General features: G+C 49.1%; 2 protein-coding genes and 2 long non-coding RNA genes across 10 annotated transcripts; 3 read left to right on the forward strand and 1 right to left on the reverse strand.

Annotated features, from left to right (window-relative positions):
* Positions 1-9147: 9147 nt before the first annotated feature.
* Positions 9148-67260, forward strand: LOC143784769 (TGF-beta receptor type-2-like). 5 transcript variants are annotated; one of them, XM_077273366.1, is made up of 7 exons: positions 9150-9331; positions 45689-45839; positions 47534-47736; positions 56246-57066; positions 58590-58728; positions 66449-66576; positions 66661-67260. In XM_077273366.1, the coding sequence occupies exons 1-7, from the start codon at positions 9292-9294 to the stop codon at positions 66817-66819; spliced, it is 1641 nt and encodes a 546-aa protein (XP_077129481.1). In that variant the 5' UTR covers positions 9150-9291; the 3' UTR covers positions 66820-67260. The 5 variants fall into 5 exon arrangements, with proteins under 5 accessions (XP_077129482.1, XP_077129481.1, XP_077129485.1 ...); XM_077273369.1 differs by lacking the exon at positions 9150-9331 and adding an exon at positions 16355-16455; XM_077273368.1 differs by lacking the exon at positions 9150-9331 and adding an exon at positions 18634-18704.
* A 360-nt stretch (positions 67261-67620) lies between these two features.
* Positions 67621-106990, reverse strand: OSBPL11 (oxysterol binding protein like 11). Of its 3 annotated transcripts, XM_077273362.1 has the most exons (15): positions 106576-106990; positions 105926-106356; positions 105063-105753; positions 102675-102743; positions 102398-102573; positions 102234-102313; positions 101481-101666; positions 98372-98573; positions 96359-96507; positions 87270-87410; positions 86707-87190; positions 69826-70012; positions 69562-69744; positions 69037-69190; positions 67621-68265 (listed from the first exon to the last, which is right to left on the reverse strand). In XM_077273362.1, exons 3-15 carry the CDS (start codon positions 105182-105184, stop codon positions 68209-68211), a joined length of 2190 nt encoding a protein of 729 aa, XP_077129477.1. In that variant the 5' UTR covers positions 105185-105753; positions 105926-106356; positions 106576-106990; the 3' UTR covers positions 67621-68208. The 3 variants fall into 3 exon arrangements, with proteins under 3 accessions (XP_077129477.1, XP_077129476.1, XP_077129475.1); XM_077273361.1 differs by having other exon boundaries at positions 105063-106064; XM_077273360.1 differs by having other exon boundaries at positions 105063-106227.
* A 23104-nt stretch (positions 106991-130094) lies between these two features.
* Positions 130095-131363, forward strand: LOC143784771 (uncharacterized). Its single transcript, XR_013217888.1, has 3 exons — positions 130095-130457; positions 130551-130698; positions 130778-131363. It is a non-coding gene; the product is annotated as an uncharacterized LOC143784771 (long non-coding RNA).
* A 1659-nt stretch (positions 131364-133022) lies between these two features.
* Positions 133023-133512, forward strand: LOC143784770 (uncharacterized). The gene is made up of 2 exons (XR_013217887.1): positions 133023-133337; positions 133385-133512. It is a non-coding gene; the product is annotated as an uncharacterized LOC143784770 (long non-coding RNA).
* Positions 133513-144179: the final 10667 nt, after the last annotated feature.

The following is a 144179-nucleotide window of genomic DNA, read 5'->3' on the forward strand; positions in this document are numbered from 1 at the left end:
TCCCTGTATACAGAGATACATGATAAGATCCTGTCTGCAGCCACCACTAGGGGGAGCTCCCTGTATACAGAGATACATGATAAGATCCTGTCTGCAGTCACCACTAGGGGGAGCTCCCTGTATACAGAGATACATGATAAGATCCTGTCTGCAGTCACCACTAGGGGGAGCTCCCTGTATACAGAGATAAGTGATAAGATCCTGTCTGCAGTCACCACTAGGGGGAGCTCCCTGTATACAGAGATACATGATAAGATCCTGTCTGCAGCCACCACTAGGGGGAGCTCCCTGTATACAGAGATACATGATAAGATCCTGTCTGCAGTCACCACTAGGGGGAGCTCCCTGTATACAGAGATACATGATAAGATCCTGTCTGCAGTCACCACTAGGGGGAGCTCCCTGTATACAGAGATACATGATAAGATCCTGACTGCAGTCACCACTAGGGGGAGATCCCTGTATACAGAGATACATGATAAGATCCTGTCTGCAGCCACCACTAGGGTGAGCTCCCTGTATACAGAGATACATGATAAGATCCTGTCTGCAGTCACCACTAGGGGGAGCTCCCTGTATACAGAGATACATGATAAGATCCTGTCTGCAGCCACCACTAGGGGGAGCTCCGTGTATACAGAGATACATGATAAGATCCTGTCTGCAGCCACCTCTAGGGGGAGCTCCCTGTATACAGAGATACATGATAAGATCCTGTCTGCAGCCACCACTAGGGGGAGCTCCCTGTATACAGAGATACATGATAAGATCCTGTCTGCAGCCACCACTAGGGGGAGCTCCCTGTATACAGAGATACATGATAAGATCCTGTCTGCAGTCACCACTAGGGGGAGCTCCCTGTATACAGAGATACGTGATAAGATCCTGTCTGCAGTCACCACTAGGGGGAGCTCCCTGTATACAGAGATAAGTGATAAGATCCTGTCTGCAGTCACCACTAGGGGGAGCTCCCTGTATACAGAGATACATGATAAGATCCTGTCTGCAGTCACCACTAGGGGGAGCTCCCTGTATACAGAGATACATGATAAGATCCTGTCTGCAGTCACCACTAGGGGGAGCTCCCTGTATGCAGAGATACATGATAAGATCCTGTCTGCAGCCACCACTAGGGGGAGCTCCCTGTATGCAGAGATACACGATAAGATCCTGTCTGCAGCCACCACAAGGGGAGCTCCCTGTATACAGAGATACATGATAAGATCCTGTCTGCAGTCACCACTAGGGGGAGCTCCCTGTATACAGAGATACATGATAAGATCCTGTCTGCAGTCACCACTAGGGGGAGCTCCCTGTATACAGAGATACATGATAAGATCCTGTCTGCAGCCACCACTAGGGGGAGCTCCCTGTATGCAGAGATACACGATAAGATCCTGTCTGCAGCCACCACTAGGGGGAGCTCCCTGTATACAGAGATACACGATAAGATCCTGTCTGCAGTCACCACTAGGGGGAGCTCCCTGTATACAGAGATACATGATAAGATCCTGTCTGCAGTCACCACTAGGGGGAGCTCCCTGTATGCAGAGATACACGATAAGATCCTGTCTGCAGCCACCACTAGGGGGAGCTCCCTGTATGCAGAGATACACGATAAGATCCTGTCTGCAGCCACCACTAGGGGGAGCTCCCTGTATACAGAGATACATGATAAGATCCTGTCTGCAGTCACCACTAGGGGGAGCTCCCTGTATACAGAGATACATGATAAGATCCTGTCTGCAGTAACCACTAGGGGGAGCTCCCTGTATACAGAGATACATGATAAGATCCTGTCTGCAGCCACCACTAGGGGGAGCTCCCTGTATACAGAGATACATGATAAGATCCTGTATGCAGTCACCACTAGGGGGAGCTCCGTGTATACAGAGATACATGATAAGATCCTGTCTGCAGCCACCACTAGGGGGAGCTCCCTGTATACAGAGATACATGATAAGATCCTGTCTGCAGCCACCACTAGGGGGAGCTCCCTGTATACAGAAATACATGATAAGATCCTGTCTGCAGTCACCACTAGGGGGAGCTCCGTGTATACAGAGATACATGATAAGATCCTGTCTGCAGCCACCACTAGCGGGAGCTCCTTGTATACAGAGATACATGATAAGATCCTGTCTGCAGCCACCACTAGGGGGAGCTCCTTGTATACAGAGATACATGATAAGATCCTGTCTGCAGTCACCACTAGGGGGAGCTCCCTGTATACAGAGATACATGATAATATCCTGTCTGCAGTCACCACTAGGGGGAGCTCCCTGTATACAGAGATACATGATAAGATCCTGTCTGCAGCCACCACTAGGGGGAGCTCCCTATATACAGAGATACATGATAAGATCCTGTCTGCAGTCACCACTAGGGGGAGCTCCCTGTATACAGAGATACATGATAAGATCCTGTCTGCAGTCACCACTAGGGGGAGCTACCTGTATACAGAGATACATGATAAGATCCTGTCTGCGGTCACCACTAGGGGGAGCTCCCAGTATACAGAGATACATGATAAGATCCTGTCTGCAGCCACCACTAGGGGGAGCTCCCTGTATACAGAGATACATGATAAGATCCTGTCTGCAGCCACCACTAGGGGGAGCTCCCTGTATACAGAGATACATGATAAGATCCTGTCTGCAGTCACCACTAGGGGGAGCTCCCTGTATACAGAGATACATGATAAGATTCTGTCTGCAGCCACCACTAGGGGGAGCTCCCTGTATACAGAGATACATGATAAGATCCTGTCTGCAGCCACCACTAGGGGGAGCTCCCTGTATACAGAGATACATGATAAGATCCTGTCTGCAGCCACCACTAGGGGGAGCTCCCTGTATACAGAGATACATGATAAGATCCTGTCTGCGGTCACCACTAGGGGGAGCTCCCTGTATACAGAGATACATGATAAGATCCTGTCTGCGGTCACCACTAGGGGGAGCTCCCTGTATACAGAGATACATGATAAGATCCTGTCTGCGGTCACCACTAGGGGGAGCTCCCTGTATACAGAGATACATGATAAGATCCTGTCTGCAGTCACCACTAGGGGGAGCTCCCTGTATACAGAGATACATGATAAGATCCTGTCTGCAGCCACCACTAGGGGGAGCTCCCTGTATACAGAAATACATGATAAGATCCTGTCTGCAGTCACCACTAGGGGGAGCTCCGTGTATACAGAGATACATGATAAGATCCTGTCTGCAGTCACCACTAGCGGGAGCTCCTTGTATACAGAGATACATGATAATATCCTGTCTGCAGTCACCACTAGGGGGAGCTCCCTGTATACAGAGATACATGATAAGATCCTGTCTGCAGCCACCACTAGGGGGAGCTCCCTATATACAGAGATACATGATAAGATCCTGTCTGCAGTCACCACTAGGGGGAGCTCCCTGTATACAGAGATACATGATAAGATCCTGTCTGCGGTCACCACTAGGGGGAGCTCCCAGTATACAGAGATACATGATAAGATCCTGTCTGCAGTCACCACTAGGGGGAGCTCCCTGTATACAGAGATACATGATAAGATCCTGTCTGCAGCCACCACTAGGGGGAGCTCCCTGTATACAGAGATACATGATAATATCCTGTATGCAGTCACCACTAGGGGGAGCTCCCTGTATACAGAGATACATGATAAGATCCTGTCTGCAGTCACCACTAGGGGGAGCTCCCTGTATACAGAGATGCATGATAAGATCCTATCTGCAGCCACCACTAGGGGGAGCTCCCTGTATACAGAGATACATGATAAGATCCTGTCTGCAGTCACCACTAGGGGGAGCTCCCTGTATACAGAGATGCATGATAAGATCCTATCTGCAGCCACCACTAGGGGGAGCTCCCTGTATACAGAGATACATGATAAGATCCTGTCTGCAGCCACCACTAGGGGGAGCTCCCTGTATACAGAGATACATGATAAGATCCTGTCTGCAGTCACCACTAAGGGGAGCTCCCTATATACAGAGATACATGATAAGATCCTGTCTGCAGTCACCACTAGGGGGAGCTCCGTGTATACAGAGATACATGATAAGATCCTGTCTGCAGCCACCACTAGGGGGAGCTCCCTGTATACAGAGATACATGATAAGATCCTGTCTGCAGTCACCACTAGGGGGAGCTCCGTGTATACAGAGATACATGATAAGATCCTGTCTGCAGTCACCACTAGGGGGAGCTCCGTGTATACAGAGATACATGATAAGATCCTGTCTGCAGCCACCACTAGGGGGAGCTCCCTGTATACAGAGATACATGATAAGATCCTGTCTGCAGCCACCACTAGGGGGAGCTCCCTGTATACAGAAATACATGATAAGATCCTGTCTGCAGTCACCACTAGGGGGAGCTCCGTGTATACAGAGATACATGATAAGATCCTGTCTGCAGTCACCACTAGCGGGAGCTCCTTGTATACAGAGATACATGATAAGATCCTGTCTGCAGCCACCACTAGGGGGAGCTCCTTGTATACAGAGATACATGATAAGATCCTGTCTGCAGTCACCACTAGGGGGAGCTCCCTGTATACAGAGATACATGATAAGATCCTGTCTGCAGCCACCACTAGGGGGAGCTCCCTGTATACAGAGATACATGATAAGATCATGTCTGCAGCCACCACTAGGGGGAGCTCCCTGTATACAGATACATGATAAGAGTCTGTCTGCAGCCACCACTAGGGGGAGCTCCCTGTATACAGAGATACATGATAAGATCCTGTCTTCAGCCACCACTAGGGGGAGCTCCCTATATACAGAGATACATGATAAGATCCTGTCTGCAGCCACCACTAGGGGGAGCTCCCTGTATACAGAGATATATGATAAGATCCTGTCTGCAGTCACCACTAGGGGGAGCTCCCTGTATACAGAGATACATGATAAGATCCTGTCTGCAGTCACCACTAGGGGGAGCTCCCTGTATACAGAGATATATGATAAGATCCTGTCTGCTGTCACAACTATGAGGAGCTCCCTGTATACAGAGATACATGATAAGGTCCTGTCTGCAGCCACCACTAGGGGGAGCTCCCTGTATACAGAGATACATGATAAGATCCTGTCTGCAGCCACCACTAGGGGGAGCTCACTGTATACAGAGATACATGATAAGATCCTGTCTGCAGCCACCACTAGGGGGAGCTCCCTGTATACAGAGATACATGATAAGATCCTGTCTGCAGTCACCTCTAGGGGGAGCTCCCTGTATACAGAGATACATGATAAGATCCTGTCTGCAGTCACCACTAGGGGTCCTCCCTGTATACAGAGATACATGATAAGATCCTGTCTGCAGTCACCACTAGGGGGAGCTCCCTGTATATAGAGATACATGATAAGATCCTGTCTGCAGCCACCACTAGGGGGAGCTCCCTGTATACAGAGATACATGATAAGATCCTGTCTGCAGCCACCACTAGGGGGAGCTCCCTGTATATAGAGATACATGATAAGATCCTGTCTGCAGCTACCACTAGGGGGAGCTCCCTGTATACAGAGATACATGATAAGATCCTGTCTGCAGTCACCACTAGGGGGAGCTCCCTGTATATAGAGATACATGATAAGATCCTGTCTGCAGCCACCACTAGGGGGAGCTCCCTGTATACAGAGATACATGATAAGATCCTGTCTGCAGCCACCACTAGGGGGAGCTCCCTGTATACAGAGATACATGATAAGATCCTATCTGCAGCCACCACTAGGGGGAGCTCCCTGTATACAGAGATACGTGATAAGATCCTGTCTGCAGCCACCACTAGGGGGAGCTCCCTGTATACAGAGATACGTGATAAGATTCTGTCTGCAACCACCACTAGGGGGAGCTCCCTGTATACAGAGATACGTGATAAGATCCTGTCTGCAGTCACCACTAGGGGGAGCTCCCTGTATACAGAGATACATGATAAGATCCTGTATGCAGCCACCACTGGGAGGAGCTCCCTGTATACAGAGATACATGGTAAGATCCTGTCTGCAGCCACCACTAGGGGGAGCTCCCTGTATACAGAGATACATGATAAGATCCTGTCTGCAGCCACCACTAGGGGGAGCTCCCTGTATACAGAGATACATGATAAGATCCTGTCTGCAGCCACCACTAGGGTGAGCTCCCTGTATACAGAGATACATGATAAGATCCTGTCTGCAGTCACCACTAGGGGGAGCTACCTGTATACAGAGATACATGATAAGATCCTGTCTGCAGTCACCACTAGGGGGAGCTCCCTGTATACAGAGATACATGATAAGATCCTGTCTGCAGCCACCACTAGGAGGAGCTCTGTGTATACAGAGATACATGATAAGACCCTGTCTGCAGCCACCACTAGGGGGAGCTCTTTGTATATAGAGATACACGATAAGATTCTGTCTGCAACCACCACTAGGGGGAGCTCCCTGTATACAGAGATACGTGATAAGATCCTGTCTGCAGTCACCACTAGGGGGAGCTCCCTGTATACAGAGATACATGATAAGATCCTGTCTGCAGTCACCACTAGGGGGAGCTCCCTGTATACAGAGATACATGATAAGATCCTGTCTGCAGTCACCACTAGGGGGAGCTCCCTGTATACAGAGATACATGATAAGATCCTGTCTGCAGCCACCACTAGGGGGAGCTCTCTGTATACAGAGATACATGATAAGATCCTGTCTGCAGTCACCACTAGGGGGAGCTCCCTGTATACAGAGATACATGATAAGATCCTGTCTGCAGCCACCACTAGGAGGAGCTCCCTGTATACAGAGATACATGGTAAGATCCTGTCTGCAGCCACCACTAGGGGGAGCTCCCTGTATACAGAGATACATGATAAGATCCTGTCTGCAGTCACCACTAGGGGGAGCTCCCTGTATACAGAGATACATGATAAGATCCTGTCTGCAGCCACCACTAGGGGGAGCTCCCTGTATACAGAGATACATGATAAGATCCTGTCTGCAGTCACCACTAGGGGGAGCTCCCTGTATACAGAGATACATGATAAGATCCTGTCTGCAGCCACCACTAGGGGGAGCTCCCTGTATACAGAGATACATGATAAGATCCTGTCTGCAGCCACCACTAGGGGGAGCTCCCTGTATACAGAGATACATGGTAAGATCCTGTCTGCAGCCACCACTAGGGGGAGCTCCCTGTTTACAGAGATACATAAGATCCTGTCTGCAGCCACCACTAGGGGGAGCTCCCTGTATACAGAGATACATGATAAGATCCTGTCTGCAGCCACCAATAGGGGGAGCTCCCTGTATACAGAGATACATTATAAGATCCTGTCTGCAGCCACCACTAGGGGGAGCTCCCTGTATACAGAGATACATGATAAGATCCTGTCTGCAGCCACCACTAGGGGGAGCTCCATGTATACAGAGATACGTGATAACATCCTGTCTGCAGCCACCACTAGGAGGAGCTCTGTGTATACAGAGATACATGATAAGACCCTGTCTGCAGCCACCACTAGGGGGAGCTCCCTGTATACATAGATACATGATAGGATTCTGTCTGCAGCCACCACTAGGGGGAGCTCCCTGTATACAGAGATACATGATAAGATCCTGTCTGCAGTCACCACTAGGGGGAGCTCCCTGTATACAGAGATACATGATAAGATCCTGTCTGCAGTCACCACTAGGGGGAGCTCCCTGTATACAGAGATACATGGTAAGATCCTGTCTGCAGCCACCACTAGGAGGAGCTCCCTGTATACAGAGATACATGGTAAGATCCTGTCTGCAGCCACCACTAGGGGGAGCTCCCTGTATACAGAGATACATGATAAGATCCTGTCTGCAGTCACCACTAGGGGGAGCTCCCTGTATACAGAGATACATGATAAGATCCTGTCTGCAGCCACCACTAGGGGGAGCTCCCTGTATACTGAGATACATGATAAGATCCTGTCTGCAGCCACCACTAGGGGGAGCTCCCTGTATACAGAGATACATGATAAGATCCTGTCTGCAGCCACCACTAGGGGGAGCTCCCTGTATACAGAGATACATGGTAAGATCCTGTCTGCAGCCACCACTAGGGGGAGCTCCCTGTATACAGAGATACATAAGATCCTGTCTGCAGCCACCACTAGGGGGAGCTCCCTGTATACAGAGATACATGATAAGATCCTGTCTGCAGCCACCAATAGGGGGAGCTCCCTGTTTACAGAGATACATGATAAGATCCTGTCTGCAGCCACCACTAGGGGGAGCTCCCTGTATACAGAGATACATGATAAGATTCTGTCTGCAGCCACCACTAGGGGGAGCTCCCTGTATACATAGATACATGATAAGATTCTGTCTGCAGCCACCACTAGGGGGAGCTCCCTGTATACATAGATCCATGATAAGATCCTGTCTGCAGCCACCACTAGGGGGAGCTCCCTGTATACATAGATACATGATAGGATTCTGTCTGCAGCCACCACTAGGGGGAGCTCCCTGTATACAGAGATACATGGTAAGATCCTGTCTGCAGTCACCACTAGGGGGAGCTCCCTGTATACAGAGATACATGATAAGACCCTGTCTGCAGCCCCCACTAGGGGGAGCTCCGTGTATACAGAGATACATGATAAGATCCTGTCTGCAGTCACCTCTAGGGGGAGCTCCCTGTATACAGAGATAAGTGATAAGATCCTGTCTGCAGTCACCCCTAGGGGGAGCTCCCTGTATACAGAGATACATGAGAAGATCCTGTCTGCAGCCACCACTAGGGGGAGCTCCCTGTATACAGAGATACATGATAAGATCCTGTCTGCAGTCACCACTAGGGGGAGCTCCCTGTATACAGAGATACATGATAAGATCCTGTCTGCAGTCACCACTAGGGGGAGCTCCCTGTATACAGAGATACATGATAAGATCCTGTCTGCAGCCACCACTAGGGGGAGCTCCCTGTATACAGAGATACATGATAAGATCCTGTCTGCAGCCACCACTAGGGGGAGTGTATGAGAAAATCTGTGGAATCATAAGATTTGAACCCAATAGCTGCGAGGTTGCCATGGAGATTACTGAATCTTCTGTTGCCCTAATGTTTCTTTGAGAAGTATTTCAAGAAACTGAAACTTTCCAGTCTTGTAGGCGACAATGTGCAGAGTTGTCTGGCTCTGAGCTCCACCCTTATTGGCCGGGGATTTTCTGCACAACTGGTCCCTCCTTCTGTCTTCTCAAAGACTGCAGATGAAGGAGGGGGAAGATTCTGCTCGGAAACCTCCAGGATCAATGATCTGAAACTTCCATCATGGGGGTCTGTGGTGGGACCACTACCCTCATCATGTACTGTAAGTAGTAACTGACCATCCAGGATTACAGAATACTGCGAGTAACACATCCATACTGTATGTACACAGTGACTGCACCAGCAGAATAGTGAGTGCAGCTCTGGGGTATAATACAGGATGTAACTCAGGATCAGTAATGTAATGTATGTACACAGTGACTGCACCAGCAGAATAGTGAGTGCAGCTCTGGATTGTAATACAGGAGGTAACTCAGGATCAGTAATGTATGAACACAGTGACTGCACCAGCAGAATAGTGAGCGCAGCTCTGGGGTATAATACAGGGTGTAACTCAGGATCAGTAATGTAATGTATGTACACAGTGACTGCACCAGCAGAATAGTGAGTGCAGCTCTGGGGTATAATACAGGAGGTAACTCAGGATCAGTAATGTAATGTATGTACACAGTGACTGCACCAGCAGAATAGTGAGTGCAGCTCTGGGGTATAATACAGGAGGTAACTCAGGATCAGTAATGTAATGTATGTACACGGTGGCTGCACCAGCAGAATAGTGAGTGCAGCTCTGGAGTATAATACAGGATGTAACTCAGGATCAGTAATGTAATGTATGTACACAGTGACTGCACCAGCAGAATAGTGAGAGCAGCTCTGGAGTATAATACAGGACGTAACTCAGGATCAGTAATGTAATGTATGTACACAGTGACTGCACCAGCAGAATAGTGAGTGCAGCTCTGGGGTATAATACAGGAGGTAACTCAGGATCAGTAATGTAATGTATGTACACAGTGACTGCACCAGCAGAATAGTGAGTGCAGCTCTGGGGTATAATACAGGAGGTAACTCAGGATCAGTAATGTAATGTATGTACACGGTGGCTGCACCAGCAGAATAGTGAGTGCAGCTCTGGAGTATAATACAGGATGTAACTCAGGATCAGTAATGTAATGTATGTACACAGTGACTGCACCAGCAGAATAGTGAGTGCAGCTCTGGAGTATAATACAGGATGTAACTCAGGATCAGTAATGTAATGTATGTACACGGTGACTGCACCAGCAGAACAGTGATAGTGAGTGCAGCTCTGGGGTGTAATACAGGAGGTAACTCAGGATCAGTAATGTAATGTATGTACACAGTGACTGCACCAGCAGAATAGTGAGTGCAGCTCTGGATTGTAATACAGGAGGTAACTCAGGATCAGTAATGTATGAACACAGTGACTGCACCAGCAGAATAGTGAGCGCAGCTCTGGGGTATAATACAGGGTGTAACTCAGGATCAGTAATGTAATGTATGTACACAGTGACTGCACCAGCAGAATAGTGAGTGCAGCTCTGGAGTATAATACAGGATGTAACTCAGGATCAGTAATGTAATGTATGTACACAGTGACTGCACCAGCAGAATAGTGAGTGCAGCTCTGGAGTATAATACAGGACGTAACTCAGGATCAGTAATGTAATGTATGTACACAGTGACTGCACCAGCAGAATAGTGAGTGCAGCTCTGGGGTATAATACAGGAGGTAACTCAGGATCAGTAATGTAATGTATGTACACAGTGACTGCACCAGCAGAATAGTGAGTGCAGCTCTGGGGTATAATACAGGAGGTAACTCAGGATCAGTAATGTAATGTATGTACACGGTGGCTGCACCAGCAGAATAGTGAGTGCAGCTCTGGAGTATAATACAGGATGTAACTCAGGATCAGTAATGTAATGTATGTACACAGTGACTGCACCAGCAGAATAGTGAGTGCAGCTCTGGAGTATAATACAGGATGTAACTCAGGATCAGTAATGTAATGTATGTACACGGTGACTGCACCAGCAGAACAGTGATAGTGAGTGCAGCTCTGGGGTATAATACAGGAGGTAACTCAGGATCAGTAATGTAATGTATGTACACAGTGACTGCACCAGCAGAATAGTGAGTGCAGCTCTGGAGTATAATAGAGGAGGTAACTAAGGATCAGTAATGTAATGTATGTACACAGTGACTGCACCAGCAGAATAGTGAGTGCAGCTCTCGGGTATAATACAGAATGTAACTCAGGATCAGTAATGTAATGTATGTACACAGTGACTGCACCAACAGAATAGTGAGAGCAGCTCTGGGGTATAATACAGGAGGTAACTCAGGATCAGTAATGTAATGTATGTACACAGTGACTGCACCAGCAGAATAGTGAGTGCAGATCTGGGGTATAATACAGGAGGTAACTCAGGATCAGTAATGTAATGTATGTACACAGTGACTGCACCAGCAGAATAGTGAGTGCAGCTCTGGGGTATAATACAGGAGGTAACTCAGGATCAGTAATGTAATGTATGTACACAGTGACTGCACCAGCAGAATAGTGAGTGCAGCTCTGGGGGAATAATACAGGATGTAACTCAGGATCAGTAATGTAATGTATGTACACAGTGACTGCACCAGCAGAATAGTGAGTGCAGCTCTGGGGTATAATACAGGATGTAACTCAGGATCAGTAATGTAATGTACGTACACAGTGACTGCACCAGTAGAATAGTGAGTGCAGCTCTGGGGTATAATACAGGAGGTAACTCAGGGTCAGTAATTTAATGTATGTACACAGTGACTGCACCAGCAGAATAGTGAGTGCAGCTCTGGAGTATAATACAGGAGATAACTCAGGATCAGTAATGTAATGTATGTACACAGTGACTGCACCAGCAGAATAGTGAGTGCAGCTCTGGGGTATAATACAGGAGGTAACTCAGGATCAGTAATGTAATGTATGTACACAGTGACTGCACCAGCAGAATAGTGAGTGCAGCTCTGGAGTATAATACAGGAGGTAACTCAGGATCAGTAATGTAATGTATGTACACAGTGACTGCACCAGCAGAATAGTGAGTGCAGCTCTGGAGTATAATACAGGATGTAACTCAGGATCAGTAATGTAATGTATATACACAGTGACTGCACCAGCAGAATAGTGAGTGCAGCTCTGGGGTATAATACAGGAGGTAACTCAGGATCAGTAATGTAATGTATGTACACAGTGACTGCACCAGCAGAATAGTGAGTGCAGCTCTGGGGTATAATACAGGATGTAACTCAGGATCAGTAATGTAATGTATGTACACAGTGACTACACCAGCAGAATAGTGAGTGCAGCTCTGGGGTATAATACAGGAGGTAACTCAGGATCAGTAATGTAATGTATGTACACAGTGACTGCACCAGCAGAATAGTGAGTGCAGCTCTGGAGTATAATACAGGATGTAACTCAGGATCAGTAATGTAATGTATGTACACAGTGACTGCACCAGCAGAATAATGAGTGCAGCTCTGGGGTATAATACAGGAGGTAACTCAGGATCAGTAATGTAATGTATGTACACAGTGACTGCACCAGCAGAATAGTGAGTGCAGCTCTGGAGTATAATACAGGATGTAACTCAGGATCAGTAATGTAATGTCTGTACACAGTGACTGCACCAGCAGAATAGTGAGTGCAGCTCTCGGGTATAATACAGGAGGTAACTCAGGATCAGTAATGTAATGTATGTACACAGTGACTGCACCAGCAGAATAGTGAGTGCAGCTCTGGGGTATAATACAGGAGGTAACTCAGGATCAGTAATGTAATGTATGTACACAGTGACTGCACCAGCAGAATAGTGAGTGCAGCTCTGGAGTATAATACAGGATGTAACTCAGGATCAGTAATGTAATGTCTGTACACAGTGACTGCACCAGCAGAATAGTGAGTGCAGCTCTCGGGTATAATACAGGAGGTAACTCAGGATCAGTAATGTAATGTATGTACACAGTGACTGCACCAGCAGAATAGTGAGTGCAGCTCTGGGGTATAATACAGGAGGTAACTCAGGATCAGTAATGTAATGTATGTTCACAGTGACTGCACCAGCAGAATAGTGAGTGCAGCTCTGGAGTATAATACAGGATGTAACTCAGGATCAGTAATGTATGTACACAGTGAGTGCACCAGCAGAATAGTGAGTGCAGCTCTCGGGTATAATACAGGAGGTAACTCAGGATCAGTAATGTATGTACACAGTGACTGCACCAGCAGAATAGTGAGTGCAGCTCTGGAGTATAATACAGGATGTAACTCAGGATCAGTAATGTATGTACACGGTGGCTGCACCAGCAGAATAGTGAGTGCAGCTCTCGGGTATAATACAGGAGGTAAGTCAGGATCAGTAATGTAATGTATGTACACAGTGACTGCACCAGCAGAATAGAGAGTGCAGCTCTGGGGTATAATACAGGAGGTAAGTCAGGATCAGTATAGGCTGGTGTTGTGTCTTATGGTTGCTTTGGGGTTTGTGCAGAGAGGGAGGAGAATACTTGAGATTTGCGTTTCCTGCAGGAACATTTCTTGGAGCACTGGTATCTGTAACCTGCCGAATCTGAGTGATGTGACGTCTCAGGAAACATCTGGAGGGGTGAAGACTTTTGATTTGCGCTTTATATTTCTGTTTCCTCTTCACATGATACAAATGGTGGATTTGGTGATATTCTGGGTTGTTTTCTGCTCAGTGGGTCCGAGATGGTTAATATTTGTTATAAGGAGCCACATCCTCATCAATGCCCTAATTAATGGCAGCTGAAAGCGGAGCCAGATGTTACAAAATACTAACAGCAATCAGCGGAGTCAGAGGGAACGAGTGCTGGATCTCACCCAGAGCTGCACTAGGGCAAGACATCTTGTAACAGCAGAATAATGAGTGCAGCTCTGGAGGTGACTGGAGGATAAGGTATGATGTAATAGCAGAATAGTGACAGCAGCTCTGGAGGTGACTGGAGGACAGGTGCCCACAATCAGTCACACCCTGCTAGGAGCAGCACCTGTCTTGTGAGCTCCAGCACTTCCAGCAGGAGGCCCAGAGTCGGCCTCTCTTCTCCCCAGGGAGAGGCAGGCTTCCTGGGAGGCTGGCATGGCTTCCCAGGCTTCTGTTCTCCGGTCTGTGCCGGTGGGGGACAGAGAGCAGCAGCAGCAACCGGCCCAAGAGGGACTGAGGAGGTCGGGACGGGTGAGGAGAACCTTACCCACCTACTCCAACCCTGAGACGGCTCATCGTCCGCCCAGAGAGGGGGACAGGGGCACCCCAGGCCCCAGGAAGGAGAGCCCAGGAACATCCTGGGGGAAGAGGAGCTCCGGCGAGTCCACGAGTACCTTCTCCTCCCGAGTGGTCGCCATGCTACGTGAGTACGAGGACGCCGGCAAAGCACTGACCGGGCTGAAGGAGGAGCTGCGGGTGGCTCGGATCCTGAACACCCGAGCCTCTAACAAGGAGAGACCTGTGACCTCCCAGAGGTTCAGAGCCCTCAGAGATGAGGTGGTCCAGTTAGTGCTCCTCCGGGAGGGGATTGAGAAAAGCGCAGGTCCCTTCCTGGAGAGGTTTAAGAACCAGCGGCGGTTCTCAGAAATGAAGGGGTTAAATACCTCAGGAGAACCGCCAGCCGGCGTCCTAAGCGACGAGGAGGAGGAGGACGCCGATGTGGTTGTGACTGGAGTCCTACAAGCTGGAACCAGCCGGGAGAGTGAGTCGCAGAGCCGACAACAGGGAAGCGGCCTCCCGGCACGGCAGAGGACTCCGACAGCACAGGCTGGAGTGACAGCGGAGGAAGAGGAGGAGGGCGGTCTGCTACAGGAGATCCGACAGCTGGAGTCTCCAGTGAACCTGGAACGCTTCTCCTTTGGTGAGGACGAGCCAGCAGAGGAAACCCAGAAAAGGAAGAAGAAGACGAAGGAGACCGCACGGGTGGTGGTGAGTTACAGATATGTACTGATGGATGATGCTACATCTACCACCTCCTGTGTAAACCCCACCAAACCTAAACGCACGGGCTCTGCAGTGGGTCCGGGGCATAGGCAAGGTGGGGAGAGGAGGAGGATATCCGGCGGTGCTGCCGTCTGTGCGGGGAACAGTGCAGGGGGCGAGGCTGTGGAGGTACTCACGGCGCCGGACATAGGGGACCCCGAGGAGTTTCCCTCCCTGCCCTCTGCGGCTAAGCCGGTTATCACCGGGGCTGAGGGGAGCGAGGGGGATGTCCACGCCGTTGCGAAAGGGGGACGGTGTGGGCAGACTCCATCCCTGCTCACTACGGCTGAGCCGGCCGACGCCGGGGCTGTGGGGGGCAGGTCCGAGAAACTTGGTGCGGCGAAAGGGGGGCGCACTGTTGTGACAGGGGCGCAGTGCGCCTCAACAGAGAAGAGGCACACGGCTGCAATAGGGGAGCAGCGAGTCCAAAAAGGAAAAAAAAAGCAGGAAACATCATCTGCAGGGAACACTGGGCGCCCTGCTGCGACGGGAGGACAGAGTGCTCCAGCACCCAAACGTGACACCAGGACCCCGAAGTCTGTGGGTGCGGGGCAGGCGGCGCCCCCCAACAAGCAGCAGGCCCAGAATAATAAAATACAAACTGCTGCAGTAGGGGGGCAAGGCGCTCCAGAGACACAACAGAGAGCCAGCACCAATCAAGGGAAAACAGGTGTGGTGCTGCACCCCTCCCCCGGTCCAGCAGGTGTGAGTGCAAAGAAGCCAGACACAAGTGAGGAGAAAATGGATGTTACTGTGGAAGGTGCAGAGAACAGTTTTACAAATAGTGGTGAGAATACTGGAAAAAAAGTGACGGGAAGTGGTGGCAATGGTAAGAAGAATGAAAGCAGCTGTGCAGGAAATGATGGGAGTAGTAGTGGAGTAAATGATGGGAGTAGTGATGTTGCAAATGATGGGAGTAGTAGTGGAGTGAATGATGGGAGTAGTGATGTTGCAAATGATGGGAATAGTGGTGGTGGTGGAGTGAATGAGGAGAACATTACTGGTGTTGGTGGAGGGGAAGCAGGTAGTGGTCCCGCTGCCTCCCCAGCGGTGGCGGGGTCTTCAGCCCCAAGCTATTCAGGAGCTGTCACTGCTGGGGGTACTAGTGCGCCCTTGTCTGGTGACCCTGAGGATGGTGACTTGCAACAGCGCTTCCTGGACGCCCTGAGGAGAGGGGAGAGTTCCATCAATGTAGAGGGGAGGGAGGTTGATCTGTCTTTCTGGATAGAGAGACACGGTCTTTCCGCCTTCCGAGATAGAGGGGCAGAGACTGTCTGGTCTCTGCCGACACCGGGACAGAGGAGTAACCGTAGGAACGTGGCCCGTCTCCAGTGGGTAAGCAAGGATGCCTGTCCTGATCGGTCAAAGGTTGCTGAGCTCCTGCTGGGGATGGGCTTCGTGGCATATGACATCTTTGCCTTGATCCATCCCTATGGGACCTCCTACTTCGATGTCAGCTTCGTGAGACCGGAGGGCCTTGAGCTTTTCTGGTCTCGCCATGAGCTGGCTCGGGGTTGCCCCGAATGGCAGGGTTTCCTCGCTGTAGCAATATCCCGCCAGAACTCGGTCAGGAAGGTGACCGTTTTGACCAGTAACGAGTCACTTTCCTGTGTCGACATCTCCACCTGGGTTGGACGATATGGCGACATCGTCGGTATTCCCGAGAAGACCCTCGATGAGCATGGTATCTGGTCAGGAGCCTGGACCTTCATGGTGAAATTGAAGGTTTCAGGAAACACCGTTGCCCATATCCCTTCCTCAACATTTTTGGGGAGGGACAGGATCTTGATTTTCTACCGGGGGCAGCCTAAGGTCTGTCACAGGTGCGGCAGCCCCACACACTTCAGTGCGCAGTGTACCACCCAGAAATGCGCACTGTGTGGGGACCTCGGCCATCTCGCTGCTACCTGTGGCAGGATTAGGTGTAACCTGTGTGGTGACCTCGGTCACCCGTTCAGTCGCTGTCCGCGTTCCTTTGCCAATGCGGTCCTGAAAGCGGCGAGTGCGGGACAGGCGAAAGCCGGGACTAATCTCGCCGGTGAAGGGACCAGCAGAGGCGGAGGAGGCAGGGAACCGGTGAGGAGCAGGCTGCCGCCATCCAATATCAGGCGGCAGCAGCAGCGCCATGGGAACAGGGAGCAGGGAGTAATGACCCTAAACTCTGACCCGGGTGCTTCACTTGCAGCTGAGGATCCTAAAGATGGCGAATTGAGCGAGGAAGTCAAGAGACTTGAAAGGGAGGAGCAAAAGGACGCCATGTCTGCCCAGGAACCTTCATCCGGTGACAGTCTGGATGAGGGAGATGGGGAGTGGTCACAGCAAAAGAAAAAGGGTAACAGGAAAACAACTAAGGATAAGAGGGGGTCCGGGCCTCGAGCCTCCTCCTTGGAGTGCGACCCCTCTGACTCCGTAGCCCTGATCCAGGTGCCATTGGAAGGTCCAGCCGCCCCCCCTCTGGTGGATCTCTCTAACCGGTTCCGGGCCCTCCAGGACTCCCCTCCAAAGGGGGGCGATGGGGACCTGGGGCCGGAGGTTGCGGACAACGTTGTTGGGGCTCAGGAGGGCGCTGGGTCTTCTTCTCAGGGGGCAAATACAAAGCCTTCTGGGGGGGGGACTACCTCAGGACCACCAGACAAGGGCCAGAGTGTATGTAAGGAGAGAATGGATGAGTCTGTTTGTCTTAAGCGCACTAAAAACTCATCATTGTCAGAGGAAGAGGGTGAAACTGTTGGGGGTGGGAAGAAAAAGGCTATCTAATTCAATCAATCATGATGGCGGCACCCACCCCATTGACGCTGGCAACCATTAATGTTGCCAGCATAAAGTCAGATGTGGCAAGGTACACGGCCTTTCATTTTCTCGGCCAACTTGACGCCGACATTTTGTTTTTGCAGGAGACCAGGTTGACCGACCTATCAACCATGCATAAAGCAAGGCGGGAGTGGAGGCACGGGCCCTCCTACTGGTCTCTTGCGGCCGAGCCGTATAGTGGGGTGGCGGTCCTTTTTAAGACTGCAGCGGTTGAATGCAGACGATTGATCGAGTTAGAAATGGGGAGATGCTTGATCCTAGATGTCTCCATTGGGGGACAGGAGCTTCGGCTCATTAACATCTACGGTCCCCAGTCCAAGTGGGACCGCAAGTGTCTCTTCATGAAGATCAAACCTTACTTATTTTCGAGTCGGCAGGTGGTCTTTGGAGGGGATTTCAACAACGTCACGAGACCCTGTGATAGAGGAGGTTCCGGAGACCGGCTGGCTTACGATTGCGTCACGCTAAATAGGATAGTAAGTGAGGCACGCCTGGTGGATGTCCACATCCGGCACAACACAGGCCACGCGGGGTTCACCTTTTTTAGAGGTAGTCAGTGCAGGTCTAGGTTAGACAGGTTTTATTTGAAGGAGGAGGCCGTTTCCTCGCCGTTGTCGGTTGTGGAGGTGGAATTCTCCGATCACTGTTTGACTATGTTTTTTCTGAGCGTTACAGAGACTCCTCGGATGGGAAGAGGTTATTGGAAGCTGAATTTGTCACTCCTTGAGGAAGAAGCTGTAAGACGGTCCTTTGAGGAATTTCTTCAGAGCCAGGTACGGCTGCTGGGCCTAAGTAACACTAAGTCTGAGTGGTGGGAGATGTTCAAACATCGGGTGGCGAGATTCTTCCGGCAACTCTCGAACCTCAGAAGCCTGAACCGGGATCGCCTGTATCAGAGCCTGAGGAGGAAACTCGAGCATCTTGTCTCGACTGGGGGTAGCCGCGAGGCGATCTCCAGTGTGAAATCCTTGCTAAAGAGGTGTCAGTATGATAGGCACGCATCTTTGGTTTTTGAGAGGGACTACGGGAAGTACTACTCGCCCGACCCTTACAGAAGCTGCAAGATGTCAGTGAATAGTAAGATAGTGACAGGGCTGATGGACAGTACGGGATCCCTGAGAAGGTCCAGATCAGGGATCTTGGATGTCGTCAGTTCATACTACTCGCACCTCTTGGGAAGGAAGGAACTGGATCGTGACAGGATGTCGGCTTTCCTGGCTGAAGCTGTTCCTGAGCCAGGGGCTGACCTCTCGCTGGGCGGTTTGGCAGAAGCGATCAAAGAAGAGGAAGTGAGACTGGCGATCGATGGGCTCCGGCCCAAAAAATCGCCAGGTCCGGATGGCTTAACATCCGAGTTCTTTAAGACCTTTAGGGACTCCTTGGTCCCCCTCTTGACTCAGGTGTTTAATGAGTGTCTCTCCTCGGGCACTCTGCCGAGATCATTAAGGAGGTCGGCTTTGATCATTTTGTCAAAGGGTAAGGATCCGTCACGCATTGAGAATTGGCGTCCCATATTACTTCTCAATGTGGACAGGAAGGTTTTGGCTAAGATACTCTTCAATAGGCTGGTGAAGTTTGCACCGCGGCTCCTTTCGGAGGCCCAGCACTGTTGCGTTCCTGGCCGTAGCACTTTCAGTGCTGTTCTGGGTGTCCGAGAGGCCGTGGAGCAAGGCAGGGCGGGCCTTTGGAAGGGGTTCTTGCTGACCCTGGATCAGGCAAAAGCCTTTGATCGGGTCGACCACGAGTACCTCTGGTCCACTCTTTTGAGGTATGGTCTGCCTGGAGGGTTTGTGGACTGGCTTAAGACCTTGTATGCAGGGGCTGAGACTTTCCCTCTGGTAAACGGGTGGATTGGACAACCTTTCGGGGTGGGATCTGGTGTCCGCCAGGGCTGCCCTCTTAGTCCTTTGCTTTACGCGTTTGCGATCGATCCCTTCCTCAGAAGGGTTGATTGTGGACCGTTGGCGGGGGTGAGGATGGGCGGGTTGGCGCCAGAGGCTATCCTGAGGGTAGTGGCCTACGCGGACGACGTTACTGTCTTTGTTTCTTCGCAAGAGGAGGCGATGGTGGTGATGTCAGAAGTGGAGAGCTACTCGGAGGCATCCGGGTCCAAGGTCAACCAGGACAAGTGTGAGAGTCTCTGGCTGGGAGGCGGGGATCCCACGTTTGATCTTCCGGACACCCTCCCCGAACCCCAAGAACATGCCAAAGTCCTAGGCATCGAATTTGGCCAGGGTGATTACCCCACGAAAAACTGGGAAGGCAGAATCAAGGGTGTCGCCCAAAAAGTGGACCAATGGAAGGGTTGGTCTTTGACCCTGAGGGAAAGGGTTGACCTGTGCAAAGCTTTCCTGCTCCCCTTGTTAATCTACCTGGGGAGCGTCTGTGTCTTGCCGGAGCCTCTCTGGACACGGGTCTACAGTCTGTTCTTCCAGATGTTATTGGGGAATAGACTAAACCTAGTCAAACGGGAGGTCACTTATCGCACAAGGAGACTAGGGGGGTTGAATATGGTAAACCCCGTGGTGTTCCTAGTGAACACCTTTTTGAAAGTTAACGTGGCAAACCTCTGGAAAGAGAGGGCTCCTCCGTGGGTATTCTCCTGCAAGGGATGGTTTCAGCCTTTCTTCCAGGAATGGGAGACAGGGGGAAGATTGAAGGATCTTCGCACACCGCACGGGCATCTCCTGGCTTATGTTACCCCGGTTCTGAAGATGATGCGCCGGTGGGGTCTGGGAATGTGGGAAGTGAGGTCCCTCCCGAGGAAACTCCTCGACATGCGGGTCTTGCTTTCGCATTTTCAGAGACCATTGGTCCTCAAGGACTGCCCGAGTCGGGATCTAGAGGTTGGGTTAAGTTTGTTAAATTCTAGCAGGATCCCCAAGAAGTATTGGGACTTGACTTGGCGCTGCTTCCAAGGTAAGTTGTATGTGAGGGACAATTTTGAAGCACAGGAGCTCCGTGGACAGGAATTGTCCCTGTGAGGCTTGTGCTACCATGCTGGAAAGCATGGAGCACTTCCTGCTTCATTGTCCCTTTAATACAGAGGTGTACAACAGGGTGGGCGCTTCCATTGGTTGGCCGTGGCTGGCCACTCTGTCCTATGCCGAGTGGGCCTATGGAGCGTTCAGAGACCTCGGGAGAAGGGACCGAGTCACTTTATTCTTAGTCAGCGCAGTGGTCAGGTACTTCACGTGGAACGCACGAGTTTTAGTTACGACGCAGAGTAAAATCCTCCGTGTAGATGAAGTTTGTAGCAGCATCCTAGGTGCCCTGGTGAAGGTGCGTTCTCTGGAGTGCGAAAGACTGGGTGCCCGGAGGGCGGCCCATCTCTGGAGGGGTTTCTCCTTCGGGGTGCCTTAGTCCGTTAGCGCTCCTATATCCTGGTGGTGGGCTGATGTCTTTACACCCTAGATTTTTGTTTTGTATCTCTGTTCCTTGAATAGAAGGTTTGCAGGCATCGAACTTGAGCCTTGGGTGGTGAGTATGTAGGTTGTGTTCTGTGATGTTGGTTTATGTATATGTTGTATATAGTGTATTGTATATATTGTATATAGTGTGTATAATAGAGGGTCTTAGTTAGGTTGGGTGGGGGGATTGGGGGGTTCAACGGCGGTGATAAGAGACTGATCTGGCCTGGCCCAGGCCCCGCCTGGGGGAAAAACTTTGGGGCCTGATCCTAGCTCGGATAATTCCTGAACTTTGTGGCCAGAGCTGGATCAGGGGTGGCGGGATAGTTAGAATAGGTGTGTGTGTGTGTGTATATATATATATATATATATATATATATATATATATATATATATATATATATATATATATATATATATATATATATATATATATATATATATATATATATATATATATATATATAAATAAATAAAAAATAAATGAAAATATAATTTAAAAAAAAATATTAAAAAAAAAAAAAAATTTTGTACACTGTATTGTATTTAGGTTTGTTGTAGGGTGAATGTGGTGGTGTAAGGGGGGGCTGTAAGGTAAGGCAGTGGGACCGGTAGGGTTTTGTTGTGTTTGCGGTGTTGTATAGTGTTCGGTTTAGTATAATGTGTTTATAGTGTATATATTGTATATAATATTGTATATAGGACGGTGTGAATGTAGTTGGGGTTGTATATAGTAGTATGAATGAAGCTGGGCCGGGGGTCTTATATGATTTTATACTATTTATTATGTAAAATTTTTACTGGGGTATTCATGTAGTTATGAGTATTTTGTTTGTTGTCTTTTAGTTTTGCTTTATTTTTATTGGAATTTTTCTTTCTCGTTCCTGATTTGTAGGTCATGAACTTTCTCCATTTTGGTTCCATTTCTGGTTTATTTCTTTGTGATTTTTGTCGTTTGTTGTCGTCTGATTGGAGCTTTGTTCTTATGTTTTGTTCTGTTGTGTTTTATTTGTAATGTACCTTGGTTATTGTCATGTAAAGTATTTTTATTTTATTTAATAAAAGACCTGGAGGATAAGACATGATGTAACAGCAGAATAGTGACTGCTGCTCTGGAGGTGACTGGAGGATGAAACATGATGTAACAGCAGAATAGTGAGAGCAGCTCTGGGGGTAAATGCGGACAGGTAGGTAAGTGCTTGGCGGTATACGGTGGGTCGGTGGTTGACAGGAAATAGGAAGAAGTTCTGATTACTTCAATTACACATACAGCGCTCTCACCTGCAGTTTCCTCTGCCTGCCAGCACAGGCTGGAATTCTAAGCCACTCTTCCTCCCTCCCCCCTGCTATATAGCTGTAATGTGAGACCAGCATGCCAGCAGCACTCACTGAAATCGCTGAGGAATTTTTATGGCATTATGCTGGGAAAGCCAGTTTCCTGTCTAAACCCCTCATCTCCCTCTCGCCTGATACCAGCTCTAACTGGTACAGCAATGTTCAAACTGTATGGAACTTTTTTGTTCTTAAAAAGTTATGTATAATGGCACCGATCAGGGATAGAGATGTAAGGGTTACATATTCTGGATGTCCACCGAGAGATCTATAACTCACTGAAATCGCTAGGATCTAAACCCACGAAATACAACAAACGGATTTCTACATAAGCGGGTCATATATCTACGCCGTCTTTATACTTTAAAGAACCCCCCTGACGTGGTGAGCATCATGAGCATGTGTCGTTCTTCTACGATGTTCATACAGCGAGTTATATATAAAACTGGCTTGTCATAACTCTAAAAAAGGGGAGTATTCAGCCTCTGAGTGAGGTCACCACAGGGAGAGTGCCTTGGTTTTGGGCATGGAAATAAGTGAGTGAGGCATCAGTCTTCACTAGTCTTTTGTTCCGGGTCTAGCTGTGAGACAGATCTGTAATGTATCTAAATGTGTGCCCCTCCCCCACAGCACATGGTCTGCCATGAGATGAAATGACATAAGGAACTGTAAGTGTTTTTCAACTTTAATCCCATTTTATTTGTAATTGTACTGTACATACAATACTTGTGTACTTTTATAATATCTTTTTATACTTCTGTAAACACTGCCTACCTTTTTGGAGTAAAATATGTAAAATTACTACCTTCATTTCTCCTTGCTCTATAACGTGCTGTCACGTCCTCTGAAGTGAATTAAACTACTAATCTGGGTTGGCTCCAGACGCGTTATTAATTAAGAAATCGGAGCTGGTGGCAGCGGATTTGTCCTGTGCATTTGGGAGACTTTGTAGCGACGGACGGCATTGATAATTATTGTTCCCGCCTGAGTGGGAGTAGTTATATCGCCCTTGTTGCAGTGTGCCCATTAGCCAGTACGTAGCAGACAGCCTTTCTGGTGACTAATTACCCTAGGTGCAGTACCCTGACTGACCTGAGGGTAAGGGGGGCGCCAGAGAGCTGCAAGTTCCAAACCGGAACTGGGAAGTGGGATATAGATAAATCCCCTTCAGAAAGAACCAGGGGCAACCAAACCACCCCGGTTCATGACAAATTGGTGTGAGCAGTGGGGATGATAAGGATATCCTCCCTGGGATCCATGACATATTGGTGGCAGAGCAGTGGGATAATAGAGCATTAGTGATCGGGTTTGAGCAATCATTCCTTTCACTAAAAACTTGCACAGTTCTTGAGAAGACTTGGCGCAAAAAAGTTTTGGAGAACGAGCTCAGTGTTTACTAGTCCTGAGACGATATCGTGTGTAGTTTCGTTTACCCCCTCCCTTTCTCTTTGTTTTTCTATCCTATGTTTTATTTGGCAATGATGGCCGCAAAAGGAGAAGCCTGGTACACCCAGCAGAAGGACACTCTTGTTGGAATATGCACGTACCATGGCCTGGACCCCCATGGCAAAACCAAGGCCCAAATGGTCATGGAACTGGTGCAATTTGAAGCGGACCAAGCCCAGTCTCAGAGCCCAGCGGACGCAGAAGCCAGCACCAGCTCAGGTGGTGCTGCTGAGGGCCAACCGCTGAATGCCGGCTCTACTTGCAACCAGGGGAGCGTGGACCCCCGCCTGCTGCTGTCTCTGCAACAATGCTCCGCAGATGACACAGAGAGACATCTGCAGCTGGTCCAGCAATTCCAATAGGCAGAGAGAGCCCAGTGGGAGGCGGAGAGAGCCGAGCGGCAAGCGGAGCCGCGGTCGTCCCAGTCCAGCGGCGAGCCCAACAGCGCTCAGACCCCTAAACCCCGGCCAGAGCACTTTCCTGTGATCGAAAAGGACGGGGACTTGGACACTTTTCTGCAGGAATTTGAGAAAGCCTACAGACAGTACCGGCTGCCTGGGAACCAATGGGCCCGATACCTGAGCCCAGGGCTAAAAGGCAAAGCTCTGGAGGCATTTGCTGCTCTCCTGCCAGACCAAGATGAAGACTATGAGGCCATCAAGCAGGCTCTGATAACCAAGTACAAGCTTACACCTGAGGTTTACCGTAAAAAGTTCCAAAACCTCTAACGTAGCCCACACAACAGTTATAGCGATGTTGTGCATGGACTCAGGACCCACTTTGACCAGTGGACCCAAGGACCTGATGATCAAACACCAGATCTTACATCTTTGCCCAGCTGAGGTACGATAGTTCGTGATGGACAGAGAGCCCAAAGACGAGACTAAAGCAGCACAGATTGCTGAGGCCAACTGTAAATTGGAAGTCTGCAAGCCAGTCACCGCCAGCTGGAGAGGGGGTAAGCCTGCAACCAATCCCAGTGCCACTGCCAGTCGACTCACCGGAGGCCCTATTCCCGTAGCCAACAGCATCAGACCAACCATCGACCTTCGACAGTGTGTTTCCTGCAAGCGGACTGGTCATATCAGCACCCACTGTCCCGAGAAGCAGAAGAACCCCCCAACCAAGGCCCCAGGGCCTAATGCAGCAGTTCTTTTGGTGGGTGAGGCGGTTGGGAGGGTCTGTGACAATGTGCAGCATGTCACCGTGGGGGGGCCATGTCGCTACAGACCTCAAGGACACCGGGGCTGAACAAACCCTCATCCGACCCGAACTGGCGGCCCCTGAAGAGATCATTCCGGGGAAAACCCTAACGGTCACCGGGATTGGGGGCATCAGCTGTCCCCTGCCAATGGCCTGACTGTATATAGATTGGGGTGCCGGGAGCGGGGTGAAGGAAGTGGGGCTGTCCGATAACTTGCCCACTGATGTTTTATTGGGGACTGATTTGGGGCGGATGGTTGCACATTATGTCCCTGAGTCCCCTCCCCGATCAAATACTGATGATAGCTATGGGAAATCGCATGTGTTACCCGACAACGCTTTACCGATTAATTATGTACCTGATAATCATTTTTCTGAAAATGCTGAGGGTAATACTGAGGGTATGTGCACACGGTGCGGATTCCATGCTGTTTTCCGTGCGTTGTACAGTACCATGTAAACCTATGGAAAACCAAATCCGCAGTGCCCATGGTGTGGAAAATACTGCGCGGAAACGCTGCGTTGGATTTTCCGCAGCATGTCAATTCTTTGTGCAAATTCTGCAGCATTTTACACCAGCTCCTCAATAGGAATCCGCAGGTATAAAACCGCAGGTGAAATCCGCACAAAAACCGCAGGAATTCCGCAGTGCGTTTTACCTGTGGATTTTGCAAAACCGTTGTGTGAAAATCCACACACGAATCCGCAACGTGGGCACATAGCCTGATCATGCTGATGATGAAAATGTGCATGTTTTTACCTGCTTATTTCCTAAGGATGATGTGTTCACAGGTGCAGGAGTGCCCAGCCACGTCACTCTGCGGGGTGGGATGGCTGAGGAACCCCTACCAGGAGCAAGCGATGGTGCTAAGGGAAATGGGGAGATACATGGGAACCGTGAGGATGGTGATGTCGTGCAACTGACCAGTGCCACAGAGGAAGGTAGCTGCCCCATAAGTAGCACCGCTCCTGGAATGTTGGGGGTGCATGGGGAGGTAGTACCCATAGCAGCGCCGGCTGATGGGTCTGTAGAAATCCCTGGGGAGACAGCCTACGTAGCTGCTGTCACCCGCAGTCAGAGTGCCCGGAACGCAGATAATGTTCTGCCTTCTGGATCTTCCTCAATCACAGGCGTGACTGAACCAGAGATGGACCCAGAGCAGGTCCCAGAGGGTTCCCATGGGGAAGGGACCCTGACGTCGCTTCTGGCTGCCACTAGCCAGGAGTTCCCGGCCGCTCTGTACTCAGATGCGAGCCTGGAGGATTTGAGACACCTCGTCGAGACTCCCGCCTCCGTGACTGATAAGGAAAAGATGTTCTGGAACGAGGTTGTACCGGGAGACAGTACCCGGAAAATCCCAAAAGGAGTGATGGAGAGTGTTACAGATCACACTGTGCTGCCAACAATATGTCACGGATCCCGGGGAAGATACCTTTATCATCCCCACCACTCACCAATTTGTCATGAACCGGGGTTGTTTGGTTACCCCTGTTTCCTTCTGAAGGGGATTCATCTATATCCCAGTTCCGGTTTGGAACTGGCAGCTCTCTGGCGCCCCCCTTACACTCAGGTCAGTCGGGGTACTGCACCTGGGGTAATTAGTCACCAGAAAGGCTGCCTGCAATGTCCTGGCTATTGGGCGCGCTACAGCGAGGGCGATGTAACTACTGCCACGCAGGCGGGAACAATAATTATCAATGCCGCCATCGCTACAATGCTTCCCAAATGCACAGGACAAAGTTGCTGCCACCAGCTCTGATTTTCAAAAGTGTTAATGGGTCTGGAGCCAACCCAAATCAGTAGCGTAATTCACCTCAGAGGACGCACAGTTTGTTATAGAGCAGGGAGAAACAAGCTAGTAATTTATCTTTTACTCCAAAAAAAAGGTAGGCAGTGTTTACAAAGTATAAAAGATATTATAAAGAAGACAAAATCATGTGTACAATACAAATTACAAATAAAATAGGATTAAAATTGAAAAGAACACTTACAGGTTGTTATGTCATGGTATCATCTTGGCTGGCCGTGTGCTGGGGGGGAAGGGTGAGCATATATCCAGATGCATAGCACGCCTCCGTACAGCAGCAGGACCCCGAACAAAAGACGCTGCAAAAATGCTGTCTCACTAAGTCATTACTTTCACAAAACCCAGGCACTCCCCCTGTGGTGACATCACTTAGAGGTTGACACCTCCCCTTTATTTAGAATATGAAAACTATTTTTTACTAATATCTCGCTGTATAGAAGGAAGACACGATGATCAGAATGTGCCCCACATCATGGAGAGTCTTTTAAGTGTACACAAGGAGTAATTACCTGAACTGCTTACTGAGAAATCCGCACTTTGCACTCTTTGCATTTAGCTGCTAGCGCTTTCAGTGACTGATAGATCTAGATGGACATCCGGAATAAATAATTCTTATCTCTCTAGACCAGATCGGTGCCACTATATATAACTTTAATCTAACAAAGAAACCCAGGGCTTTACACCAGTTCCAACTAGTATTAGATGGGAGGGGGGAATGAGGAGTGCAGGGAGATCTGCTTGCAGCTTAGAGCAATAAAACTTCAGTGATTCTAGAGAGGGTTTTGAATTACACACATAGCAGCAGGCAGAGTGAGAAGAGGGGGGTCGTAATGGCCCACAGCGTCTGTTCTCTGCTTTTGGATTTAGCAGAGCTCAGTGTGCGCGATAATACACAATCAAATACCTCATGTTCCTGACAGAGGGAAAGACAGCTGGTCGTCCCGTACCAATTCAGGGGTGAGTTGTTGCGGACTGCTCATGAGATCCCGCTCGCTGGACACTTGGGGATCAGCAAAACTAAGGCCGGCTGTCTCAACACTTCTATTGTCGCAAGATGGGGACAGATGTGACAAACCACCTCCGCTCCTGTATCACCTGCCAAAGAGTGGGGAAGGCAGGGCCTGCTCTTAAGGCTCCCCTGATCCCTTTGTCAGTGATAGAGGAGCCTTTCCAGAGGATCGCGGTGGACATTGTGGACCCGCTGGCCGTCCCCAGCAGCTCTGGAAAGCAATATGTCCTCACTGTGATACACTACGCTACCCGGTACCCAGAGGCAGTGGCTCTGTCCTCAACCAGGGCAGATAAGGTGGCGGATGCCCTGTTGGCTATCTTTTCACAGATAGAATTTCCCAGGGAGATGCTGACCGATCAAGGGACCCAATTCATGTCTCGCCTAATGGAGGCTCTCTGTAAGAGAATGCAGGTGAAACGTCTAGTATCGAGTTCATATCACCCACAGACCAATGGCTTGTGTGAGCGCTTCAACTGGACCCTCAAAAAGATGCTACGCATGCTGGTTGAGACCCAATGATGCGACTGGGAGCGGTACCTCCCACACCTGCTATTTGCTTACCGAGAGGTTCCGCAGGCCTCGACGGGGTTCTCCCCCCTTGAGTTCCTGTACGGCAGGCGAGTTCAGAGACCCCTTGGGTTGATAAGGAAATCTTGGGAGGAGGAGCCGAACCCTTCTGAAGTGTCCATAGTGGAGTATGTCATGCGCTTCTGTGACAAAATGCAGACCTTGACGCAGTTGGTGCATGACAATATGACGCAGGCTCAGGCTGATCAGAAGCACTAGTATGAACAGAACGCCCGGGGGCGGACATACCAGGTGGGTCAAAATGTGTGAGTACTGGTCCCCGTACCAAAGGATAAGCTTCAGGCAGCCTGGGAAGGCCCGTACGTCATCCACCTGCAGCTCAACCCGGTCACCTATTGTTGTGAACTCCGTTTTCAGGCTCCCTCTTGTGGTCACAGATGGTATTGTGTGACTTTGTTTTTTTGGCTCCCCCTGGTGGTTTGGTTTATTATCCTGCGGGTCTGGCTGGATCAGCTGCCTCGTTATTCACCAGGGAGGCTCCTATTTAGCTCTGCTTCACTGCCACTTGTTGCCGGCTGTCAATGTATTCAGTGCTATTCTGATTACTCCTGATTATCCCGTTTTCTGCCTCTTCAGGATAAGCTAAGTTCTGTTTGAATATTTTTTGCTCATCTGCCTGCAATATGATTTCTGTGTATGATGAGTCTAGTCCAGCTTGCTAACATGTGATTTCTTTTTGCTGGTAAGCTCTGGGGTACGGAGTTGCTTCCCCCGCACCGTTAGTTGGTGCGGGGGCTCGAGCAATCTCTGCGTGGATATTTTGCTTAGGGTTTTTTTATTGACCGCACAGTTCCCTTCCTATTTTCTGCTATCTAGTGTTAGCGGGCCTCATTTGCTAAATCTGATTTCATCTCTGCGTTTGTGCTTTCCCCTTAACTCACCGTTAATATTTGTGGGGGGCTATTCTATATCTTTGGGGTCATTCCACTGAGGCAAGAGAGGACTTTCTTTCCCTCCAGGAATAGTCAGTTTCTCAGGCCGTGACGAGACGTCTGGGATTTTTAGGTAACGTTCCACGGCTGCCTATAGTTGTTTGCGGATAGGATCAGGTTGCAATCAATCTAGTTACCACTTCCCCAGAGCTAGTAGTCTGTTCAGTTACTTAAGGTACCTTCACACGAAACGACATTATAACGATATCGCTAGCAATCCGTGACGTTGCAGCGTCCTCGCTAGCGATATCGTTTCGTTTGACACGCAGCAGCGATCGGGATCCTGCTGTGATGTCGCTGGTCGCTGAATAAAGTCCAGAACTTTATTTGGTCGTCCGATCGCCGTGTATCGTTGTGTTTGAAAGCAAAAGCAACGATACCAGCGATATTTTACACTGGTAACCAGGGTAAACATCGGGTTACTAAGCGCAGGGCCGCGCTTAGTTACCCGATGTTTACCCTGGTTACTAGCGTAAAATGTAAAAAAAACAAACAGCACATACTCACATTGCGTCCCCTGCAGTCTGCTTCCTCCTCTGACTCAGCGCCGCAAAGTGAAAGTGAAAGCAGCACAGCGGTGACGTCACCGCTCTGCTCTCACTGTACGGCGCTCAGTCAGTCAGGAAGTGGACGCAGGGGGACGTGAATGTAAGTATGTGCTGTTTGTTTTTTTTAGATTTTACGCTGGTAACCAGGGTAAACATCGGGTTACTAAGCGCGGCCCTGCGCTTAGTTACCCGATGTTTACCCTGGTTACCAGGGGACCTCGGCATAGTTGATCGCTGGAGAGCGGTCTGTGTGACAGCTCTCCAGCGACCAAACAGCGACGCTGCAGCGATCGACATAGTTGTCGCTATCGCTGCAGCGTCGCTTCGTGTGAAGGTACCTTTAGCTAGTCCGACCTGCGATCCTTGCCACTAGGATTATAACAGTACAGCCGGACTATAAAGTGTTAATTGCATGGCAGAAGCAGGAGAAAAGAAGCTTGGAGATATATATTTTTTTTTTTGCTGCCGTGTGTCTAGCTGCTGTGTGTCTGGCTTCTCTCCTCCTCTTAACCCCTTCCTGACATCGGACGTACTATCCCGTCGAGGTGGGGTGGGCCCCCATGACCACGGACGGGATAGTACGTCCAGCGCGATCGGCGGCGCTCACGGGGGGAGCGCGGCCGATCGCGGCCGGGTGTCAGCTGCCTATCGCAGCTGACATCCGGCACTATGTGCCAGGAGCGGTCACGGACCGCTCCCGGCACATTAACCCCCGGCACACCGCGATCAAACATGATCGCGATGTGCCGGCGGTGCAGGGAAGCATCGCGCAGGGAGGGGGCTCCCTGCGGGCTTCCCTGAGCCCCCCGCAGCAACGCGATGTGATCGCGTTGCTGCGAGGGTCTTACCTCCCTCCCTGCCTGCTCCAGACCCGGATCCAAGATGGCCGCGGATCCGGGTCCTGCAGGGAGGGAGGTGGCTTCACAGAAGCCTGCTCAGAGCAGGCACTGTGAAGCAGCCTGCACTTCTCTCAGATCGGTGATCTGTCAGAGTGCTATGCAAACTGGCAGATCACCGATCTGTATTGTCCCCCCCTGGGGCAAAGTAAAAAAGTAAAAAAAAAAATTTCCAAATGTGTAAAAAAAAAAATAATAAAAAAAAAAAAATTTCCAAAATAATGAAAAAAAAAAAAATATTATTCCCATAAATACATTTCTTTATCTAAATAAAATAAAAAAACAATAAAAGTACACGTATTTAGTATCGCCACGTCCGTAACGACCCGACCTATAAAACTGGCCCACTAGTTAACCCCTTCAGTAAACACCGTAAGAAAAAAAAAAAAAAACGAGGCAAAAAAACAACGCTTTATTATCATACCGCCGAACAAAAAGTGGAATAACACGCGATCAAAAAGACAGATATAAATAACCATGGTACCGCTGAAAGCGTCATCTTGTCCCGCAAATAACGAGTCGCCATACAGCACGATCAGCATAAAAATAATAGTTATAGTTCTGAGAATAAGCGATGCAAAAATAATTATTTTTTCCATAAAATAGTTTTTATCATATAAAAGCGCCAAAACATAAAAAAATAATATAAATGAGGTATCGCTGTAATCGTACTGACCCGAAGAATAAAACTGCTTATCAATTTTACCAAACGCGGAACGGTATAAACGCCTCCCCCAAAAGAAATTCATGAATAGCTGGTTTTTGGTCATTCTGCCTCACAAAAATCGGAATAAAAAGCGATCAAAAACTGTCACATGTCCGAAAATGTTACCAATAAAAACGTCAACTCGTCCCGCAAAAAACAAGACCTCACATGACTCTGTGGACCAAAATATGGAAAATTTATAGCTCTCAAAATGTGGTGACGCAAAAAATATTTTTTGCAATAAAAAGCGTCTTTCAGTGTGTGACAGCTGCCAATCATAAAAATCCGCTAAAAAACTCGCTATAAAAGTAAATCAAACCCCCCTTCATCACCCCCTTAGTTAGGGAAAAATAAAAAAAATGTATTTATTTCCATTTTCCCATTAGGGCTAGGGTTGGAGCTAGGGTTAAGGCTACAGTTAGGGTTGGGGCTAAAGTTAGGGTTAGGGTTGGGGCTAAAGTTACGGTTAGGGTTTAGATTACATTTACGGTTGGGAATAGGGTTGGGATTAGGGTTAGGGGTGTGTCAGGGTTAGAGGTGTGGTTAGGGTTACTGTTGGGATTAGGGTTAGGGGTGTGTTTGGATTAGGGTTTCAGTTATAATTGGGGGGTTTCCACTGTTTCGGCACATCAGGGGCTCTCCAAACGCGACATGGCGTCCGATCTCAATTCCAGCCAATTCTGCGTTGAAAAAGTAAAACGATGCTCCTTCCCTTCCGAGCTCTCCTGTGCGCCCAAAAAGGGGTTTACCCCAACATATGGGGTAGCAGCGTACTCGGGACAAATAGGACAACAACCTTTGGGGTCCAATTTCTCCTGTTACCCCTGGGAAAATACAAAACTGGGGGCTAAAAAATAATTTTTGTGGGAAAAAAAAAATATTTTTTATTTTCACGGCTCTGCGTTATAAACTGTAGTGAAACACTTGGGGGTTCAAAGTTCTTACAACACATCTAGATAAGTTCCTTGGGGGGTCTAGTTTCCAAAATGGGGTCACTTGTGCAGGGCTTCTACTGTTTAGGTACATTAGGGGCTCTGCAAACGCAATGTGACGCCTGCAGACCATTCCATCTAAGTCTGCATTCCAAATGGCGCTCCTTCCCTTCCGAGCCCTCCCATGCATCCAAACGGTGGTTCCCCCCACATATGGGGTATCAGCGCACTCAGGACAAATTGGACAACAACTTTTGGGGTCCAATTTCTCCTGTTACCCTCGGGAAAATACAAAACTGGGGGCTGAAAAATAAATTTTGTGGGAAAAAATTTTAGTTTTATTTTTACGGCTCTGCATTATAAACTTCTGTGAAGCCCTTGGTGGGTAAAAGCGCTCACCACACATCTAGATAAGTTCCTTAGGGGGTCTACTTTCCAACATGGTGTCACTTGTGGGGGGTTTCTACTGTTTAAGTACATTAGGGGCTCTGCAAACGCAATGTGACGCCTGCAGACCATTCCATCTAAGCCTGCATTCCAAATGGCACTCCTTCCTTTCTGAGCCCTCCCATGCGCCCAAACAGTGGTTCTCCCCACATATGGTGTATCATCGCACTCAGGACAACTTGGACAACAAATTTTGGGGTCCAATTTCTCCTGCTACCCTCGGGAAAATACAAAACTGGGGGCTAAAAAAATAATTTTTGTGGGAAAAAAATTTTGTTTTATTTTTACGGCTCTGCATTATTAACTTCTGTGAAGCCCTTGGTGGGTCAAAGCGCTCAAAACACATCTAGATAAGTTCCTTAGGGGGTCTACTTTACAAAATGGTGTCACTTGTGGGGGGTTTCAATGTTTAGGCACATCAGTGGCTCTCCAAACGCAACATGACGTCCCATCTCAATTCCTGTCAATTTTGCATTGAAAAGTCAAACGGCGCTCCTTCCCTTCCGAGGTCTCCCATGCGCCCAAACAGTGGTTTACCCCCACATATGGGGTATCAGCGTACTCAGGACGAATTGTACAAAAACTTTTGGGGTCCAATTTCTTCTCTTACCCTTGGGAAAATAAAAAATTGGGGGCGAAAAATAATTTTTGTGAAAAAATGTGATTTTTTATTTTTACGGTTCTGCATTATAAACTTCTGTGAAGCACTTGGTGGGTCAAAGTGCTCACCACACCTCTAGATAAGTTCCTTAGGGGGTCTACTTTCCAAAATGGTGTCACTTGTGGGGGGTTTCAATGTTTAGGCACATCAGGGGCTCCCCAAACGCAACATGGCGTCCCATCTCAATTCCAGTAAATTTTGCATTGAAAAGTCAAATGGCGCTCCTTTCCTTCCGAGCTCTGCCATGCGCCCAAACAGTGGTTTACTCCCACATATGGGGTATTGGCGTACTCAGGACAAATTGTACAACAACTTTTGGGGTCCATTTTCTCCTGTTACCCTTGGTAAAATAAAACAAATTGGAGCTGAAGTAAATTTTTTGTGAAAAAAAGTTAAATGTTCATTTTTATTTAAACATTCCAAAAATTCCTGTGAAGCACCAGAAGGGTTAATAAACTTCTTGAATATGGTTTTGAGCACCTTGAGGGGTGCAGTTTTTAGAATGGTGTCACACTTGGGTATTTTCTATCATATAGACCCCTCAAAATGACTTCAAATGAGATGTGGTCCCTAAAAAAAAATGGTGTTGTAAAAATGAGAAATTGCTGGTCAACTTTTAACCCTTATAACTCCGTCACAAAAAAAAATTTTGGTTCCAAAATTGTGCTGATGTAATGTAGACATGTGGGCAATGTTACTTATTAAGTATTTTGTGTGACATATCTCTGTGATTTAAGGGCATAAAAATTCAAAGTTGGAAAATTGCAAAATTTTCAAAATTTTCGCCGAATTTCCATTTTTTTTGCAAATAAACGTAGGTAATATCAAAGAAATTTTACCACTATCATGAAGTACAATATATCACGAGAAAACAATGTCAGAATCGCCAAGATCCGTTGAAGCGTTCCAGAGTTATAACCTCATAAAGGGACAGTGGTCAGAATTGTAAAAATTGGCCCGGTCATTAACGTGCAAACCACCCTTGGGGGTGAAGGGGTTAATCTTGGTGTGGCTCGGAGTTCAGCTGCTGATATGGATATCCAGAGTTTAGCCTCCAGTGTAGATCATCTTGCTGCAAGGGTACAAAGTATTCAGGATTTTGTTGTGCACAGTCCTATGTCAGAGCCTAGAATACCTATTCCGGAGTTGTTTTCTGGAGATAGATCTAGGTTCCTGAATTTTAAGAAGAATTGCAAGTTGTTTCTTTCTTTCAAACCTCGTTCCTCTGGGGATTCTGTTCAGCAAGTTAAGATTATTATTTCTTTCTTGCGTGGCGATCCTCAAGATTGGGCTTTCGCATTGGCTCCAGGGGATCCTGCATTGCTCAGTGTGGATGCGTTTTTTCTGGCCCTTGGATTGCTCTATGAGGAACCTAATCTTGAGAACCAGGCTGAAAAAGCGTTGTTGGCCCTCTCTCAGGGGCAAGATGATGCAGAGGTGTATTGCCAGAAATTTTGGAAATGGTCGGTGCTTACTCAATGGAATGAGTGTGCCCTGGCTGCAAATTTCAGAAAAGGTCTTTCTGAAGCCATTAAGAATGTCATGGTGGGGTTCCCTACGCCTGCAGGTCTGAATGAGTCAATGACTCTGGCCATTCAGATTGATCGGCGTTTGCGGGAGCGCAAACCTGCGCACCATTTGGCGGTGTCTTCTGAACAGACACCTGAGTCTATGCAATGTGATAGAATTCTGACCAGAAGTGAACAGCAAAATTATAGACGGCAAAATGGGTTGTGCTTCTACTGTGGTGACTCAGCTCATGTTATCTCAGCATGCTCTAAGCGCACAAAAAAGATTGATAAATCTGTCACCATCGGTACTTTACAGCCTAAGTTTATTTTGTCTGTTACCCTGATTTATTCCCTGTCATCTTACCCGGTTATGGCTTTTGTAGATTCAGGTGCTGCCCTGAGTCTGATGGACTTGTCATTTGCCAGGCGCTGTGGTTTTGTTTTGGAGCCTTTAAAATTCCCTATTCCACTAAGGGGAATTGATGCTACACCATTGGCTAGGAATAAACCTCAGTACTGGACACAAGTGACCATGTGCATGACTCCTGTTCATCAGGAGGTGATTCGCTTTCTTGTATTGCATAATTTACATGATGTTGTCGTGTTGGGCCTGCCATGGTTGCAGACTCATAATCCAGTCCTGGATTGGAAAGCAATGTCTGTGTCAAGTTGGGGTTGCCAGGGAATTCATGGCGAGGCTCCTGTGGTGTCAATTGCTTCATCCACTCCTTCTGAGGTCCCTGCGTTTTTGTCAGACTACCAGGATGTATTTGATGAGCCCAAACTCAATTCTCTACCTCCTCATAGGGACTGTGATTGTGCTATAAATTTGATTCCTGGTAGTAAGTTTCCTAAGGGACGACTTTTCAATTTGTCAGTGCTGGAGCATGCTGCTATGCGGAGTTATATAAAGGAGTCTTTGGAGAAAGGACTTAGTCGCCCCTCCTCCTCCCCTCTTGGTGCGGGGTTCTTTTTTGTGGCTAAGAAGGATGGTTCCTTGAGACCTTGTATTGATTATCGCCTTCTAAATAAAATCACGGTCAAATTTCAGTATCCTTTGCCATTGTTATCTGATCTGTTTGCTCGCATTAGGGGGTCTAGTTGGTTCACCAAGATGAAGATCTTGGATTCTCGTATTTCTAGACGGAGGCTTCAGTATTTGGTTAAGTGGAAAGGCTATGGCCAGGAGGATAATTCCTGGGTTGTCGCCTCTGATGTTCATGCGGCCGATTTGGTTCGTGCCTTCCATGTGGCTCACCTGATCGCCCTGGGGGTTTTGATGAGGGTTTGGTGACCCCTCCTCAAGGGGGGGGTACTGTTGTGAACTCCGTTTTCAGGCTCCCTCTTGTGGTCACAGATGGTATTGTGTGACTTTGTTTTTTTGGCTCCCCCTCGTGGTTTGGTTTATTATCCTGCGGGTCTGCTGGATCAGCTGCCTCGTTATTCACCAGGGAGGCTCCTATTTAGCTCTGCTTCACTTCCACTTGTTGCCGGCTGTCAATGTATTCAGTGCTATTCTGATTACTCCTGATTATCCCGTTTTCTGCCTCTTCAGGATAAGCTAAGTTCTGTTTGAATATTTTTTGCTCATCTGCCTGCAATATGATTTCTGTGTATGATGAGTCTAGTCCAGCTTGCTAATATGTGATTTCTTTTTGCTGGTAAGCTCTGGGGTACGGAGTTGCTTCCCCCGCACCGTTAGTTGGTGCGGGGGCTCGAGCAATCTCTGCGTGGATATTTTGAATAGGGTTTTTTATTGACCGCACAGTTCCCTTCCTATTTTCTGCTATCTAGTATTAGCGGGCCTCATTTGCTAAATCTGATTTCATCTCTGCGTTTGTGCTTTCCCCTTAACTCACCGTTAATATTTGTGGGGGGCTATTCTATATCTTTGGGGTCATTCCACTGAGGCAAGAGAGGACTTTCTTTCCCTCCAAAAATAGTCAGTTTCTCAGGCCGTGAAGAGACGTCTAGGATTTTTAGGTAACGTTCCACAGCTGTCTATAGTTGTTGGCGGATAGGATCAGGTTGCGGTCAATCTAGTTACCACTTCCCCAGAGCTAGTAGTCTGTTCAGTTACTTAGCTAGTCTGACCTGCGATCCTTGCCACTAGGATCATAACACCTATGTGGTCACGCATGACGACACTCGGGGTAGGTGAAAGGCCTTTCACGTCAATATGATGAAGGCTCATCACAAATGTGATGCCTGCGTCCTACCGGTCTGCAGCCTGCCCGAAGACGGGGAGGAAGACCCCCTCCTGGACATGCTGGCCCAAGCCAAGGCCGTTGGGTTTATCAAGAACGTGGAGGTAAGCGCCTTGTTAACCGAATCCCAGCGGTCGCAGTTGCGGACCACGCTGGAACCCTTCTGGGCAGTCTTCTCCATCCAACCTTGAAGGACTCAGTTAGCGGTCCACGAGGTGGACACCGAGAATCATGCCCCACTACGGCAAACACCCTATCGGATCTCCGACAAGGTGCAGCAGGTTATGCGCCAGGAGATCGATGAGATGTTACAGCTGGTGGTGATTCAATGGTCAAAGAGCATGTGGGCCTCACCTGTAGTTCTCTTGCCAAAGTGTTAGGTTGAACAATTAATAAATGTTCACTCTCTAGTTGCCTACTCCTGGCCTAATGGATATTGATCAGGTGCGCACCAAAGAAATAAACATATGACAACACACAGTCAGATGTAAACTCTCCTTGATCAATCTATGGCTCAGCTCCAAGGGGCTTTATTTAGTCAGAACACAGGTTTATATAATCCCTGTAAGGGGGGGCTCGGTTAGCTCTAAAAGGGGAGTGATCGGATGTATTCCATTGGTTAGTGGATTGGGCATAGAGCAAGTCTGTGGGTGGATCCATGAGGTCATCAGGGTGGGTTTGTCCATGAGGTCATCAAGGTGGGCGTCACTGTGGGTGGATCCATGAGGTCATCAGGGTGGGCGTCATCTTGGATATCAGCACATGGTATGCTGATACAGGAATTGGCAGCCATCTTTAGTGTCTCACTTTGATCTGAGAAAGCTTAAGTAAGGTTAAACAATACACGTTATGGGTCACTTCTCTCAACCTCTTATGTCTTGAGGTTAATTATTTGATCTTATGGCTCTCCTCAACAAAAGAAGGATCGGACCACCCGGTTCTGCATGGACTACAGGGGGCTCAACACCATCACAGCCTCTGACGTGCACCCCATGCCGCGCATCGAGGAGCTACTTGAGCGGTTAGCTGGCGCCAAATATCTGTCCATAATGGATCTGGGTCGGGGATACTGGCAGATTCCCCTGAGCCCCGAGACGCAGGAGAAGTCCACCTTTATCATACCCTTTGGACTGTACGAGTCCACGGTCATGCCCTTCGGCATGAAGAATGCCCCTGCCACTTTCCAGCGGATGGTCAACCACCAGCTTCAGGGACTGGAGAAGTACGCGGTGGCGTACTTGGATGACCTTGCCATCTTCAGTTCCTCCTGGGATGAACACCTGCAGCATCTTCAAGAGAAGCTCAGGCGAATTCACCAAGCAGGTCTGACCATCAAGCTGGGAAAGTTCCAGATGGGCATGATAGAGGTCCAATACCTGGGGCACTGGGTAGGCGGGGGCTCCATGAAGCCAGAGCATGGCAGTGCAAACAGGTTGTCCCGCCGGGGCAAACCTGCCGAGATGCGCATGGAGGAGTACCGAGAGGTTTTGCCTCCATAGCACAGTCTAAAAGGGGGAGGTGTGACGATAATGTGAATATGCCATGTTTGAGTATCTACCTAGAAGTTCCATGGCTTTCCAGATACATGCTGTGGTCCTTTCCGACCCCCCTCTTCCCCTTCTTTTCTCTGTCTGTGAGTGTAATCCTATACCCCTAATTTCCCCCTCCCTTTTCCCTCCTCCCTTAAGTATTTATATGGCTCCCTGCTGCGCAGACAAACCTCTCTACCCTACTAATTCCCCCCCTCCCACCTGGTAATGGTTAAAACTGGAATACAAAGCATGATCTTCTGTCGTTCTTTGAAGGTTATATATATTGGCACCGATCAGGGCTAGAGATATAAAAATTATATATTCCGGATGTCCATCGAAGGATCTATAACCCCCTGAAATCGCTAGAAGCTAAACCCAACAAGTGCAAAGAGCGGGTTTCTCCTTAAGTGGGTCATGTAATTATACTATGTTTACACTTAAAAGAATCCCCCTGATGTGGTGCACATCTTGATCAATGTATCTTTCGTATACGAGATTCATACAACGAGCTAGGCATAAAAATAGTTACCATAACTCTAAGTAAAGGGGAGGTTTTAGCCTCTAAGTTACGTCACCACAGGGGGAGTGCCTAGCTTTTAAGCTAGGAAATAAGTGAGGGAAGCAGCAGTCTTCACGTGTCTTTGTCTGGGGTCCTGCTGAGAGACAGGGGTGATGCTTGGGCTGATAAATGGCAAATGAGCTTTAATGGGGATAAATGTAAGGTCATGCACTTGGGTAGAAGGAATAAGATGTATAACTATGTGCTTAATTCTAAAACTCTGGGCAAAACCGTCAATGAAAAAGACCTGGGTGTATGGGTGGATGACAAACTCATATTCAGTGGCCAGTGTCAGGCAGCTGCTACAAAGGCAAATAAAATAATGGGATGTATTAAAAGAGGCATAGATGCTCATGAGGAGAACATAATTTTACCTCTATACAAGTCACTAGTTCGACCACACTTAGAATACTGTGCACAGTTCTGGTCTCCGGTGTATAAGAAAGACATAGCTGAACTGGAGCGGGTGCAGAGAAGAGCGACCAAGGTTATTAGAGGACTGGGGGGTCTGCAATACCAAGATAGGTTATTACACTTGGGGCTATTTAGTTTGGAAAAACGAAGACTAAGGGGTGATCTTATGTTAATGTATAAATATATGAGGGGACAGTACAAAGACCTTTCTGATGATCTTTTTAATCATAGACCTGAGACAGGGACAAGGGGGCATCCTCTACGTCTGGAGGAAAGAAGGTTTAAGGATAATAACAGACGCGGATTCTTTACTGTAAGGCCATGTGCACACGTTGCGGATTTCTTGCAGAAATTTCCTGAAGAAAACCGGAAATTTTCTGCAAGAAATCCGCATTTTTTTTTTTGCGTTTTTTTTCCGTTTTTTTCGCTTTTTTTAGCATTCTGCAAGCGTAATTAGCTTGCAGAATGCTAAAGTTTTCCAAGCGATCTGCAGCATCGCTTGGAAAACTGACTGACAAGTTGGTCACACTTGTCAAACATACTGTTTGACAAGTGTGACCAACTTTTTACTATAGATGCAGCTTATGCAGCATCTATAGTAAAAGATAGAATGTTAAAAATAATAAAAAAAATAAAAAAATGCTTATACTCACCCAGACATCTCATCAGCGGCGTCCGGCTCCTCTTCCTATAGCTGGTCTGTGCGCACAGGGCCTTCCGTGACGTCACGGTCACGTGAGCGGTCACATGACCGCTCACGACCAATCACAGAACAGTGACGTCATCGGCAAGGCCCTTCGCCGCACACCAGCTACAGGAACCGAACGGCAGCGTGCAGCGGTGAGGCGGGAACACTGCGCGGGACATCGAGGGTTAGTATAGGACTATTTTTTATTTTATTTCTTATTTTTTGACCAATTATATGGTGCCCAGTGCGTGGAGGAGAGTCTCCTCTCCTCCACCCTGGGTACCAACCGCACATAATCTGCTTACTTCCCGCATGGTGTGCACAGCCCCGTGCGGGAAGTAAGCAGATCAATGGACTCCTAGGTGTGCGGAATCCCTGCAATTCCGCATTTTTAATGAACATGTTGCTTTTTTTTCCGCTATGCGATTTTTTCGCGGAAAAAATCGCAACATTTGCACAAAAAATGCGGAATACCTTGTAAATAATAGGAGGCATATGTTAGCGTTTTTTTTCGCGTTTTTATCATGTTTTTATAGCGAAAAAACGCGAAAAAAACGCTAAAAATCCTGAACGTGTGCACATGGCCTAAGAGCAGTGAGACTATGGAACTCTCTGCCGTAGGATGTTGTAATGAGTGATTCATTACTTAAATTTAAGAGGGGACTGGATACCTTTCTGGAAAAGTATAATGTTACAGGGTATATACACTAGATTCCTTGATAAGGCGTTGATCCAGGGAACTAGTCTGATTGCCGTATGTGGGGTCGGGAAGGAATTTTTTTCCCCATGGTGGAGTTACTCTTTGCCACATGGGTTTTTTTTTGCCTTCCTCTGGATCAACATGTTAGGGCATGTTAGGTTAGGCTATGGGGTGAACTAGATGGACTTAAAGTCTTCCTTCAACCTTAATAATAACTATGTAACTATGCATCTGGATATATGCTCGTCTTTCCCCCACAGCACTCGGTCAGCCATCAGATGATAGGACATAATGAATTGTAAGTGTTTTTCAACTTTAACCCCTTTACCCCCGAGGGTGGTTTGCACGTTAATGACCGGGCCAATTTTTACAATTCTGACCACTGTCCCTTTATGAGGTTATAACTCTGGAACGCTTCAACGGATCCCGGTGATTCTGACATTGTTTTCTCATGACATATGGTACGTCATGATAGTGGTAACATTTCTTTGATATTACCTGCGTTTATTTGTGAAAAGAAAACAGAAATTTGGCAAAAATTTTGAAAAATTCGCAATTTTCCAACTTTGAATTTTTATGCAATTAAATCACAGAGATATGTCACACAAAATACTTAATAAGTAACATTTCCCACATGTCTACTTTACATCAGCACAATTTTGGAACCAAAATTTTTTTTTTAGGGAGTTATAAGGGTTAAAAGTTGTCCAGCAATGTCTCATTTTTACACCACCATTTTTTTTTTAGGGACCACATCTCATTTGAAGTCATTTTGAGGGGTCTATATGACAGAAAATACCCAAGTGTGACACCATTCTAAAAACTGCACCCCTCAAGGTGCTCAAAACCACATTCAAGAAGTTTATTAACCCTTCAGGTGTTTCACAGGAATTTTTGGAATGTTTAAATAAAAATGAACATTTAACTTTTTTTTCACAAAAAAATTATTTCAGCTCCAATTTGTTTTATTTTACCAAGGGTAACAGGAGAAAATGGACCCCAAAAGTTCTTGTACAACTTGTCCTGAGTACGCCGATACCCCATATGTGGGGGTAAACCACTGTTTGGGCGCATGGCAGAGCTCGGAAGCGAAGGAGCGCCATTTGACTTTTCAATGCAAAATCTACTGGAATTGAGATGGGACGCCATGTTGCGTTTGGAGAGCCCCTGATGTGCCTAAACATTGAAACCCCCCACAAGTGACACTATTTTGGAAAGTAGACCCCCTAAGGAACTGATCTAGATGTGTGGTGAGCACTTTGACCCACCAAGTGCTTCACAGAAGTTTATAATGCAGAGCCGTAAAAATAAAAAATCATATTTTTTCACAAAAATTAACTTTTCTCCCCCAATTTTTTATTTTCCCAAGGGTAAGAGAAGAAATTGGACCCCAAAAGTTGTCCAATTTGGCCTGAGTACGCTGATACCCCATATGTGGGGGTAAACCATTGTTTGGGCACATAGGAGAGCTCGGAAGGGAAGGAGCGCCGTTTGACTTTTCAATGCAAAATTGACCGGAATTGAGATTGGACGCCATGTCGTGTTTGGAGAGCCCCTGATGTGTCTAAACAGTGGAAACCCCCCAATTATAACTGAAACCCTAATCCAAACACATCCCTAACCCTAATCCCAACCCTAAATGTAATCCAAACCCTAACCCTAACTTTAGCCCAACCCTAACTGTAGCATTAACCCTAGTCCCAACCCTAACCCTAGCCCTAACCCTAACCCTTGCCCTAACCCTTGCCCTAACCCTAGCCCTAACCCTTGCCCTAATCCTAGCCCTAACCCTAACCCTAATGGGAAAATCAAAATAAATCCTTTTTTTTTTCCGCTAACTAAGGGGGTGATGAAGGGGGGTTTGATTTACTTTTATAGCGGGTTTTTTAGTGGATTTTTATGATTGGCAGCCGTCACACACTGAAAGACGCTTTTTATTGCAAAAAATAATTTTTGCGTTACCACATTTTGAGAGCTATAATTTTACCATATTTTGGTTCACAGAGTCATGTGAGGTCTTGTTTTTTGCGGGACAAGTTGATGTTTTTATTGGTAACATTTTCGGGCACGTGACATTTTTTGATTGCTTTTTATTCCGATTTTTGTGAGGCTGAATGACCAAAAACCAGCTATTTATTAATTTCTTATACCGTTCCGCGTTTGGTAAAATGGATAAAGCAGTTTTATTCTTTGGGTTAGTACGATTACAGCGATACCTCATTTATATCTTTTTTTATGTTTTGGCTCTTTTATACGATAAAAACTATTTTATATAAAAAATAATTATGTTTGCATCGCTTTATTCTGAGGACTATAACTTTTGTATTTTTTCTTCGATGACGCTGTATGGTGGCTCACTTTTTGCGGGACAAAATCACGTTTTCAGCGGTGCCATGGTTATTTATATCCATCTTTTTGATCGCGTGTTATTCCACTTTTTGCTTGGCGGTATGATAATAAAGTGTTGTTTTTTGCCTCGTTTTTTTTTTTTTTTTTTTCTTTACGGTGTTCACTGAAGGGGTTAACTAGTGGGACAGTTTTATAGGTTGGGTCGTTACGGACGCGGCGATACTAAATATGTGTACTTTTATTGTTTTTTTATTTATTTAGATAAAGAAATGTATTTACAGGAACAATATATTTTATTTTTTTGGAATTTTTTTTTGGAATTTTTTTTTACACATGTGAATATTTTTTTTTTTACACTATAACATTGCCCCGGGGGGGCATCTTGTTATAGTGTAAGATCGCTGATCTGACACTTTGCTGTGCACTGTGTCAGATCGGCGATCTGACATGTACAGCTCCTGGCTTCCCAGCGCCTGCTCTGAGCAGGCGCTGTGAAGCCACCTCCCTGCAGGACCCGGATGCCGCGGCCATTTTGGATCCGGGCCTGCTGCAGCGAGGAGGAGGTAAGAGACCCTCGGAGCAACGCGATCACATCGCGTTGCTCCGGGAGTCTCAGGGAAGCCCGCAGGGAGCCCCCTCCCTGCGCGATGCTTCCCTATACCACCAAAACACTGCGATCATGTTTGATCGCAGTGTGACGGGGGTTAATGTGCCGGGGGCGGTCCGTGACCACTCCTGGCACATAGTGCCGGATGTCAGCTGCGATAGTCAGCTGACACCCGTCCGCGATCCGCCGCGCTCCCCCCGTGAGCGCGGCCGATCGCATATGATGTACTATCTTGTCGGTGGTCATACGGGCCCACCCCACCTCGACGGGATAGTACGTCTAATGTCAGAAAGGGGTTAATCCCATTTTATTTGTAATTGTGCTGTACAAACGATACTTGTCTTCTTTATAATATCTTTTTATACTTCTGTAAACACTGCCTACCTTTTTTGGAGTAAAATATGAAATTACTAGCATGTCTCTCCTTGCTCTATAACGTACGGTCACGTCCTCTGAAGTGAATTACGCTACTAATCTGGGTTGGCTCTGAACCAGTTAATAAATAAGAAATCGGAGCTGGTGGCAGCGGATTTGTCCTGTGCATTTGGGAGACTTTGTAGCGAAGGAAGCGGCCGTGGTCCAATCAAAAACAATCAACTTGAGGGGCTGCTCTAGAAATCTGACCTCCAGGGTGACTCTATAAATTTGGCTTGTGTACATTCAAAATTGTTCACATGTGAGGGCAGCCTGGGAAGCTGATGTGATCCAGTCTATATTCATCCTACCCTCAGGGAGCAGAAGCAGACTACAAGTTAGCTATTTCTGTAAGTTTTCTGATGTTTATTTTATACTGTTTTGCATAAGTTGTATGTCTTTTATTACCATATTTTTATACCTTTTTCTTTACTGTAAGCACTGAACTTTTTTGTATTAAAGCATAAAACTTTATCAGTTGAACCATGAATGTTCTAAAGAATCCATAGCCTGAGGTGTGTGAGCCTTATGAGTGGTAGACAGTATTAGTAATATTTCCAGGACTCATGTGGCCTGGGTCAGTGTATGATTTATGCTCCCATTACAGCATAGGACAGAGGTTGAATGCTGGACTGAGAGTGGGGAGATAGATTAACCCTTGCAGGCACAACCCCATGTCACGTGTTGAGAGCGGGTACGTGACGAATTAGCAGCGCAGAGAGGGATCCGTGACAGTGGTATATGGTGGTTCATTGGTATATGGTGGCTCGGCGGTATACGATGGGGATATGTGATGTAGCAGGCACGGGAGGATATGGTGTATTGTGATAATCCATTTTCCTGTCTTTCCTGCAGTGTCTTTGGCCGCCGCACATCGCAACACTCGGACCAATCTGTGTAAATGGTGCGATAATTCCCATCCGGTCTGTGAGGGCGGAATCTGCTACACGAACTGCAGCCTGAGCTCCTACTGCGAGACGGCCGAGGAGATCTGCGTCACCATCTGGTGAGGAGCCGCTTCTCTCATCCTCCTGTGCTTTTCCCCATCATCTGCCCCAGCTCTAGGGCAATCACCTACCAACCTGGCACATGTCAGCACATTCACACCAAATCTGCTGTTACATTGTGTCTTATTCTCCAGTTACCTCCAGAGCTGCAGTCACTATTCTGCTGCTGCATTGTGTCTTATCCTCCAGTCACCTCCAGAGCTGCACTCACTATTCTGCTGTTACATCATGTCTTATCCTCCAGTCACCTCAGAGCTGCAGTCACTATTCTGCTGTTACATCGTGTCTTGTCCTCCAGTCACCTCCAGAGCTGCAGTCACTATTCTGCTGTTACATCGTGTCTTATCCTCCAGCCATCACAAGAGCTGCACTCACTATTCTGCTGTTACATTGTGTCTTATCCTCCAAAGCTGCGTTCACTATTCTGTTGTTACATCATGGATGTGACTGTAGTATAAGACATGATTTGACTGCAGCTCTGGATGTGACTTGTGATCAGAGGTGGCCGCGATTCTGTCTTGTCGTGCTGTCGGGTCGGGGATGATGTGTGTCAGGAAAGTATAAATTATTTTCCATTGTTCTGGGGGGCACAACCAGAGCTGGCCTTCTACTCCTCCCACCATCAGTTTCTGTAGGACCAAATCCTACTCTCTCTCTGTGAATTTCCACTCCCTCCTTTCAGGCAATTTTCCGTGTGGAATGTGAGTTTTTATTGCCTGCCAACTAGCAGAGCTGAATGTGTTTTCTCCCAAAGAGCCCTTTGTCTTATAAGCCAAAAACTCAAAGTCAAATAAGACACATTAATCCCAGAAACATGAAAATTAGATTTCCAGAATCTGGGCACTTGGGGTTATGCATGGCAGCGTTTTGCGGCATTTAGGGCCATCAGAAATCTGGGAAATGAATTTCTGCCCACCAGCAAATCATAGACATACCGTGTTTGGACTCTAAAGAATGGTAAATTTGCAGTGGTAAAAAATAATGGCAATATTGTTAGCATGTGAGCTTCCAGGCCAAAGATATGAAGAAAATTGGATATCCATAACTTTCCAAGCTTTGTGCACCTCCCAGAAAACATCCCATATCTGAGGTCAGCAAAGTGGGAAGTCTTAGCTTTATGGCCAAAGCATAAAACAAGAACGTCCATCTTTGGCATGCATTCAGAGCCAGGAGAGACAACTGGGCACCATCCTGTGGTACTGGATCATTTCTATGGGATCTCTCCTCCCCTTTATCGACACGTCATACCTGTGACTGAGATTTAGTAAGTTTTGTATTTTCATCCCTTTTATTTCATAACTGTTTGTAGATACTTGTATTTTGTCTCTTTTGTAATATCATTTGTATCTTTTGTAAACACTGCTGATTCTTCTGGAGTAAACTTAAAAATTTTCTAGCTTTGTTCTTCTTGCTCTATGAGCGATCCGCCACGTACTCCGCGCAAATTCACGTTACCAACGGGTGTCCGATCCCCCTATAAGAGGTTGGTGGTGGCAGCATTGTTTTCGTATTTATGTGGTGTTGGTATATGTATAGGAACTGGTGGTATATACATCCCGTCACATCACGTGCCGCTCACTTTCTTATCCTCTGTCAATACCCTTATTGGCCAGCAGGGTAAGGTGGCGCCAGAGAGCTGCAAGTTCCTGAGTAAAAGTGAAGTTTTCTTTACAATGTGACTCTTGTCTCGCAGGAAGCAGCACAATGACAGCGTGCAAGTGAAGACCCTCTGCCATCATCCTCAGCTGCCCCTGGAGAACATCCTGCTGCCCATGTACAACACGGTGCGGTGCGTGATGCAGGCGATGGCGGCCGAGTCCCAACTCTTCTTTATCTGTGGCTGCGTGGAGGAGCAGGAGTGCAACGACAAACTCATCTTCTACAACCAGAGCGATGGTGAGGGGGAGACAGCGCAGCCCCTGGTGTACCCCGACCAGTGCACAGGATCATGGGAGGAGACAGCGCGGCCCCTGGTGTACCACGACCAGTGCACAGGATCATGGGAGAAGACAGCGCGGCCCCTGGTGCACAGGATCATGGAAGGAGATAGCGCGGCCCCTGGTGTACCCCGACCAGTGCACAGGATCATAGGAGGAGACAGCGTGGTCCCTGGTGTATCCCAACCAGTGCACAGGATCATGGAAGGAGATAGCGTTGCCCCTGGTGTACCCCGACCAGTGCACAGGATCATGGGAGTAGACATTGCGGCCCCTGGTGTACCCCGACCTGTGCACAGGATCATGGAAGGAGATAGCGTGGCCCCTGGTGTACCCCGACCAGTGCACAGGATCATGGGAGTAGACATTGCGGCCCCTGGTGTACCCCGACCTGTGCACAGGATCATGGGAGGAGATAGCGCGGCCCCTGGTGTACCCCGACCAGTGCACAGGATCATGGGAGGAGACAGCGCAGCCCCTGGTGTACCCCGACCAGTGCACAGGATCATGGGAAGAGACAGCGCAGCCCCTAGTGTACCCCGACCAGTGCACAGGATCATGGGAAGAGACAGCGCGGCCCCTAGTGTACCCCGACAAGTGCACAGGATCATGGGAGGAGACAGCGCAGCCCCTGGTGTACCCCGACCAGTGCACAGGATCATGGGAGGAGACAGCGCAGCCCCTGTTGTACCCCGACCAGTGCACAGGATCATGGGAAGAGACAGCGCGGCCCCTGGTGTACCCCAACCAGTGCACAGGATCATGGGAGGAGACAGCGCAGACCCTGGTGTACCCCGACCAGTGCACAGGATCATGGGATTAGACATTGCGGCCCCTGGTGTACCCCGACCAGTGCACAGGATCATGGGAAGAGACAGCGCGGCCCCTAGTGTACCCCGAGCAGTGCACAGGATCATGGGAGGAGACAGCGCGGCCCCTGGTGTACCCCGACCAGTGCACAGGATCATGGAAGGAGATAGCGTGGCCCCTGGTGTACCCCGACCAGTGCACAGGATCATGGGAGTAGACATTGCGGCCCCTGGTGTACCCCGACCTGTGCACATGATCATGGAAGGAGATAGCGTGGCCCCTGGTGTACCCCAACCAGTGCACAGGATCATGGGAGGAGACAGCGCAGCCCCTGGTGTACCCCGACCAGTGCACAGGATCATGGGAAGAGACAGCGCAGCCCCTAGTGTACCCCGACCAGTGCACAGGATCATGGGAAGAGACAGCGCGGCCCCTGGTGTACCCCAACCAGTGCACAGGATCATGGGAGTAGAACATTGCGGCCCCTGGTGTACCCCGACCAGTGCACAGGATCATGAGAAGAGACAGCGCGGCCCCTAGTGTACCCCGACCAGTGCACAGGATCATGGGAGGAGACAGCGCAATCCCTGGTGTTCAGGGTTCAGCTCCTGACCCAGTATGTACCCGATCCCAACAGCTCTTGATCCAGCACATGCCCGATCCCAACAGCTCCCGACCCAGCACGTGCCCGATCCCAACAGCTCCTGATCTAGCACGTACCCGATTCCAATAGCTCCCTGTGTATACTGTGTATCCAGAGAGCATGCAGATACTGTGTATCTGGAGAGCGTGATTGGATATTTCAAGAAAGCGTGCAGATAATCTGTATCCAGAGAGAGTGCAGATACTGTACATCCGGAGAGAGTGCAGATACTGTGCATCCGGAGAGAGTGCAGACACTGTGTATCCGGAGAGAGTGCAGATACTGTACATCCGGAGAGAGTGCAGATACTGTGCATCCGGAGAGCGTGCAGATACTGTACATCCGGAGAGAGTGCAGATACTGTGCATCCGGAGAGAGTGCAGACACTGTGCATCCGGAGAGAGTGCAGATACTGTACATCCGGAGAGAGTGCAGATACTGTGCATCCGGAGAGCGTGCAGATACTGTGTATCCGGAGAGCGTGCAGATACTGTGTATCCAGAGAGAGTGCAGATACTGTGCATCCGGAGAGCGTGCAGATACTGTGCATCCGGAGAGAGTGCAGATACTGTACATCCGGAGAGAGTGCAGATACTGTGCATCCGGAGAGCGTGCAGATACTGTGTATCCGGAGAGAGTGCAGATACTGTGTATCCAGAGAGAGTGCAGATACTGTGCATCCGGAGAGCGTGCAGACACTGTGTATCCGGAGAGAGTGCAGATAGTGTGCATCCAGAGAGAGTGCAGATACTGTACATCCGGAGAGAGTGCAGACACTGTGCATCCGGAGAGAGTGCAGATACTGTACATCCGGAGAGAGTGCAGATACTGTGCATCCGGAGAGCGTGCAGATACTGTGTATCCGGAGAGCGTGCAGATACTGTGTATCCAGAGAGAGTGCAGATACTGTGCATCCGGAGAGCGTGCAGATACTGTGCATCCGGAGAGAGTGCAGATACTGTACATCCGGAGAGAGTGCAGATACTGTGCATCCGGAGAGCGTGCAGATACTGTGTATCCGGAGAGAGTGCAGATACTGTGTATCCAGAGAGAGTGCAGATACTGTGCATCCGGAGAGCGTGCAGACACTGTGTATCCGGAGAGAGTGCAGATAGTGTGCATCCAGAGAGAGTGCAGATACTGTGTATCCGGAGAGCGTGCAGATACTGTGTATCCGGAGAGCGTGCAGATACTGTGTATCCGGAGAGCGTGCAGATACTGTGCATCCAGAGAGAGTGCAGATACTGTGTATCCGGAGAGAGTGCAGATACTGTGTATCCGGAGAGCGTGCAGACACTGTGTATCCGGAGAGAGTGCAGATACTGTGTATCCGGAGAGCGTGCAGATACTGTGTATCCGGAGAGAGTGCAGATAGTGTGCATCCAGAGAGAGTGCAGATACTGTGTATCCGGAGAGAGTGCAGATACTGTGTATCCGGAGAGCGTGCAGATACTGTGTATCCGGAGAGAGTGCAGATACTGTGTATCCGGAGAGAGTGCAGATACTGTGTATCCGGGGAGCGTGCAGATACTCTGTATCCGGAGAGCGTGCAGATACTGTGTATCCAGAGAGAGTGCAGATACTGTGTATCCGGGGAGCGTGATTGGATATTTCAAGAAAGCGTGCAGATAATCTGTATCCAGAGAGAGTGCAGATACTGTACATCCGGAGAGAGTGCAGATACTGTGTATCCGGAGAGCGTGCAGATACTGTGTATCCGGAGAGAGTGCAGATACTGTGTATCCGGAGAGAGTGCAGATACTGTGTATCCGGAGAGCGTGCAGATAGTGTGCATCCAGAGAGAGTGCAGATACTGTGTATCCGGAGAGCGTGCAGATAGTGTGCATCCAGAGAGAGTGCAGATACTGTGTATCCGGAGAGCGTGCAGATACTGTGTATCCGGAGAGAGTGCAGATACTGTGTATCCGGAGAGCGTGCAGATACTGTGTATCCGGAGAGAGTGCAGATACTGTGTATCCGGAGAGCGTGCAGATACTGTGTATCCGGAGAGCGTGCAGACACTGTGTATCCGGAGAGAGTGCAGATACTGTGTATCCGGAGAGCGTGCAGATACTGTGTATCCAGAGAGAGTGCAGATACTGTGTATCCGGGGAGCGTGCAGATACTCTGTATCCGGAGAGCGTGCAGATACTGTGTATCCGGAGAGAGTGCAGATACTGTGTATCCGGGGAGCGTGCAGATACTGTGTATCCGGAGAGAGTGCAGATACTGTGTATCCGGAGAGCGTGCAGATACTGTGTATCCGGAGAGCGTGCAGACACTGTGTATCCGGAGAGAGTGCAGATACTGTGTATCCGGAGAGCGTGCAGATACTGTGTATCCGGAGAGAGTGCAGATACTGTGTATCCGGAGAGAGTGCAGATAGTGTGCATCCAGAGAGAGTGCAGATACTGTGTATCCGGAGAGCGTGCAGATACTCTGTATCCGGAGAGCGTGCAGATACTGTGTATCCGGAGAGCGTGCAGATATTGTACATCCGGAGAGAGTGCAGATACTGTGCATCCGGAGAGCGTGCAGACACTGTGTATCCGGAGAGAGTGCAGATAGTGTGCATCCAGAGAGAGTGCAGATACTGTGTATCCGGAGAGCGTGCAGATACTCTGTATCCGGAGAGCGTGCAGATACTGTGTATCCGGAGAGCGTGCAGATACTGCATATCCAGAGAGAGTGCAGATACTGTGCATCCGGAGAGAGTGCAGATACTGTGTATCCGGAGAGCGTGCAGATACTGTGTATCCGGAGAGCGTGCAGATACTGTGTATCCGGAGAGAGTGCAGATACTGTGTATCCGGAGAGAGTGCAGATACTGTGTATCCGGAGAGCGTGCAGATACTCTGTATCCGGAGAGCGTGCAGATACTCTGTATCCGGAGATCGTACAGATACTGTGTATCCGGAGAGAGTGCAGATACTGTGTATCCGGAGAGCGTGCAGATACTGTGCATCCGGAGAGAGTGCAGATACTGTGTATCCGGAGAGCGTGCAGATACTGCATATCCAGAGAGAATGCAGATACTGTTCATCCGGAGAGAGTGCAGATACTGTGTATCCGGAGAGAGTGCAGATACTGTGTATCCGGAGAGCGTGCAGATACTGTGCATCCGGAGAGAGTGCAGATACTGTGTATCCGGAGAGCGTGCAGATACTGCATATCCAGAGAGAATGCAGATACTGTTCATCCGGAGAGAGTGCAGATACTGTGTATCCGGAGAGCGTGCAGATACTGTGTATCCGGAGAGCGTGCAGATACTGTTCATCCGGAGAGCGTGCAGATACTGTTCATCCGGAGAGCGTGCAGATACTGTGTATCCGGAGAGCGTGCAGATACTGTGTATCCGGAGAGCGTGCAGATACTGTGTATCCGGAGAGCGTGCAGATACTGTGTATCCGGAGAGCGTGCAGATACTGTGTATCCGGAGAGCGTGCAGATACTGTGTATCCGGAGAGCGTGCAGATACTGTGCATCCAGAGAGCGTGCAGATACTGTGCATCCAGAGAGCGTGCAGATACTGTGTATCCGGAGAGCGTGCAGATACTGTGTATCCGGAGAGCGTGCATGGAGATATCTCTTTCCGGAGAGCGTGCAGATACTGTGTATCCGGAGAGCGTGCAGATACTGTGTATCCGGAGAGAGTGCAGATACTGTGTATCCGGAGAGCGTGCATGGAGATATCTCTTTCCGGAGAGCGTGCAGATACTGTGTATCCGGAGAGCGTGCAGATACTGTGTATCCGGAGAGAGTGCAGATACTGTGTATCCGGAGAGCGTGCAGATACTGTGTATCCGGAGAGCGTGCATGGAGATATCTCTTTCCGGAGAGCGTGCAGATACTGTGTATCCGGAGAGCGTGCAGATACTGTGTATCCGGAGAGCGTGCAGATACTGTGTATCCAGAGAGAGTGCAGATACTGTGTATCCGGAGAGCGTGCAGACACTGTGTATCCGGAGAGAGTGCAGATACTGTGTATCCGGAGAGCGTGCAGATACTGCATATCCAGAGAGAGTGCAGATACTGTGTATCCGGGGAGCGTGCAGATACTGTGTATCCGGAGAGCGTGCAGACACTGTGTATCCGGAGAGAGTGCAGATACTGTGTATCCGGAGAGCGTGCAGATACTGTGTATCCAGAGAGAGTGCAGATACTGTGTATACGGGGAGCGTGCAGATACTCTGTATCCGGAGAGCGTGCAGATACTGTGTATCCAGAGAGAGTGCAGATACTGTGTATCCGGGGAGCGTGATTGGATATTTCAAGAAAGCGTGCAGATAATCTGTATCCAGAGAGAGTGCAGATACTGTACATCCGGAGAGAGTGCAGATACTGTGTATCCAGAGAGAGTGCAGACACTGTGTATCCGGAGAGAGTGCAGACACTGTGTATCCGGAGAGAGTGCAGATACTGTGCATCCGGAGAGCGTGCAGACACTGTGTATCCGGAGAGAGTGCAGATACTGTGTATCCGGAGAGCGTGCAGATACTCTGTATCCGGAGAGCGTGCAGATACTGCATATCCAGAGAGAGTGCAGATACTGTGTATCTGGAGAGCGTGATTGGATATTTCAAGAAAGCGTGCAGATAATCTGTATCCAGAGAGAGTGCAGATACTGTACATCCGGAGAGAGTGCAGATACTGTGTATCCGGAGAGCGTGCAGATACTGTGTATCCGGAGAGCGTGCAGACACTGTGTATCCGGAGAGAGTGCAGATACTGTGTATCCGGAGAGCGTGCAGATACTGTGTATCCGGAGAGAGTGCAGATACTGTGTATCCGGAGAGAGTGCAGATAGTGTGCATCCAGAGAGAGTGCAGATACTGTGTATCCGGAGAGCGTGCAGATACTCTGTATCCGGAGAGCGTGCAGATACTGTGTATCCGGAGAGCGTGCAGATACTGTACATCCGGAGAGAGTGCAGATACTGTGCATCCGGAGAGCGTGCAGACACTGTGTATCCGGAGAGAGTGCAGATAGTGTGCATCCAGAGAGAGTGCAGATACTGTGTATCCGGAGAGCGTGCAGATACTCTGTATCCGGAGAGCGTGCAGATACTGTGTATCCGGAGAGCGTGCAGATACTGCATATCCAGAGAGAGTGCAGATACTGTGCATCCGGAGAGAGTGCAGATACTGTGTATCCGGAGAGCGTGCAGATACTGTGTATCCGGAGAGCGTGCAGATACTGTGTATCCGGAGAGAGTGCAGATACTGTTCATCCGGAGAGAGTGCAGATACTGTGTATCCGGAGAGCGTGCAGATACTCTGTATCCGGAGAGCGTGCAGATACTCTGTATCCGGAGATTGTACAGATACTGTGTATCCGGAGAGAGTGCAGATACTGTGTATCCGGAGAGCGTGCAGATACTGTGCATCCGGAGAGAGTGCAGATACTGTGTATCCGGAGAGCGTGCAGATACTGCATATCCAGAGAGAATGCAGATACTGTTCATCCGGAGAGAGTGCAGATACTGTGTATCCGGAGAGCGTGCAGATACTGTGTATCCGGAGAGCGTGCAGATACTGTTCATCCGGAGAGCGTGCAGATACTGTTCATCCGGAGAGCGTGCAGATACTGTGTATCCGGAGAGCGTGCAGATACTGTGTATCCGGAGAGCGTGCAGATACTGTGTATCCGGAGAGCGTGCAGATACTGTGTATCCGGAGAGCGTGCAGATACTGTGTATCCGGAGAGCGTGCAGATACTGTGTATCCGGAGAGCGTGCAGATACTGTGCATCCAGAGAGCGTGCAGATACTGTGCATCCAGAGAGCGTGCAGATACTGTGTATCCGGAGAGCGTGCAGATACTGTGTATCCGGAGAGCGTGCATGGAGATATCTCTTTCCGGAGAGCGTGCAGATACTGTGTATCCGGAGAGCGTGCAGATACTGTGTATCCGGAGAGAGTGCAGATACTGTGTATCCGGAGAGCGTGCAGATACTGTGTATCCGGAGAGCGTGCATGGAGATATCTCTTTCCGGAGAGCGTGCAGATACTGTGTATCCGGAGAGCGTGCAGATACTGTGTATCCGGAGAGAGTGCAGATACTGTGTATCCGGAGAGCGTGCAGATACTGTGTATCCGGAGAGCGTGCATGGAGATATCTCTTTCCGGAGAGCGTGCAGATACTGTGTATCCGGAGAGCGTGCAGATACTGTGTATCCGGAGAGCGTGCAGATACTGTGTATCCAGAGAGAGTGCAGATACTGTGTATCCGGAGAGCGTGCAGATACTGTGTATCCGGAGAGCGTGCAGATACTGTGTATCCGGAGAGCGTGCAGATACTGTGTATCCGGAGAGAGTGCAGATACTGTGTATCCGGAGAGAGTGCAGATACTGTGTATCCGGAGAAAGTGCAGATACTGTACATCCGGAGAGCGTGCAGATACTGTGTATCCAGAGAGAGTGCAGATACTGTGTATCCGGGGAGCGTGCAGATACTGTGTATCCGGGGAGCGTGCAGATACTGTGTATCCGGAGAGCGTGCAGATACTGTGTATCCGGAGAGCGTGCAGATAATGTGTATCCGGAGAGCGTGCAGATACTGTGTATCCGGAGAGCGTGCAGATACTGTGCATCCGGAGAGCGTGCAGATACTGTGTATCCGGAGAGCGTGCAGATACTGTGTATCCGGAGAGCGTGCATGGAGATATCTCTTTCCGGAGAGCGTGCAGATACTGTGTATCCGGAGAGCGTGCAGATACTGTGTATCCGGAGAGCGTGCAGATACTGTGTATCCGGAGAGCGTGCATGGAGATATCGCTTTCCGGAGTGCCCGGATCTGAACCTGACCAAGGATGAACACGACTGGCGACGCTGCAGTGACCGCACAGAATCCCTGCTCTTGGGTTTGTCTGTGCATCCAGATTTCCCCCCTAAACTGTGAGAATGTGACGATGTAGGGACTGTGTGAGAAGTGGCGCGATGGCGGGAGGGTCGGCGCAGTGCGATAGTTTCGGGATGTTTACTTCTTGCTTTCTCACGTTTCCCATCTTTCTCCAGGCTACTCGCTGCTCCACAGCCGGGAGGCCGTGCCAGTGGCTGCCATCAGTTTGCTTCCTCCTTTCCTGTTGGCGATTTCCGTCACCGGCCTCTTCTACCTTTACCGTATCCATAGGCTGAGGAAGAGGCCGAAGTCATGGCCGAAGAGAGCAGCGCACAGCAGCAGCGTCACATTACACAGCCGGAGGCCTGGACAGCATTCCTGCCAACTGTCCTCTTCTCTGATGTCCTCCTCCCAGTGTAATATTAGCACCGCCTGCGCCAACAGCATCAACCACAACACCGAACTGCTCCCCATACAGCTCGACCACCGCGTAGGGAAGGGGCGCTTTGCCGAGGTGTGGAAAGCCAAGCTGAAGCACGCTGAGTCTGGGCACTACGAGATGGTGGCCGTGAAGATCTTCCCTGCCCAAGAATTCGCCTCCTGGATGAACGAGAGCAACATCTTCACCGACGCCAACCTGAAACATGAGAACGTGCTCCAGTTCATCACCATGGAGGAGCACATCAGCGGCACGCACAAGGAATACTGGATCATCACCGCGTACCACGCCAGGGGCAGCCTCAAGGACTACTTGAGCCGCCACCGCCTTAGCTGGAAATCTCTGCTAGACATGGCTGGCTCCATTGTAAGCGGCGTGGCCCATCTACACAGCGACTACACCCCGTGTGGCACCTCTAAGGTGGCCATAGCTCACCGCGACATCAAGAGCAGCAACATCCTGGTGAAGAACAACTCCGAGTGCGCACTCTGCGACTTTGGCATCGCTCTCCGGTTGGACCCGGTGCTTACAGCTGATGACTTTGCCAATAGTGGACAGGTGAGACATGAAGTCAACTGCCAGGAGAGCGTGCACGGCGGTGCACCTACTCCTGACCGGAGCCTGGTGTGGTGATGTCATAATATGAGACGTGTGATGATGTCATAATGAGATGTGTGGTGATGTCACAGTACACAACCCTCAATATTGAATTACCAAGAAGGCGACACAGTGAATGACAGAAATCACCCGACATCACCGATCTGCAAATAGTGAAGAACCTCTGGATTCTCCAGTGCGGAGTCTAAGCCTCGTGCAGAAATCCCGGCACCTCCGGCCCCGGCTGCGGTCATTAATGCTCGTCTAAGGAAGCTTCTGCCGCTGATTGTATAGATCATCAGGATTCTCTGCTGGCCGCTCCCGTGTAATCACCGACCAATGACTTCCCCGATGTGCTCGATGCAGACAAGTCCGTAGACGCTGTCAGCAGCTTCTGTGTAATCACCAACCAGTGATGTCACCGATGTGCTCGATGGAGAGAAGTCCATAGAAGCTGTTGGCTGGTCCTGTGTAATCATCGACCAATAATCACCCCTATGTGCTCAATGCAGACAAGTCCGTAGACACTGTCGGCAGCTCCTGTGTAATCACCGACAAGTGACGTCCCCGATGTGCTCAATGGAGAGAAGTCTGGAGATGCTGCGGGCAGCTTCTGAGTAATCACCAACCAATGACCTCCCCAATGTGCTCGACGGAGAGAAGTCTGGAGGCACTGCAGTTAGCTCCTGTGTAATCACCGACCAATGACGTCCCCGATGTGCTCGATAGAGAGAGGCCCAGAGACGCTGCTGGCAGCTCCTGTGTGATCACCGACCACTGACGTCCCGAATATGCTAGATGGAGACAAGTCCGAAGATGCTGCCGGCACCTCCTGTGTAATCACCGACCAATGACATCCCAAATGTGCTCGGTTCCTGGGACACTTTGTAGAAATGGAGGCACCACTGGGATCACCACCAGATCAATTTAACCCCAAGCTGTTAGTGACCGGGAATGAAGACTAGAGGGGTCCGGCTACCGCACATTATGCCCATAAGCCCTGGATTAGGACCTCGTGAAGGCCTCTTCAATTACCTGAGACCACTGCTCTCAAAGGAAATTAAGGTGCAGATCAAGATGGCAATAGAAGTTGCAATTTAGGTCTGTCTTCTTCAGTGATGAGTTCGGCTTTTGTCTTGGATGCAGTGATAGCTGCGGATCGGTCTGGAGACGACAACGCCTCATTCTTGGAACGACCATTAGTGACCTCAGTGACCGCAGCCGTGGCCGGAGGTGTCAGGATTTCTGCACAAGGCTCAGACACCGGACTGGAGAATCCAGAGGTTGTCATAATGTTCATGTTTCCACCATGTGTAGATTAGTGTCGTCTGGTGATCTCCATCATCCACCACTTCTCCTCCTCGGTGCTTTGATTTCAGTACTAAGTATCTGAGGGTATAAAGGAAGTGAGGTCTCCTTATATACAGAATGCTCACCTGCTACCTCTATATCGGGCTCATGTAGACCGTCTATGTCCTATACAGGTGGGGACGGCCCGCTATATGGCCCCTGAGGTCCTCGAATCCCGAGTGAACCTGGAGGATTTGGAATCGTTCAAGCAGATGGATGTTTACTCCTTGGCTCTGGTGTTGTGGGAGATGGCGTCCCGGTGTGAAGCTATAGGTGAGGCTGACGGGGAGGCTGTCTGTGAGGCTGTAGCTGAAACTGTAGGTGAGGCTGTCGGTGAGCCTGTAGGGGAGGTTGTAGGGAGAGCTATAGGTGAGGCTGTCGGTGAGGCTTTAGGGGAGGTTGTAGGGAGAGCTATAGGTGAGGCTGTCGGTGAGCCTGTAGGGGAGGTGTTAGGGAGAGCTATAGGTGAGGCTGTCGGTGAGCCTGTAGGGGAGGTTGTAGGGAGAGCTATAGGTGAGGCTGTCGGTGAGGTTGTAGGGAGAGCTATAGGTGAGGCTGTCGGTGAGGTTGTAGGGAGAGCTATAGGTGAGGCTGTCGGTGAGGTTGTAGGGAGAGCTATAGGTGAGGCTGTCGGTGAGGTTGTAGGGAGAGCTATAGGTGAGGCTGTCGGTGAGCCTGTAGGGGAGGTTGTAGGGAGAGCTATAGGTGAGGCTGTCGGTGAGGTTGTAGGGAGAGCTATAGGTGAGGCTGTCGGTGAGGCTGTCGGTGAGGCTGTAGGGAGAGCTATAGGTGAGGCTGTCGGTGAGCCTGTAGGGGAGGTGTTAGGGAGAGCTATAGGTGAGGCTGTCGGTGAGCCTGTAGGGGAGGTTGTAGGGAGAGCTATAGGTGAGGCTGTCGGTGAGGTTGTAGGGAGAGCTATAGGTGAGGCTGTCGGTGAGCCTGTAGGGGAGGTTGTAGGGAGAGCTATAGGTGAGGCTGTCAGTGAGGTTGTAGGGAGAGCTATAGGTGAGGCTGTCGGTGATTCTGTAGGGGAGGTTGTAGGGAGAGCTATAGGTGAGGCTATCGGTGAGGTTGTATGGAGAGCTATAGGTGAGGCTGTAGGGAGAGCTGTAGATGAGGCTGTTGATGATTCTGTAGGGGAGGTTGTAGGGAGAGCTATAGGTGAGGCTATCGGTGAGGTTGTATGGAGAGCTATAGGTGAGGCTGTAGGGAGAGCTGTAGATGAGGCTGTCGATGATTCTGTAGGGGAGGTTGTAGGGAGAGCTATAGGTGAGGCTGTCGGTGAGCCTGTAGGGGACGTTGTAGGGAGAGCTAAAGGTGAGGCTGTAGGGGAAGTGGTAGGGAGAGCTATAGGTGAGGTTTTCGGTGAAGCTGTAGGGGAGGCTGTAGGGAGAGCTATAGGTGAGGCTGTCAGTGATTCTGTAGGGGAGGTTGTAGGGAGAGCTATAGGTGACGCTGTCGGTGAGGCTGCAGGGGAGGTTGTAGGGAGAGCTATAGGTGAGGCTGTCGGTGAGGTTGTAGGGAGAGCTATAGGTGAGGCTGTCAGTGAGGCTTTAGGGGAGGTTGTAGGGAGAGCTATAGGTGAGGCTGTCGGTGAGCCTGCAGGGGAGGTTGTAGGGAGAGCTATAGGTGAGGCTGTCGGTGAGCCTGTAGGGGAGGTTGTAGGGAGAGCTATAGGTGAGGCTGTCGGTGAGGTTGTAGGGAGAGCTATAGGTGAGGCTGTCGGTGAGGCTTTAGGGGAGGTTGTAGGGAGAGCTATAGGTGAGGCTGTCGGTGAGCCTGCAGGGGAGGTTGTAGGGAGAGCTATAGGTGAGGCTGTCGGTGAGGTTGTAGGGAGAGCTATAGGTGAGGCTGTCGGTGAGGCTTTAGGGGAGGTTGTAGGGAGAGCTATAGGTGAGGCTGTCGGTGAGCCTGCAGGGGAGGTTGTAAGGAGAGCTATAGGTGAGGTTGTAGGGAGAGCTATAGGTGAGGCTGTAGGGAAAGTGGTAGGGAGAGCTATAGGTGAGGTTGTCGGTGAGCCTGCAGGGGAGGTTGTAGGGAGAGCTATAGGTGAGGCTATCGGTGAGCCTGTAGGGAATGTTTTAGTGAGAACCGGGGTTGTTTGGTTGCCCCTGGTTCTTCCTGAAGGGGATTTATCTATATCCCACTTTCCAGTTCCGGTTTGGACCTTGCAGCTCTCTGGCGCCCCCCTTACCCTCAGGTCAGTCAGGGTACTGCATCTAGGATAATTAGTCGCCAGAAAGGCTGCCTTACTTTGTACTGGCAAATGGGCACACTGCAGCGAGGGTGACATAACTACTCCCACTCGGGCGGGAACAATAATTATCAACGCCGCCGTCGCTACAACCTCCCAAACGCACAGGACCAAACCGCTGCCACCAGCTTCGATTTCTTAATTAACAGGTCCGGAGCCAACCCAAATTGGTAGCGTAATTCACTTCAGAGGACGCGACCGTACGTTATAAAGCAAGGAGAGACACAGCTAGTAATTTTATATTTTACTCCAAAAAAGGTAGGCAGTGTTTACAGAGGTATAAAAAGATCTTATGAAGAAGACAAGTATCGTATGTACAGTACAATTACAAATAAAATGGGATTAAAGTTCAAAGAACACTTATATTTCGTTCAGATCATTTAATCTTATGGCGGACCATGTGCTGTGGGGGAAGGGCGAGCATATATCCAGATGCATCACCCCTGTATAGCAGCTAGACCCCGGACAAAAGACACATGAAGACTGCTGTTTCACTCACTTATTTCCCAGCCTAAAACCAAGGCACTCCCCCTGTCTTGACCTCACTTAGAGGCTGAATCCTCCCCTTTTCTTAGAGTTATGGCAACCATTTTTATACATATCTTGCTGTATGAACCTTGTATAAGAAAGACACCGTGATCAGGATGTGCACCAGGTCTGGGTGATTCTTGTAAGTGTAAACAGAGCGTAGTTACATGACCCGCTTGTGGAGAAACCCGCTCCTTGCACTCGGGTTTAGTTCCTAGCGATTTCAGGGGGTTATAGAGCTCTCGATTGACATCCGGAATATATAATCCTTATATCTCTAGCCCTGATCGTTGCCAAAATACATAACCTTAAACGAACAATAGAATTCCATGCTTTCTGTACCAGTTTTAGCCAGTATCAGGTGGGAGGGGGGAATGAGGAGTGTAGGGAGACCTGTCTGTCGCATCACAGAGCCATATAAATTTCTGAGGGAGGGGGAAGAAGTACACCCACAGGCAGAGGGAGAAAGAGTGGCTTAGAATTCCAGCCTTGTGTTGGCAGGCAGAGGAAACTGCAGCTGAGAGCCCTGTATGTGTAAGTGAAGTAATCAGAACTTTCCTATTTCCTGACAGGAGGTTATAGGGAGAGCTATAGGTGAGGCTGTCGGTGAACCTGTAGGGGAGATTGTAGGGAGAGCTATAAGTGAGGCTGTCGGTGAGCCTGTAGGGGAGGTTGTAGGGAGAGCTATAGGTGAGGCTGTAGGGGAGGTTGTAGAGAGAGCTATAGGTGAGGCTGTCTGTGAGACTGTAGGGGAGGTTGTAGGGAGAGCAATAGGTGAGGCTGTCGGGGAGGTTGTAGGGAGAGCTATAGGTGAGGCTGTAGGGAGAGCTATAGGTGAGGCTGTCGGTGAGGCTGTAGGGAGAGCTATAGGTGAGGCTGTAGGGAGAGCTATAGGTGAGGCTGTCAGTGAGGCTGCAGGGGAGAGCTATATGTGAGGCTGTCGGGGAGGTTGTAGGGAGAGCTATAGGTGAGGCTGTCGGGGAGGTTGTAGGGAGAGCTATAGGTGAGGCTGTCGGGGAGGTTGTAGGGAGAGCTATAGGTGAGGCTGTCGGTGAGGCTGCAGGGGAGGCTGTAGGGAGAGCTATATGTGAGGCTGTCGGGGAGGTTGTAGGGAGAGCTATAGGTGAGGCTGTAGGGGAGGTTGTAGGGAGAGCTATAGGTGAGGCTGTAGGGAGAGCTATAGGTGAGGCTGTAGGGAGAGCTATAGGTGAGGCTGTAGGGAGAGCTATAGGTGAGGCTGTCGGGGAGGTTGTAGGGAGAGCTATAGGTGAGGCTGTCGGGGAGGTTGTAGGGAGAGCTATAGGTGAGGCTTTGGGGACTCCTGATAGTTTTACCATAAGCACTGGCTCTCTTGTTTCTCAGCGGATCGTACATTATAATGCAGGGGTTGCAGTTTTCATCTGGAGCCACGCTCTCCTGCCTGCGACTTTCTAGATGTCCCCTTGATATGCTGGGAGTTGTAGTGTTTTCAGCAGCAAGTAAGTCCCTGTGAGGGACGAGGGAGACTCCATTTTGTATTTATTAATCCAGGCCCAAAATATTGTCCAGAGATCTCCCTCCACTCCTTAAGTGGCCCACACCCAAGGGATACGTACACAATTCCCAAAAGAGCAGAACTTTACCATATGGCCAGAGAATTAGAGGCCATGTGTTAATGAAGGCGAGGAGGAGGAGCAGCAAAAGCCAGGCTACTGTGTCTGTCCAGGAGGAACACTGATGCCTCTGCCAGTCATAGAATGTTAGTGTTGGGACCCCCAGGGAAATCGGGACCTCCAGGGTCATCGTGTCCAACCCCCTGCTCAATACAGGATTCACTAAACCATCTCAGACAGATGACTGTGCGGCCTCTGTTTGAAGACTTCCATTGAAGAACTCACCACCTTTCGTGGCAGCCTGTTCCACTCATTGATCACCCTCACTGTCACCCTTCTAATATCTCATTTGTATCTTCTCACTTTCAGTTTCATCCCATTGATTCTCGTGTTTCCATGTGTAAATGAGAATAATGATTCCTCTACACTGTGACGACCGTCTCAGATACTTGTAGACAGCTATTAAGTCTCCTCTTCTTTTTTGCAGCTAAACATTCCCAGATCCTGTAACCGTTCCTCGTAGGACATACTTTGCAGTCCACTCACCATCCTGGTAGCTCTTCTCTGAACTTGCTCCAGTTTTTCAATGTCTTTTATATAATGTGGTGCCCAGAACTGGACCCAGTACTCCAGATGAGGTCTGACCAAGGAGGAGTAGAGGGGGAGAATTACTTCACGTGATCTAGACTCTGTGCTTTTGTTAATACATCCTAGAACTGTGTTTGCCTTTTTTGCTGCTGCATCACACTGTTGCCTCCTGTGCAGTCTGTGATGTCATTTCCGTTTTTCTTGCTCTGATGTAGAATCTTACATTTCTCTGTTAAATAAAATTCTATTAGTCGCGGCCCATTGTTCAAGCTTATCTAGATTCTTCTGAACCCTTTCTCTGTCTTCTCTAGTGTTAGCTATCCCTACTAGCTTTGCATCGTCAGCAAATTTGATTAGTTTAACTTAAGTTCCTTTATCTAGATCATTTCTGAAAATGTTGAACACTGGGGCTAGGACAGAGCCTTGTGGAACCCCACCTGTGACATGGGGCCAGGACAGAGCCTTTGTGGTACCCACTTGTAACATGTGGCCAGGACAGAGCCTTTGTGGTACCCATTTGTAACACGGGGGCCAGGACAGAGCCTTGTGGTCCCCACTTGTAACACTGGGGCCAGGACAGAGCCTTGTGGTACCCACTTGTAACACGGGGGCCAGGACAGAGCCTTGTGGTATCCCACTTGTAACACAAGGCCAGGACAGAGCCTTTGAGGTACCCACTTGTAACACTGGGGCCAGGACAGAGCCTTGTGGTATCCCACTTGTAACACAAGGCGAGGACAGAGCCTTTGTGGTACCCCACTTGTAACACTGGGGCCAGGACAGAGCCTTTGAGGTTCCCACTTGTAACACTGGGGCCAGGACAGAGCCTTGTGGTATCCCACTTGTAACACAAGGCGAGGACAGAGCCTTTGTGGTATCCCACTTGTAACAGGGCCAGAGCAGAGCCTTGTGGTACCCCACTTGTAACACGGGGGCCAGGACAAAGTCTTGTGGTATCCCACTTGAAACACTTTTCCAATTGGATGTGGTACCATTTATTACCACTCTGAGTATGATCACTGAGCCAGTTACAGTATGAATCCACCTATCCGTAGCCTTGTCAATTCCATACTTGATCATATTTTCAATAAGGATAGTGAGAGATACTTTATCAAATGCTTGGCTGAAGTAGAGATATACTATATCTACCACATTTCCCTGATCTACTCAGTCAGTGATTCCATCATAGAAGGAAATTACTGTATTTTTCAGACTATAAGACGCACTTTTTTCCTCAAAAAATATGGAGGAAAATGGGGGTGCGTCTTATTGTCCGGATGTACTGGCTCCAGCAATGGTGGGGAGGTGGGGGAGCGGAATCGGCGGAGCAGCGGGTCACACAGGTAGGAACCGGCTGCTGCGGGTAACTCCTGTGCCCGCTGCTAAAGAGAAATTAATATTCATCTCTCTCCACGCCCAGAGGTAAGTATAATGTTTTTTTTAATGTTTTCTGATGGGGCCATACATACCAGGATGGAAGTGGGGGCCAATCATACCAGAATATGGATGGGGGGGCCATGCATACCAGGATGGGGATGAGGGGACCATATAAACCAGGATAGAGGATATTAAGTACAAAATTTACCACATTTTTTGCTTCAATTGTTTTTCCTACTTTCCTCCTCTAAAACCTAGGTGGGTCTTATTATCCGATGCATCTTATAGTCCGAAAATTGCGGTAGATTAGTCTGGCATGACTTGTTTGCTACAAACCCATGCTGGCTCTGGCTTTTTAGTGTATTATTATCCAAGTACTTACATACATGCTGTTTAATAATTTGTTCACATATCTTTCCTGGTATAGAAGTAAGGCTCACTGGCCTGTAATTTCCTGGTACAGAAGTAAGGCTCAGTGGCCTGTATATCCCTGGCTCCATCTTTCCTGTTCTGTACTGCCTCCACCCCATGCCAGTTTGTGCATTGCTTCTTCTCCTTCCAGTCCCTGCACTCCTTTGCCCCTTGCCAGTCCTTGCATCGCCTCAGCCCCATACCAGTCACCATATTGACGTCACCATGTACCAATCCTGGACTCCACGTGGCACACTGCTACATCACCCTGTCTGCCACGCTGCGCTCTCAGTTCTGCTAGTTATCTAAGAGGGGTTGTCCATTGCTAGTACAGACCCTTCTTAAACTAAATATTTGGCCCCAATAAAATAATAAAGCCCATACTCGCCTCCCGTGCCGACTCTTCCCGCGGTGTTGGCACTTGCGGTCCTGGGGATGTGATGCGGTGGAATGACACATGATGCCTGGCATTCAATCAGCGCTGGCATCACTGTCTCCGCCTTCAGCAAACTGAACAAAAAGAGGAAGCCTGGGCTGCAGCTGATTGCGGACTCCTCTATAGTCTGAACCTCCAGCCTGGTCTCCTAGGTTTCTCACATGCTGCTGCTGTTCTCTGGCATGCGCTACCCTAGATAAGTAGGGTAATCCTGTGTCCAATACTCCCTCTTTTTAGACAGGTTGATCGCCTCACTAGTCTGTCCTGCCCTCTTTACCACGTCCACGATTGCTCAGGACCTGACGACTTCCCCAGCTGATGGAGCTGCCACCGACTGACGGCGCTGCTGACGGACGAAGCAGCTTATGACGGAGCTGCTGCCGATGGAGCTGCTGGTGGTGGAGCTGCTGCCGACTGACGGAGCTGCTGGTGATGGAGCTGTTGCCGACTGACGGAGCTACTGGTGATGGAGCTGTTGCCGACTGACGGAGCTGCTTATGGCAGAGCTGTTGCCGACTGAGCTGTCGCTGACTGACAGAGCTGCTTATGACGGACCTGCTGCTTACCGAGCTGCCGGTGGCGGAGCTTCCCGTCAGTCTCTCCGGTGGACATTGACTTCACTGCAGCTTTTAGACTTGTTAGTGAGCAGCGTATATGCATCATGAGATCAGTCATGTTGATGGTTTCCATTTTTTTCCCATACTGCAGGAATAAATGATGATGAGGGTGAATGAGAAGTGTGGGGTCTGCGAGGCAGCGCCTTGCAGCCGGAGTCCCCTTTACTTACTGATGTCTTTGCCCTCACAGAGGTGAAGAATTATGAGTTGCCCTTTGGGTCCATGGTCCAGGAGCCGCCGTGTGTGGAGACCATGCGGGACCTCGTGTTACATGGACGGGGGCGGCCGGACATTCCCACCAGCTGGAGGGGACACGCGGTGAGGCTGCGGAGGGTCACTGGAGATTCGGGGCGAGCACCATCTCCACCCCCTCAGGACACTGACCTCTGACCTTCCTTCCAGGGTCTGGACGTCCTGTGTGACACCATCAGTGAGTGCTGGGACCATGACCCCGAGGCGCGTCTGACCGCTCACTGCGTGGCCGAGCGCTTTATCCTGATGAGACAGATGGACGCCGAGGGCAGAACCACGAGCTCCGACCATCACTACAGCCAATGTTAGCGCTCTGATCCCGGCCGCTACAGGCACCGTGCAGGAAAGGGTTAAACCTGGCCTGGAACGTGTCATTATAGGTCATGGAGGTCTCAGACACAATCCCCTGCTCCTGGGGGGTTATTATAGCTGCTCATCCTGAGCCCCCTGGTTCATGAAGAAAATGCCAGAACAGCGGTATACACTGACATCCAACACAGCTGCAGCATGAGGCCGACACGAGGGCTGCAGCCGCTGCTGACAATGGCGGTCCGATGTGTCTCCATGGTTACAGTCTACACACACAGATCCAGCAGATGGAACAGGACTGCACAATGCGGGCAGTCAGTAACCATGGAAACCCGTCGATTGTCAGGGGAGCTGCAGACGAATGCTGCATCAAACATCTGTTCACACGGCGTTGTTCTCATTATAACCGCATCTGAGCAATAAACTTATTAAAAAAGTAAACACGCCCTATAAATGGACTGGACCATCAGCACCGGGGGCCGACGACGGCAGCTCCGCTAGGACACAAGGCCGACATGTTACACCACGCAATAGCAACTGGCAGCTCTGGGGGTGACTGGAGGATAAGACGCAATGTAACAGCAGAATAGTGAGTGCAGCTCTGGAGGATAAGACACGATGTAACAGCAGAATAGTGACCGCAGCTCTGGAGGTGACCGAAGGATAAGTCACAATGTAACAGCAGAATACTGAGTGCAGCTCTGGAGGTGACTGGAGCTATAAGAAGTCTTGTCAGACATTATATTGTGAATGTACAGACCCACGGACGCTCTTTTTGCCCCCTCCTCCCAGACGATCTGAAGAAATGACTCTGCTTGAGACAATTCACAATTTATTCTCATTCCTCAGCCGCTGCTCTGAAGCCGCCGTCCAGAGGGGGGCGCTCACACACGAGCAGACACACAGATTGGAAGACAACAATCAGTAGAGATAAGGCACCACTCGTACTGTACAGAGAAAGCTGCATCCTCCAGTCACTGCGCAAGCTGCATCCCACCAGATATATGATCAGTCAGTCCATGGCAGGAGAGGGGTTAAAATCACAGCCTCCTGCTCGTCTCTCACAGTCCACCCCGGGGGTTCACAGGCAGCATGTGCAGGGAAAGGGTTAATCCTGAGCAGCAGCAGACGGCGGCGGACCCTCCAACCACGGCCGAGGCCACTTTCTGATCCACAGAAGGCCCGTGCAGGCAGGGGCCCCGGGGTACGTCTGCTCAGGGGCCGCTCAGAGGCCACGTAATACTGAATGAGAGCAGGAGACCCTCCATCCTAGAAGGTGGGGAGCGGTTATAAGGGGGTGCAGAGGCGCGGCCCCGTGGGGGAGGGGCCTGTACACACCATTGTGGGGACACAGTCCTCAGTGGGTGCGGGTCCTGCCCGGACCCCCGTCTATAGTCCGGAGCTGCCGCTCTTCCACAGCGGCCGGTTGTAGATCCAGCCGTCACCCTGCAAGCAACAAAAACATCACAGGGGGCAGTGAGGGGCCACACAGCAAACATGGCGGCGGGACGAGACCTCCAGGACCCCCACCCCAACACTAGCAGAAGCCCAGAAAAAGCCCACAGGAAAAAGGGGCAGCCAGCAGCACAGAGGGTTTCAGGGCAGGTCACAGAGCAGCCACACGGGACATATAGGGGAGAGTTCTATCTACAGCATGCATTATCCTCCAGTCACCTCCAGAGCTGCAATCACATCATGTCTTATCCTCTAAACAGATGTATAAGATGTGATGTATCGGCAGAATAGTGACCGCAGCTCTGGAGGTGACTGGAGGATAAGACACAATGTAACAGCAGAATAGTGAGTGCAGCTCTGGAGGTGACTGGAGGATAAGACACGATGTAACAGCAGAATAGTGAGTACAGCTCTGGAGGTGACCGGAGGATAAGACATGATGTAACAGCAGAATAGTGAGTGCAGCTCTGGAGGTGACTGGAGGATAAGACACGATGTAACAGCAGAATAGTGAGTACAGCTCTGGAGGTGACCAGAGGATAAGACATGATGTAACAGCAGAATAGTGAGTGCAGCTCTGGAGGTGACTGGAGGATAAGACACGATGTAACAGCAGAATAGTGAGTACAGCTCTGGAGGTGACTGGAGGATAAGACACAATGTAACAGCAGAATAGTGAGTGCAGCTCTGGAGGTGACTGGAGCAGAGCCGCGCTGGGCCTCGGTCCCGTACAGCGGGTCGGGGTTCTTTGGCCGCACTCACCTCCTTGGAGAAGTACTTGGTCTTCCATGGCGTCTCGGTGTCGGCCCGGTGCCGCTCCTCCGCCCGCTGCCGCTCCTCCAGCGCTCGCTTGTGCTCCGTGGCCTTGTCTATATCCTTCGCTGTCAGGGCCTCGGTCACGTGGCACCACAGCCTCCTGGACGTGAGAAACAAGAGTCATGAGGGCGGGGACGCAGCGGTCTGTACAGCGCTAGGGGTGGAGCGTCAGTACCGGGGAACGCAGAGCCGCTGCCCCGTCGTCCTCCGCCCGGACTGTTACATGTACGCGGCCTCTTCGGCTCTTTTCCAAGCATGGATGTATTGCGCTTGCTCTGGCGTTGTCATGGTAGCATTCATATTCCCGCTCAGCACACATTTCCTGTCATGTGACCTTTACTGATAACAGATTCAATAAATAGACGGTCACATGATAGGAAGGAAACCTACGCACAGATTTTATTAACGTTGCTATGACAACCTCAGAGCAAGCACAAGTCCCAGCAGTCTCTCTGTTTTCGGCACAGTCACCTGGACTCGAACGCTCCCTGCTTCTCCACCGGCCGCACCCGCTTCCTGGTCACCGGCAGCCGGGTCAGGTCCACACACCGGGCGTCTCCGCTGCTGGCCGTGAACTCCAGGACGCTGTTCCACTCGCCCTGAATCTTACACACCACCGTGTTGGTCGGGTTGTGCTTCACCTCCCCGGTCACCCTGAAAACACACAGGAGGCCGCCATGACACCGAGCAGAGCCCCCGCACCCCCATCCCCCAGCCGATTCTCGGACCCCTTACCTATGTAACTTCCCCCCATAGAACGGCTTGGTGTGGAAGGTGATGGCTGCGGAGTAGCCGGTCCGGGAGCAGTTAACCGTCACCTTCCCTCCTAGCTCCACCCAAGGGACGGTGAGGATGGAGCGGGCGTAGGCGCAGGGCAGCGTGAAGGCGTACTCCTCGTCATACTCCAGGAGGTGCAGGACCCCTGCAAGAGGACGCGGCACTGAGAACGGAGCAACCAAGACACCACAGCGCCGGGGTCTGACGCAGACCCCCGCGACACATTCACAGCCATAACTACAGCTATCCTCACACCAAAGACCCAACACCTCAACTCCCCCAAATATACCAGGTCTCCTGCTAGGGGGCAAGGGAAAAGAGACCCAACCACACACATTATCCTGCATCATGCCCCAGAGCTGCACTCACTATTCTGCTGGTGCAGTCACTGTGTACATACATTACATTACTGATCCTGAGTCACATCCTGTATTATACCCCAGAGCTGCACTCACTATTCTGCTGGTGCAGTCACTGTGTACATACATTACATTACTGATCCTGAGTTACATCCTGTATTATTCTCCAGAGCTGCACTCACTATTCTGCTGGTGCAGTCACTGTGTACATACATTACTGATCCTGAGTTACGTCCTGTATTACACTCCAGAGCTGCACTCACTATTCTGCTGGTGCAGTCACTGTGTACATACATTACATTACTGATCCTGAGTTACATCCTGTATTACACTCCAGAGCTGCACTCACTATTCTGCTGGTGCAGTCACTGTGTACATACATTACATCACTGATTCTGAGTTACATCCTGTATTATACTCCAGAGCTGCACTCACTATTCTGCTGGTGCAGTCACTGTGTACATACATTACATTACTGATCCTGAGTTACATCCTGTATTATACACCAGAGCTGCACTCACTATTCTGCTAGTGCAGTCACTGTGTACATACATTACATTACTGATCCTGAGTTACATCCTGTATTATACCCCAGAGCTGCACTCACTATTCTGCTGGTGCAGTCACTGTGTACATACATTACATTACTGATCCTGAGTTACATCCTGTATTATACCCCAGAGCTGCACTCACTATTCTGCTGGTGCAGTCACTATGTACATACATTACATTACTGATCCTGAGTTACCTCCTGTATTATACCCCAGAGCTGCACTCACTATTCTGCTGGTGCAGTCACTGTGTACATACATTACTGATCCTGAGTTACATCCTGTATTATACCCCAGAGCTGCACTCACTATTCTGCTGGTGCAGTCACTGTGTACATACATTACATTACTGATCCTGAGTTACATCCTGTATTATACCCCAGAGCTGCACTCACTATTCTGCTGGTGCAGTCACTGTGTACATACATTACATTACTGATCCTGAGTTACATCCTGTATTATACCCCAGAGCTGCACTCACTATTCTGCTGGTGCAGTCACTGTGTACATACATTACTGATCCTGAGTTACATCCTGTATTATACCCCAGAGCTGCACTCACTATTCTGCTGGTGCAGTCACTGTGTACATACATTACATTACTGATCCCGAGTTACATCCTGTATTATACTCCAGAGCTGCACTCACTATTCTGCTGGTGCAGTCACTGTGTACATACATTACTGATCCTGAGTTACATCCTGTATTATACCCCAGAGCTGCACTCACTATTCTGCTGGTGCAGTCACTGTGTACATACATTACATTACTGATCCTGAGTTACATCCTGTATTATACTCCAGAGCTGCACTCACTATTCTGCTGGTGCAGTCACTGTGTACATACATTACATTACTGATCCTGAGTTACATCCTGTATTATACTCCAGAGCTGCACTCACTATTCTGCTGGTGCAGTCACTGTGTACATACATTACATTACTGATCCTGAGTTACATCCTGTATTATACTCCAGAGCTGCACTCACTATTCTGCTGGTGCAGTCACTGTGTACATACATTACATTACTGATCCTGACCGGACCCTGACTGGTGTCGCCTCAGCCATATGTGAAGTTTACAGTGGAGCACGGCGGGGCCCTAGTGAGGTCTATAGTGGAGCACGGCGGGGGCTCGGTGATGATCCTGGAGGCCATTACCCATGAGGACTGGGGTAAGACTCCTCAGGACCTCGACCAGCACCCTATGTCTGGTGACATCACGTCTGCAGCAGGTTATAACAGCCAGAGCGGCTCTGCTAAGCACTACGCTGGTCATGAAGGGGGATAATCCAGAGGCTGCGGGAGTCGGGGGATGATGTGGGGAATATGGAGAAATCTCCGGTTATTGGTTCTTCTGATATTTCCTTTGTTCTCCCGTCATTGATTTATGGCAAACAGCAGAAAGATTGGAATGCAGCAAAGAGGGAGAAAACTAACTGTGTGTGGGGGCCCTGCGGATACTGGGGGGACCTGCAGATACTGGGGGGACCTGCGGATACTATGCGAGACCTGCGGATACTGTGCGAGACCTGCGGATACTGGGGGGACCTGCGGATACTGTGGGGGACCTGCGGATACTGGGGGGATCTGCGGATACTGGGGGGGACCTGCGGATACTCTGGGGGACCTGCGAATACTCTGGGGGACCTGCGGATACTGGGGGGACCTGCGGATACTATGCGAGACCTGCGGATACTATGCGAGACCTGCGGATACTGTGGGGGCCCTGCGGATACTGGGGGGACTAGCAGATACTGGGGGGGACCTGCGGATACTGGGGGGGACCTGCGGATACTGGGGGGGACCTGCGGATACTCTGGGGGACCTGCGGATACTCTGGGGGACCTGCGGATACTCTGGGGGACCTGCGGATACTCTGGGGGACCTGCGGATACTCTGGGGGACCTGCGGATACTCTGGGGGACCTGCGGATACTCTGGGGGACCTGCAGATACTGTGGGGGATCTGCAAATACTGTGGGGGATCTGCAGATACTGGGGGGGATCTGCAGATACTGGGGGGGACCTGCGGATACCGGGGGGGACGTGCGGATACTGTGGTGGTCCTGCGGATACTGTGGTTGACCTGCGGATACTGTGCGAGACCTGCAGACACTGGGGGACCTGCAGATACTGTGAGGGACCTGCGGATACTGTGAGGGACCTGCAGATACTGTGGTGGACTTGACATCATGCCCACTGACACAGGTTTGCATCGGTAACGCGCGCTGGGTGAAGGCGCAGGCCCGTGAGCCTCTGATGGTGTCATCTCTCAGGTATATTTCTACGGTTCCACCTTTTGGACATCGTGTTTGCCCCATTATTCTCCGGCCGATCTCCCCCGGATCACCTCTCCTTTGGTGATTATATATATATACTAGATTGTGGCCCGATTCTAACGCATCGGGTATTCTAGAATATGCATGTCCCCGTAGTATATGGACAATGATGATTCCAGAATTCGCGGCAGACTGTGCCCGTCGCTGATTGGTCGAGGCAACCTTTATGACATCATCGTCGCCATGGCAACTATTATGACATCTACGTCGATACTGTGCCCGTCGCTGATTGGTCGAGGCCCAGGCGGCCTCGACCAATCAGAGACGCGGGATTTCTACGTCGATACTGTGCCCGTCGCTGATTGGTCGAGGCCCAGGCGGCCTCGACCAATCAGAGACGCGGGATTTCCAGGACAGACAGAAAAGCCCTTAGACAATATATAGATGCACACACACCGATACCTGGGAATACAGCGGATTTCTCGTCATAACTACATTCAGGAGATTCTCACTACATGAGAAAATCATCAAAAAGTGAATCTCCTGTATTCTATAGAGTCATTACACAGAGTGATCGATTTCATGTGTTTCTTTCTGTTAATGTTGATGATTATGGCTTACAGCCAATGAAAACCCAAAAGTCATTATCTCAGTAAATTAGAATACTTTATAACACCAGCTTGAAAAATGGTTTTGACCCCTTAACGACCGCCGATACGCCTTTTAACAATGACAATTAAGGGGTCTTATTCCTCAGCGCTACTTTTTAATGGACCGCCCGCCAGCGTTAGAAAATCTCCAGAGAACATGATTCGGGTCGGTTTTTACCGTCCACATTGTTGCGATCGCTGTTTTTCACAAAATAACAGCAACCGCAAAAAAAAAAAAAAAAAGAAAGAAAAAAAAAAAGCCCAATTTCCCATTTATTTCTCTCTCTTCTGATATGATCTGGCATACCAGAGGAGAGAGAAATGGGGTCCCCTGAACCCCCCCGGCACCTCCGTCTCCGTCCCACGGCTCTCCAAGTCACTTTCCCGGAAGAAATTGGAGGGCGCATGCGCAGTGGTGCTGTTGGGGTTAGGGCTGAGATTACAGTTAGGCTTGGGATTAGCAGTGTGTGGGGGTTAGGCCTTTGTTTAGGTTGGAGATAGAATTAGGGGCTTTCCACTGTACATCAGGGGCTCTCCAAACCCAACATGGTGCCACCATTGATTCCAGCCAATTTTGCGTTAAAAAAGTAAAATGGTGCTCCCTGTTGTGAATTTGCTTTTTGCTCCCTCTAGTGGTTACTAGTTTTTTGACTCTGGTTTTTCTGTCATTCCTTTTATCCGCACCTGGGTCGTTAGTTAGGGGTGTTGCTATATAAGCTCCCTGGACCTTCAGTTCAATGCCTGGCAACGTAGTTATCAGAGCTAGTCTGCTGTGCGCTTGTCTACTGATCCTGGTTCCAGTTATATCAGCTAAGTCTGCCTTTTGCTTTTTGCTATTTGTTTTGGTTTTGTATTTTTGTCCAGCTTGTTCCATATCTATATCCTGACCTTTGCTGGAAGCTCTAGGGAGCTGGTGTTCTCCCCCCGGACCGTTAGACGGTTCGGGGGTTCTTGAATTTCCAGTGTGGATTTTGATAGGGTTTTTGTTGACCATATAAGTTACCTTTCTTTATTCTGCTATCAGTAAGCGGGCCTCTCTGTGCTAAACCTGGTTCATTTCTGTGTTTGTCATTTCCTCTTACCTCACCGTTATTATTTGTGGGGGGCTTCTATCCAGCTTTGGGGTCCCCTTCTCTGGAGGCAAGAAAGGTCTTTGTTTTCCTCTACTAGGGGTAGCTAGATTCTCCGGCTGGCGCGTGTCATCTAGAATCAACGTAGGAATGATCCCCGGCTACTTCTAGTGTTGGCGTTAGGAGTAGATATATGGTCAACCCAGTTACCACTGCCCTATGAGCTGGATTTTTGTACTCTGCAGACTTCCACGTTCCTCTGAGACCCTCGCCATTGGGGTCATAACAGTTTGCCAGGCCAGTATTAAATGTTTAATGCATTGCAGAAGAGGGATTATAAGAAAGAAGATTCTGAGTTTTTTTTTTTTTCTTCTTCCCCTTTACCTCAGAGTGGCTATGCTTGCTGCAGACATGAATGTCCAGACCTTGATTACAAGTGTGGACCAGCTGGCTACTCGTGTGCAGGGCATACAAGACTATGTTATCAGAAATCCTAGGTCAGAACCTAAAATACCGATTCCTGAACTGTTTTCCGGAGACAGGTTTAAGTTTAGGAATTTCGTGAATAATTGTAAATTGTTTTTGTCCCTGAGACCCTGTTCATCTGGAGATTCTGCTCAGCAAGTAAAAATTGTTATTTCGTTCTTACGGGGCGACCCTCAGGATTGGGCTTTTTCGCTGGCGCCAGGAGATCCGGCATTGGCTGATCTTGATGCGTTTTTTCTGGCGCTCGGTTTACTTTATGAGGAACCCAATCTTGAGATTCAGGCAGAAAAGGCCTTGCTGGCTATGTCTCAGGGGCAGGACGAGGCTGAAGTGTATTGCCAAAAATTTCGGAAATGGTCCGTGCTGACACATTGGAACGAGTGTGCACTGGCCGCTAATTTTAGAAATGGCCTTTCTGAAGCCATTAAGAATGTTATGGTGGGTTTTCCCATTCTCACAGGTCTGAATGATACTATGGCACTGGCTATTCAAATTGACCGGCGGTTGCGGGAGCGCAAAACCGCAAATTCCCTCATGGTGTTGTCTGAACAGACACCTAATTCGGTGCAATGTGATAGAAAAACCGCAAATTCCCTCATGGTGTTGTCTGAACAGACACCTGATGTGATGCAATGTGATAGAAAAACCGCAAATTCCCTCATGGTGTTGTCTGAACAGACACCTGATTTAATGCAATGTGATAGAATCCTGACTAGAAATGAGCGGAAAATTCATAGACGCCGGAATGGCTTGTGCTACTACTGTGGTGATTCTACACATGTTATCTCAGCATGCTCTAAACGTATAGCTAAGGTTGTTAGTCCTGTCACCGTTGGTAATTTGCAACCTAAATTTATTCTGTCTGTAACTTTGATTTGCTCACTGTCATCTTATCCTGTCATGGCGTTTGTAGATTCAGGTGCTGCCCTGAGTCTCATGGATCTCTCATTTGCTAAGCGCTGTGGTTTTACTCTTGAACCATTAGAAAATCCTATTCCTCTTAGGGGTATTGATGCTACACCATTGGCAGCAAATAAACCGCAGTATTGGACACAGGTTACCATGTGCATGACTCCTGAACACCGCGAGGTGATACGTTTCCTGGTTTTACATAAAATGCATGATTTGGTTGTTTTAGGGCTGCCATGGTTACAGACCCATAATCCAGTCCTGGACTGGAAGGCTATGTCAGTCTCAAGTTGGGGCTGTCGTGGTATTCATGAGGATTCCCTGCCTGTGTCTATTGCTTCTTCTACGCCTTCGGAAGTTCCGGAGTATTTGTCTGATTATCAGGACGTCTTCAGTGAGTCTGAGTCCAGTGCACTGCCTCCTCATAGGGACTGTGACTGTGCTATAGATTTGATCCCAGGCAGTAAATTTCCTAAGGGAAGACTGTTTAATCTGTCGGTACCTGAACATACCGCTATGCGTTCATATATCAAGGAGTCTCTGGAGAAAGGACATATTCGTCCGTCTTCTTCCCCTCTTGGTGCGGGATTCTTTTTTGTGGCAAAAAAGGACGGATCTTTGAGATCTTGTATTGATTATCGGCTTTTAAATAAGATCACTGTCAAATTTCAGTATCCTTTACCGCTGTTGTCTGACTTGTTTGCCCGGATTAAGGGTGCCAAGTGGTTCACCAAGATAGACCTTCGTGGTGCGTACAACCTTGTGCGCATTAAGCAAGGTGATGAATGGAAAACCGCATTCAATACGCCCGAAGGTCATTTTGAGTACTTGGTGATGCCTTTTGGGCTCTCCAATGCGCCTTCAGTTTTTCAGTCCTTTATGCATGACATTTTCCGGAAGTATCTGGATAAATTTTTGATTGTTTATCTGGATGATATTTTGGTTTTTTCTGATAATTGGGATTCGCATGTGGAGCAGGTCAGGTTGGTCTTTAAAATTTTGCGTGAAAATTCTTTGTTTGTCAAGGGCTCAAAGTGTCTCTTTGGTGTACAGAAGGTTCCCTTTTTGGGGTTCATTTTTTCTCCTTCTGCTGTGGAGATGGACCCAGTCAAGGTCCGAGCTATTCTTGATTGGACTCAGCCCTCGTCAGTTAAGAGTCTTCAGAAGTTCTTGGGCTTCGCTAACTTCTACCGTCGTTTTATTGCTAATTTTTCTAGCATTGTGAAACCTTTGACGGATATGACCAAGAAGGGCTCCGATGTAGCTAACTGGGCTCCTGCTGCCGTGGAGGCTTTCCAGGAGTTGAAACGCCGGTTTACTTCGGCGCCTGTTTTGTGCCAGCCTGACGTCTCACTTCCCTTTCAGGTTGAGGTGGATGCTACGGAGATTGGGGCAGGGGCCGTTTTGTCGCAGAGAGGCCCTGGTTGCTCTGTTATGAAACCTTGTGCCTTTTTCTCTAGGAAGTTTTCGCCTGCCGAGCGAAATTATGATGTGGGCAATCGGGAGTTGTTGGCCATGAAATGGGCATTTGAGGAGTGGCGTCATTGGCTCGAGGGTGCTAAGCATCGTGTGGTGGTCTTGACTGATCACAAAAATCTGATGTATCTCGAGTCTGCTAAACGCCTTAATCCGAGACAGGCCCGCTGGTCATTGTTTTTCTCCCGCTTTGATTTTGTTGTCTCGTATTTACCAGGTTCAAAGAATGTGAAGGCCGATGCTCTTTCTAGGAGCTTTGTGCCTGATGCTCCTGGAGTCGCTGATCCTGTTGGTATTCTTAAAGATGGAGTTATCTTGTCAGCTATTTCTCCGGATCTGCGACGTGTGTTGCAGAGATTTCAGGCTGATAGGCCTGAGTCTTGTCCACCTGACAGACTGTTTGTCCCGGATAAGTGGACCAGCAGAGTCATTTCCGAGGTTCATTCCTCGGTGTTGGCAGGTCACCCGGGAATTTTTGGCACCAGAGATCTGGTGGCCAGGTCCTTTTGGTGGCCTTCCTTGTCAAGAGATGTGCGGTCATTTGTGCAGTCCTGTGGGACTTGTGCTCGAGCTAAGCCTTGCTGTTCTCGTGCCAGCGGTTTGCTCTTGCCCTTGCCTGTCCCGAAGAGACCTTGGACACATATCTCCATGGATTTCATTTCTGATCTTCCGCTATCTCAGGGCATGTCCGTTATCTGGGTGATATGTGATCGCTTCTCCAAGATGGTCCATTTGGTTCCTTTGCCTAAGCTGCCTTCCTCTTCCGATCTGGTTCCTGTGTTTTTCCAGAACGTGGTTCGTTTGCACGGCATCCCTGAGAATATTGTGTCAGACAGAGGATCCCAGTTCGTTTCCAGGTTCTGGCGATCCTTTTGTAGTAGGATGGGCATTGATTTGTCGTTTTCGTCTGCTTTCCATCCTCAGACTAATGGACAGACGGAGCGAACCAATCAGACTTTGGAGGCTTATTTGAGGTGTTTTGTCTCTGCTGATCAGGACGATTGGGTGACATTCTTGCCGTTGGCTGAGTTTGCCCTTAATAATCGGGCTAGTTCCGCCACCTTGGTTTCGCCTTTTTTCTGCAACTCTGGTTTCCATCCTCGCTTTTCTTCGGGTCATGTGGAGCCTTCTGACTGTCCTGGGGTGGATTCTGTGGTGGATAGGTTGCAGAAGATCTGGAATCATGTGGTGGACAACTTGAAGTTGTCACAGGAGAAGGCTCAGCGCTTTGCCAACCGCCGCCGCGGTGTGGGTCCCCGACTACGCGTTGGGGATTTGGTATGGCTTTCTTCCCGCTTTGTTCCTATGAAGGTCTCCTCTCCCAAATTTAAACCTCGTTTTATTGGGCCTTACAAGATATTGGAAATCCTTAATCCTGTATCTTTTCGTCTGGATCTTCCTGTGTCGTTTGCTATTCACAATGTATTTCATAGGTCCTTGTTGCGGCGGTACATTGTGCCTGTAGTTCCTTCTGCTGAGCCTCCTGCTCCGGTGTTGGTTGAGGGCGAGTTGGAGTACGTGGTGGAGAAGATCTTGGATTCTCGCCTCTCCAGGCGGAGGCTTCAGTACCTGGTCAAGTGGAAGGGCTATGGTCAGGAGGATAATTCCTGGGTGGTCGCCTCTGATGTTCATGCGGCCGATTTAGTTCGTGCCTTTCATGCCGCTCATCCTGATCGCCCTGGTGGTCGTGGTGAGGGTTCGGTGACCCCTCACTAAGGGGGGGGTACTGTTGTGAATTTGCTTTTTGCTCCCTCTAGTGGTTACTAGTTTTTTGACTCTGGTTTTTCTGTCATTCCTTTTATCCGCACCTGGGTCGTTAGTTAGGGGTGTTGCTATATAAGCTCCCTGGACCTTCAGTTCAATGCCTGGCAACGTAGTTATCAGAGCTAGTCTGCTGTGCTCTTGTCTACTGATCCTGGTTCCAGTTATATCAGCTAAGTCTGCCTTTTGCTTTTTGCTATTTGTTTTGGTTTTGTATTTTTGTCCAGCTTGTTCCATATCTATATCCTGACCTTTGCTGGAAGCTCTAGGGAGCTGGTGTTCTCCCCCCGGACCGTTAGACGGTTCGGGGGTTCTTGAATTTCCAGTGTGGATTTTGATAGGGTTTTTGTTGACCATATAAGTTACCTTTCTTTATTCTGCTATCAGTAAGCGGGCCTCTCTGTGCTAAACCTGGTTCATTTCTGTGTTTGTCATTTCCTCTTACCTCACCGTTATTATTTGTGGGGGGCTTCTATCCAGCTTTGGGGTCCCCTTCTCTGGAGGCAAGAAAGGTCTTTTGTTTTCCTCTACTAGGGGTAGCTAGATTCTCCGGCTGGCGCGTGTCATCTAGAATCAACGTAGGAATGATCCCCGGCTACTTCTAGTGTTGGCGTTAGGAGTAGATATATGGTCAACCCAGTTACCACTGCCCTATGAGCTGGATTTTTGTATTCTGCAGACTTCCACGTTCCTCTGAGACCCTCGCCATTGGGGTCATAACAGCTCCCTTCCCTTCTGAGCGCTGCCATGCACCCAAACAGTGGTTTTCCCCCACATATGGGGTATGTACTCAGGAGAAATTGTACCACAAATAATGTGGTCCATTTTCTCCTGATACCCTTGTGAAAATAATAAAAAAATTGGTTCCAAAGTAATTGTAATTATTTTTTTCACCTGATAGGTTAATTAGCTTCTTGAATGTGGTTTTGCGCACCTTGAGGGGTGCAGTTTATAGAATGGGGTCACTTTTGGGTATTTTCTGTTATACTACCCCCAAACTCACTTCAAATGTGAGATGGTACCTAAAAAATGGTTTTGTAAATTTTGTTGGAAAAATGAGAAATCGCTGGTCACGTTTTAACACCTAATAACTTCCAAACAAAAAAATTTGTTTCCAAAATTGTACTGATGTAAAGTAGACAAGTGGGAAATGGTATTTATTAACTATATTGTGAAATGTGACTCTCTGATTTAAGGGCACAAAAATTAAAATTTTGAAAATTGCAAAAATGTTCAGCATTTTCACGAAATTTAGTTTTTTTCACAAATAACCGCAAGTTATATTGAAGAAAAATTAACAATAACATGAAGTACAATATGTCACGAGAAAACAATCTCAGAATCACCGGGATATGAAAGTGACAGTGGTCAGAACTGTAAAAATTGGCTTGATCATTAAAGGGAATCTGTCACCCCATTTTAGGCCTATAAACTAAAGGTACCTTCACACGAAACGACATTATAACGATATCGCTAGCAATCCGTGACGTTGCAGCGTCCTCGCTAGCGATATCGTTTCGTTTGACACGCAGCAGCGATCAGGATCCTGCTGTGATGTCGCTGGTCGCTGAATAAAGTCCAGAACTTTATTTGGTCGTCCGATCGCTGTGTATCGTTGTGTTTGAAAGCAAAAGCAACGATACCAGCGATATTTTACACTGGTAACCAGGGTAAACATCGGGTTACTAAGCGCAGGGCCGCGCTTAGTTACCCGATGTTTACCCTGGTTACTAGCGTAAAATGTAAAAAAAACAAATAGCACATACTCACATTGCGTCCCCTGCAGTCTGCTTCCTCCTCTGACTCAGCGCCGCAAAGTGAAAGTGAAAGCAGCACAGCGGTGACGTCACCGCTCTGCTCTCACTGTACGGCGCTCAGTCAGTCAGGAAGTGGACGCAGGGGGACGTGAATGTAAGTATGTGCTGTTTGTTTTTTTTAGATTTTACGCTGGTAACCAGGGTAAACATCGGGTTACTAAGCGCGGCCCTGCGCTTAGTTACCCGATGTTTACCCTGGTTACCAGGGGACCTCGGCATAGTTGATCGCTGGAGAGCGGTCTGTGTGACAGCTCTCCAGCGACCAAACAGCGACGCTGCAGCGATCGACATCGTTGTCGCTATCGCTGCAGCGTCGCTTCGTGTGAAGGTACCTTAAGGCCACCGGCTTCAGGGGCTTATCTCCAGCTTTCTGTAATGCATTCTGTAATGCTGTAGATAAGCCCCCGATGTATCCTGAAAGATGAGAAAAAGAGGTTATATTATACTCACCCTGGGGCGGTCTGGGTCCGATGGGCGTCATGGTCCTGCGCCTCCCATCTTCATACGATGACGTCCTCTTCTTTGCTTCCTGCTGCGGCTCCGGCACAGGTGTACTGATCTGTCCTGTTGAGGTGCAGAGCAAAGTACTGCAGTGCGCAGGGAAAGGTCAGAGAGGCCCGGCACCTCAACAGGACAGATCAGTACACCTGTGCCGGAGCCGCAGCAGGAAGCAAAGAAGAGGACGTCATCGTATGAAGATGGGAGGCGCCGGACCCGGACCATGACGCCCATCGGACCGGACCGCCCCAGGGTGAGTATAATATAACCTGTTTTTCTTATCTTTCAGGATACATCGGGGGCTTATCTACAGCATTACAGAATGCATTAGGGTACCGTCTCACATAACGATTTACCAACGATTACGACCAGCGATACGACCTGGCCGTGATCGTTGGTAAGTGGTTGTGTGGTCGCTGGGGAGCTGTCACACAGACAGCTCTCCAGCGACCAACGATGCTGAAGGCACCGGGTAACCAGGTAAACATTGGGTTACTAAGCGCAGGGCCGCGCTTAGTAACCTGATGTTTACCGTGGTTACCAGCGTAAAAGTAAAAAACAAACAAACAGTACATACTTACATTCCGGTGTCTGTCCCCCGGCGTTCTGCTTCTCCGCACTGTGTCTGCGCCAGCCGGAAAGCACAGCGGTGACGTCACCGCTGTGCTCGCTTTCTGGCTGGCCGGCGCTCACAGTGCAGAGAAGCTGAGACGCCGGGGGACAGACACCGGAATGTGAGTATGTACTGTTTGTTTTTTTTTACTTTCACGCTGGTAACCGCGGTAAACATCGGGTTACTAAGCGCGGCCCTGCGCTTAGTAACCCGATGTTTACCCTGGTTACAAGCGAACGCATCGCTGGATCGCTGTCACACACAACGATCCAGCGATGACAGCGGGAGATCCAGCGATGAAAGAAAGTTCCAAACGATCTGCTACGACGTACGATTCTCAGCGGGGTCCCTGATCGCTGCTGCGTGTCAGACAGCGATATCGTATGGATATCGCTGGAACGTCACGGATCGTACCGTCGTAGCGACAAAAGTGCCACTGTGAGACGGTACCCTTACACAATGCTGGAGATAAGCCCCTAATGGCGGTGGCCGCAGATTATAGGCCATTTTGGGGGTCACAGGTTCCCTTTAAGGGGTTAAAATTGGAAATGCTGGCCTACTGAAATGTATGATCAGTAAATGCACTCAGTACTTGGCCGGGCTCCTTCTACATCATTTACTGCATCAATGCGGCGTGGCATGGAGGCGATCCGCCTGTGGCTGCTGAGGGGTTATGGAAGCCCAGGTTGCTTTGATAGCAGCCTTCAGCTCGTCTGCATTGTTGGGTCTGGTGTCTCATCTTCCTCCTGACAATACTCTATAGATTCTCTATGGGGTTATGGTCAGGCGAGTTTGCTGCCAATCAAGCCCAGTGATACTGTTGTTTTTACACCAGGTATTGGTACTTTTGGCAGTGTGGACAGGGGACAAGTCCTGCTGGAGAATGACATTTCCATCTCCAAAAAGCTTTTCAGCAGAAGGAAGCATGAAGTGCTCTACAATGTCCTGGTAGACGGCTGCGCTTACTTTGGTCTTGATAACACACAGTGCACCTACACCAGCAGATGACATGGCTCCCCAAACCATCACTGATTGTGGAGACTTCACACCAGACCTCCAGCAGCTTGGATTGTGGCCTCTCCACTCTTCCTCCAGACTCTGGGACCTGGATTTACAAATGAAATGAAAAATTTACTTTCATCTGGAAACAACATCTTGGACCACTGACAACAGTCCGGTTCTTTTCCTCCTTGGCCAAGGTAAGAGGCTTCTGGCGTTGTCTATTGGTCATGAGTGGCTGACACAAGGAATGTGACACTTGTAGCCCATGTCCTGGATACGTCTGTGTGTGGTGAAGCAATGACTCCAGCAGCAGTCCGCTCCTTGTGAATCTCCCCACATTATTGAATGGCCTTTTCTTAACAATCCTTTCCAGGCTGCGGTTATCCCGGTTGCTTGTGCTCCTTTTTCTACCACACTTTTTCCTTCCACTCCACTTTCCATTAATATTCTTGGATCCAGCACTGGGTGAACAGCCGGCTTCTTTAGCAATGACCTTTTGTGGCTTCCCCTCCTTGTGGAGTGTGTCAGTGACGCCTTCTGGACATCTGTCTGGTCAGCAGTCTTCCCCATGATTGTGGAGCTACTGAAACAGACTAGGGACCTTTATAAACACTTAGGAGCCTTTACAGGTGTTTATTGTTGTGAAGAAACCAGATTGTATCATAATTTCCCAGACAACCATGTTTTTGCAAAAGAACTGGCTTTTTATCTGTATATTGGCTTGTGAATTTAAGTGTTTGTCTGGTGGGTCAAGAAGACAGACTTGCCAACTGATATACTATCTAACATACTGTGTAAGTCTGTAATAGTGACTGTACATAGGGTGGGTTAAGCTTTGTGTATTGATTTGTGCTTATATGCTATTAGTGCTACTTAATCCCATACCTTACCTTATCTTGATGTTGGACTGAAGGACCCTGGGTAATTCTAAAAATAGCTTACATGCCTTGGGTATAAAAAGACTCAGAGATCACATCCTGGGAGTCTGAAGTAAGACAGAGCTACGAGCCAGACATTCTGCAAACCACCCAACAGACAAGAGAAAGGACTGCAGCCGATTCATCGTGGCACCATCACAAGGGACACTGATCTAGGATTCTATAGGAAACAACCCAGGGGTTTTCGGCTCCGGTTGGAAGGACACAGATCTGATCCAGTGACCATCTCTGGACCATGGATATGTTTGGAGAAAGCCAGGGTTGGGACCCGCTGGTCGTCTGGTTCCATGGAGATGGTCAGATAAGCCAGTTGGTGACTCTCGTGTCAACTGGCTTTGGACCTTGTATGGACTCTATGGACAGTTCTTGGTCATCTCCCTATGCTTGTCGTTACCCCTTCTCTGTGCGTGCATCCACAGATGAAGTAGCGACCCTGGGAGCTCTGACATCATGTCATCTGGCTTTGGACCTTGTATGGACTCTATGGACAGTTCTTGGTCATCTCCCTATGCTTGTCGTTACCTCTTCTCTGTGTGTGTATCACAGGTGGAATAGCGACCCTGGGAACTCTGACATCATGTCAACTGGCTTTTGACCTTGTACAGACTCTTCAGGATCTTAGCCGAGGGTCTGTTGGACCCGGCTGAAGAACACATGACTGCTCTCGGATATCTCCCTACGCTTGTCATTACCTCCTCTCTGCGTGCATACCACAGATGGAATAGCGACCCTGGGAGCTCGGACATAACATCTACCATTATCTCGGCGAGTCAGCGGAAGGGCGAGACCCTGTCATGTGCACCATCTTGGGGTAATTGCTGGGATTGTTCTGTTTGCTATTGTGTGTTGTGGTTCAATAAAGTATTGCCACACTGTTTTACCTTAACCCTGTGTTGTCTGTGTAGTGTACTGCCCACCGGGAGATAGAGCGGGCGTTCAGTGGTATGAGCCGTGGTCCATGCAGTCTTGCTACAGGCAGCCGGACCAGCGGACGAGAGCACCCACTGACCCCGTTTCTCCACAATTGTTAGTTATAATTTACTGAGATAATGACTTTTGGATTTTCATTGGCTGTAAGCCATAATCATCAACATTAACAGAAATAAACCCGTGAAATAGATCACTGTGTGTGTAATGACTCTATAGAATACAGGAGATTCACTTTTTGATGATATTCTAAGTTTGTGAGAAGCTCCTGTATATTCGGATGCCGGGTTTACAGCCGAAATCTGACACCATATTATATGTCCTGACTTTGCATCACTGTATTGCGGGTTGTCAGCTCCTCGCCCTGTGTGGCCCTTGCACATCCTGAGCTATTTCTCCTCGTTTTCCCATGACTCTTGTACTATTTAATAAAATGTTACATCTTTTCTACTCTATATGGGAGTCTCTGATCGTTTGTTTTCTCCCACCACTTGTTCATATGCTGTACAGGAGATGCACACACCGCGCGGGACCTGGACACACCGCGCGGGACCTGGACACACCGCGCGGGACCTGGACACACCGCGCGGGACCTGGACACACCGCGCGGGACCTGGACACACCGCACGGGACCTGGACACACCGCACGGGACCTGGACACACCGCACGGGACCTGGACACACCGCACGGGACCTGGACACACCGCACGGGACCTGGACACACCGCACAAGACCTGCATACACCGCACGGGGCCTGTATACACCATACAAAACCTGCACACAGTGCACGAGACCTGCACACACCGCGCGGGACCTGGACACACCGTACAAGACCTGCATACACCGCACGGGACCTGCATACACCGCATGGGACCTGCATAAAGTGCACGAAACCTGCATACACCGCACGGGACCTGCATAAAGTGCACGAAACCTGCATACACCGCACAGGACCTGCATACACCGCACGGCGGGACCTGCATACAGTGCACGAAACCTGCATACAGTGCACGAAACCTGCATACAGTGCACGAAACCTGCATACAGTGCACGAAACCTGCATACAGTGCACGAAACCTGCATACAGTGCACGGGACCTGCACACACCGCACGGGACCTGCACGCACCGCACGGGACCGGCATGCACCGCACGGGACCGGCATACACCGCACGGGACCGGCATACACCGCACGGGACCGGCATACACCGCACGGGACCGGCATACACCGCACGGGACCGGCATACACCGCACGGGGCCTGTATACACCATACAAGACCTGCATACACCACAAGGGACCTGCATACAGTGCACGAGACCTGCACACACCGCGCGGGACCTGGACACACCGTACAAGACCTGCATACACCGCACGGGACCTGCATACACCGCACGGGACCTGCATACACTGTATTGGACGCCCCACACTGTATAGCACCTGTATACACTGTATGGCACAGTTACAGATTTGCAAAGCCGCGTTGCAGAGCCTGTGGGCCCCACTCACCTTCTCCCACCATGGTGACCCCGATGGACATCCCCATGAACTTGCTCTTGGTCCACACGTGGGCATTGACACACATTTTGCGCTCAGGACACTCGGCGTAGAATCCGGATACCGGAGGGTGGTGAGAAACCTGCTCAGCCACAAACCTGACCGAGTAGTAGTTCTGGCTGGCCGTGGGGTCCTCCGGCCTCGGATCCTGCTCATCCTCTGGAGTCTCTGAGGTTTGGGGGACCAGCACGCTCTCCTTGGGGACACGCCAGGAGCAGTGGAAGGTCTCTCCGATGATGGGGTTGTACGGCTTCTTAGCCAGGGCGCCCTTGCGTCCTTCATGGAAGGAGGTCAGGTAATATTCCACAAAGAGCAGCATGCGAGCCTCCGGGGTGAGCCCCCCGCTAATGGCCAGGAATAGGTCGGGGTGGGACAGGAAGTCTGCGTACATCTCCAGGAGTGACCGCTTCTCCAGGATGAAGGTGGGGAGGACGACCTGGAAGGAACAGACAGTGAGAATATGGAGGACTCAGGGCAGCCTCTGTCAGGTCAGGTCCATGGAGTAGTGCACTGACCCGTGTGAGATCCATGCCGAGCTTCAGCTGCGACAGCAGGTGCAGGATGACGCTGCGCTGCTCCTCCACCGCCCCCAGGTCGTCCTCCGGCAGCTCGCACGAATCCTCCTCCTCCTCCTCCGGGTTTATAGCCACAGGTTCCTGTGGAGACAAAAGGAAGGTGGTCAAAATACTGGTGGGGTGACGAGGACCCCCAATACAAGAATATAGGGCACTCCCCAATACAAGAATATACACTCCCCAAAACTACAGGCACGAGCGCGGGACAAGGAGGCAGACCCCCAGATGATGATGACGAGGCCAGATAATGGGGGGATACGCCTATGGAAAACTGACCAGAGATTAAACCCCGACCCATTGCCATGGGGACAGTCAGACGGCCCCCGCAGGTATCAGCCCCCGACACATGACTGCACTCTCCGACAACCAGGAGAAGGGCGCTGCCACTAATCCTCAACACGACCCAGAAATGCCGACTGTTCGTAACGCTGCGGCTCAGCAAACACAGGAACCTTTATGTCTGTTCCCCCCGTATGTCCCTTGGGCGTGCCTATGCCCCCCAGTGTATGACCCCCCTTCGTGCATATGTCCCCCCGGTGTGTCTACGCCCCCCAGTGTTTGTCCCCCTCACCCCCAGTGTATGACCCCCCCGCTTTGTGTATGTCCTCACTCCACCCTCAGTGTATGTCTCCACGGCGTGTCTACGCCCCCCCAGCATTTGTCCCCCCAACCCCAGAGTATGACCCCCCTTCGTGCATATGTCCCCCCGGTGTGTCTACGCCCCCCAGTGTTTGTCCCCCTCACCCCCAGTGTATGACCCCCCGCTGTGTGTATGTCCTCACTCCACCCTCAGTGTATGTCTCCACGGCGTGTCTACGCCCCCCCAGCATTTGTCCCCCCAACCCCACAGTATGACCCCCCTGCTGTGAGTATGTCCTCACCCCACTCCCCCAGTGTATTTTCCCCAGGGCAGGTGTATGTCCCCCACCCCCAGTATTATGTCCCCATCACATATTTCTGGTCCGGCTGCATCATTCTCCCCATAAGTCTCTGTATCTTACCCAAACAAACATGACGAGGCAGTGGCTCCATCAGCCCGGACCTCATGTCCCCCCATTCGACCCTTCCCCTTCCTCATCTATTCCTCTGACCCTGCATGGTTCATCACCCCATGTGCTTTCGTTACCACACTGTATATACAGTGGATGAAAAGTCTACACGTCCCTGATGACGAGGCCTTTTCTTCAAACGAGAAATCAACTAGGTCCGGATAATTGTTACCAAACCCTCCATCATGTCGGTCAAAAGCTGGAAACGTGTTCAGTCTGATGAGACCGAGGGAAAAACATTGTAGCCGCTATTCCACAAGGCACAAATCATCATCCCCACAGTCAGGCATGGTGGGGGCAGCATTGTTCTCTGGAGCTGAGATTTTGTCAAGGGGGAGGGGATTATGGACAGTTCCAAATATGAGACAATTTTACATCAGAACCTTCCAGCCGCTGCTAAAATGCTGAAAATGAGGAGGAATTTCACCTTTCAGCGACGACTCTTCCAAAAGAACAGCTTCTCCAGAAGATGGAGGTTCTGGAGCGGCCAAGCCCAGTTCTGAACCAAGGGGATAATCTGAAGAGGGCGCTGTACAAAGGAGATGCCCCGGCAATCTGTGGTGACCTGAAGAGGGCGCTGTACACAGGAGATGCCCCCACAATCTGTGGTGACCTGAAGAGGACCCTGTACACAGGAGATGTCCCCGCCATCTGTGGTGACCTGAAGAGGGCGCTGTACACAGGAGATGTCCCCGCAATCTGTGGTGACCTGAAGAGGGCGCTGTACACAGAAGATGTCCCCGCAATCTGTGGTGACCTGAAGAGGGCGCTGTACACAGGAGATGTCCCCGCAATCTGTGGTGACCTGAAGAGGGCGCTGTACACAGGAGATGTCCCCGCAATCTGTGGTGACCTGAAGAGGGTGCTGTACACAGGAGATGCCCCCGCAATCTGTGGTGACCTGAAGAGGACGCTGTACACAGGAGATGTCCCGCAATCTGTGGTGACCTGAAGAGGGCGCTGTACACAGGAGATGTCCCCACAATCTGTGGTGACCTGAAGAGGGCGCTGTACACAGGAGATTCCCCCGCAATCTGTGGTGACCTGAAGAGGGCGCTGTGCACAGGAGATGTCCCCGCAATCTGTGGTGACCTGAAGAGGGCGCTGTACACAGGAGATGCCCCCGCAATCTGTGGTGACCTGAAGAGGGCGCTGTACACAGGAGATGTCCCCGCAATCTGTGGTGACCTGAAGAGGGCGCTGTACACAGGAGATGCCCCCACAATCTGTGGTGACCTGAAGAGGACGCCGTACACAGGAGATGTCCCCGCAATCTGTGGTGACCTGAAGAGGGTGCTGTACACAGGAGATGTCCCCACAATCTGTGGTGACCTGAAGAGGACGCTGTACACAGGAGATGTCCCCGCAATCTGTGGTGACCTGAAGAGGACGCTGTACACAGGAGATGTCCCGCAATCTGTGGTGACCTGAAGAGGGCGCTGTACACAGGAGATGTCCCCACAATCTGTGGTGACCTGAAGAGGGCGCTGTACACAGGAGATGTCCCCGCAATCTGTGGTGACCTGAAGAGGGCTCTATACACAGGAGATGCCCCCGCAATCTGTGGTGACCTGAAGAGGGTGCTGTACACAGGAGATGCCCCCGCAATCTGTGGTGACCTGAAGAGGGTGCTGTACACAGGAGATGCCCCCGCAATCTGTGGTGACCTGAAGAGGGCGCTGTACACAGGAGATGTCCCCGCAATCTGTGGTGACCTGAAGAGGGCGCTGTACACAGGAGATGTCCCCGCAATCTGTGGTGACCTGAAGAGGGCGCTGTACACAGGAGATGCCCCCGCAATCTGTGGTGACCTGAAGAGGGCGCTGTACACAGGAGATGTCCCCGCAATCTGTGGTGACCTGAAGAGGACGCTGTACACAGGAGATGTCCCCGCAATCTGTGGTGACCTGAAGAGGGCGCTGTACACAGGAGATGTCCCCACAATCTGTGGTGACCTGAAGAGGGCGCTGTACACAGGAGATTCCCCCGCTATCTGTGGTGACCTGAAGAGGGCGCTGTACACAGGAGATGTCCCCGCAATCTGTGGTGACCTGAAGAGGGCGCTGTACACAGGAGATGTCCCCGCAATCTGTGGTGACCTGAAGAGGACGCTGTACACAGGAGATGTCCCCGCAATCTGTGGTGACCTGAAGAGGGCGCTGTACACAGAAGATGTCCCCGCCATCTGTGGTGACCTGAAGAGGTCGCTGTACACAGAAGATGTCCCCGCCATCTGTGGTGACCTGAAGAGGTCGCTGTACACAGGAGATGTCCCCGCAATCTGTGGTGACCTGAAGAGGGCGCTGTACACAGGAGATGTCCCCACAATCTGTGGTGACCTGAAGAGGGCGCCGTACACAGGAGATGTCCCCGCTATCTATGGTGACCTGAAGAGGGCGCTGTACACAGGAGATGTCCCCACAATCTGTGATGACCTGAAGAGGGCGCTGTACACAGGAGATGTCCCCACAATCTGTGGTGACCTGAAGAGGGCGCCGTACACAGGAGATGTCCCCGCTATCTATGGTGACCTGAAGAGGGCGCTGTACACAGGAGATGTCCCCACAATCTGTGGTGACCTGAAGAGGACGCTGTACACAGGAGATGTCCCCGCTATCTATGGTGACCTGAAGAGGGCGCTGTACACAGGAGCTGTCCCCGCAATCTGTGGTGACCTGAAGAGGGCGCTGTACACAGGAGATGTCCCCGCAATCTGTGGTGTCCTGAAGAGGGCGCTGTACACAGGAGATGTCCCCGCAATCTGTGGTGACCTAAAGAGGGCGCTGTACACAGGAGATGTCCCCGCAATCTGTGGTGACCTGAAGAGGACGCTGTACACAGGAGATGCCCCGCAATCTGTGGTGTCCTGAAGAGGGCGCTGTACACAGGAGATGTCCCCGCAATCTGTGGTGACCTGAAGAGGACGCTGTACACAGGAGATGCCCCCGCAATCTGTGGTGACCTGAAGAGGACGCTGTACACAGGAGAGGCCCCCGCAATCTGTGGTGACCTGAAGAGGACGCTGTACACAGGAGATGTCCCCGCAATCTGTGGTGACCTGAAGAGGGCGCTGTACACAGGAGATGTCCCCGCAATCTGTGGTGACCTGAAGAGGGCGCTGTACACAGGAGATGTCCCCGCAATCTGTGGTGACCTGAAGAGGGCGCTGTACACAGGAGATGTCCCCGCAATCTATGGTGACCTGAAGAGGGCGCTGTACACAGGAGATGTCCCCGCAATCTGTGGTGACCTGAAGAGGGCGCCGTACACAGGAGATGCCCCCGCAATCTGTGGTGACCTGAAGAGGACGCCGTACACAGGAGATGTCCCCGCAATCTGTGGTGACCTGAAGAGGGCGCTGTACACAGGAGATGTCCCCGCAATCTGTGGTGACCTGAAGAGGGCGCTGTACACAGGAGATGTCCCCGCAATCTGTGGTGACCTGAAGAGGACACCGTACACAGGAGATGTCCCCGCAGATGTGGAGCTGCTGCACAAAGGAGCCGGGAAAGATCATCAATCCTAGATGTGCCGCACTGATAGATTCCGACCCAAAAAGACTGAACGCTGCCAGAAATTCAAAGGGACTGCGGCAAAGTATTAGTGGAAGGGTGTGCAGATTTATGCCACCACGTGATTTTACTTTCTGGGTAAGATTATGTACATGAAAAAAAAACAAGCACACACCCAGTGGCATGTAGACTATCTATCCAAGGTGTGTGTCTAGTTCCATATCATGCCGTGGGTTTCCTCCTTATTGTGCACATAGTAGATCAGTCTGAAGGCAGCAAAACCAATAAGGAAAGAAGGGACAGACATGGAAACGAGGAGTAAAGAATCACGTGTGACACGATCCAGAAGGTTTAACCCCTCAGAGTCCTCATGTGCCCCATTACTGGTGGCGGCCCTACACCCCTCAGCTTCCCTCCGCAGCTCCAGCTTCTCGGTCAGTTCAGGTGCGGAGCGCTTGTCGGTCGCTTTGCTTTTCCGCCCACCTCATCCCAGACATCTCCATTGCTTGAGGTCAGTGAATGAGGGGCTGTTTCCTCTGACGCAGTCCCCACCCCTCTTACATCGATCTTATTTACCCTGGACATGTTTTATGGTCGTTGTCCTGTTACACAGATGATGATCCCAGCATGCGCAGACCAGATGGGATTGTGGTGGCTGCAGAACGCTGTGGGAGCCATGCTGGGAATAAATCTCCCCCAGAGTCACCAGCAGAGCTCCGACCCTCACAACTCCCCCCATGCTTCACGGTGGGCACGACACATGTACAGACCAACCGCTCACCCCTGCTGCATCTCACAGTGACATGGCGTAGAATGTAAGTCCGCAAGGACAGGGTCCTCTCCCCTCTGTACCAGTCTGTCATTGTAAATTTGTTTACGGTAAACGGTATCTATAACCCTGTATGTAACCCCTTTCTCATGTACAGCACCATGGAATCAATGGTGCTATATAAATAAATAATAATAATGGCGGCTGGTCGCAGACGCCTCAGAGCACAGCACACATCTTAACTCTGGTCTTGCTGATCAGTCCATAGAAGTCTATACTGGTTTGCCGTTCTGGCTACCTAATGTCTGTGCATCATTTCAAACGGCTGTTATCTGATGCTAGTAACTCTGATGAACTTATCCTCTGCAGCAGAGGTCGTTTGTGGTCTTTCACTGCCTGGTGCAGTCCTCATCAGAGCCAGTTTCCTCATAGTGATTGATGGATTTCCTGACTGCACTTGAGGACAACTTCAAGGTTCTAGCAGTTTTCCAGATCAACAACTGTCATGTTTTGCAGTAATGATGGACTGTGGCTTATCTTAGTTGATATCTTCTTGTCATATTATGGATTAGAGCAGTTGTGGAATCGGCTCAGCGCTGTATGGAGCTGTGCACCGACACTGATAGACGGACACTTATCTCTGGACAAGGTGACCCAATCATTGGAGCCATTCCAGGTGACGACCTGATAGAAGTCATCGTGGTGTAAAGCAATCATCAGTGTAATGGGGGCGCATGAGATGTCTGAGGGGTGACACAATCTGCGTTGTGTCTCATGTTTTGTAGTGAAAATATGTATTTGTAGGCGATGTATGACCGGCAGTAAATCAGCATCTGTTCTTAGGCTGCAGCTCATCACAAAGGTCATAACCTTGAGCAAAGGTAGCTTTCCTGGTCTCCGGGTCTTAGACCCCAGGGGGCCTTCCTGAGAACACACAGAATTGGAATCATTTCACACCTCTGATGCCTTTGACATTACACTCCAAATGGGACCTAGTGCAGCCTGACAATTTCTATTTACTATGGGAAAGAAAAGCCAAGACAAGAACCTTTAGAAAAATACTGTATTCATTGGCAAAGTAGCCACGGTCCAGTCACAAACCAGGAATTAGAATATTAACATGAGGCTGGTCCAGAAATCTGATCTCCAGGCTGAACCTAGAAATTGGACAATATACAAAGAAAGTTGTTCACAGACTGAGGGCAGCCAAGCTGATGTGATCCAGTCCATATTCCCCCCTCTCAGGGAACAGAACCATCGGCCTGAATCTACATAGTGCACAATACAATAACCGAGAATGCCGCTGCATGCCACGTGATGGGGAAGGTCTGACTTCTACACTACATGATCACACTTGTTGGGACCTGTAGTTCCCTCATGTCACAGTTTGGATAGCTGGATCACACGAGGTGTGTTCATTAATTCTCTTTATCACAGGAGCTGACACTTCACATGTGTAATGATATCAGTCTCTGTAGGTTTTATGCCATTTTGCAGCTCGGTACTGATACCGGTCCTGATGTTACAGGTGCTGGTGGTGTGAGATAATAGTCCCAGTGAATACAGAGCAGTCATCAAATTCCTTTACTGGAAGGCAGCACACCAAAGGAGTCATCGATGAGATGAAAGAGGTTTATGGTGATGATTCCCATCATATGATGTAGTCAAGAACCGGCATTAATTCACATGTGGTCGGACTCCGGTGCAAACACTCCAATTCCAGTGCGACCCCTCTCTGCTATTGATGTGTGAGGGTGATCTCAAAGTGAGATCTATATGATTGTTTGTACCTGACCAAATATAAGTGAGTGCGCGCTTAGAGGCAAAGAATGTGTCAGATACACAGAGACAGATACACACGTTCTCTCTCAGCCAAAGATGGTGCACAACTGAACTTTATTTTCAGAACAAAGGAAGATACTACAAGCAGCAAATGGGGGAGGTCGCACAACTTCTGAACAGTTAGTCACTTTGTAATTGGTTCAGGTCCAACTTCATTTCCAAATCTGCATTCTAAAGATTCCTTCCAGGACAGTTCCAAGGACACAATCGCCATCTTGCTACACCATATCTGAACTGACTTATAGAAGGTTTAATAATTGATTTCATTAGCCATTCCCTCCTCACAGATGAACACACCATCCAGCAAGTGGAGGTCGTCATTATGGAAATTCACTGCGTAACCATTCGCCACCTAGCCCAAAACGTCAAGATTAGTGTGGGGTCCATGCAAAAAATCCTCCAAGACCATCTTCACCTGCATAAGGTATCTGCTCGCTGGGTTCCCCGGCTGCTCACACGTTTCCAGAAGCAGGAACGAGTCGGATGCTCTCAGGCTCGATTGACGATGGAGACCAGGAGGAGACAACAGACCGATCACACAGGATGAAAGCCGGGTCCATCACTATGATCCTGAGACTAAAGTCCAGTCCATGCAATGGAAGCATCAAGGCTCACCGCCTCCAAAGAAAGTATGTGCCCAACACTCGGCAGGCAAGGTCACGCTCACAGTATTTTGGGACCAGAATGGAGTAGTACTGATGCATTTCCTAGCAAAGGGTACTACGATCACTGGGGCATACTGTGCTTCACTGCACCAGAAATTGGGGGAGGCCAGCAGAGCCAAGAGACGTGGCATGCTCCCCAAAGACAATGCACCAGTTCACAACTCACTGGTTGCCTGAATGACAGCATGCTCCGGTGGCTGTGACATTCTACCGCGTCCCCTTATTCCCCCGACCTCGCACCATCAGACTTCCACCTCTTTCCAACAATGAAGTTATTTGTGAAGGGAAGCATTTTCTAAATGATGAGACTCAGATTTCCAGCGTCACAGCGTGGCTTTTGGAGCAACCTGTCGACTTGTACAAGTGAGTGTCCCCAGGTGGCTCCTATGTAGAGAAGGACTAATAACTGTGCCAAGTGTCACCGCTCTCCGTGCACAGGACGTGGGGCAGCGGGGTCTTTACTGAACGCCCCTCGTATATATCGCTTATTAGTGCTTGGATCACATCCCTTTGTGCTGCCGCTCATCACTGGTCTCGTGTATTCTGGAGATCCCCATCATCTCTTACTCATTCTGGACTGAGAGCGCCATCTTCAGGAGGGTGTTGAGGTAGCGGCCATGTGTGCGTCCCCGGAAAACTTGTCACTGAGTGGATGGTCCCGCTATGTGTCGGGGTTACAGGGATGGGCACTGATGTGTGCGGATCTACGGAGGCAGCACAGGGCGAAGAGGCACCTCGCACCCCGTCACCTCAGGTCCCGTGGTTCAGCTTTTCCTATATACTAGTAACTGACACTAGTAATTGACACTTAAGATAAATCCCCTTTTAATGATCCAGTTCTTTTTCTTGTTACCTGACACCCAAAACTCAGCAGATTCCAAACTGTGAACCCTGAAATGTCAGAGCAGCGCCCTCACATTGTTGGGGTGCGGGGAGTCCCATATTATGGGATCCGCAGCACAATCTATGGAGAGATACAGCCGAGTGCAGACCCTGGGACCCCATGTGTCTCGGTGCGTGGGGGTCTCTGTATGTCAGTTATCGCCACTCTGGACCAATATCAGCAGAGGCAGAAAGAGATGGCTCGGCCCTTACATGAGGGGCACCCGTACCCCACATTGGTGGCATTCACCCCATTACATACCATGTGTCTGTGGCGTTACACCCGGGCGGGCGTCATGGTGGCACTTACCCTACACAGCTGGCTGCTCTCAGGCTCCCCGTCCGTATCAATCAGCAATTCCTGCTCCTTACTCTCCTCAACCGGGAAGCAGGGGGCCGCACCATTTTCCAGGGGCTCGGGCAGGAGGCTCTTTGGTTCCAGCCAGTTTATCGTCACCCCTGAGGGAAAAGGAATTTTGCACTTAGAGTCGCTCATCATCCAGGCCGGGCAAAGTCCTACAGTGAGCGCCAGTCATGTGACATGGCGAGCGGAGTCTGAGCCCCGATAATCCGGGCAGTGTAGGAGAAGCCACTGCCTCTCACAGCAGCGGGATGTGATCTCCAGCTCCGCAGCTCGCACAGCACAATGCCCTCCCAGCAGGATTACCTGTCCAGATACTGAGAACCCGATACTGATGGGTAACGCGACACCACAGCCGAGCCACTCCATTGGAAACAGACTGGAAAGTTGTACGGCTGCAGAAGATGGACACCAGCCCAGCACTGATCAATGTCAAGGACACGGCCGGGCGCACCGAGAGACCGGGGGTGTACACGGCCAGGCACACCGAAGATGTACACGGCTGGGCGCACCGAGGGTGATGGTGTGTGCGCACTGGTCGGGGGGCAGGAGATAATAAAGTGGTTGTGTGGAGACACAGCATTGAATTAATTAACCAGACGTCTTTTTAACAAGCTAGGAAGAATAGACTTATCGATATGTTGACTTTTGAATGGAGGCGTTTCTCTCTGGTTGGTCAAGAAAACTAATGTTTGCTTGTGTAAGCCTGAAATATTGACTTCTAATTTGACAATTTGTGGTGACACATTGCGCTCTTATTCTGGATGACTAGTGATGTTTGCTGATATGTTGATTACACATTGCCCAGGCCAGCTAGTTTGTTGACTTTAAAAAACGCCTTGGTGAGAGTGAAACAGAAATTCAGCCAAGACATCCAAAAAACCAGAGACAGGACAGCAGCCGAGACATCATGGCACCATCATGAGGAACACAGATTTATCATTCTACAGGATGCTGTCTTGGGGAACTTCAGCCCCATCAGGAAGAATACAGATCTGCTCCATTAACCATCACAAATCCATTTGGAGAAAGCCAGGATTGGGACCCTCCGGCACCTGGCCTTGTATGGACTGTCGTCTCCCTATGCTTGTCATTACCTCCTCTCTCTGTGTATCACAGGTGGGGCAGTCAGCCTTGGGAGCTCTGACATAACAGCTGCCTTTATCCCGGCGAGTCAGCGGAAGGGTGAGACTGTACTGTGCACCATCTGGGGTTAATTGCTGGGATTGTTCTATGTGTTATCTGATTTGTGGCTCAATTATTTCCACACTGTTTTACCCTCACCCTGTGTTGTCTGAGTAGCATTATACCCGCAGTAAAAGGAGAGTGTGCATGCAGTGGAAAAATCCCTAGGCCACGCGATTTCGGCTAGCAGACCAGGACGCTCACCGACCCCCCATGTCTCCACAGGGTGCAATGGTCGGGGGGCAGAGATGACGCAGCTCACAATATCAGCGGTGCCAAGGTGAGTGTTTCGGAGAGTGTCACCCAGGGGCGGCGGTGACCTGTCCTCACCCTCGGCTTTGGTTACAGTCAGGCGGCTGCGAGCTCTCGGGATAAATTATTTACACGTCTCATTCTTATGTTTGAGGCCTAAGAGCCGCGGCCGCTCCCGTTAACAATTCATAGCGGGGCTCGCTGCAAATACCAGGAGGCCGCACACGGGGCGACGGGCACTGATGCCAGGACAGAGGGCACAGCATGGCAGTGATGACCGCTGCACATTATACCATTACACTATCTGACCACGACAGCCCGCCATGAAATAGATCGGCGGGCGTCACAACCTCCCATCCTGCCACAGTTTTGCCCATTTTGGAAGGTGGCATAAAAACGATAAAAATCAAAGCTTTTTTGTGTTGCGCAAAAATTTTGCAAATGTTTTAAATGATTTATGCCAAAGTTCTGGGTTTTCACTCTGATGAATCCGACCAGTGGTCTGTGAAGACGGCGGGCACTCACCAGGGTGCAGAATGCTCTTCTGCAGAGCCGTGTGCTGCTGGTACAACATGTGGAAACAGTCGTTTAGGCAGTTCATGGTTGCCATTGACGTGGCCTTCAGCATGAGCAGATCCTGGTCCAGAGCGCTGAAGTGACCGCTGGATGGAAGTCCTTCAATACTGCGAATTAACTCCCTCTGCTGACTCTCTGCCCGGGACATCATCTACGGAGACAGAAAGGGGGCGAACAAGTGTGTGGCCCCAGAGACATCGCATTACTTATCCTGTATTATCCTCCGGAGCTGCACTCACTATTCTGCTGGTGCAGTCACTGTGTACATACATTACTGATCCTGAGTTACATCCTGTATTATACTCCACAGCTGCACTCACTATTCTGCTGGCGCAGTCACTGTGTACATACATTACATTACTGATCCTGAGTTACATCCTGTATTATACCCCAGAGCTGCACTCACTATTCTGCTGGTGCAGTCACTGTGTACATACATTACATTACTGATCCTGAGTTATATCCTGTATTATACTCCAGAGCTTCACTCCTGCACTCACTATTCTGCTGGTGCAGTCACTCTGTACATACATTACATTACTGATCCTGAGTTATATCCTGTATTATACTCCAGAGCTTCACTCCTGCACTCACTATTCTGCTGGTGCAGTCACTGTGTACATACATTACATTACTGATCCTGAGTTACCTCCTGTATTATACCCCAGAGCTGCACTCACTATTCTGCTGGTGCAGTCACTGTGTACATACATTACTGATCCTGAGTTACATCCTGTATTATACCCCAGAGCTGCACTCACTATTCTGCCGGTGCAGTCACTGTGTACATACATTACATTACTGATCCTGAGTTACATCCTGTATTATACCCCAGAGCTGCACTCACTATTCTGCTGGTGCAGTCACTGTGTACATACATTACATTACTGATCCTCCTGAGTTACATCCTGTATTATACTCCAGAGCTGCACTCACTATTCTGCTGGTGCAGTCACTGTGTACATACATTACATTACTGATCCTGAGTTACCTCCTGTATTATACTCCAGAGCTACACTCACTATTCTGCTGTTGCAGTCACTGTGTACATACATTACAATACTGATCCCGAGTTACATCCTATATTATACTCCAGAGCTGCACTCACTATTCTGCTGGTGCAGTAACTGTGTACATACATTACATTACTGATCCTGAGTTACATCCTGTATTATACCCCAGAGCTGCACTCACTATTCTGCTGGTGCAGTCACTGTGTACATACATTACATTACTGATCCTGAGTTACCTCCTGTATTATACCCCAGAGCTGCACTCTCTATTCTGCTGGTGCAGTCACTGTGTACATACATTACATTACTGATCCTGAGTTACATCCTGTATTATACCCCAGAGCTGCGCTCACTATTCTGCTGGTGCAGTCACTGTGTACATACATTACATTACTGATCCTGAGTTACATCCTGTATTATACCCCAGAGCTGCACTCACTATTCTGCTGGTGCAGTCACTGTGTACATACAGTACTGATCCTGAGTTACCTCCTGTATTATACGCCAGAGCTGCACTCACTATTCTGCTGGTGCAGTCACTGTGTACATACATTACTGATCCTGAGTTACATCCTGTATTATACCCCAGAGCTGCACTCACTATTCTGCTGGTGCAGTCACTGTGTACATACATTACATTACTGATCCTGAGTTACATCCTGTATTATACTCCAGAGCTGCACTCACTATTTTGCTGGTGCAGTCACTGTGTACATACATTACTGATCCTGAGTTACATCCTGTATTATACCCCAGAGCTGCACTCACTATTCTGCTGGTGCAGTCAGTGTGCACATACATTACTGATCCTGTACTTCAGAGCTGGAATCTCACAGCAGTCTCGGCATCTTATGAGGTGTCCTGTACAGCAGCCTCTTGTCTCACATGACAGGAGCTCATGCTTGCTGTTTCCATTAACCCCTAGCAGTGTGGTGTGTCAGACAGGACCCGGTGCTGCTCTTCGGATGGGGCGAGCTCTCGGGGTCACTCCTGGGTATTTCCGGTAACAGTGAGGCCTCTATAGGACGCAGCCGCCGGCACCTGCCGCACGCTTCTAGGTCAGTACGGGCAGTGTCAGGTTACGGCATCACTCAGCGCGGCCATCGGCCCATCACTTCTACATTACACATTTTCCGTGCACTTTGTAAAGTATCTGCTGAGGAGATACTGTGACCGCGCTCCGGCTATAGGAGGGGGACGCCAGGGGGGATTCATCACCGCCAAGACCCCTCTCCTGCTGCCATGAACCCCCATGAAGTCTTAAAGGGACAGCGCACCATACTTTTGGTTTTAACTAATCGTAGTCGTTTTTATAAGAAGCTTTGTATCATTTGCCTCCTCCGGCCTCTGTACCAACAGCTGCAGACTGAGTCACCTGAGAACCTGTCAGCGACCACGAGGGTCCGGTTCTCCTCTGGTGTCACACATTCTGAGGGTCCAGGAGGCCTGGTCACACCAGTGGATTTCTCGGTCCATTTGCCGACAGCAGTGGCCTCAGACTATGGCCTGACGTGTCTAGAACGTGGTGTGCTCAGGTCAGGAGAACCGCGGTCAGTCCGGGGACTGTGGTCTGTACACAGACCATGAAATGCGCTAGTGTGAACGCGGCCAGAGACACAGAGATAACCTAGAAGATCTCCCATAGGACTGCGCTCACTGACCGTTCTCAGTGTCCTCTTTCTGCAGACAACGAGCAGAAGGCTGTAAAGCCACGAGGTTTAGGAGACCAGATCTGAGAAAGGCGTCTGCATGGTCCTCACCGACGAATGACGTCCCACAGGTCAGACCACCGCTCCACACAGGTCAGACCACCGCTCCACACAGGTCAGACCACCGCTCCACACAGGTCAGACCACCGCTCCACACAGGTCAGACCACCGCTTCACACAGGTCAGACCACCGCTCCACACAGGTCAGACCACCGCTCCACACAGGTCAGACCACCGCTCCACACAGGTCAGACCACCGCTCCACACAGGTCAGACCACCGCTCCCCACAGGGACCCCCAGCCCACCCCATACCATCACTGTGGCTGCACACTCACCTCCCTCACTTCCCCCAGGTGGTCCGGCGGGAGCATCGCGGCTTTCCTGCTGGCTGGCACTGCGCGGTGGTGGCCAATGCTGAAGAACGATGACGCATTTTGGCTGGGCCGGCGCTGACATCCGGGGGAGCTGCCACTGCCCTGAGACGCCAGCGAGAAGCTGCGAGACTTCAGAGGAGGATTGTTCTGCAGAAGAGGGAAGATGGGGCGTGACCAGACGGGGCATGACCGGAGGGGGCGCACCCTGACCCCAAGTGTAACCAAGCCCCACACTGCCCCCAGATATGACCCCACCCCCACCTCACACTGCCCCCAGAAAGGTATGACCCCGCCCTGACCTCACACTGCCCCCAGGTATGACCCCGCCCTGACCTCATACTGCCCCCAAGTATGACCCTGCCCCCACGTACGACCCCACCTTGATCTCATACCGCCCCCACCTCACACTGCCCCCAGGTATGACCCCGCTCTGACCTTATACCGCCCTCCCCAGGTACGACCCCACCCCCAGGTATGACCCCGCCCTGACCTCATACCGCCCCCAGGTACGACCCCGCCCCGACCTCATACCGCCCCCAGGAACGACCCCGCCCCGACCTCATACCGCTCCCAGGTATGACCCCGCTCTGAACTCATACCGCCCTCCCCAGGCACGACCCCACCCCCAGGTATGACCCCGCCCCGACCTCATACCGCCCCCAGGTATGACCCCGCCCTGACCTCATACTGCCCCTAGGTATGACCCCGCCTCACCTTGCCGATGGCTTCGGTGTGGTGCTGGGTGCAGATCTGCAGGCGGCTCACCCAGTGCTGACGCTCTTTGGTGTCGGAGGCTGGCAGGACACAATGCACAGGAGGGTAAGGAGGACGCTCTGCAGGCACAGGCTCCGGCTATGCCCCCCACATTCACCCCTCACCTCTCAGCTTGTACAGCTCTCCACTAGCAGCATTGACGCTGAAGGTGTGCGAGTCTTCGTCACTGGGGGAGATGACGGCCCCCGCCAGCTGCACCGTCCCCCGCGGCTTCTGGCTTTTCGATTGCTCATTCACAAAGTATTCCAGCAGCCCGGCCTCATTGTTCAGGACAAAGAACCTGCAGACGGGAGAAGAGGAGCAACACCTTGAGGCGACGAGGACGGCGCCACCCACAGGCGGGACAGAGTCATTACAGGTGTCCTCACGGCCACCACCTACCTGAACTGCCAGCCGGTCACCAGGTTGGTGTACTTCATCAGGTAGCCGCAGATGTTCTCCATGTGGTCGCTGTGGGGAGAGCAGAGGACGAGTCACAGATATGACCCCCAACATTCCCCGACACCATGGACTAGGCCCAGCGACTAGCCCACCAGGGCCACTGCCTGCACCGAGCATTGGCCCCCTATAGCCATCGCCGCAATTCAGGGGTCATCATTCCTCCGGATAGACATCTGTGCTGCACAGGGGGCGCCGCGGCCAGTCCGCACCCACAGTCCCGTCACTGAACCCCCTGCTCATGACCCCTCAGTGATCAACTTGTCACCAGCCACTTTCTTGGTCAATGATGGGCCAACATTGGGGCAATAGCCCACCTGACTGTGAGGAGATGTATGGCAGTGCCCACCTCTACGACACGCGGAACTAATACTGGTCCTCCCCAGTGACCCACCGTACCCCTACAGACCCGTGGTCTCCATCCTGAGTCCTATAGGTGCTGTGTGGCCGGAGATCAGATCGTCACGACCTGTAGGACCCTCCGCTAACAGGGACGATCCCCCTCGTATTCCCGCAGTCATGGCCGCCGGATGCCTCAGTTCAGGACTTTGCGGAACGTCGCACTATTACTCCGCAGCTCCGGCCCTCGTGGACAATGAAACCTACAATTATATATTTCTGCGGCTGACAACAAACGTGCGACAATTTATAGGAAAGGGAGAGAAAAAGAGAAAGGAAAGTCGCTAAAAACAACAAACTACGCGGCCGGAATCCGCGCAGTGGTCTCCAACGTGCCACCGTTCTTATGAACCAACCTTGTCCTGCTGACAGCTGAGGGTCTGCCGCAATTGCATCCAGATAACAATGACCAGCAATTGTCAGCTCATGTAAGCCAAGCCCCCCATAACGTCACACAGACCCCCAACACTGTGGTGATGGGCAAGAGCACAAGGCGAGCAGACACAGGCAGACCCCTCACAGCCACAGGCGGACCCCTCACAGCCGCATGCTCTACCTGCCCCGATACACTGTAACAACCCTACATGTAAGCATCCCCGTATTCTCCGGTGACCCCGGCACTTCCCGAGCAGAAGTTTCCACCAAACGCCCAGAACATTCGGAGAATCCACATTCACTTCCCCTTCAGAGAAAGTCAAATATTAACCCTGCGTCGGCCTCGCTCCCAGGGTCACACAATGGACCTCCAGTCTGTAAACCACGGACAACAGCGACAAGTCACGCGACCATATTAAAGGTCATGTGACTGCGGCCCGGCATTCAGGAGCGTTACCTATGACTCTGCGGTGAGGAGCGCGGTGCGGGGTCACCTGTGAACGGGATGTGGACCGCTCAGAGCATCCACGCCGCGCCTATACATCGCTCAGAGCATCCACGCCGCGCCTATACATCGCTCAGAGCGTCCACGCCTCGCCTATACATCGCTCAGAGCGTCCACGCCTCGCCTATACAACGCTCAGTGTCCACGCCGCGCCTATATATCGCTCAGAGCGTCCACGCCTCGCCTATACAACGCTCAGAGTGTCCACGCCGCGCCTATACATCGCTCAGAGCGTCCACGCCGCACCTATACATCGCTCAGTGTCCACGCCACGCCTATACATTGCTCAGAGCGTCCACGCCGCGCCTATACATCGCTCAGAGCGTCCACGCCGCGCCTATACATCTCTCCGAGCGTCCACGCCGCACCTATACAACGCTCAGAGAGTACACGCCGCGCCTATACATCTCTCCGAGCGTCCACGCCGCACCTATACATCGCTCAGTGTCCACACCGCGCCTATACATCGCTCAGAGCGTCCATGCCGCGAAGCGCCTATACATCGCTCAGAGCGTCCACGCCGCGCCTATACATCGCTCAGAGCGTCCACGCCACGCCTATACATCGCTCCGAGTGTCCACGCCACGCCTATACATCGCTCCGAGCGTCCAAGCCGCGCCTATATATCGCTCCGAGCGTCCACGCCGCGCCTATACATCGCTCAGAGCGTCCACGCCACGCCTATACATCGCTCCGAGCGTCCAAGCCGCGCCTATACATCGCTCAGAGCGTCCACGCCACGCCTATACATCGCTCCGAGTGTCCACGCCGCGCTTATACATCGCTCCGAGCGTCCAAGCCGCGCCTATATATCGCTCCGAGCGTCCACGCCACGCCTATACATTGCTATGAGCGTCCACGCTGCGCCTATACATCGCTCCGAGCGTCCGCGCCTATTCATCACTCCGAGAGTCCATGCCGCGCCTATACATCACTCCGAGCGTCCACGCTGCGCTCACAACTGGAAGAAGGTGCGGGGCTGGGGCGGAGCGCTCATAACTGGCACAGCTGGACAGTTACGTCCTGGGCACTGATGCCGCCCCGGCACTCACCTGTACTGCCACACTTTACTGCTCACCCCCCGGGGCGGCGCTCGGTGGTTGTGGGGGCTCGGGGTCAGGTCCAGCTTGCCATCGCTATCAGGGACTCTCATGGGTGGAGGATCTCCCTGCATCCTGGAGCTGTCACTTGTCTCATGCGCAGTCTACGAGATGTCTGATGATAGAGAGCAGTCGCTGGCTCAGCTCCTGAATGTCTTGTGGTTGTCGGGACGTCTCTCTTTCGGGTTTGTCAGGACGTCTCTCGGTTGTCAGGACGTCTCTCTCGGGGTTGTCGGGACGTCTCTCTCTCTCTTGGGGTTGTTGGGACGTCTCTCTCGGTTGTCGGGACGTCTCTCTCCTGGTTGTCGGGTCGTTTCTCTCGGTTGTCGGGACGTCTCTCTCGGTGATCGGGACGTTTCTCGGTTGTCGGGACGTTTCTCCCTCGGTTGTCGGGACGTCTCTCTCTCTCTCTCGGTTGTCGGGACGTCTCTCTCTCTCCCGGTTGTCGGGACGTCTCTCTCTCTCCCGGTTGTCGGGACGTCTCTCTCTCTCCCGGTTGTCGGGACGTCTCTCTCTCTCCCGGTTGTCGGGACGTTTCTCTCTCTCCCGGTTGTCGGGACGTCTCTCTCTCTCCCGGTTGTCGGGACGTCTCTCTCTCTCCCGGTTGTCGGGACGTCTCTCTCTCTCCCGGTTGTCGGGACGTCTCTCTCTTGGTTGTCGGGACGTCTCTCTCTCTCCCGGTTGTCGGGACGTTTCTCTCGGTTGTCAGGACGTCTCTCTCTCTCAGTTGTCAGGACGTCACTCTCTCTCCCGGTTGTCGGGACGTTTCTCTCGGTTGTCAGGACGTCTCTCTCTCTCGGTTGTCAGGACGTCACTCTCTCTCCCGGTTGTCGGGACGTCTCTCTCTCGGTTGTCGGGACGTCTCTCTCTCGGTTGTCGGGACGTCTCTCTCTCGGTTGTCGGGACGTCTCTCTCTCGGTTGTCGGGACGTCTCTCTCTCGGTTGTCGGGACGTCTCTCTCTCTCGGTTGTCGGGACGTCTCTCTCCTGGTTGTCGGGACGTCTCTCTCTCGGTTGTCGGGACGTCACTCTCTCTCCCGGTTGTCGGGACGTTTCTCTTGGTTGTCAGGACGTCTCTCTCGGTTGTCGGGACGTCTCTCTCTCGGTTGTCGGGACGTCTCTCTCTCTCGGTTGTCGGGACGTCTCTCTCGGTTGTCGGGACGTCTCTCTCCCGGTTGTCGGGACGTCTCTCTCTCTCTCCCGGTTGTCGGGACGTCACTCTCTCTCTCGGTTGTCGGGACGTCACTCTCTCTCCTGGTTGTCAGGATGTCTCTCTCTCGGTTGTCGGGACGTCTCTCTCTCCTGGTTGTCAGGACGTCTGTCTCTCGGTTGTCGGGACGTCTCTCTCTCGGTTGTCGGGACGTCACTCTCTCTCCTGGTTGTCAGGACGTCTCTCTCTCAGTTGTCGGGACGTCACTCTCTCTCCTGGTTGTCAGGACGTCACTCTCTCTCTCGGTTGTCGGGACGTCTCTCTCGGTTGTCAGGACGTCTCTCTCGGTTGTCGGGACGTTTCTCTTTTGGTTGTCGAGAAGTCTCTCCGTACAGGGGCAGCAGTTTTCTATCTGGGTGGGGTCTGTAGATTACAGGGGCGGCAGCTGGTGCTCTATAGGAGGCTCCTGCGCGTTATACCGGGTGGCCGGGCTGTACAGAGGCCGAAGGACCGTATGTGGGGTCACATGACAGCTGGAGGCGGCTGTACTCGTCACTCAGGCCGCTAGGACGTACAGGCGGCTCCGCTCTCTCCGTCACCAGCTCCCGGCGCGGCTCCCCGATTTCTCCATGACGCCCCCGCACTCTTCCCTCTGCAGGGCGAGAAGCCTTCCGTCACTTCCGGGTTACTAACGACGTCCTCACGCACACTTCCGGGAGCGCCATATTGCTTCCTGGAAACTGCCTGAAAGGGGGCGGATCACGTGATCAGATCTTTGCCTCTGATTTGTGGACGTCGCTAGCCGGGGGCTTCATATAGAGGAGGCTCCGGTGCCCCGACCACACGGCGGACACTGCCGGCACCGGGCGGAGGTCTCTGCAGCTCCTCTCATGTTGCCTCCTGTCTTTCCCCAATATCTGGGGGCGTCCAGTTCTCGTGATGTCATCGTTGTTCCAGATTTCCGCCCTTTCTTCATGACGTCCTCACAGCGTCCATAGTGGATCTGATGCCTGGAGAGGTTTCTGTCCCTTCTGACAACTTTCCACAGTGAGATCCTTTGCTGTGTTGTCAGCTGTTTATGGACCAGGAAATGTCAGGAGAATCCTCCTAGAGCAGCGACACTTTCTCTGCGGCTAATCAGGAGCACTGACTACTGTGTAACATGGGGGAGCTGTGATCGGCCGATTCTGAGCACAACCATAGCCCTGATTATAGGGGTGTGCACACTTATGCAACTGCAGTATTGTCGGTTTGTTTCCTCCTCAGTGATTTCTACAGATTATGGTCGACATTAAGGCTAAGTTCACACACTGCGTTTTACAGCAAAGTCTATGAGCTCTCAGAAATCTCTGCGCACATTCGGTTTGTTTTCCTGATCGATTTGACAAACTGCAGCATCAAGGAAACACCGATTCACTGCAAAAAAGCAAAAGCCGCAGGTATCGGGTTTATTGCTGAGTTCTTGCTGCAATAACCTTAAAGGGGCGTGCCCGCGGTCAGTAATCCCTGAGGAGGGGGGTGTGAGGACTTGTGCAGCGTCCGGAGGGTCCCGGACAGGGGGGGATTTCTACAGATCCCATGGCTGCTATGTGTGCACAGACGCCTGCGGATCACCGAGGAGACGGACATGGGGCGCATCTCTCCAGACTGCAGCAGGTACATGAGCCGCGAGGAGCCTCCACCACAGAGATGACCTCAATGTATCAGACGCGATCAGAGGAGTCACCTGCGCTCCACAGACGGCAGCAGCGGCCATGTGCTGCCCCACAGCGTCTGCACGTACCCGAAGGAACTTGCATCATGATTGTTGGGGACACTGAACTTTATCAGCATGCACACGAGACAACAAACATGCAGCACAAAGGTAATGGAAGCAGCTTCTTTACTGCAAACAGAGCAGGTTTTGTCTACAAAAAAACAGCGAAAACGCAATGTATGAACATAACCATAAAGAGGAAAAGGCCTGAGATGGCAATTTGTAAATCCGCATAATGGCGGCTCATCTGTCCGTGAAATAACCCACAATAAAAAGCGGAAATCCACCAGGTGTGAGGAGACGCTAAATGCACTCGTCTTATAAATCATTATTGGAGTCTCAGTATTGTGTCTGGGGACGGACGTTACCGACGTATCTGTAGTTACCATCCCCGACGTATACATAGTTATCCCGGGGGACGTTACTGACGTATCTGTAGTTATCATCCCCGACGTATACATAGTTATCCCGGGGGACATTACTGACGTATCTGTAGTTATCATCCCCGACGTATACATAGTTATCCTGGGGACATTACTGATGTATCTGTAGTTATCATCCCCGACGTATACATAGTTATCCCGGGGGACGTTACCGACGTATCTGTAGTTATCATCCCCGACGTATACATAGTTATCCTGGGGGACGTTACTGACATATCTGTAGTTATCATCCCCGACGTATACGTAGTTATCCCGGGGGACGTTACCGACGTATCTGTAGTTATCATCCCCGACGTATACATAGTTATCCCGGGGGACATTACTGACATATCTGTAGTTATCATCCCCGACGTATACGTAGTTATCCTGGGGACATTACTGACGTATCTGTAGTTATCATCCCCGACGTATACATAGTTATCCTGGGGGACATTACTGACGTATCTGTAGTTATCATCCCCGACGTATACGTAGTTATCCCGGGGGACGTTACCGACGTATCTGTAGTTATCATCCCCGACGTATACATAGTTATCCCGGGGGACATTACTGACATATCTGTAGTTATCATCCCCGACGTATACGTAGTTATCCCGGGGGACATTACTGACGTATCTGTAGTTATCATCCCCGACGTATACGTAGTTATCCCGGGGGACATCACTGACGTATCTGTAGTTATCATCCCCGACGTATACATAGTTATCCCGGGGGACATTACTGACGTATCTGTAGTTATCATCCCCGACGTATACATAGTTATCCCGGGGGACGTTACCGACGTATCTGTAGTTATCATCCCCGACGTATACATAGTTATCCTGGGGGACATTACTGACGTATCTGTAGTTATCATCCCCGACGTATATAGTTATCCCGGGGGACATTACTGACGTATCTGTAGTTATCATCCCCGACGTATACATAGTTATCCCGGGGGACGTTACCGACGTATCTGTAGTTATCATCCCCGACGTATACATAGTTATCCCGGGGGACATTACTGACGTATCTGTAGTTATCATCCCCGACGTATATAGTTATCCCGGGGGACATTACTGACGTATCTGTAGTTATCATCCCCGACGTATACATAGTTATCCTGGGGACATTACTGACGTATCTGTAGTTATCATCCCCGACGTATACATAGTTATCCCGGGGGACGTTACCGACGTATCTGTAGTTATCATCCCCGACGTATACATAGTTATCCTGGGGACATTACTGACATATCTGTAGTTATCATCCCCGACGTATACATAGTTATCCTGGGGGACATTACTGACGTATCTGTAGTTATCATCCCCGACGTATACGTAGTTATCCTGGGGGACGTTACCGACGTATCTGTAGTTATCATCCCCGACGTATACATAGTTATCCCGGGGGACATTACTGACATATCTGTAGTTATCATCCCCGACGTATACGTAGTTATCCCGGGGGACATTACTGACGTATCTGTAGTTATCATCCCCGACGTACACGTAGTTATCCCGGGGGACATTACTGATGTATCTGTAGTTATCATCCCTGACGTATACGTAGTTATCCCGGGGGACATTACTGACGTATCTGTAGTTATCATCCCTGACGTATACATAGTTATCCTGGGGGACATTACTGACATATCTGTAGTTATCATCCCCGACGTATACATAGTTATCCTGGGGGACATTACTGACGTATCTGTAGTTATCATCCCCGACGTATACGTAGTTATCCCGGGGGACGTTACTGACGTATCTGTAGTTATCATCCCCGACGTATATAGTTATCCCGGGGGACATTACTGACGTATCTGTAGTTATCATCCCCGACGTATACGTAGTTATCCTGGGGGACATTACTGACGTATCTGTAGTTACCATCCCCGACGTATACGTAGTTATCCCGGGGGACATTACTGACGTATCTGTAGTTATCATCCCCGACGTATACATAGTTATCCTGGGGGACATTACTGACGTATCTGTAGTTACCATCCCCGACGTATACGTAGTTATCCCGGGGGACGTTACTGACGTATCTGTAGTTATCATCCCCGACGTATACGTAGTTATCCTGGGGGACATTACTGACGTATCTGTAGTTATCATCCCCGACGTATCTGTAGTTATCCTGGGGGACATTACTGACGTATCTGTAGTTATCATCCCTGACGTATACATAGTTATCCTGGGGACATTACTGACGTATCTGTAGTTATCATCCCCGACGTATACATAGTTATCCCGGGGGACGTTACTGACGTATCTGTAGTTATCATCCCCGACGTATACGTAGTTATCCCGGGGGACATTACTGACATATCTGTAGTTATCATCCCCGACGTATACGTAGTTATCCTGGGGGACGTTACTGACGTATCTGTAGTTATCATCCCCGACGTATACGTAGTTATCCCGGGGGACATTACTGACGTATCTGTAGTTATCATCCCCGACGTATACGTAGTTATCCTGGGGGACATTACTGACGTATCTGTAGTTATCATCCCCGACGTATACATAGTTATCCCGGGGGACATTACTGACGTATCTGTAGTTATCATCCCCGACGTATACATAGTTATCCTGGGGGACATTACTGACGTATCTGTAGTTATCATCCCCGACGTATACGTAGTTATCCTGGGGGACGTTACTGACGTATCTGTAGTTATCATCCCCGACGTATACGTAGTTATCCCGGGGGACATTACTGACGTATCTGTAGTTATCATCCCCGACGTATACGTAGTTATCCTGGGGGACATTACTGACGTATCTGTAGTTATCATCCCCGACGTATACGTAGTTATCCCGGGGGACGTTACCGACGTATCTGTAGTTATCATCCCCGACGTATACATAGTTATCCCGGGGGACATTACTGACATATCTGTAGTTATCATCCCCGACGTATACGTAGTTATCCCGGGGGACATTACTGACGTATCTGTAGTTATCATCCCCGACGTACACGTAGTTATCCCGGGGGACATTACTGATGTATCTGTAGTTATCATCCCCGACGTATACGTAGTTATCCCGGGGGACGTTACCGACGTATCTGTAGTTATCATCCCCGACGTATACATAGTTATCCCGGGGGACATTACTGACATATCTGTAGTTATCATCCCCGACGTATACGTAGTTATCCCGGGGGACATTACTGACGTATCTGTAGTTATCATCCCCGACGTACACGTAGTTATCCCGGGGGACATTACTGATGTATCTGTAGTTATCATCCCTGACGTATACGTAGTTATCCCGGGGGACGTTACTGACGTATCTGTAGTTATCATCCCCGACGTATACGTAGTTATCCTGGGGGACATTACTGACGTATCTGTAGTTATCATCCCCGACGTATACATAGTTATCCTGGGGGACATTACTGACGTATCTGTAGTTATCATCCCTGACGTATACATAGTTATCCTGGGGGACATTACTGACGTATCTGTAGTTATCATCCCCGACGTATACATAGTTATCCCGGGGGACATTACTGACATATCTGTAGTTATCATCCCCGACGTATACGTAGTTATCCTGGGGGACATTACTGACATATCTGTAGTTATCATCCCCGACGTATATAGTTATCCTGGGGGACATTACTGACATATCTGTAGTTCTCATCCCCGACGTATACGTAGTTATCCCGGGGGACATTACTGACATATCTGTAGTTATCATCCCCGACGTATACGTAGTTATCCTGGGGGACATTACTGACATATATGTAGTTATCATCCCCGACGTATACATAGTTATCCTGGGGACATTACTGACGTATCTGTAGTTATCATCCCCGACGTATACGTAGTTATCCCGGGGGACATTACTGACATATCTGTAGTTATCATCCCCGACGTATACGTAGTTATCCCGGGGGACATTACTGACGTATCTGTAGTTATCATCCCCGACGTATACGTAGTTATCCTGGGGGACATTTCTGACGTATCTGTAGTTACCATCCCCGACGTATACGTAGTTATCCCGGGGGACATTACTGACGTATCTGTAGTTATCATCCCCGACGTATACATAGTTATCCTGGGGGACATTACTGACGTATCTGTAGTTATCATCCCCGACGTATACATAGTTATCCTGGGGACATTACTGACGTATCTGTAGTTATCATCCCCGACGTATACGTAGTTATCCTGGGGACATTACTGACGTATCTGTAGTTATCATCCCCGACGTATACATAGTTATCCTGGGGGACATTACTGACGTATCTGTAGTTACCATCCCCGACGTATACATAGTTATCCTGGGGGACATTACTGACGTATCTGTAGTTATCATCCCCGACGTATACATAGTTATCCCGGGGGACATTACTGACATATCTGTAGTTATCATCCCCGACGTATACGTAGTTATCCTGGGGGACGTTACTGACGTATCTGTAGTTATCATCCCCGACGTATACGTAGTTATCCTGGGGGACGTTACTGACGTATCTGTAGTTATCATCCCCGACGTATACGTAGTTATCCTGGGGGACATTACTGACGTATCTGTAGTTACCATCCCCGACGTATCTGTAGTTATCCTGGGGGACATTACTGACGTATCTGTAGTTATCATCCCCGACGTATACATAGTTATCCCGGGGGACATTACTGACATATCTGTAGTTATCATCCCCGACGTATACGTAGTTATCCTGGGGGACGTTACTGACGTATCTGTAGTTATCATCCCCGACGTATATAGTTATCCCGGGGGACATTACTGACGTATCTGTAGTTATCATCCCCGACGTATACGTAGTTATCCTGGGGGACGTTACTGACGTATCTGTAGTTATCATCCCCGACGTATACGTAGTTATCCCGGGGGACATTACTGACGTATCTGTAGTTATCATCCCCGACGTATCTGTAGTTATCCTGGGGGACATTACTGACGTATCTGTAGTTATCATCCCTGACGTATACATAGTTATCCTGGGGACATTACTGACGTATCTGTAGTTATCATCCCCGACGTATACGTAGTTATCCCGGGGGACGTTACTGACGTATCTGTAGTTATCATCCCCGACGTATACATAGTTATCCCGGGGGACATTACTGACATATCTGTAGTTATCATCCCCGACGTATACGTAGTTATCCTGGGGGACATTACTGACATATCTGTAGTTCTCATCCCCGACGTATACGTAGTTATCCCGGGGGACGTTACTGACGTATCTGTAGTTATCATCCCCGACGTATACGTAGTTATCCCGGGGGACGTTACTGACGTATCTGTAGTTATCATCCCCGACGTATATAGTTATCCTGGGGGACATTACTGACGTATCTGTAGTTATCATCCCCGACGTATACGTAGTTATCCTGGGGGACATTACTGACGTATCTGTAGTTATCATCCCCGACGTATACGTAGTTATCCTGGGGGACATTACTGACGTATCTGTAGTTATCATCCCCGACGTATACGTAGTTATCCTGGGGGACATTACTGACGTATCTGTAGTTATCATCCCCGACGTATACGTAGTTATCCCGGGGGACATTACTGACGTATCCAGGGCCGGACTGGCCTTCGGGCAGTTCTGGCAAATGCCAGAAGGGCCGGTGGCAGTAGTGGACCGCTCGAGTGTGCCGCTGTCGGCACACTCTCCCCGCTGTCGGCACACTCCCGGCCCCGCATTCAACTATACCGGCGTCATAGACGCCGGTACAGTTGAATGCAATGATGGAGGAGAGAGCGTCTGCTGACGCCCCCTCTCCCATCATTCCCCGCTCTGCCTGCCGCTGACACTGCGGGTGCGCGATGACGTCATATCATCGCACACCTGCTGTGTGACCGGGCGGGCAGACTGCGACTGCTGAGACCAGAGCCAGAGCAGCGCGGGGCAGGAGGAAAGGTGAGTAGAGTGTTTGTGGGTTTTTTTTATCAATGAGTGATGACTGGATTGTGGAGCTATTGGGGGGGGGGCTGTACTGCATTCCATTCTATGGGCCTCTGCTGCATTCTATTCTATGGGCCTGTGCTGCATTGTTTTCTATGGGCCTGTGCTGCATTCTATTCTATAGGGCTGTGCTGCATTCCATTCTATGGGCCTCTGCTGCATTACATTCTATGGGGGCTGTGCTGCATTACATTCTATGGGGGCTGTGCTGCATTACATTCTATGGGGGCTGGCTGTATTACGTTCTATGGGGCTGTGCTGCATTACATTCTATGGGGGCTGTGCTGCATTACATTCTATGGGGGCTGGCAAGCATTACATTCTATGGGGGCTGTGCTGTATTACATTCTATGGGGGCTATGCAGCATTACATTCTATGGGGGCTATGCAGCATTACATTCTATGGGGCTGTGCTGTATTACATTCTATGGGGGCTGTGCAGCATTACATTCTATGGGGCTGTGCTGCATTACATTCTATGGGGGCTGAGCTGTAATGCTGGATACAGCTGTAATTATATGTTATATAGTCGTGTTACACTCCCCTCACTTCTTGTAGCCTACAAGTGTACAAAGATATTATACAGTCACCATGTGACAAGTGGGCCTGTGTGACTTCAAATGCCAGGGCTGAATTTTAGTCCCAGTCCGGCCCTGGACGTATCTGTAGTTATCATCCCCGACGTATACGTAGTTATCCTGGGGACATTACTGACATATCTGTAGTTATCATCCCCGACGTATACATAGTTATCCCGGGGGACGTTACTGACGTATCTGTAGTTATCATCCCCGACGTATATAGTTATCCCGGGGGACGTTACTGACGTATCTGTAGTTATCATCCCCGACGTATATAGTTATCCCGGGGGACATTACTGACGTATCTGTAGTTATCATCCCCGACGTATATAGTTATCCCGGGGGACATTACTGACATATATGTAGTTATCATCCCCGACGTATATAGTTATCCCGGGGGACGTTACTGACGTATCTGTAGTTATCATCCCCGACGTATACATAGTTATCCCGGGGGACATTACTGACGTATCTGTAGTTATCATCCCCGACGTATATATAGTTATCCCGGGGGACATTACTGACGTATCTGTAGTTATCATCCCCGACGTATATAGTTATCCCGGGGGACATTACTGACATATATGTAGTTATCATCCCCGACGTATACATAGTTATCCCGGGGGACATTACTGACGTATCTGTAGTTATCCCGGGGGACATTACTGACGTATCTGTAGTTATCATCCCCGACGTATATAGTTATCCCGGGGGACGTTACTGACGTATCTGTAGTTATCATCCCCGACGTATACGTAGTTATCCTGGGGACATTACTGACATATTGTAGTTATCATCCCCGACGTATACATAGTTATCCTGGGGACATTACTGACATATCTGTAGTTATCTTCCCCGACGTATATGTAGTTATCCCGGGGGACATTACTGACGTATCTGTAGTTATCATCCCCGACGTATACGTAGTTATCCCGGGGGACATTACTGACGTATCTGTAGTTATCATCCCCGACGTATACGTAGTTATCCTGGGGGACATTACTGACGTATCTGTAGTTATCATCTCCGACGTATATAGTTATCCCGGGGGACATTACTGACATATATGTAGTTATCATCCCCGACGTATACGTAGTTATCCCGGGGGACGTTACTGACGTATCTGTAGTTATCATCCCCGACGTATACGTAGTTATCCCGGGGGACGTTACTGACGTATCTGTAGTTATCATCCCCGACGTATACGTAGTTATCCTGGGGACATTACTGACATATATGTAGTTATCATCCCCGACGTACACGTAGTTATCCCGGGGGACATTACTGACGTATCTGTAGTTATCATCCCCGACGTATATAGTTATCCCGGGGGACATTACTGACATATATGTAGTTATCATCCCCGACGTATACGTAGTTATCCCGGGGGACGTTACTGACGTATCTGTAGTTATCATCCCCGACGTATATAGTTATCCCGGGGGACATTACTGACGTATCTGTAGTTATCATCCCCGACGTATATAGTTATCCCGGGGGACATTACTGACATATATGTAGTTATCATCCCCGACGTATATAGTTATCCCGGGGGACATTACTGACGTATCTGTAGTTATCATCCCCGACGTATACGTAGTTATCCCGGGGGACGTTACTGACGTATCTGTAGTTATCATCCCCGACGTATATAGTTATCCTGGGGGACGTTACCGACGTATCTAGTTATCATCCCCGACGTATACGTAGTTATCCTGGGGACATTACTGACATATTGTAGTTATCATCCCCGACGTATACATAGTTATCCTGGGGACATTACTGACATATCTGTAGTTATCTTCCCCGACGTATATGTAGTTATCCCGGGGGACATTACTGACGTATCTGTAGTTATCATCCCCGACGTATACGTAGTTATCCCGGGGGACATTACTGACGTATCTGTAGTTATCATCCCCGACGTATACGTAGTTATCCTGGGGGACATTACTGACGTATCTGTAGTTATCATCCCCGACGTATATAGTTATCCCGGGGGACATTACTGACATATATGTAGTTATCATCCCCGACGTATACGTAGTTATCCCGGGGGACGTTACTGACGTATCTGTAGTTATCATCCCCGACGTATACGTAGTTATCCTGGGGACATTACTGACATATATGTAGTTATCATCCCCGACGTATACGTAGTTATCCTGGGGACATTACTGACATATATGTAGTTATCATCCCCGACGTACACGTAGTTATCCCGGGGGACATTACTGACGTATCTGTAGTTATCATCCCCGACGTATATAGTTATCCTGGGGGACATTACTGACATATCTGTAGTTATCATCCCTGACGTATATAGTTATCCCGGGGGACGTTACTGACATATCTGTAGTTATCATCCCCGACGTATACATAGTTATCCTGGGGGACATTACTGACGTATCTGTAGTTATCATCCCTGACGTATACATAGTTATCCCGGGGGACGTTACTGACGTATCTGTAGTTATCATCCCCGACGTATACATAGTTATCCTGGGGGACATTACTGACGTATCTGTAGTTCTCATCCCCGACGTATATAGTTATCCTGGGGGACATTACCGACGTATCTGTAGTTATCATCCCCGACGTATACGTAGTTATCCCGGGGGACATTACTGACGTATCTGTAGTTATCATCCCCGACGTATACGTAGTTATCCCGGGGGACGTTACTGACGTATCTGTAGTTATCATCCCCGACGTATACGTAGTTATCCCGGGGGACATTACTGACGTATCTGTAGTTATCATCCCCGACGTATACGTAGTTATCCCGGGGGACGTTACTGACGTATCTGTAGTTATCATCCCCGACGTATACGTAGTTATCCTGGGGGACGTTACTGACGTATCTGTAGTTATCATCCCCGACGTATACGTAGTTATCCTGGGGACATTACTGACGTATCTGTAGTTATCCCCGACGTATACGTAGTTATCCTGGGGGACGTTACTGACGTATCTGTAGTTATCATCCCTGACGTATACATAGTTATCCCGGGGGACGTTACTGACGTATCTGTAGTTATCATCCCCGACGTATACGTAGTTATCCCGGGGGACATTACTGACGTATCTGTAGTTATCATCCCCGACGTATATAGTTATCCTGGGGGACGTTACTGACGTATCTCTAGTTATCATCCTCGACGTATACGTAGTTATCCCGGGGGACGTTACTGACGTATCTGTAGTTATCATCCCCGACGTATACGTAGTTATCCCGGGGGACATTACTGACGTATCTGTAGTTATCATCCCCGACGTATACGTAGTTATCCCGGGGGACGTTACTGACGTATCTGTAGTTATCATCCCCGACGTATACGTAGTTATCCTGGGGGACGTTACTGACGTATCTGTAGTTATCCCCGACGTATACGTAGTTATCCTGGGGGACGTTACTGACGTATCTGTAGTTATCATCCCTGACGTATACATAGTTATCCCGGGGGACGTTACTGACGTATCTGTAGTTATCATCCCCGACGTATACGTAGTTATCCCGGGGGACATTACTGACGTATCTGTAGTTATCATCCCCGACGTATACGTAGTTATCCCGGGGGACGTTACTGACGTATCTGTAGTTATCATCCCCGACGTATACGTAGTTATCCTGGGGGACGTTACTGACGTATCTGTAGTTATCCCCGACGTATACGTAGTTATCCTGGGGGACGTTACTGACGTATCTGTAGTTATCATCCCTGACGTATACATAGTTATCCCGGGGGACGTTACTGACGTATCTGTAGTTATCATCCCCGACGTATACGTAGTTATCCCGGGGGACATTACTGACGTATCTGTAGTTATCATCCCCGACGTATACGTAGTTATCCCGGGGGACGTTACTGACGTATCTGTAGTTATCATCCCCGACGTATATAGTTATCCCGGGGGACATTACTGACATATATGTAGTTATCATCCCCGACGTATACGTAGTTATCCTGGGGGACGTTACCGACGTATCTGTAGTTATCATCCCCGACGTACACGTAGTTATCCCGGGGGACATTACTGACGTATCTGTAGTTATCATCCCCGACGTATACGTAGTTATCCCGGGGGACATTACTGACGTATCTGTAGTTATCATCCCCGACGTATACATAGTTATCCTGGGGGACGTTACCGACGTATCTGTAGTTATCATCCCCGACGTATATAGTTATCCTGGGGGACATTACTGACGTATCTGTAGTTATCATCCCTGACGTATACGTAGTTATCCTGGGGGACATTACTGACGTATCTGTAGTTATCATCCCCGACGTATACATAGTTATCCTGGGGGACGTTACCGACGTATCTGTAGTTATCATCCCCGACGTATATAGTTATCCTGGGGGACATTACTGACGTATCTGTAGTTATCATCCCTGACGTATACGTAGTTATCCTGGGGGACGTTACCGACGTATCTGTAGTTATCATCCCCGACGTATATGTAGTTATCCCGGGGGACGTTACTGACGTATCTGTAGTTATCATCCCCGACGTATATAGTTATCCTGGGGGACATTACTGACGTATCTGTAGTTATCATCCCTGACGTACACGTAGTTATCCTGGGGGACGTTACTGACGTATCTGTAGTTATCATCCCCGACGTATATAGTTATCCCGGGGGACGTTACCGACGTATCTGTAGTTATCATCCCCGACGTATACGTAGTTATCCCGGGGGACGTTACTGACGTATCTGTAGTTATCATCCCCGACGTATACGTAGTTATCCCGGGGGACATTACTGACGTATCTGTAGTTATCATCCCCGACGTATACATAGTTATCCTGGGGGACATTACTGACGTATCTGTAGTTACCATCCCCGACGTATACATAGTTATCCTGGGGGACATTACTGACGTATCTGTAGTTATCATCCCCGACGTATACGTAGTTATCCTGGGGGACATTACTGACGTATCTGTAGTTACCATGCCCGACGTATACATAGTTATCCTGGGGGACATTACTGACGTATCTGTAGTTATCATCCCCGACGTATACGTAGTTATCCTGGGGGACATTACTGACATATCTGTAGTTATCATCCCCGACGTATACATAGTTATCCTGGGGGACATTACTGACGTATCTGTAGTTATCATCCCTGACGTATACATAGTTATCCTGGGGGACGTTACTGACGTATCTGTAGTTATCATCCCCGACGTATATAGTTATCCCGGGGGACATTACTGACGTATCTGTAGTTATCATCCCCGACGTATACATAGTTATCCTGGGGGACATTACTGACGTATCTGTAGTTATCATCCCCGACGTATACGTAGTTATCCCGGGGGACATTACTGACGTATCTGTAGTTATCATCCCCGACGTATACGTAGTTATCCTGGGGGACATTACTGACATATCTGTAGTTATCATCCCCGACGTATACATAGTTATCCTGGGGGACATTACTGACGTATCTGTAGTTACCATCCCCGACGTATACATAGTTATCCTGGGGGACATTACTGACGTATCTGTAGTTATCATCCCCGACGTATACGTAGTTATCCTGGGGGACGTTACTGACGTATCTGTAGTTATCATCCCCGACGTATATAGTTATCCCGGGGGACGTTACCGACGTATCTGTAGTTATCATCCCCGACGTATACGTAGTTATCCTGGGGGACGTTACTGACGTATCTGTAGTTATCATCCCCGACGTATACGTAGTTATCCCGGGGGACATTACTGACGTATCTGTAGTTATCATCCCCGACGTATACGTAGTTATCCTGGGGGACGTTACCGACGTATCTGTAGTTATCATCCCCGACGTATACGTAGTTATCCTGAGGGACATTACTGACGTATCTGTAGTTATCATCCCCGACGTATACGTAGTTATCCTGGGGGACATTACTGACGTATCTGTAGTTATCATCCCCGACGTATACGTAGTTATCCCGGGGGACATTACTGACGTATCTGTAGTTATCATCCCCGACGTATACGTAGTTATCCCGGGGGACATTACTGACGTATCTGTAGTTATCATCCCCGACGTATACGTAGTTATCCTGGGGGACATTACTGACGTATCTGTAGTTATCATCCCCGACGTATATAGTTATCCCGGGGGACATTACTGACGTATCTGTAGTTATCATCCCCGACGTATACGTAGTTATCCTGGGGGACGTTACTGACGTATCTGTAGTTATCATCCCCGACGTATACGTAGTTATCCTGGGGGACATTACTGACGTATCTGTAGTTATCATCCCCGACGTATATAGTTATCCTGGGGGACATTACTGACGTATCTGTAGTTATCATCCCCGACGTATACATAGTTATCCTGGGGACATTACTGACGTATCTGTAGTTATCATCCCCGACGTATATAGTTATCCTGAGGGACGTTACTGACGTATCTGTAGTTATCATCCCCGACGTATACGTAGTTATCCCGGGGGACGTTACTGACGTATCTGTAGTTATCATCCCCGACGTATACGTAGTTATCCCGGGGGACATTACTGACATATCTGTAGTTATCATCCCCGACGTATATAGTTATCCTGGGGGACATTACCGACGTATCTGTAGTTATCATCCCCGACGTATACGTAGTTATCCTGGGGGACATTACTGACGTATCTGTAGTTATCATCCCCGACGTATACGTAGTTATCCTGGGGGACATTACTGACGTATCTGTAGTTATCATCCCCGACGTATATAGTTATCCCGGGGGACATTACTGACGTATCTGTAGTTATCATCCCCGACGTATATAGTTATCCCGGGGGACGTTACTGACGTATCTGTAGTTATCATCCCCGACGTATACGTAGTTATCCTGGGGACATTACTGACATATATGTAGTTATCATCCCCGACGTATACATAGTTATCCCGGGGGACATTACTGACGTATCTGTAGTTATCATCCCCGACGTATACATAGTTATCCTGGGGGACGTTACCGACGTATCTGTAGTTATCATCCCCGACGTATACGTAGTTATCCTGGGGGACGTTACCGACGTATCTGTAGTTATCATCCCCGACGTATACATAGTTATCCTGGGGGACGTTACCGACGTATCTGTAGTTATCATCCCCGACGTATACATAGTTATCCTGGGGGACGTTACCGACGTATCTGTAGTTATCATCCCCGACGTATACGTAGTTATCCTGGGGGACGTTACTGACGTATCTGTAGTTATCATCCCCGACGTATATGTAGTTATCCCGGGGGACGTTACTGACGTATCTGTAGTTATCATCCCTGACGTACACGTAGTTATCCTGGGGGACATTACTGACGTATCTGTAGTTATCATCCCCGACGTATACATAGTTATCCTGGGGGACATTACTGACGTATCTGTAGTTATCATCCCTGACGTACACGTAGTTATCCTGGGGGACATTACTGACGTATCTGTAGTTATCATCCCCGACGTATACATAGTTATCCCGGGGGACGTTACTGACGTATCTGTAGTTATCATCCCCGACGTATACGTAGTTATCCTGGGGGACATTACCGACGCATATGTAGTTATCATCCCCGACGTATACGTAGTTATCCTGGGGGACATTACCGACGTATCTGTAGTTATCATCCCCGACGTATACGTAGTTATCCCGGGGGACGTTACTGACGTATCTGTAGTTATCATCCCTGACGTGTACGTAGTTATCCCGGGGGACGTTACTGACGTATCTGTAGTTATCATCCCCGACGTATACGTAGTTATCCTGGGGGACATTACTGACGTATCTGTAGTTATCATCCCCGACGTATATAGTTATCCTGGGGGACATTACTGACGTATCTGTAGTTATCATCCCCGACGTATACATAGTTATCCTGGGGACATTACTGACGTATCTGTAGTTATCATCCCCGACATATATAGTTATCCTGAGGGACATTACTGACGTATCTGTAGTTATCATCCCCGACGTATACGTAGTTATCCCGGGGGACATTACTGACATATCTGTAGTTATCATCCCCGACGTATATAGTTATCCTGGGGGACATTACCGACGTATCTGTAGTTATCATCCCCGACGTATACGTAGTTATCCCGGGGGACGTTACTGACGTATCTGTAGTTATCATCCCCGACGTATATAGTTATCCCGGGGGACATTACTGACATATCTGTAGTTATCATCCCCGACGTATACGTAGTTATCCTGGGGACATTACTGACATATATGTAGTTATCATCCCCGACGTATACGTAGTTATCCCGGGGGACATTACTGACGTATCTGTAGTTATCATCCCCGACGTATACGTAGTTATCCTGGGGACATTACTGACGTATCTGTAGTTATCATCCCCGACGTATACATAGTTATCCTGGGGGACGTTACTGACATATCTGTAGTTATCATCCCCGACGTATACGTAGTTATCCTGGGGGACATTACTGACGTATCTGTAGTTATCATCCCCGACGTATACGTAGTTATCCCGGGGGACGTTACTGACGTATCTGTAGTTATCATCCCTGACGTATACATAGTTATCCTGGGGGACGTTACTGACGTATCTGTAGTTATCATCCCCGACGTATACGTAGTTATCCTGGGGACATTACTGACATATATGTAGTTATCATCCCCGACGTATACATAGTTATCCTGGGGGACGTTACTGACGTATCTGTAGTTATCATCCCCGACGTATACGTAGTTATCCTGGGGACATTACTGACATATCTGTAGTTATCATCCCCGACGTATATAGTTATCCTGGGGGACATTACTGACGTATCTGTAGTTATCATCCCCGACGTATACGTAGTTATCCCGGGGGACATTACTAACGTATCTGTAGTTATCATCCCCGACGTATACGTAGTTATCCTGGGGACATTACTGACATATCTGTAGTTATCATCCCCGACGTATATAGTTATCCTGGGGGACATTACTGACGTATCTGTAGTTATCATCCCCGACGTATACGTAGTTATCCTGGGGGACATTACTGACGTATCTGTAGTTATCATCCCCGACGTATACGTAGTTATCCCGGGGGACATTACTAACGTATCTGTAGTTATCATCCCCGACGTATACGTAGTTATCCTGGGGACATTACTGACATATCTGTAGTTATCATCCCCGACGTATACGTAGTTATCCCGGGGGACATTACTGACGTATCTGTAGTTATCATCCCCGACGTATACGTAGTTATCCCGGGGGACATTACTGACGTATCTGTAGTTATCATCCCCGACGTATACGTAGTTATCCTGGGGGACATTACTGACGTATCTGTAGTTATCATCCCCGACGTATACGTAGTTATCCTGGGGGACATTACTGACGTATCTGTAGTTATCATCCCCGACGTATACGTAGTTATCCTGGGGGACATTACTGACGTATCTGTAGTTATCATCCCCGACGTATACGTAGTTATCCTGGGGGACATTACTGACGTATCTGTAGTTATCATCCCCGACGTATACGTAGTTATCCTGGGGGACATTACTGACGTATCTGTAGTTATCATCCCCGACGTATACATAGTTATCCTGGGGGACATTACTGACGTATCTGTAGTTATCATCCCCGACGTATATAGTTATCCTGGGGGACATTACTGACGTATCTGTAGTTATCATCCCCGACGTATACGTAGTTATCCCGGGGGGACGTTACCGACGTATCTGTAGTTATCATCCCCGACGTATACGTAGTTATCCCGGGGGACATCACTGACGTATCTGTAGTTATCATCCCCGACGTATACGTAGTTATCCTGGGGGACATCACTGACGTATATCTAGTTATCATCCCCGACGTATATAGTTATCCCGGGGGACATTACTGACGTATCTGTAGTTATCATCCCCGACGTATACGTAGTTATCCTGGGGGACATTACTGACGTATCTGTAGTTATCATCCCCGACGTATACGTAGTTATCCCGGGGGACGTTACTGACGTATCTGTAGTTACCATCCCCGACGTATACATAGTTATCCTGGGTGACATTACTGACGTATCTGTAGTTATCATCCCCGACGTATACGTAGTTATCCTGGGGGACATTACTGACGTATCTGTAGTTATCATCCCCGACGTATACATAGTTATCCTGGGGGACATTACTGACGTATCTGTAGTTATCATCCCCGACGTATACGTAGTTATCCTGGGGGACATCACTGACGTATATCTAGTTATCATCCCCGACGTATATAGTTATCCCGGGGGACATTACTGACGTATCTGTAGTTATCATCCCCGACGTATACGTAGTTATCCTGGGGGACATTACTGACGTATCTGTAGTTATCATCCCCGACGTATACATAGTTATCCCGGGGGACATTACTGACGTATCTGTAGTTATCATCCCCGACGTATACGTAGTTATCCTGGGGGACATTACTGACGTATCTGTAGTTATCATCCCCGACGTACACGTAGTTATCCTGAGGGACGTTACTGACGTATCTGTAGTTATCATCCCCGACGTATACGTAGTTATCCCGGGGGACATTACTGACGTATCTGTAGTTATCATCCTCGACGTATACGTAGTTATCCTGGGGGACATCACTGACGTATATCTAGTTATCATCCCCGACGTATATAGTTATCCCGGGGGACATTACTGACGTATCTGTAGTTATCATCCCCGACGTATACGTAGTTATCCTGGGGGACATTACTGACGTATCTGTAGTTATCATCCCCGACGTATACGTAGTTATCCCGGGGGACATTACTGACGTATCTGTAGTTATCATCCCCGACGTATACATAGTTATCCTGAGGGACGTTACTGACGTATCTGTAGTTATCATCCCCGACGTATACGTAGTTATCCTGGGGGACATTACTGACGTATCTGTAGTTATCATCCCCGACGTATACGTAGTTATCCTGGGGGACATTACTGACGTATCTGTAGTTATCATCCCCGACGTATATAGTTATCCCGGGGGACATTACTGACGTATCTGTAGTTATCATCCCCGACGTATACGTAGTTATCCTGGGGGACATTACTGACGTATCTGTAGTTATCATCCCCGACGTATACGTAGTTATCCTGGGGGACATTACTGACGTATCTGTAGTTATCATCCCCGACGTATACGTAGTTATCCTGGGGGACATTACTGACGTATCTGTAGTTATCATCCCCGACGTGTACGTAGTTATCCCGGGGGACATTACTGACGTATCTGTAGTTATCATCCCCGACGTACACGTAGTTATCCTGAGGGACGTTACTGACGTATCTGTAGTTATCATCCCCGACGTATACGTAGTTATCCCGGGGGACATTACTGACGTATCTGTAGTTATCATCCCCGACGTATACATAGTTATCCTGGGGGACATCACTGACGTATCTGTAGTTATCATCCCCGACGTATACGTAGTTATCCTGGGGGACATTACTGACGTATCTGTAGTTATCATCCCCGAAGTACACGTAGTTATCCTGGGGGACATTACTGACGTATCTGTAGTTATCATCCCCGACGTATACGTAGTTATCCTGGGGGACGTTACTGACGTATCTGTAGTTATCATCCCCGACGTATATAGTTATCCTGGGGGACGTTACTGACGTATCTGTAGTTATCATCCCCGATGTATATAGTTATCCCGGGGGACATTACTGACGTATCTGTAGTTATCATCCCCGACGTATACGTAGTTATCCTGGGGGACGTTACTGACGTATCTGTAGTTATCATCCCCGACGTATATAGTTATCCTGGGGGACATTACTGACGTATCTGTAGTTATCATCCCCGACGTATACGTAGTTATCCTGGGGGACGTTACTGACGTATCTGTAGTTATCATCCCCGATGTATATAGTTATCCCGGGGGACGTTACTGACGTATCTGTAGTTATCATCCCCGACGTATACGTAGTTATCCTGGGGGACGTTACTGACGTATCTGTAGTTATCATCCCCGACGTACACGTAGTTATCCTGGGGGACATTACTGACGTATCTGTAGTTATCATCCCCAACGTATACGTAGTTATCCTGGGGGACATTACTGACGTATCTGTAGTTATCATCCCCGACGTATACGTAGTTATCCCGGGGGACATTACTGACGTATCTGTAGTTATCATCCCCGACGTATACATAGTTATCCTGAGGGACGTTACTGACGTATCTGTAGTTATCATCCCCGACGTATACGTAGTTATCCTGGGGGACATTACTGACGTATCTGTAGTTATCATCCCCGACGTATACGTAGTTATCCTGGGGGACATTACTGACGTATCTGTAGTTATCATCCCCGACGTATACATAGTTATCCTGGGGGACATTACCGACGCATCTGTAGTTATCATCCCTGACGTATATAGTTATCCCGGGGGACATTACCGACGCATCTGTAGTTATCATCCCCGACGTATATAGTTATCCTGGGGGATATTACTGACGTATCTGTAGTTATCATCCCCGACGTATATAGTTATCCTGGGGGATATTACTGACGTATCTGTAGTTATCATCCCCGACGTATATAGTTATCCCGGGGGACGTTACTGACGTATCTGTAGTTATCATCCCCGACGTATACGTAGTTATCCTGGGGGACGTTACTGACGTATCTGTAGTTATTGTCGGGGTCGTAAACGACAATATACCCTCATTCACCAGTCATTCCAAATTAAACTATAAGCATGTGGTACCGGGTAAGAATGAGTCAGACAGGTAGCTGGTTCAATCTCAGTGCATGCTCGTGAATCCACACACGTGTGTAACGGTCACAGCAACTGGCTTTATTCTAAAAATACACAATACTATATTGAGTGTTAGGGGAAGGCGTACATTAGGCGGGGTTTAAGGCAGCATTCAGTCTTTCTGATTTGTTCTGACATCTTCTGGTGAATCCTCCTTTTCTTCACATTCCTGAGTTTCGATTCTGAAGAAATGAAAGTTAACTCTTCGAATACTAACCTGAAACGAAACTGAACACTGACAACCATCTTTAGGCTACTTTCAGACATAGCGCATTTTTGAGCGCTATTTTGCGGGCGCTTTTCAAAAATGCGCAATGTCATTTTCGTCTGCCGGCAAAGTGAATGAGAAATTCACTTTGCCGTTCAGACACACCGCAAAAAAACGCGGCGCTTTTGTCTGCAAACACGCCGGCGTAAAAAGAATTGACATGTCAATTCTTTACGCAGCGGCGTGTCTGCGTATCTCCATAGGGCCCCATCTTACCGTCCACACACAGCGCCTTTGTCCTGGGTGTCGGCGTCTTTGTACGGAGGGGTTGACACCCAGGACCGGACGTGACGTCGGACAGGAAGAGGGAAGCCCCCGCCCCCCAGTGAAGCAGCATGGAGTCATTCAACAGAATGACCATAAACGTGGGGCTGCTGATCTAGACGGTATGTGTGTGTGTGTGTGTGTATGTATATGTATGTGTGCGTGTGTGTGTGTCCCCATGCGACGCTAGTGCCACCATTGTGCTAAGCCGCCGTATGGGACTACTACTCCCATCCGGTATTAGGATGGGAGAGTTGTCCCTGTGTCCGGCGACTTAGCACAATTGTAAAGTTACACAAAACACCTACACACAATACACATACATGACACACAGTACAGTACATACAACACATAACATAGAGTATATACTCACCAACAGCACACTTGTAGGCGAAGCCCTCGATCCTCCAGGAAAAAATCCAAAAATAATAAACCAAATTCATACTCCCTGTCCGCAGAATCCATAAAACGAGTGTCCCACGCCGATCCCCTGCTCTCTGGTGATACACTGCCAGGAGCGAAGCTCCTAGCAGTGTATCGCGTACTGTCCCGGAGTTCAATGGCTCCGGCGTCTCGGTTAACAGCAGTACAGCTGCGTTGAACTTTCCCACGCAGCACTGCCGTTAAGCGAGAGTGCCGGGGTCAATGACCGCTGGTAAACTCGCGCATGCGCAGTGACACACCGACAGGAACTATGGCTCCTGTCAGTGTGTTGCTGCAGCCGTGGAGAGCAGACATATCTCTGGATGTGTCTGTTCTCCATGGAAAATCTTGATACGTGGCACTTAAATACGTGGCAATTAAATACGTGACACGTGGCACTTATACGTGATACGTGTCACTTAAATACGTGGCACTGAAATACGTGATACGTGGCACTTTGATACGTGGCACGTGTCACTTAAATACGTGGCACGTGTCACTTAAATACGTGGCACGTGGCACTGAAATATGTGGCACGTGGCACTTTGATACGTGGCACTGAAATACGTGGCACGTGTCACTTAAATACGTGGCATGTGGCACGTGGCACTTTGATACGTGGCACTGAAATACGTGGCACGTGGCCCTGAAATACGTGGCACGTGGCACTGAAATATGTGGCACTTTGATACGTGGCACTGAAATACGTGGCACTGAAATACATGGCACGTGGCACTGAAATATGTGGCACGTGGCACTTTGATACGTGGCACGTGGCCCTGAAATACGTGGCATGTGGCACTGAAATATGTGGCACGTGGCACTTTGATACGTGGCACGTGGCCCTGAAATACGTGGCACGTGGCCCTGAAATACGTGGCACTGAAATATGTGGCACTTTGATACGTGGCACGTGGCACTGAAATACGTGGCACATGGCCCTGAAATACGTGGCACGTGGCACTGAAATATGTGGCACGTGGCACTTTGATACGTGGCACTGAAACACGTGGCACGTGGCCCTGAAATACGTGGCACTGAAATATGTGGCACTTTGATACATTGCACGTGGCACTGAAATACGTGGCACGTGGCCCTGAAATACGTGGCACTGAAATATGTGGCACGTGGCACTGAAATACGTGGCACGTGGCCCTGAAATACGTGGCACGTGGCACTGAAATATGTGGCACGTGGCACTTTGATACGTGGCACTGAAATACGTGGCACGTGGCCCTGAAATACGTGGCACGTGGCACTGAAATATGTGGCACTTAAATACTTGGCACGTGGCACCGAAATACGTGATACGTGGCACTTAGATACGCAACTTGCTGCGTTCTCTGCGCCCAGCGTTGAATCCCTATTTATTTCCAATTTAGTTTTAAACCTAGCAAAATATTTATTAAAAAAAACGCTCTTCACCGGATTTTCTGTCCCCTGTGCGTGTGTGTCCCCTGTGCGTGTGTGTCCCGTATGCGTGTGAAGGTAATAACAAGCAGTTGGGGTTGTCATTCCTCAGCAGCCTGTGTTACTTTTTCTGCCTCTATCAAGTTTGTCAAATTTTGTGTGTATAACTAGTAGTTAATGTTTTACCTTTTTTAGGTTCAAAACTTCCCATGTCTTTGGGATAAGGGGTGCCGGGAGTTTTCCAACAAATATACAAAAACTGCTTCCTGGCACAAGGTCTGTGTCACCCTCTATCCCCTGTACGAGTCATACACAAAGGAGCGGCAAAAAGAAATTGGTAAATATTTTCCATTTTGGAGGAGTATTTTTGAATTTCTTGTCTGTATGTAGTTGAATAGTATATTAATAGGTTCAATTTTTCACTTTTTAGTTTCAGCCTTGAGAACCCACTGGAGGTCGGTGAGGGACAGATTTACACGGTCACGGTCAGAAGCACCAAGTGGCTCTGCGGCACCTGCTTCTCAAGGGCGTTTTGAACAGGAACTCCAATTTTTATACGGCAGTCTACATTACCGACCGTAAGTATCAGTAACGTCTTTAATTTTGAATAGAAAATAAAATGTATTAAAACTATTGTTTTGATGTTTCTCTTTACAGAACCATAGGCAATGTCCAGCCGATGACCGAAATCCCGGCCACAGCAACAACTCCAGTGTATGAACATGCTTCACAGCCTGCTACCAGCTCTCTTCCAAATGAGCCAAGGCCTGACCCTTCTACCCAAAATGATGATCTGCCCCTCTCCGAGACTAGTTCATTGGCATCGCCGCCGCCACCAACACCACCTCCAGCCTCAACACAGAGGAAGAGGAAAAGAGGCTCTTCAAAGGAGGATGAGGAGACGGCTGCCTTGGCAAGGGCAATTTCTCTAATTGATCGCCAACCTGAAGAGGATCAATTCTCAGCATATGGAACCACTCTAGCTTCCAGAATGCGTACTCTGTCCCCCGAGGTCCAGGACTCCTGCATGACGTATATTTCAATGGCGGTGACATGTTTTAAGAAGTATCCGCATATAAATCCAACCTTTGAAGAAATGGTTTGTTCACTAAACCACATCTGGCATCCACCGACGCCGACTCCTCTTGCACCTGCAGCAGCATTCAATAGACCTCTGCCATCTGCTCCAAGTGCTGCTGCAGGTGCACCAACATCCAGAGTAGTAGCCCAGTCTGAAGAACACCATCCAGACTGCAGCTACTACTCATATTCACAAAGCCTATATGAGGACCAGTAGGCATAATGTTGCTTTTCATGTTTAAAACGCCATGATGTCCAAGTCCACTCCTCAGTTTCCGCCAAGAGGGCATGTTTCCAGCTCTGATTAGTGTTGCGCAAGTGCCGAATGACTCACCGTCAGTGGTGACGGGGAAAGGGCCTTGCGCAATACTAATGAAAGCTGGAAGCATGCCCTCCTGGCGGCAATTAATGAGTGGACTTGGACATCCACAGGTTTATAATCCCATTTTGGGGATGTTTACAGTGTTTACGTGTTGAATTTTGTTAATAACAAAAAAAAAACAACAAATCATTCTATTCTCAATTTTATTAGAAAAGTTTTTCAGTTTTGACAGTTACTACAAATAAATATTTGAACTTTTAACTATGATGTAGTCTGCTTCTTTGATTTGTCGACCATGGCAAAAAATACACATTACATAACACCCACTTGCCATGAATAGAGGACACCCCCTAGAAATCAGATATACTACGAGGGGAACTGCTGAATAGAAGGCACTCTATATCTATGGTAGAAGAACTCACAGGAGTGTCAGGAATAACGTACAGCAAACAATGTGGAGTACCGGAAAACTCCAGTGTTAACTCCAGTGTGTATTGTATTCTGAGTCATAAAGACAGGAAATGACCTCAATGACTTTTTTTTTTCCCCCTTTTTTTTTTTTTCAAACAAACTTTAATTTCAGTACACAATGCTGAAAAAAACGCAGCTGCAAAAAACGCAGCAGCAAAAAACGCAGCAAAAAACGCAGTGTGTGAAAGCAGCTGCGTTTTTTGCCTGCGTAAAAAAACGCAGGTAAAGCAGCAGCAAAATACGCGCGCGTAAAAATACGCAGCAAATATGCTGTGTGTGAAAGTAGCCTTAAATACAGTTACATTTGCATTAGCAGGGGAAAACTTATTGTTTCACAGTATAAAAGTACAAAAAGAGTATAAAGATATATATTTTCACCTTGACAATCCCCCCTAAACACTAAGTTTTTCCCTTAAAGAAAGATCCTTCGAGACTGTCCATGTGATGGGAAAAGGGGAGGTGGATTTCTTCATCCAGACACCTCAGAAACTCTCCCCTAGCGAGAGGCCTCCAGGCAGCTGAACCCTTCACTAACCTCACATGGAGTTCTCCCACTGTCGCTAAACTAAATCTCTTAGCATCATCTGAGAATGGGGGGTTTGTCTACTCTCTTGAGAGGAATATACTTCGGGATCTCCCCTGGATCAGTACCATTGTACTCTGGTGGGTCTACTTCTTGATTGAGAAAGGTGTCAGTCGGAGTTGCTTTGGCAATAACCTTTTTGTACAAGGGAATAACACAACAGAGAATTATCGATCCAATTATAAGGAGGGCAATTAGTACTAAACAAACTTGTTGAAGGAATCCCTAGATCCCACCTAACCAACTGGAGAAGAAAGATGTGTCTGCTCCAGCATACATGACACGTCGTCTTATTGTCCTAATTTGTTCAACTTCTTTAGAAACCTTCAGATCTTTCGGATCTACATTTCGCCATTCAGGTCTGGCTGTCTATATTTCGTCTCGTAAGTCTTTGGTCATACCGTCAATGAATGTATTTACCAATACTTTAACATCAAGTGGGTTTATGGTGTTGAGGGAGGATTTAAAGTGATCCTTCACGGTTAACTCAGTGATTTCCAAATTAATATATATGGTGTTGCCGGCAACTGAAAATGACCAGACGGAGACATGTGTCTCTGTATGGGGGATCGAGCTGATCTCTGGCCCCCGTTTATTCTGCATGACTATATCACAGTCATAGAAATTACACTTCAACCAATCAGCATAAGAACACGCTCACGGTTCTTAGCCTATAAGAATACAGGAACAATCTGTGCGTCAAAGTTTTGTAGAACAATACACCCTCAGTCTCATGTTCTGTCCAAGTTGCAACAATCAAGGTCTCATACCCTCAGTCTCATGTTCTGCCCAAGTTGCAACAATCAAGGTCTCATACCAGCGGTAAAGTTTAGCCTACTAACAAAATTTATATCAAAACAACAAAATGGAGTCGAAAAGCACAAAAATGGAGATTCTTTCTTAATTTCTTCCTTCACATTCCCCCCTAGATAAATTTTGTTAATTAATGTCCAGCATCAGAGATACTATCCCAAGCTCTAAGCTCGAGGGGTATACTGGTCTTCACATGGCTGCTGCGGCGTACCCGTCCCCCCTGTATACTAGAATTTACGAATAACAATTATTGATAACAGTAGTGGGGATCTTTTGAAGATGGCCATGCGCTTGGCTTCAACATCTTCATCAGATAACTTTGTGAAATCTGTGTAGAGAAGAGCAGGGGTGGCAACACTTTTGGTTTCATCATTAGTTGTCTTAGTGCAGAATTTCCTAATACACACAGAAATACACCAAAAAACAAGTTTTAGTATTACATACATAACAAGGATAAAGGTAAATACTGGCAGCCATTTTAAATACAGTTATATCTGCAAGCATAGGAAAAACTTATTGTTTCACAGTATAAGTATAGCAGTACAAAAAGGTATAAAGATATATTTTCACCTTGACAATCCCCCCTAAATACTAAGTTTTTTTCCCTAAAGAAAGATCCTTCGAGACTGTCCATGTGATGGGAAAAGGGGAGGTGGATTTCTTCATCCAGACACCTCAGAAACTCTCCCCTAACGAGAGGCCTCCAGGCAGCTGAACCCTTCGCTAACCTCACATGGAGTTCTCCCACTGTCCCTAAACTAAATCTCTTAGCATCATCTGAGAATGGGGGGTTTTGTCTACTCTCTTGAGGGGGACATACTTAGGGATCTCCCCTGGACCAGTACCATTGTACTCTGGTGGGTCTACTTCTTGATTGAGGAAGGTGCCAGTCGGGATTGCTTTCACTAACTACCTAGGCCTGCCTAGGTGCACTTATACGTCCATCATATTATCATTATTTATTTGTAAAATGAGAGAGGTTGGTTCTCAGGGTCAGCCAATTGTTTTTGCATAGCTAGTCAGAGGGCCTCCAGGGATAATACTCCTGTATCTGTCTTACCCTACCTGATGTGGTTGGTTCTCTGGTGGTGGGGGCGACATGACATGCTGGTCTACAGCTCCTTCCCAAAAGGATTACTGTCAGCCTACTCCCAAAAGTTAGTGTCTCCAGTATCCACCAACCACAATCCTGTGTCAGCTTATGTCACTGCATGTGATCTTGTCTGGACAGGATTCAGTGTAATTCTCTTAGGTCGGGTTGCAGCACGGGTCATACAAGTGTTAGGGCCCAAATCCTCAACTATATCCTAAAAGGCATCACAGCTATAATTGACAAATCTTTGTTCACTGTAATATATACATATATATATTTGATCCATTCAACATTTTTATTAATCTGCACCTGTGGGATTATAGAAGCAAAGTCGGCATAAATCTGGTTCTGGGCTTTAAACTGGTCAGGCACCCCCCTTGGCACTCCAATAGCATCAATATATACTAGTGGATCTTCTTCATAACTCATGTGGAGCTGATCGAGACTTCTCCTCTTTCTGGTAGGTTCATCAGGTATCTTTGGATCCCAAAAATAAAATCTTGAACTGCATAACTAGTTTAACAAGGGTGCATTGACCTATCCAGGCATTAGGCAACCTAGGACGGAGCTTACCATCTCCACATAACCAATAAATGTCGTACATATATTCTGTATGTTTGATTAGTAAATCAGTATCTAGAGAACTGCTCCCTTTGTAGAAACCTGTCTCGAAGATCCCTACTAGTGTACCTGTGGTGTCGTGGGAATTATAGCAGGTGTAATTGTCAGCTAATACGGTTACTTCTCCTGGGACCTTTAGTTTAGGTTCCTTATGAAATAGTGGGACGTAATCTGGGCAATCAGTGGACTTCAAACCTTTCAACGGATTCATGACACAGGCAGTGGTGTTGTCATCAGGGAAAAGCAATGCATATGTGTATTCGCAGCAGAACAAGCAATACATCCTACAGAGATACTCTGGACTCTTACATTGTATCTCACCCATTCTAACCATAGATTTTTCCTTGGGGCTGTTTGTGTTTCTATGGAGAAAACCTCTTGCCAACTGAGACCTGGAATGGGGATCACTTCATTGACTACATTTTGCAAACGCTCACCTGGGCCTAAATTCCCATGGTATCCACTACTAAATACATAATTATAATGCCTTCCCAGTACAAATGTCTGCAGGTCAGCAGATTGGGGGCTTTCGAGATTTAGGAGGAGGGGGTGACAACTTTTACCCCATTTACAGCCCCTAAGTGGTTGCAGAAGGGCTGTAGATGCATTTTCTCACGGAGACCCCTACCCGTTCTATCCTTAGGGAACATGGCTTCGCTAGGTTTATATCCCCAATCATCTCCCGTATTCCAGGCAGCATCTGTCCAATAATAACAACTATTGTTGTCATTTCTGGTAACACACATATAAAACTGGATGGTCCCCTCTACCACCCGTTCAGTCTCGGGGCACTTGACTACATTACAGAAATCAAATCGCCAGATATTCACCGGGGCTGTCAGGTTTACCCAGAGAATAGTGGGACCAGAATTCTTATTTTTACAATAGGGAACAAAGAGGTAGGGGCGAGGATAGCCCTCAGTTCCAGGATCAAAAACAATAGCAACATTTCCCTTCAGTCACTACTGTGACAAAACACTGGTTCGGTCTCTTTTACAGTGTGAAGCGTGGATCCAGGTGCTCTTTCCTTCAAGTTTTACTGCAGTGGGGGGTGACCAGGATCACCGTGTGAGGTCCTTCAAATCTCGGCTGGAGACAATCTCTGCGCACAAACTTTTTCACATACACCAGGTCTCCTGGCACAAAGGGATGGTGTCCAGGAACCTTGTCTGGGTCTGGAAGAGAACTGAAAACGGTTAAATGCACTTTGGCAAGGTGTCCATGTAAGGCCTGCACATAGCTAGTCAAGTCCTGGTACTTGAGCTGCAACTGTTGTGGAAAGAAACATTCAAGATTGGGGCTCCTGCCAAACAGAATCTCATACGGTGACAGTCCTGTCTTCCTGTTTGGGGTATGTCTTATTAAAAACAAAGCTAGAGGGAGGCATTCTGTCCATGGTTTACCAGTCTCTGCCATTGCCTTCTGGATTTTAAGCTTAAGAGTTCCATTTAGTCTCTCCACTCTTCCACTACTCTGCGGATGGAGTATGCAATGCTTGACTTACCCCCAGTGCTGCCATTACCTCTGACATGATCTCTCCAGTAAAATGGGAACCCTGATCGCTTTCAATGACTTCAGGAACTCCATACCTGCATATGATCTCAGCCATCAGTTTCTTCGCCGTTGTCTTTGCCGTAGCTTTGGCAACTGGGTAGGCTTCTGGCCAACCTGAAAATAAATCAATGCAGACCAACACATACTCATACGTCCCTACCCTGGGTAACTGAATATAATCAATCTGCAGTCTCTGGAATTGGTTAAATGGCCGGGGAGTGTGTTTGGATGGAGTTTTCACTGTCCTACTCTGATTATGTGTGGCACATATCATGCAGCTCTGTACCTGCCTTTCTGCGCAGGTGGAAAACCCGGGGGCAATCCATTGTTTCTGTAGGGTGTCACACATGGCCGTCTTCGAGTGGTGCACATTCCCGTGCAGAACCTGTGCCATCATTGGGTACAGTACCTGTGGTAGGCAGACCTTTTCACCCCTCCCCCATAGTCCAGTTAGGGTATCAGAGCAAGCCCCTATCTTTTGCCACCTATTTTTCTCCTCCTTACTTGCCTGTTCTTGTAACCGGGCTAAGATGTCTTTCAACACAAATGGAGATGGTGGGGTGTCTAGGTGATGTACTTGAGAGGCTACAGGAGTGCTTGCTGCTTTCTTCGCAGCCTGGTCTACCAGTGCTTACCCTTTGTCCATCCATCAGTGCCTTTGCTATGTGCCTTTACCTTCATAATGCCTGTTTGGGTGGGAATCTGTAGTGCATTCATAAGTTGCTGGACTGCCTCAGCATATTTAAAGGGGTGGCCATTTGCTGTCAGGAAAGTCCTGGCTCTCCAGATAGGCCCATAACCGTGTGCAATGCCAAAAGCATACCTGGAATCAGTGTAGATATTTACAGTCTTACCTTCTGCTTCTTGTGCAGACATATGAGCTGGCATTAACTCTGCCTTGATTACCTCATGTTCTGAGACCACAGCATATCTGGTACAGAAGCGTCCTTGGTCATCTTGGTGACGGGATCCATCTACAAAAAGCTCAAAATCAGCATTAGAATAGGCACACTAGAGACCAGCCGTTTCCTGAGACATCAATTTCAGACAATCATGTGGTTTGGAAACCTAATCTTGTTCCTCTGGATCCATTTTAGAAAGAAAAAGAGTCCTTTTTCATGTCACCTACTCCTCCCCCCTTTGGATCCAGGGGAACTAGGGGAAGAGTAGCGGGGTTCAGGACAGCGCACCTTTTTAAAATAGCACACTGAAGTCGCAGCTGTCCAGCCATGGACATGTGGCTAGGTTGTACTTGGTTAAGGATACTATATACATCGTGTGGGGTGGCCATAGCCTCTCCTGGTTGCAAGGGGCCATAAGTGGCAAGGTAGGCCTGACACTCTTGGGCTATGACTGGCCCCCCTTTGGCATAACTGTCCACGTCAATTGTCATCCCTGATAAATGAATGCAAACAGAACTGGCAATCTGGGTGTAATGGAATGCTGAAAAAGACATTGGCAAGATCGATAACTATGAACCAAGCGGCATCCTGAGATATCTGGGACAAAAGAGTATGTGGCTTAGGCACCACCGGAGTTTCTGGAACAGTAACTGCATTAAATGCCTGTAGATCTTGTACCAGCCGGTACACAGGGGGTTGGCCGGGTGGGGTCTTTTTCTTAACGGGAAACAAGGGTGTGTTACATGGGGAAACACAGGGTATCAGGGCACCATTATCGAATAACATTTGTATTTGCCCCTTGAGACACTGCTCCTGATCATATTTCAAAGGGTATTGATGGACTTTAGAAAAAGGGGCACCAGGTTTGAGAAACACTTTTACTGGTTCTACAGGCATTATTGGGGGAGAATCTGGGTCCACCAGGACCACCATAACCGCGGGAAGGGCAAGCAGGATACACATCTCTTCACATTCATCTGCAGAGGAGTTATATAACGTAAGGACCATCTGACCATCATCTTGGAATTGTATTCTGGAGCGGAACTGTAATAATAAATCTGCCCCCAGTAAATTTACCGGACATGAGGGAGAGATTACGAACTGAGCAGTAACTTCAGGGATAGGTCCCACAGGGATAGGTTTTATAAGAGTATATTTATTGGGTCTGTCATCTACTCCAATTAAAACAAGCTCTTAATCTGAGAATTAACATGGGGCTGGGGAGGGAGATTCCCAGACAGGGTTAAAAGGGATATTTTAGTATGAGACTGGATTTGTGTAAGAAGGGGAGGGCTGGAGCTGATAAGGAGCGCTGCTGTGAAAGGGGGGGCTGTATTTGGAACGGGGGAATTGCTCTCAGCGTTTAGCAAATGAAAGGTGAGAGCTACAACTCCGGGTCTTCTTGAACAGACCTCTCTACGCTGAGAATTAGTAACTCCGCATACATCACAGATCCACGCAGCCGGATCATAGGGTGGAGGCGCACTAAGTTTTGGCAACCCACAGAGCTTACGGTCGGGAGAAGAGGCTTGATTTCCTGGGGAGGGACCTTATCATCAAGCAGGGAGACCCCCTGTTCCAGATCATCATTTTTAATTGTTTGTCTTTCTGACACATTATTCTCAAACGCTTTCTCAATACCTTCCTGCACCACAAAACATCCAGACTTTATCATAGGAGTAGACAGCTTTCCTTTTTCAACGTAACGGTAACAAAAACAACTAGAATTCACTTTCTCTGTTGATCCTCAATTTGCTATATATCAACCACTCAACTTGCTTTTACCAATCACTTACAAATTTCCTTCTAAAACTAGACACTAGATTTCACTTCCAATTTTCCAGATTATATTTCTTTGTACTTCAAACAATATTGTCGCCTTAAACAAGACACAGATCTACCAGAGAAAATACAGAGAACACCGTTACAGTATGTGCTCTCTCCATTCCAAGGACACAGACATAAGAGAGATCACAGCATTCCTCTACACAGAGAAAAGAGACAAGCAATAGCGCAGCTACGCGACCCCTCCCATCGGATATTTCAAAGACAAACACAAACGAAATACAGTAGTTCTCAGACTTAATTAATTTCTACAAAATCTTCATCACACAATTCACATACCAGATTGAGAATATTTTCCCTGCATTCCTGACAGATTTCTTTTCCCTTCTTTGGGTTAACAATATCTAATTTTTATCACACAATTCAAAGTCTTCTTCTTCCACGAACTGATTCTCCTTTAAAGCGAAATACCCCTTTTTAGTCGTGTATAGTTACCAGAGCAGCTGTGTGGCCTATTCCACTCAGGGTTTTTACCTGTCCCCCTCTGGGACAACCCAAAATCGCGGTACTCAGTGAAAGGAGGAGGGCGTCTTAGACTTAACCCTCCGGACACCCCTGGAAATATTTAAATCAATATATTCCTGAGTTACGCATCCTACCCAATCTTCGATCACCTCACCGCGCCTGATTCTAACAGTGATCAGGAATTCAGGGTATTTTGACTGTAAAGAGAATTACATCACTGGTTAATCCGGGGTGTCCGTCCCTTATGAGGTACGGTTCAAGCACTGGGCTTCCAACGGAACTACACCTCTATATGATTCCACCCAAGAATCATCCCACCTCCGGGGACAAACCTCAGATCCTCTTTGCAGCAACAAACACAGGAAAACCACACCAAACGGTCAGTCTGGACAGTATAACTGCCAACTTACCGTGGTAGTTGTGGGGGATGATCAGTCCCAATTTTCCAGTGCCTGTGTCCGGCCCGAGGATCCTTTGTCTTGTTGTCCTCCGGGGGGCAGAAGCGTTCCTGCTTGGATCCCGGGTTTCGGCACCAACTGTTGAGGGAGGATTTAAAGTGATCCTTCACGGTTAACTCAGTGATTTCCAAATTAATATATATGGTGTTGCCGGCAACTGAAAATGACCAGACGGAGACATGTGTCTCTGTATGGGGGATCGAGCTGATCTCTGGCCCCCGTTTATTCTGCATGACTATATCACAGTCATAGAAATTACACTTCAACCAATCAGCATAAGAACACGCTCACGGTTCTTAGCCTATAAGAATACAGGAACAATCTGTGCGTCAAAGTTTTGTAGAACAATACACCCTCAGTCTCATGTTCTGTCCAAGTTGCAACAATCAAGGTCTCATACCCTCAGTCTCATGTTCTGCCCAAGTTGCAACAATCAAGGTCTCATACCAGCGGTAAAGTTTAGCCTACTAACAAAATTTATATCAAAACAACAAAATGGAGTCGAAAAGCACAAAAATGGAGATTCTTTCTTAATTTCTTCCTTCACAATGGGACTGTACTCCATATCTTCCCATTTCAGCTGTAACCGTCCAAAGTATAGCTCTACACTCTCTCCTTTGTCACATCTGTAGAAAATCTTAATTTGCGTCCTAGCACGTCACCTGTTTTTGTGCTCACTAACTACCTAGGCCTGCCTAGGTGCACTTATACATCTATCATATTATCATTATTTGTTTGTAAAATGAGAAAGGTTGGTTCTCAGGGTCAGCCAATTGCTTTTGTGTAGCTAGCTAGTCAGAGGGCCTCCAGGGATAATACTCCTGTATTTGTCTTGCCCTACCTGATGTGGTTGGTTCTCTGGTGGTGGGGGCGACATGACATGCTGGTCTACAGCTCCTTCCCAAAAGGATTACTGTCAGCCTACTCCCAAAAGTTAATGTCCCCACTATCCGCCAACCACAATCCTGTGTCAGCTTCTTATATCACTGCATGTGATCTTGTCTGGACAGGATTCAGTGTAATTCTCTTAGGTCGGGTTGCAGCACGGGTCATACAAGTGTTAGGGCCCAAATCCTCAACTATATCCTGAAAGGCATCACGGCTATAATTGACAAATCTTTGTTCTCTGTAATATATATATATATATTTGATCCATTCAACATTTTTATTAATCTGCACCTGTGGGATTATAGAAGCAAAGCCAGCATAAATCTGGTTCTGGGTTTTAAACTGGTCAGGCACCCCCCTTGGCACTCCAATGGTATCAATATATATCAGTGGATCTTCTTCATAACTCATGTGGAGCTGATCGAGACTTCTCCTCTTTCTGGTAGGTTCATCAGGTGTCTTTGGATCTCAAGGTAAAATCTTGAACTGCATGGCTAGTTTAACAAGGGTGCATTGACCTATCCAGGCATTAGGCAACCTAGGACGGAGCTTACCATCTCCACATAACCAATAAATGTCGTACATATATTCTGTATGTTTGATTAGCAAATCAGTATCTAGAGAACTGTTCTCTTTGCAGAAACTTGTCTCGAAGATCCCTACTGGTGTACCTATGGTGTCGTGGGAATTATAGCAGGTGTAATTGTCAGCTAATACGGTTACTTCTCCTGGGACCTTTAGTTTAGGTTCCTCATGAATTAGTGGGACGTAATCTGGGCAATCAGTGGGCTTCAAACCTTTCAACAAATTCATGACACAGGCGGTGGTGTTGTCATCAGGAAAAAGCAATGCATGTGTGTATAGGTGTGTATTCGCAGCAGCACAAGCAATACATCCTACAGAGATGTTCTGGACTTTTACATTGTATCTCACCCATTCTAACCACAGGTTTTTCCTTGGGGCTGTTTGTGTTTCTATGGAGAAAACCTCTTGCCAACTGAGACCTGGAATGGGGATCACTTCATTAACTACATTTTGCAAACGCTCACCTGGGCCTGTTTTAGGTGTACTGGTAACAGGGGCCTTGGTTGGTCTGAAACTAATATCCTGGAGCTGTATATGGCCTAAATTCCCATAGTATCCACTACTAAATACATAATTATAATGCCTTCCCAGTACGAACGTCTGCAGATCAGCAGACTAGGGGTTTTCAAGATTCAGGAGGAGGGGGTGACAACTTTTACCCCATTTACAGCCTCTAGGTGGTTGCAGAAGGGCTGTTAGATGCATTTTCACACGGAAACTCCTACCGTCCCATCCTTGGGGAACATGGCTTCGCTAGGGTTATATCCCCAATCATCTCCCGTATTCCAGGCAGCATCTGTCCAATAATGACAGCTATTGTTGTCATTTCTGGTAACACAAATATAAAACTGGATGATTCCCTCTACTATCCGTTCAGTCTCGAGGCACTTGACTACATCACAGAAATCAAATCGCCAGATATTCACCGGGGCTGTCAGGTTTACCCAGAGAATAGTGGGACCAGAATTCTTATTTTTACAATAGGGACCAAAGAGGTAGGGGCGAGGATAGCCCTCAGTTCCAGGATCAAAAACAACAGCAACATTTCCCTCCAGTCACTACTGTGACTAAACACTGGTTCGGTCTCTTTTACAATATGAGGCGTGGATCCAGGTGCTCTTTCCTTCAAGTTTTACTGCAGTGGGGGTAACCAGGATCACCGTGTGAAGTCCTTCAAATCTCGGCTGGAGACAATCTCTGCACACAAACTTTTTCACATACACCAGGTCGCCTGCCACAAAGGGATGGTGTCCAGGAACCTTGTCTGGGTCTGGAAGAGAACTGAAAACGGTTAAATGCACTTTGGCAAGGTGTCCATGTAAGGCCTGCACATAGCTAGTCAAGTCCTGGTACTTGAGCTGCAACTGTTGTGGAAAGAAACATTCAAAATTGGGGCCCCTGCCAAACAGAATCTCATACGGTGACAGTCCTGTCTTCCTGTTTGGGGTATATCTTACTGAAAACAAAGCTAGAGGAAGGCATTCTGTCCATGGTTTACCAGTCTCTGCCATTGCCTTCCTTCTGGATTTTAAGCTTAAGAGTTCCATTTAGTCTCTCCACTCTTCCACTGCTCTGTGGATGGACTATGCAATACTTGACTTACCCCCAGTGCTGCCATTACCTCTGACATGATCTCTCCAGTAAAATGGGAACCCTGATCGCTTTCAATGACTTCAGGAATTCCATACCTGCATATGATCTCAGCCATCAGTTTCGTCACCGTTGTCTTAGCCGTATGTTGTGAATTTGGATTCTGGGCTCCCCCAGTGGCTACTGGTGGAATTGAACTGGTGTCTTCATCTTCTCTGTTCACCTGTTCCCATCAAGATGTGGGAGTCGCTATATAACCTTGCTGCTCTGTTAGTTGCTTGCCGGTCAACAATGTTATCAGAAGCCTCTCTGTGCTTGTTCCTGCTCCTAGACAACTACTAGATAAGTTGGACTCTTGTCCATGTTTGTTTTTGCATTTTTGTTCCAGTTCACAGCTGTAGTTTCGTTACTGTGTCTGGAAAGCTCTTGTGAACAGGAATTGCCACTCTGGTGTTATGAGTTAATGCCAGAGTTTTAAAGTAATTTCTGGATGGTGTTTTGATAGGGTTTTCAGCTGACCATGAAAGTGTTCTTTCTGTCTTCTGCTATGTAGTAAGTGGACCTCAAATTTGCTAAACCTATTTTCATACTACGTTTTGTTATTTCATCTTAATTCACCGCCAATACATGTGGGGGGCCTCTGTCTCCTTTCGGGGTATTTCTCTAGAGGTGAGCTAGGACTAATATTTTCCTCTGCTAGCATTATTTAGTCCTCCGGCTGGTGCTGGGCATCTAGAATCAACGTAGGCATGCTACCCGGCCACTGCTAGTTGTGTGTTAGGTTTAGTT

This window comes from Ranitomeya variabilis, chromosome 7, assembly GCF_051348905.1.
Source record: "Ranitomeya variabilis isolate aRanVar5 chromosome 7, aRanVar5.hap1, whole genome shotgun sequence".
Classification (NCBI taxonomy): domain Eukaryota; kingdom Metazoa; phylum Chordata; class Amphibia; order Anura; family Dendrobatidae; genus Ranitomeya; species Ranitomeya variabilis.

What these genes read in the sequence shown, in the direction of transcription:
- LOC143784769 (XM_077273366.1), top strand. Translation starts at nt 9,292, where the DNA reads ATGGGGGTCTGTGGTGGGACCACTACCCTCATCATGTACT. An exon ending in GTCCCGGTGTGAAGCTATAG is followed by an intron (nt 58,729 to 66,448) that starts GTGAGGCTGACG and finishes TTGCCCTCACAG; the next exon opens with AGGTGAAGAATTATGAGTTG. An exon ending in CCAGCTGGAGGGGACACGCG is followed by an intron (nt 66,577 to 66,660) that starts GTGAGGCTGCGG and finishes CCTTCCTTCCAG; the next exon opens with GGTCTGGACGTCCTGTGTGA.
- OSBPL11 (XM_077273361.1), bottom strand. Translation starts at nt 105,184, where the DNA reads ATGCAGGGAGATCCTCCACCCATGAGAGTCCCTGATAGCGATGGCAAG. An exon ending in TCGGCATGGATCTCACACGG is followed by an intron (nt 87,191 to 87,269) that starts GTCAGTGCACTA and finishes TGTTCCTTCCAG; the next exon opens with GTCGTCCTCCCCACCTTCAT. An exon ending in TATGGGGGGAAGTTACATAG is followed by an intron (nt 69,745 to 69,825) that starts GTAAGGGGTCCG and finishes GTGTGTTTTCAG; the next exon opens with GGTGACCGGGGAGGTGAAGC.